Here is a 144,179-nt window from a genome sequence, read left to right on the forward strand (position 1 = left end):
GAGGGTCAGAGAGGTTATGTAACTCAGCGAAGGTCACATAGCTCATAAGTGAGAAGCTGAGATTCAAATCCAGGTTCATTAGTCTCTAGGACACTATACGACTTCCCAGCCCGCAGCTGATGGGGCTCAGATTCAGAGTGAAGTCCCTACCTGAGAACCCCTCTTTTCCAAGAGGCAGCTGCTACTTTGAGTCAGACTCCAATGAAAATCCTACACATTGTCATTTGTCGGTGTATCTTTTTTTATTTTTAAAGGTAGATCACATTGAATGGAAATATATCATGGCAACATGATGCCTTACTTACAGAATACAGATTTGTAAAGTCATAAATTTGATTTCACTTTGCAAATAAAGGAAGCTTTAGGCAGCTCTAGAATTTTATTTTCTCCCCCCATACCACAGACATTTTAAATGCAACCTGCTCAAAACAAAAATAATGAACTTCCATCAAACTCATTCTTCTGTTGCATTTCCTATCTCTGATAATAACCCCATCCCTCCACCAATTTATCCAAGTGTGAAACTATGTAACAGTTGGTGTATCTTTGAATCTGTAGGTTTCCTCTTCACTTCTTTTATTACTGGAAAAGTGGGTTATTTATCTTGTAGAGCCTTGATACTCAAAATGTGGGCCATGGGCCAGCAGCATCCGCATCACCTGGGAGCTCCTTAGAAATGCAGAGTCTCAGGTCCCATTCCGGACCTACTGGCTTAGAATCTGCATTTTAACAAGGTCCCCGAGTGTTTTATGCACATTCAGGTTTGAGAAGCATTGCTGTAGGGTTCCCCACAGTCTAGATGTTGCTGATTACATCTCTGTGGTGTCACTTGACACGTTCCTCTGTCTTCTGTTTTCCCTGTACATTGGTCAGATCTATAAGTTTCATCATGTTTGTGTCTGATTTTTCTTTTTGGCAAGACTGCTTCGTCAGTGGTTGTGTGTCTGTCCATCAGGAGGGACCTGCTGTCTGGTTATCTCTTGTTTGGTGATGTGAGCCACTGTGTGATTACTGCCTGGCTCCATGAATTCATTAGGGGATAACAAAACAGAGCAGAGCTTTGATGTGGACCAGCCTGATTTTGTTGGAAGTGGTGGATTTGTCTAACTTTTAGACAAATAACTTTTATTGTCTAACATTTGTCCAACATTTTATTTGTCTAACATTTCTTTAACAGTAATAATCTATAGCACCAATGAGGTGTTAGGTACTGTTCCAAGGGCTTTACATAAATCACCTCATTTATTAATTCTCACCGAAATCTTTTAAATAGTGTAATAGTTTCCTATTGCTGCTATAACAAATTCCCACAGACTTCATGGCTTAAAACAACACAAATTTATTATCTTACAGTTCTGGAGACTGGAAGTTCAAAATGGGTCTCCCGTGGCAAACATCAGTTGTTGGCAGGGCCGCAGTCTTTATGGAGCCTCTCTGGGAGAGTCTTGCCTTTTCCAGATTCTAGAGACCAGGTGCATGCCTTGGCTTGTGGTCCCTTCTTCTGTTTCAGAGCCAGCAGTATCACAGCTTCAAATCTCTGCTGCTCTTCTTCCTCCCTCTTCCACACTTACGGACCCCTGTGGTTATCTTGGGTCCACCAGATAATCTGGAATAATTGCTTGGCGACCAGCAACCTTAACTCCATCTGTCACTGTAGTTCCCCATTGCCACAGAACCTAACATATTCACAGGGTCCAGGAATTAGGACATGGACATCTTTTTTTTTGTGAGGAAGATTGTCATTGAGCTAACATCTGTGCCAGTCTTCCTCTATTTTATGTGGGACGCCACCACAGTGTGGCTTGACGAGTGGTGCTAGGTCTGCACCCGGGATCCAAACCTGTGAACCTGTGAACCCCAGGCTGCCGAAGTGGAGTGCACGAACTTAACCACTATGCCACTGGCCGGCCCCTAGGACACGGACATCTTTAAAGGGCCGTTTTTCTGCCTACCACAATCAGACTCCATGGTTCCTCTTTTATAGGTGGGGAAGTTGAAATGCATCCCGGTGAAATAACTCACCCAAGGTTGCCCAGATCCTTCCTGTTGGAGCTTGGATACAAACACGGGGAGTCTGGCTCGAGAGTCCATATTTTGAACCCTTAGATATAAGATCACTTTACTTGGTTTTCCTCAACACCAAATTTTCTCTGAGACCTTGATCTTGCCAACCAGCCTGTTTTAGGAACATGGAACCCGATGGTTATCAGGGGAGTCCTGTACACAACTGGTACCTGGTGAATTCACTGCTCTCTGGGATGAGCAGTTGGTGTTTGCTTCCCAAAGGGTGGCAAAAATGAGCTTGATCTTTGTTCAGCCTGCCTCTCTTTAGACCCAGACAGTTGTCAGCTATACTAGGGAAACTGAGTCAACCCAACCTGGGTCCTAACCTTCTTTTTGTATGCCATTGACGCCTTTGGCATCTGGTGAAGTCAATGAACTCCTTCTCAGAACACTGCAGGAAATAAACACAGAGAATAAAGTGCATCAAATTACAAAGGAAACCGATTATACTAAAATATGCTTATTGAAATCTAAAAAAACCACCAAATTTGTGTCTTAGTAATAAGTGCTTTTTTACTAACGCATTAAATAACAAGATTTAGTGGTGGGTCTAATAACTATGTAATTTCAATTAGTGATGCATGCAGACAATATATCGAGATGTCTGCAAAGATTGTAATGAGATATGAAAAATCTGTGATTTATGTTGCCGACAAAGTCCCAGAAACTGTGACTCTACTGCAGTTTATTGCCTCCATTTATAACGGAAGCAAATGTTCAATTTCACTTGGAGGTTAGAGAAAATAGGGTTAGAGGAAATACTATGTTCCCATTCAAGTTCACGGGCCCTCTGAAGTCCGTCTGCAAACCCCAGGTTAGGGACCCTGGCCCCGTACATCACTGGTTTGTACGTAGTCGCTATTTATCTCAATTTGACAGACTCCAACAAATATCAGTTGGCAAGCTGGGTACTTTGGGTAGAACGTGGAACAAAACAGGTGTGGTCTCACATTGAGTCTATAGACAGCTTTGGGTAGGATGGTCTTCAAGGAGCTGACAGGTTTCTTTTAAGTGTTTTTTTTCCCCTTCCTAGTGGGTGTGTGTTCAATCTGATGGCAAGCTCTTGGAAAGTGGGAGTGACTCCGAGACCTTCTTCTTGCCAGACCTCAGATGCTGGGCATTGAAGAAATAGGAGATGTATCCCAAAGTTCCCGGTGTGTCCCAAAGTGTGGCATGGGCCTCGCTGGTGGTACACAAAACGAGTTTTGGTGGTACATGGGGAAAAATTTCTCTTATTCTATCACTTATGAATTTATTTTAATGCATATAAGAAAATATATACAAACCCAGCCACCTCAACTCATGATATGGGTTATTATTGCTTGGGATGAGGGACTGTTTTCCTTTTTTTAAAAATTGTGATAAAAAGCACACAACATTAAACTTACCGTTGTCACCATTTTTAAGCACACAGTTTGGCAGTGGTGGGCATATTTACATCAGTGTGCAAGAGATCTCCAGGACTTTTTCATCTCGCAAAACTGAAACTCTAGACCCATTAAACACTAATTTCCCCTCTTGCATTCCCTTTGCTCTTCTACTTTCTGTTTCTACAATTTTGACTACTTTAGATGCTTCATAGGAGTAGAATTGTATAGTATTCATCCTTTTGTGACTAGCTTATTTCATTTGGCACAATGTCCTTGAGGTTCATCTATTTGTAGCATGTGACAACATTTCTTTCTTTTTTAAGGCTACGTCATATTCCATTATGTGTATATACAACGCTTTCTCTATCCATTCCTCTGTTGATGGACATTTTGGTTGCTTCCACCTCTTAGCTATTGTGAATAATGCTGCAAGGAACATGGGGGTGCAAATATCTCTTTGAGATCCTGCCTTGCCTTCTTTTGAGTATATACCCAGTAGTGGGATTGCTTGACCATATAGTAACTCTATTTTTAATATTTTGAGGAACCTTTGTACTGTTTTCCATAGTGGCTGCACCATTTTACATTCCCACAAACAGTGCACAAAGTTACCAATTTTTCTGCATCCTCGCCAACACTTGTTATTTTTTGTTCTTTTGATGGCAGCCACCCTGATGGATGTCAGGTGATATAGAATGAGGCGATCTAAAGATGACATTAGGTAAATAATAGTAGAAGTGCTACACGGATATGGCAAGAACGAAGGTGCACCAAAGCATGAAGCGTGGGAAACTCTCCATAAGACAACCTCTAAAGATGCTCAAAATGTTACTTGTCTGTGACCAGGTCACAGCAAAATTGAAAGTACGTGTTTAGAAACTTCTCTAGCAATCTGACATTGATGCAACATCTAAGTCCATGATCATTATTCTAGGAATCCATTTGTATCGTATGTTATGAAAGTATTGGCTCACAATAGATTAGAAAACAAGAGAAAACCAAAACAAAACCGGCCCTAAACCGCCGACAGTCTGAGAAGCTCTGCTGTAAAGTCCTTTCTGCCTTGACAGTTCAACTACTTTGCTTATTCTGGCCTCAGAGTTTCCATCTGTAAAATGGGCGTGGGAGAGGGAGCACATGGTCCTGAGCGCTGTCAGCTGTAGCTGGCCTGGTACCGGCAGATCCCACAAGTATTCCTGCCTTAAGCAACTTCACAGGACACCACATAGGAGGACCTCATGCTGACTGTGATGAAACGACAAAAGTAAGAGCGCTCTCGAATCGCGTCTGAGCACAACAGTAAAGAACCCTGTGCAAACCTCAGAAATGACCCAACATCCCCTCCCTCTGATCAGCACAAGTGGCTGCTGCCGCTCTGTCAAGGACAGCGTTAAACCCGCTCTGTGCCTCCTGCCTCCTGGATAAAAATGATTAAGACACCCACTCCAGGGCAAACCCGGATCCTCTAATACGCCCTTCCCAACGCTCTCTAACAGAGGTGCACCACCGTTCCCCATGGGCTGCGGTCTCCCTTGTTGCCACACTTTGCTAAACTTGGCCTCGTTCAACTGCAGACGTGTTCCGGATGGCTGGACGGCCTGGAGAGGGATGATGATAATAACAGGGAGCTATAGGATTAAGTGGGTTACTGCATGCAAAGTGCTTAGAACAGAGCCTGGTCCCCAGTAAGGTGTAGATAAGTGTCAGCGGCTATTGTTATGATGCTGTTATTACTGCTACTATTCTCTCTGCATTTCTCCTAGTGATTGGTACCACATCTTGTCATAGAAGGAGCCCACACTATGTTCATAGTTTGGTTTGGGATGTACGGTATATTAGTTACCTACTGCTGCATAACAAATCACCCCACACTTACCAGCTTGAAACAACAGGCATCGATGGTCTCACAGCCTGTGTGTGTCAGGAATCCAGGAGCAGCTTAGCAGGCTGCCTCTGGCTCCAGGTCGCTCACGAGGTTGCAGTCAAGCTGTTGGCCGGGGCTGCAGCCCCATCAAGGCTCCACTAGGGGAGAACCTGCTGCTGAGCTCCCTCACGTGGCTGCCAGAGGCCCCAGTCCCTACCCACTTGGGTCTCTCCATCGGCCACCTGACTGTTCTCACAACATGCCAACTGGCTCCTCCTGGAGTGAGTGATTCAAGAGATTCAGAGAGAGCACACCCGTATTCTGTTTATTACGCAGACCAACTCCGGTACCAAGGGGAAGAGGGCGACATTATCCAGGGGTGTGAATACCAGGAAGTGGGGGTCACGGGGCCATCTTCAAGGTTGGCCTCCACAGATGGCCTAATTGTTCCTCCAAATGACCTCCCCCTTTTCCCTCTTGGCTTCCCCTTTATTTATTTTTTTTATTGAGTTATCGATAGGTTACAATCTTGTGAAATTTCAGTTGTACATTAATGTTTATCAGTCATGTTTTGGCTTCCCCTTTAATTCACTCCAAGAAGACATCTCCATTCTCCCTGAATGGAGCTTGAGAGACAAACAAGAAAAGAGTGTGAGAGCAGCTGGGGCGGGGCCTCCAGGTGTTTAGAAGCAGAAGGTTTCCTTCTGTCTGTTGTCATTTGTCAAGCCCTCTCTGGGCACAGCCTCCCGGGGGAGACGGGGAGACGGGCGGTCAGCTGCACTTCCAAGGAGGGCTGAGGTGCCTTCCCTTTCTCTCTCTCTCCGTCCCTGCAGGAAGAGCCTGGCCTCTCTGACTGACAGTGACAGATTATCTTATCAAAACATGGGCCCGGGACCACACTGTGATTGGCTGGGCAGAACCATGGGGCTGGAGGAGTCTTCTTGGAGAGAAACGATTATCAGGCATTTTAAGAACAGGGAGCTGAATGCTACTCACAGCTGGCAGTTCTTGTTTATGACAAGTAATAATTGCCTCAGGTGCGGAGGAAAGCCGGGGAAGGCTCAGTGAGTTCATTCCGAGAGGACGCTCTGAGCAAGGGTTGGGCTCTGGACACAAAGGCGTGAGGGGAAGCTGGGCCAGGGGGCCTCAGATGGACTCACTGGGGGCTGGGGGAGCATCATGAGTGGCCCTGAGTGAAGATGTGTTTCCATCTGTGCCCCTGGGAATACCTTCTGCCAGGTAAGTGGGCAGAAGTGGGGTGACTTGCAACTGTGGGCCGGCCCAGATGCTCTGTGCAGATTAACTGGAAGAAGCAGGTGTCCTGCATGTGGGTCCCCGTGAGGGCGACGGGTGAGGGGCCTGCCATACAGGTGCTCGTGCGAGGGTGTGTCAGAGCTGCCAGAGCCTTCACTGAGACCCTTGCTACCCGAAGCGTGGTCCCTAGACTAGCAGCATCAGCATATCCTGGGAGCTTGTGAGCAATGCAGAGTCCCAGGCCCTACTCAGGCCCTACTGAGCCAGGATCTGCATTTTGACGAGACGATCCAAATGCACATGAAAATTCAAGAGCCCTGCTCTAAAGACAAGGTGAATGTTGGAGGGTCCCCCTTTGGCTCTCTCCTCCTAGATGGAGCTTCTCAACCTTGGCAGCACCTTGGTTTTATACCGACGTGGTGTGAAAGGTATATTAGTCCCCAGTCTGAGTTCTCAGCCCAGGGGTGGTACGAGAATGTGAGAAGCAAATATCCTCTCTGGGAGATAGCATTCTAGTGAACTTTCTATGTTATGTCTCTGGTCCCTTGATGTGAATTGGCTTTATCCAACTGTCAGACAAAACCCCAATGCAACCGCTAATTTGTAGTGGCCTTGGCCGATGGGTGAAGGTATTTATTTCATTGCTCAAAACCTCAACAGCTATGTCCTTCCTCCCCCAAAGTGATAATTAAACCCAGTTAGATGTGATCCTTGCCATCTGAATTGTGTACAATTCTGTTGAGTTGTGCAGGGGAAGGTTCCTGACAAGGGTTGTGAAATTTTGGAGGGTGAAAGTGCTGTCTTGTGTATAGAGAAAGCACGTGTAGAGAGTAGGACTGTGTTCTAATTATGAGTCATTCATCCAATAAATATTGATTGAGCACTGTCTCCACCTGGATCCCATTAAGAGGCCCAGGCACCCATCCCCCAGCTGCTGCGAGTGTTGGCTGCCCCTCCTTCTCTAGGGAATTGCACTCAGCCCACGGTGCTTGGAAATGCCTGGGAGGTTATGCCTTGCCCCCTTCTGAAGCCAGCCCACTCCCATTGTAGAGGGCACCCCAAAAGCCTGGCCCCTTGATGCAAGTTTTGGATAATTCTATGATGTCAATCCTGCTCCAAGTTCTCTGTGGGATCAGAATGAGGCTGGGCTTCCAAGTAATGCATGTCTTCGTCCACGCTCTTCTGCTCTCCTGTCTCAATTCCCTCACGCCCTTTCTCCTGACAGCACTCCCTTACTAAATCAGGGCAGAGGAATCCCTGTTTGAGGCTTGGCTTCTTGGGAACCTGATCTAGGACAAGTACCCACAATGTGCGAGGCACTGTGTCTAGGCCCTGGAGACAGATGTTAAACAAGATGGGCAAAGTGTTGCCCCAGAACAGCTCAGTACCTTCTAGGGGATCTGATTTTCCATACCTTAGTCTCATAATTTTGGGAAGTCGCTTAAGCTCTGCCAGCTCCAAATTTCTCATCCGCCAAATGGTGGTAACAGTACTTGCCTTGTCTGAGAGGATTGAGCACCAGCTGCAGAAGGATGGTGTTAGTTCCTTCAGTCCATCAGCTGCCCCTCCCCATAACCGCTTCTAGACAAGAGTTTCGTCTTCTACTCCAGCTGGGTTACTGCCCCCCCCCCCCCATATAGAAATTCTGGATCCTCCACTGGGTCTTTAGAACCACAGATGGATGGAAAAGTGGATTTCATTTTGCTTTGTTCCATTTCGGTGTTTGTTGAATGAATGAATGATAATATGATTAAGAACAGCACTATCATTAAAGTGCCACATACCTAGCTCTTACTATGTCCCAGGTAGTAGGATAAGCCCTTAATCCCTCCTTTTTATAGAGAAGGAAACGGAGGCATTGAAATGCCAAGAAATACTGAGTATGAGAGCAATCTGAAAACCATGTAAAACACACACATGGAGGTAAGACGTTAAAAATGAAGGCTTTGCGTGCACTGATTAAGTCACAGCACTGACTTTTCCCAAGGAAATTGCTGGAAGGAATTTTCGTTTGAATGTTTTTCTATAATTGGTTCCTTTGTTCATTTCGGCTGTGGACAACTCTTTTAACCTGTTGTTCAAAGTCATGGGTGTTGTTTTTGAACCTTTAAACCAAACACAGATGATTCCCCTCAGGATGGAAAAAAGGAAACAGGGAAGAAAAAAGAAAATCGCGACCACCTGCTGTAATAAAAGGAGGCTTAACTGGAACATTTTTCTCGTGCATCTGTCCTACTGCTTGGGTTTCAGTGAAGGGGAAACACTGCCAATGGCTGATAATTTGTTTGGTTATTAGACTTTGATGGGACTTCAGTATAAGGAATTATATAAATGTGTATACACCAGAGTCCCTGACTTTATGGTCGGTGGTTTATTTATCATTGTTACAGGTTAGGAGTACGTTAGTTTGGTTTAGTGATTTTTCATGCTGGTTCTGGAATCAAAGACTCTTGGTGGGATTCTTGGCTCTACCGTTTACTGTGCAAATTTGGACAAATGACGAACATTTTTGAGATCAGTTTCTTCATCTCTCGAATGGAAATAACGATTCTGTGAAGATCGAGATAACGCACGGAAGGCATTTAACACAATCGCTCTGACGTAGTAAGTGCTCGGTACAAGGTAGCTTCTAATATTCGTACCATCTTCTGAAAAGGATCCGATGCTTGTTAGAGCTGAGTGCTCGTCCCTGAAATGGGGCTGTATGGGAGCCTGACACCTCTGTGTGGGCGGGTTATCAGTTTCTTACGTTGTCATTTCTGTTGCTTGGTCTCTGTCATACAGTGATGAAATTCCTCATTGTGAGCCTTAATTTCCCCTCTTTGAATGGACAAGGAGGAAAGCTTACTTTTGCTGAAAAGATGAATCCAATTTCAGAAAGAAGTGCAGTTTGGCTGCGTTCCCCATCTCAGATGCCACCTAGCAGAGCCCGGTAAATCTTGTGTGGCTACAAACCTAGACTGAGATGATGTTTGTTTAAGTTGGCAAAAAAAAAAAAAAAAAAAAAAAAATAGAATGAGGTCAAAACAAAAGAAGTGATTTCACACACTGGGCAGGACGTGTGTGGGGTTTTTACTCAAACCGGTGGTACAGGTTGACAATGTAAATATGAATAAAACTAGGTAAGCTAAAAAATGATAGACTTTTAAAAAGGATTATTTACAAATTTGGGATTTGAGTGGGGACATGATCCTATGCTTTTGAAATCAGCTTCCGGAATTGCTTTCGAACAACACATCCTTAGTTTCTCTGCGAGAATTCCCTGCCCCGATAAAATCGTCCATTCTGTGATGATGAGAGTGTTTCTATATATTTACTGTCCAATTGGGAGCCACAGGGCCACATGTGACTACTGAACCCTTCGAATGTGGCTAGCGCAGCTGGGAATTTTCAATTTTATTTAATTTAAATAGCGACATACGGCCAGTGGCTATTGTATTGGACAGCCAAGTGCGAGCTCTCTGTCTCCTCTCCTGTGGCTTCTCTGATGTTTGAAGTTTGGACACTACAGCTGCTCACTGAATCTAAAGATATTTTAAAAGAGTAGGATTAGGTATAACCAAAGCAATGACAATAGCTGTTTTTTGCATCGTACTTTACAATTCACAGGGCACTTCCAAATACAGCATCTTATTTGGAGTCATCATGGCGATCCTGATTTGTGGGTGCCAATACATAACTATTTTTACTGCTGTCTTATCAGGGGATCTCTTGGCAGCAAGTAACAGAAACCCATCAAAATAGCTTACCAAGCAAAGGAGGATTTATTGTAGGAAAATGTGGATATCTAATGAGACTCACAGGCACAAAGTGCCGCTGGAGCTCAGATTGGGCACGCAGGGGCCAAGGCAGCCTCTCCCCATTTCTTTTTCTCTGGGGTGATATGTTTACCATCTCTGCTTCTCTTTTGGCACACCTACTGCATTCTCTCTCGGCAATGTTTTGGGTGCATGTGGCTAAAGATGCTCATTTGAGTCGTGGTTCCAGATTGCTCTGATATAAGGGGAAACAGAGATGTCTAGTGTCTCTGAGTTTCAACTCCCAAATTCTGGGAATTGGCTCAGTTTAGATCAGGTGTCCATACCGGCTGTCCCTGGCTAGCGGTTGGGCTCAAGGTAGTTCTAGAAAGCTTTCCTGAGAGCAGAGGGCATGTGAGATTGGAAGGCCTTTCCAATGGACAGAAAAGGAAACTGAGGCTTAGTGAGGCAGAGCGGCGTCCCTTCTCCTCTGAACTCCAGGCTTGCATAGCTGACTGCCTACCTGACACCCCAAGGCACCTCAAACTACGCTGTTTACAAGAGGACTCTTCTTTCTCTCCTTCAAACTTGTTTGTCTTCTAGTCCTCTCTGTCTCAGCCAATGGCGCCACCATCTACACCGTGTCTGGAGACAGAATTTTAGTGTTCCTACTGGTTCCTCGTTATTCAACTAAGTCTAAGAGCCGTTACTTCAACCTCCAAAATATACTTGAAATTCACCGATTTCTCTTCATCCTTGCCATCCCTATCCAGATCAAAGTCACTATATTAGTTTTCTATTACTGCTTAACAAATTGCCCCCAAACTTAGCAGCTTAGAGCAGCACGGTGTCTGTGGGTCAAGAGTCTGGGTGCAGCTTAGTTGGGTCCTCTGGCTCAGGGTCTCTCACAGGCTGCAATCGCGGTGTTAGCTGGGCTACAGCTGTCCCAAGGAAGGACTCGGGGAAGATTTGCTTCCAAGCGCGTGTGAACGTTGGCGGAATTCAGTTCCTCGAGAGTTGTTGGGCCGAGGGCCTCATTTCTCAGCTGGCTGTTGGCCAGAGGCTGCCCTCAGCTGCTTGCTAGATGGCTCTCTCCATAGGGTAGTTGACAATATGGCAGCTTGTTTCATCAAAGCAAGCACGTGAGGGGAGAGAAGGAGAGAGAATAACGTTGATCCTTAGATTAGCTCCATCCACACATTTAGAGGAGCCAGTAATTTCCCAGTTTTGCTTGGGCTGACTTGAGCTGGGTTTATGTTGCTTGTAACCAAGCGCTTCCCCTCCCCTACCTCAAAGGCTCCCCACTTTTTTCTTTTGAGGAAGATTACCCCTGAGCTAACATCTGCTGCCAATCCTCCTCTTTTTTGCTGAGGAAGACTGGCCCTGAGCTAACATCCATGCCCATCTTCCTCTACTTTATATGTGGGACACCTGCCACAGCATGGCTGGACAAGCGGTGCGTAGCCCTGCACCCAGGATCTGAACCGGCGAACCCTGGGCCGCCGAAGGCGAACATGTGAACTTAACTGCTGTGCCACCAGGCTGGCTCAACCTCCCCATTTTTTGAGAGTAAAATCTAACATCCTCACATTGGTGTATAAGAGCCTACATGACCTGATCCCTTTACTTCAATGACCTCATCTCCCATCCCTCTTGCCATCACTCACTCTGTACCTGCCATGCTGGTCTCCTTGCTGTCCCTCAGACATGCCAGTCTCTAGTTCATACTGGTTAAATCAGACTTTTTGAGTGGGGTCTGGGCGCTGATATTTTTAAAAAGGTATTCGGTGATTCTAATGTATAGCTAGAGCTGAGCATCACCCCTTCAGATTAATAAAGAAGAGCATTGAATATTAAGGCAGCTACCATAAGGAATTGAGTAAAGATCTATATAATTTTGTTTCTTGTCAGCATAGAGTTCAATTTCTTTCTAACTTTATTTGCAAAATAGGAAAGCACTTTCTTCTATGATTAAAAAGTCTGAGTCCCTAGGACTGTTAACTTATTTTAACCTTGAGGTTTAAAAAAATGTTATAGGAAGCTATATTTATTTGAATGTTTTTTTTTGAAAAGTCCATTTGTCCTCCTAAAGTCATAAACTAAATTTGTCCCAGGAGGTTGATTTTGTGTTCCAAGCTTGTGATCCTTAACTACCTTTCAACTCTACCAGCAAGGGTACCGAGCTTGTCTCTATTTGGTATCCAAATTAATTCTCCTTTACAAAAATGTCATTTTACAAATAGCTAAGTGACTCTAATGGATTACCTTTAAAATGGGATGCAAAATCTCGATTTTCTACGAATCAATAATTTTAAAGAAATTTCCCTATTCATTACACATATGCCAGAGAGAATCTCAGCCTTGATTTTTGATAGCTTTTAAATTCCTGGCTCAAGTTTCTTATGAGGCCGAGTTCTTCAAGTTCTGGGACTCTGTGAGATGTCCCTGATTCCTTTAATAAGACTTTTAGTTTGGTTTATGGTGCTCGAGTGGGTTTCTGGTGCAACCTCAGACAGAGGCAGTCATTAATCCGACAGCAGCTCTGCAAAGTGAGACGACTTACTCCCATTTTACAGATGGGTAATCTGAGCCCTGGAAGGATCAGGAACTTGCCCAAGTCCACACAATTAGAACAACCCCGATCTACTTGATCCCAATGCTTATGAGTTTACACTCTCAAAGAAGCCCCTGCTATGGCACATTGCTTTTTTAAAAATTGAAATATAATTCACACCCTATAAAATTCACCATTTAAAAGTGTATGATTCAGTAGCTTTAGTATATTCACAAGATTTTTCGACTCTCACCATTATCTAATTCTAGCATATTTTCATCACCCCAAAAAGATACCCCTTACCCATTAAGCGGCCACACCTCATTTGTCCCTGCCCCCATCCTCTGGCAACCACTAATCTACCTTCTATCTCTACGAATTTGCCCGCTCTGGATGTTTCATATAAATGGAATTATACAATGTGTGGCCTTTTGTGTCTCGCTTCTTTCGTTAGACAATGTTTTCCCGGTTCATCCATGTTGTAGCATGTGTCAGTACTTCATTCTTTTTTATTGCCAAATAATATTCCATTGAATGGCTATACCACATTTTGGTTATCCATTCATTGGTTGATGGACATTTGAATTATTTCCACCTTTTGGTTATTATGAGGCACATTGTCTTCTGATTAAAATTCTGACATAAGAGTCTCGGTTTTCAAATTAGACAAAAGGGCAGGTCCTGTTTCATATACTGTTAAAAAATTACTCTATGGAGGCTCTTCCAATTACTGTTTCCACGTAGGACATCACACCAATATTTAGTGGCATAAACAACAATTTTATTATGCTTGTGGATCTGATGGGTCCATAATTCAGACTGGGTCCAGAGAGGATAATTTACTTCTGCTTTGTCACGGCTGGGGACTCAGCTGGGAAAACTCAAAAGTGGAGGGTGACTTGATGGCCAGGGGTTGGAGCCATCTGGAGGCATCGTTTGTCACATGTCTGTGTTTCATGCTGACTGTTAGCTGGGACCTCAGCTAGCCAGTTATCTAAAACATCTACATGCGGCCTCTAGATGTGGTCCCTCCACATGAGCTAGTTGGGCTTCCTCACAACCTGGGGCTGGGGTCCAAGAGTGAGCATCCCAGGACAGCAAGGAGGAAGTGCATATAATTCTTATGCTCTCTCCCTGGAAGTCAAATAGCATCTTTTCTGCTCTAGTCTATTGATCAAGGCAGTTGCTAAGGTCCAAGGAAGAGGGATCAGACACTCCGTCATTCAAGAAGAAGAATATCAAGGTCACTTTGTAAGAACATGTGGCATGGCACCTATTGTCATGGCCATCTTTGGAAAAAACAATTTACAACAGCGGCCTTGTACTGTGCTGTGTTTCTGACAGGTATCCAGTAGATCCTTATTGAATTGAATGGAGTTCATGCTCATCAACAAATTACACCTAGTCTATCCCTCTGATGTGTTCTTTAATCCACTTCCTCACTCAGAAGTGACTCTTTTCTGGGCTTTATTCTAAAGCTTTACTTTCTTTTCTTTTCTTTTTTTTTTTCGTGAGGAAGATTAGCCCTGAGCTAACTACTGCCAATCCTACTCTTTTTGCTGGGGAAGCCTGGCCCTGAGCTAATATCCATGCCCATCTTCCTCTACTTTATACCTGTGGTGCCTACCACAGCATGGCTTTTGCCAAGCGGTGCCATGTCCACGCTTGGGATCCGAACCGGTGAACCCCAGGTCGCCGAGAAGTGGAACGTGCGAATTTAACTGCTGCGCCACCGGGCCGGCCCATGCTTTCTTTTTATTTATTTATTTATTTATTTTTAATTGCAGTACCATTGGGTTATAACATGCTATAGCTTTCGGATGTACATCATAATATATTTCGAATTCTGTGTAGATTACATCATGTTCACCACCCAAAAACTAATTGTAATCCATCCCCTCACATGTGAGCCTCATCACCCCTTTTGCCCTCCCCCTTCCCCCAGGGTAACCACCAATCCATTCTCCGTTGCTATGTGTTTGTTTGTCGTTATTTTTATCTTCTTAACTCTAGTTTAGAGTCTCTTTCTGCAATTTCCAAGCTGAGTTGTGTTGGACAAGTCACTTTTCTTCTCTGAGCCTCAGTTGTCTTACACACAAATAGGCGAACGCGTTTGTTCCCACTCCACAAAATTACTTTGGGAATTTAAGGACGAAGGCATAAAGAGTGCTTATTACCGAGCCTGGCTGGAGGTGACGGTTCAATAAATAGCAGCTATTTTTATTGCTGTTGTGATTACCCAAATATAATCCCCATTTTCTTACGCTTTCTAGGATCCAGTCTGAACCCTCAGGATTAAGGTCAAAACCTATTTGAGAAGAAATGGCGGAAGTCAGAACTCCTGTGCTTCCTCACTTCCCGTTTCTTTCTGTTCCTCTTATCAGTATTTCCCATCCTGCAGATAACTTCCTGTTGACTCGCAGAGAACTCAGATGAGTCGTGGTGGATGTTATTGACTTAAAATAATAAAAAATAATAAAGCACCCATCTCAGGAAGTTTGCATAGTCCTATAGTCAAAACTTCGGATCTTGCCTGGCACTGGAATTATCCTCAATTAGAATCCCAGCCTCCCTGGTGCTCTTGCTGGTTGCTGTAATTATTCTGTCATCATTCATTCAGCGAAGCCCGTTAACCCACATCAGACAGTATGTTTATCTACAATACGTGTTACCTGCTCCTCTAGACAAGACAGCTGTCACACTTCAAGCCTGCTGTCTCTTTGTTGAGGTCCAATATTGTCAGTAAGTGTTTCCTATGTATTATAGAATCCTCATTAAGGGCATTCTTATAACTTCCCAAAGACCAGACAGCTTGCTGGCCTGGCGAGACCCTGAACCGGAGGAGGCAGTAAGATGCTCCACGCGGCTGCTCTGGGAACCTTCTTCCCTCTTCCTTCCTTTCTCTTTCTCTCTCCCCTTCCTTCCCTCCAGGGGCTCGGCCACAGGCTCTGGAACCCAGCTGCCTGTGTTTGAGTCCTGGCTGTGCCTCTGACTGTGGGGAAGTGGCTTAGTCTCTGTTTCCTCAACTGTGAGATGCTGGTAATAACGGTGCCCATTTGTTGTGAGGACTAAATGTGTTAATATACATGAAGCGCTCAGACTGCTGTCCGGCTCACAGTAGGTGCATAATAACGGTTGTTGTTATTCTGCCTTTCTTTTTTCTTCCTTCCTGCCTTAGTCAGCTCAGGCTGCTATAAAAAATACCCCAGGCTGAGTGGTTTAAACAACAAACATTTATTTCTCATAGTTCTGGAGGCTGGAAGTTCAAGATCAGGGGGCCCACACGGCCGGCTTCTGGTGAGGCCTCTTTCAGGTTGCAGACGGCCGTTTTCTCCTTGTCCTCCCATGATGGAAAGAGAGCTAGCTAGCTCCTGGGGTCTCTTTTGTAAGAACGCTAACCCCATCCGTGAGGCTCCGCCCTCATGACCTGGTCACCCCCAAAGGCCCCGCCTCCTAATACCATCGCGAGGAGTTAGGATTTCCACGTATAGATTTTGAGGGGACACACACAGGCAGTCCATAACACCTCCCTTCCAAAGGAAGAAAGCCTCCTATGAGCACGTCTTAGCAGCACATGCTCAGCTCGGTGCTGGGGATCCGCTGCTGGGCTAGTCCCTTGTGCCACCTCCAGTGCGGGAGACAGGAATTAAATAATTAGTGACGGACATGGACTGTGATAAATGCCACAAGGTACCAAGAATGAGTATAACCGAGGTAGCTCACTTTCCAGGAAGGAGGTGGGGGTCATCAAGGAAGACTTCCTGGAGGAAGTGACATCTGAATGGAGTTCTTAAAGAAAAACAAGCTGTTTCCAGGAGGACGAGTGTGTGTGTGTGTGTGTGTGTGTGTGTGTGTCGTGTCTCTAAGGGGCAGAGCACCTCTGACTGTATAGGAACAGCATATAGAAAGCTCTGAAGTAGGAAGGCGCAGCCATTAATTTTTTGAATAGGTAATACTTTCACATGGTTTGAACTTCAAAACATACAAAAGGATAAGCAATAAAAGGTCTCTCACTTTTCCATTTACCACCTTCCCTGTCCTCGAGGCAACAAATGGACCATTCTAGAAATATGCATACATGAGCAAAATGTGTGTGTGTGTTTACATACATATATACACACATATATTCTTTCCTTCTTTTTTGGGGGGTGAGGGAGAAGGTTAGCCCTGAGCTAACTACTGCCACGCCTCCTCTTTTTGCTGAAGAAGACTGGCCCTCAGCTAGCATCCATGCCCATCTTCCTCTACTTCATATGTGGGATGCCTGCCACAACATGGCATGCCAAGCGAGGCCATGTCTGCACCCAGGATCTGAATCTGCAAATCCTGGGCTGCCGAAGCAGAACATGCGAACTTAACAGCTGCACCACTGGGCCGGCCCCTCTCCCTCCTTTTTTTTTTTTTTTTTTAACATAAAACATGCCCACTTTTCTGTTGTTTGCTTTTCTCCCCTTTCTCTTAAAAATACGTCTTAGAGATCTCCTGTCCCAGTACGCAGAGAGCTTTCTTATTCTTTGTTCTGCAAAGTACACTATGTAGTAGACTATAGTTTATTTAAGCTATCTCCTACTGATGGATGTTTGGGCTGTTTCCACTCTTTTACTATATAAACAAGCTGCAGTCAATAATCTGATACCTCTGTTGTTTGCTTTTGTGGGATAAATGCCTAAAATGGAATAGTTGGGCCAAATGACAGACTTTCATATAGATATAGATACAGATGAAGGCCGTCCCAATTTACACCCCATCGCCAGCAATGTCTGAGATGTTTATTTCCCCATAGTTGCATCAACCACAGTGGATTGCCATGTTCTTTTGGATTTTGCCAGTCTAATAGGTGAAAATTGATATCTCAGCATAGTTTTAATTTGCATTTGTCTTATTAGGAATATCTTGGAGCATTTTTTCATACAAGAATCACTTGTATTTCTTTTCTTACGAATTCTCCTTATCTCTTGCCCATTTTTCTATTGGTCTGCTCTTTTTCTTATTGATTTCATACATTAGGAAAATTAGCCCTTTTCTATGCTAAGCTTCACAAACATTTCCTAGTTTGTCATTTGTGTTCTGGCTTTGCTTGTAGTACTTTTGGGTCTGCAGACTTTTTTAAAAAACTTTTATGTAAACAAATATATATTTTTTATGGCTCCTGGACTTGTGACATACTACAGGGAAACTTTCCTCATTCCAAGATCATAAGATGACCCCATTCTTTGAAAAATATCTTCAAGAAAGGTGATTCCAGATGCTGCTTTAGTTATTATTTTCCTGTGTTTACCACCCATCACGGTAGAAATGCTTTCCTTATATTCAAATGAAACCCCTGATGCTGTAGCTTAAACACACACTGGTAATACTTTTCACCTTTCAGCAAATAATTCCTGAGCACCTATTATGTGCTGGTGTGAAACTGGGCAGCATTGGAACTACAAAGATGAATACAGAAGCCAATAAAAAACAGTTAAAATCACACCACCCGGGGGCTGGCCCCGTGGCCGAGTGGTTGTGTTCACGCGCTCCACTGCAGGCGGCCCAGTGTTTCGTTGGTTCGAATCCTGGGTGCAGACATGGCACTGCTCATCAAGCCATACTGAGGCAGCGTCCCACATGCCACAGCTAGAAGGACCTACAACTAAGAATATACAGCTATGTACTGGGGGGCTTTGGGGAGAAAAAGGAAAAAAATAAAATCTTTAAAAAAAAATCACACCACCCAGACATAACCACTATAAACATTTGGTATTTATCATTAAAGATTTTTTAAAAAGTCTATTATATTAGCCAGGGTTCTCCAGAGAAACAGAACCAACAGGATTGTATAAGAGGAGATTTAATATAATTGGCTCACATAGTTACGGAGGCTGAGAAGTCCTACGATCTGCGTATGCCAGCTGGAGAACTCAGAAAGCCAATTGTGTGATTCCATTTGAGTCCGAAGGCCAGAGAACCAGGGGGACCGATGGTGTAAGTTCTGGTCTGAGTCTGAATGCCCAAGAACCAGCAGTGCTGATGTCCGAGGACAGGAGAAGATGAGTGTCCCAGCTCAAGAAGACAGAGTGATTCACCCTTCGTCTTGTTCTATTCAGGCCTTCAAAAGATTGGATGATGCCCACCTCGTTGGTGAGGGACATCTTCTTTACTCAATCTGCTGATTCAAATGCCTGTCTCTTCTGGAAACACCCTCACAGACATACCCAGAAATAATGCTTTACCAACTATCTGGGCACCTCTTAGCACAGTCAAGTTGACACACAAAATTAACCATCACGCCTATGTACACATATTTTTTAAATAAAAATAAGATTACTATATACCTAATATTTTATGACCTGATTTTCAAATGTGTCTTGGATTTCTTTCTATGTCACTAACTGTAAATCTATACTGTTACAAGTAATGGCGATGGCCATGATTTGCGTAGAGTAGGGTTTCAATGACTCCTATTGATGGAAAGTTAGACTATTTTCCTTGTTTCACCATTGTAAACAATGCTGTAAAGAACATCTTGATATCTTTATCTTTGCCCTCTCATCCTGGACATAGCATTGTTGGGTCGTATTGCCGAACTGCTTTCCAGAAAGACTGTACTCATTTGTACTCTCACCAGCAGTGTATGGCTTCAGGGCCAAATCTGGTCACTGCCTGCTTTTGTAAATAATGTTTTATTGGAGCACAGCCATATCTATTCACTTAAGTATCGTCTGTGGCCGCTTTTGCCCTACAAGGCAGAGGTGAGCAGGTGTAACAGAGACCATATGGTCCGCAAAGCCTAAAATATGTACTAACTGACTCTTTCCAGAAAAAGTTTGCTGACTCCTCCTTTATTTTACCTTTTGCATGTCCTTGTTCCCTTTACTAAGGTTGCAGAAGATGCTCTTAATGCAGAAGGAACATCAGACATCTTGTCCCAAAGTCTATAAGCTTTGAAGCAATGCAGATCCGAATTTCAATCCTTGTTTAATGGCTTTCTAACCCAGGTCAAAGTTTTAGTTTCTCACAGACTTAGTCTGCTCCTGTTAAAATGAGAATGATGACACCAACCTGGCAGGGTTACATATGTGAGGCACACAGCCCAGTGCTGGGCTTCTGGTGCATGTAAAACCAATGCTAATTCACTTTCCCCTTCCCAAAGACTTTTGCTTCTAGGAAGCAGAAAACTGAAAGTGGCAGGCAACAGAGATTGGGTTGGTGATCACTGTTTTCTGCTGTTGCTTCTCATTTTCTGTCCCTAATTTTGGGGAGTTCAATCCTTTTGCCCTGAGTGACTTCCAAACATTTAAAGCCAAAAACCTCTAAGTCTTAGGAATTATGTCAAGGCTAAGAAATGATTATCTTTTTCTACTGCTTCAAAATTTTTTAGGGAAACAGGATTTCTGTGATTTGCTTGGGCTGAACAAACTTCACAACTATTTTAAAATGTAAGGAGTGTCTTAGATTGATGGGGTCAAGGAGTGGTGGGTCTGTAGCTGTCAGTCATGTTAAGAAGTGGTATTAAGGTAAGGAGCGTGGGAGACCTCCCGGCAACGGGATCAGAGCACGCGTGGTTTTCAACCTCTGCACTGTTGACATTTTAAACTGATTGATTCTTTGCTGTGGGGGCTGTAGGATGTGTCTAGCAGCATCCCTGGCGTGGGGGAGAGAATAACGCCCCCTCCCCAAGATATCCATGTCCTAATTCCTGGGATCTGTGGATATGTTACCTTACATGGCAACAAACACACCAAGCAAAACAGCACCCTTGCAGATGTGAGTTAAATTAAGGATGTGTGAGATGGGGAGATTATCCTGGACCATCTGGGTGGGCCCGATGTAATCACAACGGTTCTTCTAAGAAAGAAGGTGATATGACTATGGAAACAGAGAGGGAAGAGAAGATGCGATGGCTGCTGGCTTTGCAGATGGAGGAAAGGTCACGAGCCAAAGAATGTAGGCAGCCTTTAGAAGCTGAAAAATGCAAGTAAACACATTCTTCTCTAGAGCCTCCGGAAGGAAAGCCGCCCTGTGGACTCACGTCACTCTTAGGACCTGTGGAACGGGTAGATAACAAATTTATGCTATTTCAAACCACTAAGTTTGTGACCATTTGTTACAGCAGCAATAGGAAGTGAATACTTCTGGTGTCTACCCACTAGATGCCAGCAATACCCCATTCCTAGTTGTGATAGCCAAAGATGTCCAAAGACATTGCCAAATGTCCCCTGGGGAGCAAAACTGCTCTAAGTTGAGAACCACTGTATTAGGGAGATTCCAACTGCAGCTGCCCGAAGTCACAGGGGAAAGAGGTCAGTACCCTGGGTACGGCTGGCACATGGTCAGCCAGGTGTGGCTTCAGGTGGGCACACAGTCAGCCAGGTGTGGGAAGCTGGCAGGCGCAGACGACACATCATGTTCATTGTCACTCCTTTCTGCTCTCTCACCCTGGGGGGATTCACGCCTGGATACTCAGAGAGCACAGCTGGGCTGACTGAGAATCCTTATTGAATGTGACAGCTTGCCCAGCCGGGTCCCTGCCTTTTAGCGCAAGGAAGACAGCTGCTCTCTGTGGCAGCTTTTCCCTGTGGGGCAGACTCCTTTGCCTGACTGACCAATTCCCTTCGCATTGGGCAGGAAGGACCTCCTTCCATCTGAACCACAGTCGCAAAGTCTGTGCTGGTTCTAAGCAACAGAAAGGGACTCTGGCTAACACAAGGGAAAGCAATCATTGATTGTTGGGATAGCGGAGGAAACTGGGGAATGAAGGAGGAGTTTGCCTAGGAAGGGAAATGCCAGCGTCGCTCTGGGGAGCTCAGCAGCAGGTGGAAGTCGCGGTCTACCTCTGGAGTTCTGCCATTAACGTGTCTCACTTCCAGACTTGGTTTCCAAGTTTCAAATTCCCGGAGGGGAGAATCTTATTGCTTGGGTCCAGTAGATCAGCCAGCTGAGACCATAGGGAAGGACTTGCCCAAGGTCACACAGCCCTAAGAGCAGAGCTGGGTCACCTCTCCTGACTTCCAGACCCGCTCCTTTCCGTACATAGAACCAGAGTCTTTGGGGTCAATTTGTCCCATTAGAGAGCTAGCCAAGAGCTAACACACTAAGGAAAGTTCTTTGCAAGGCTGCTGAAATGACACCTAACCTGGAAAATGTGGGCAAACACGGACTGTGTTTTCTACTGGGTATCAGGCATCAAGATGTTTTTAGATGTCTAGAAGTGACATATTTCACTGACATATTTAAAATTAGGTATAATAGAGTTTTTGGGGGAATTATTATGAATCACAGTAGAGTGGAGCTTTAAAAACTCTACCATTTTCAAAAATTTCTGATTCCTACCCAAGTTTTTGTGGGTCCTTTGGCAATTGCCACGGCCTGAATTTTCAGTTTCTGACCTTCTGTGGGCCTGCTTTGGGCTATGACTGAATTCTTCTCTCTAGGCCTCTGTTTAAATAAACGCCAACCACAGCCAACAGATTTAATTTAGTTTTAATCCAACAATCAATATATATTCATTGCATAAAAATTAAAAAACACAGATATGCCAATTAAAATTTACAAAATCACCCATAAGCTCACCATGCATAAAAACCTGTTCACATTTTGCTCTATTCTATGTGCTTCCACACTGTTTTTCTTATAATTTTATACTTTATGAAAACATGCCATTATACTGCATCTTCTGTTTAATTACTGACTTTATTCATTTAATTATCAAAACTTCTTTCAGTGGCCTTAAATATATGTTGATTATACCTTTTAATACCTTCAAAGTACGCGAAAAATGGGATTATACTACATAATCTATTTTATTACTGACTTTATTCATTTAATTATTAAAACATCTTTAAATGGCCTTAAATATATGTTGATTACACTTTTTAATAGGTTCAGAGCATTCCATTTCATGATTATGCCATGATTAATTTAACTTGTCCATTATCGAGAGAAGTTTTTCTGTTTCAAATTGTTGAAAAGTTTGTGATGTTTATGTGGCTGCAGAAGAAATCAAAGCGTGACTTAGGTTTCATAATTTCGTGAATTATCATGTTTTCTCTTTATTTTGTTTTGGATAATCACACAGATGTTTTAGTCCTTCCTGATTGGAGAATGTTCTATTATAATATTCCTTTGTGATGCTGGGAGAAGGAAGTTGGAATATCGTTAGGTCCTCTCTATGCTTTGGAACTGCCATTCAGCCTTCTCTGGAAGGGTTGGCCTGTGAAATAAAGTGGATCAGCTCCTCCCCTCATGCATTCCAGGATGCTGTCTCACCTCATTTGACTACCTGTGGAGCAGAAAACAAGTCAGCTGCTCCAACCAAATCATGATGCTTTGGCCACAGGTCATTTTCTGTAATCCTCAAAACAATCCATAAGGGGTCCCGCTTTTCTTCATTCATGTGACAAAATTTTATTAAGTATAATTTAGCCATAATTTTCCAATGGAGCTGGTACATTTAGAGTGTGAAAGGAACCTGCTGCTTGTTGATAATTAGTCTGGTTTTAATGAGCTATCAGGTGTTAATAACAGCTCAAGTGCAATATATCTTTTCACAGCCTTCAGAGGATGTTCAAGAAGTTCACTGGGTTCTCGCTTCTCCGGGTTGTATGTGGGTGTTAGAAGTTGATCTGAGGGGAGCCAGATAGGGTACTTCTCTCACCACAGATCCTAGAGAAGGAAGAGTTAATGATGGCCACAGCATGACCACATCCAGGATGAGTAACGTCATGGATATTGCATGGACTGGCACAGAGGCTGGCCTTTCCTAACTGGAAGTGGCATCTCTTTACCAGTGAGAGACATTTCTTCTTGTCCCAAATAATCCTGACAGTAAAACAGTTTGGAAGGAAAAAAATGCCTTAAACTGGAAATGATATAAATTTCTACTAGTAGAGTACTAGCTAAATGCATATTAGAACAGCCATACAACAGAATACAATGCAGCCATGAAAAAGAATCAGACGGATCTATATAGAATGGTGTCCAAGAGATACAAAGTGGGAGTAAAGCTGCAGAACAGTAACTAGAGTCTTATTTGATGTATGGAAAGAGAAAGGAAGGAAAGAGAGAGAGGAGAGAGGAATGAATAAAGGGAGAAAGGAGTGAGAAAGAGCAGAAAGAGAGAGAAAAAGAAGGAAGGAAAGAAGGAAGGAAGGCGCAAAGTATTTCTTTATAAAACCAGCCTTTCCTTTGCAGAGTCACAAGTTACGCTAGAAACCCTGAGGACTAAGGTAGATTTTTACTGCACATAAAATGGGTGTGTGTCTACAGGGTTTTACACTGCGCCACACAGAAGGACCACTCCCAGTCTCTCCCCCATACTTTATTTGAAGAGCAGGTGCCCAGAATTGGATTGATCATACCCTGTGGTTTGATATACATCATCATCGTTGATCTATCCACAGCCATCTTATTGGTTGGTTTATAATGGGACAGACACACAACTTTATTGTGATCAGAGTAGTTAGCATTTTTCAATTCTATTGCGACATCATTTACAATCACTGAAATGCACTCATTTTAAGTGTACAGTTCAATGAGATTCAGCAATGAGCTTATAGAACATTTCTATCACCCAAAGATTTTCTTGCTCCTCTTCCCGGTTAATCCTTAACCCCAACCCCTGGTCCCAGGCAACCACTCATCTACTTCTATCACAATACATTACATTTTTCTTTCCTAGAGTTTCCTGTAAATGCAGTCTTACAGTGTGTACTCCTGTGTTAGGATTCTTTCACTCAAAATAATGCTTTGGCTGTTCTTCTGTATTGTTCTGTGTGTCAGTAGTTCCTTTCCGTTTTAAAATTTTTGCTGAGTAGTATTCCATTTTATGAATATGAAACAACATGTTTATCCATTCACCTATTGAAGAAGATTTTATTTGGGGAAATGTTTATGCTGCCAAAAGCTTGAAAACCACAGCTCTACCTTGATGCCATTTTCTTGAGAATGATGGAGATTAATTTACATATGACTTTCAGTGAGAAAGCAGGTGTATGTTAAGAGAGTAGGTGACTGGATGACTGCAAGGTTCTTGTGACCTTCTTGAATATGTGATGTGGCAGGCATCCCATATACAGTGGCCTCCAGTTGTCCTCACCTGCTGGCATTCATACCCTTGTGTAATACCCTCCCTTTAGAGTGGGCTGGACTGACTTCTAATGAATTGAATATGGCAGAAGTGTCGGTCTGTCCCAATAATTAAAAAAACCTATTATTTCTGTGTTGCATGCTTGTTCTCAGTCTTTCTTGGGTTCTTTGCTCTGTGGGAAGGCAGATACCACATCATGAATCAGTGCTGTGGAGAAGTTCATGTGAAGAGGGGGTCAAGGACTGCAAACAACCACATAAATGAGCTTGGAAGGAGATCCCCCCAGTTGAACCTTTAGATGAGACCACGGTGTCCAACAGCTTAACTGCAATCTCACGAGAGAACTTGAGCCAGAGGCACCCAGGTAAGCCAAAACCAGAATCTTGATCCACAAAAAGTGTGAGTTCATAAATGTTTATTGTTTTAAGCTGCTAAGTACTGGGGTCATTTGTTACACAGCAACAGATAACTAATACATACAAGAGTAAGTTATGATTGTCCTTCTTCTTATCCCTATCACTACCATGGACTTCGCCCTTCCCTGTTTCAGTCTCAGGTGTTGCAGAGCCCTGGGAGTGCATTAGAGCAGGAATCACTGTGTATTGAGTGTGGAGTCGAGCATCTCACCAAGCATTCGCTTTCATTTTCTCCTTTAATCCTCACAACGTGAGAGGGAACAATAATTGTCCCTCTTTTACTGATCAGGAAAGCAAAGGTTAGAGGGGAGAAGGACTTTAAGATAACTAGAGCTAGCATGGAAAGGAGCTGGGGTGTGAACCCAGGCAGCCTGACTCCGCTGTCCCAGGTCTCAATCTTCATACCATCCTGCTGCTTTGGAGACCTGCATGCCCCAGCTATCCACAAGTGATCATGGCACCACCCTTCTCAGCTCCATTCTTGTCTCTTCTTCCTTGCATTCTCCTTTGCCAACCCTGTCCCACCTCCCACCCAGACCACTCACCAATCAACATCCCCGAGATGACCTCCCTATCAAAGATGTTAGACCTGACTACCTAGACTGAGACCTTCTCTACTCCTACTCTCCCTTTCCTCTCTGCCTTCCTTACTCCGTCTTCATCTCAGCAACTGTTCTCCTTTGGTCAAACAGAAATAGCAAGGTTTTCCTTCTAGTCCCCCTCCCACCAATCTCAGATATTAAAAAATTATCCAAACACAGTGAATATTAACTTATATTTGAAAGATAAATGAAGCAGAGAATGACTAAATCATCTACTTATTAAAGAGAGTCACCTTGAGACTGGAAACGAGCTTGCTGGTTAGCTTTGGACCCGTGTTTGAAATCTAGCTCAGCTCCTCCTTGGCTGAGAGATGCTGACCATATGACTTAACTTCTCTGTGCCTCTGTTTTCCCATGTCTAAAGGAGGGCACTAATTCTTATGTTAGAGGATTAAGTGAGATAATACGTATAATAGCACAGTGCCTGGCACAATATAATTACTCCATTTATTTTCGTTGTCGTTGTTGCTTAATTCTTATTTGCAGATTCTCAGGTGGCTTTTCCCAAAGTTCAGGAGCTCTTCAATGAAAAAGACCGTCTCTATCAACAGTCTTCTCCTCTAGGTCATCTTGGGGTAGATAATTCTATGACAGGGTCTGGCACACTTCCTCTTTCACTCCATCATGGTGTAAAAGGGCAGGATGGTGCCGAGGTCCAAGAGTATGGCCGATGCCATCGCAGAAACTGGTTTCAAACTCTAACTCTTCCATTTATTAACCCGAATGACCTTGGGTAAATCATGAACATCACCAGGCCCATTGCTAAAATGGGGACGACAATAGTTCCAGCCTAATGGCATTGTGGTAAAGGTTGGTTGAGATAATTAACGCTTGTAAGATGCTTAACATGGTGCTGGCACACAGCGAGAACCCAACAAACGCAAGCTCTTATTATTCTTCTTGTAGGAGTTGATGGAGGATGCTGAGGCCTGAGGCCACGCTCCTCCAGCTTTTCAAGTCTCGGTGATTTTGGAAACAGCTGCAGGGACTTCACCCCCTGCCAGGCTTTGGACAGCGGTGGCCCCTTCAGATCAGTGGAAGGCTCTCCTCCTTTTCCTTCCTCCCTCGGAGGTTTTCTTTTTGCACGTTGGACTTCTCTTCATGGATCATCTGCCAGATAGGTGGACCAAGAATTCTTACTCTTTACAGATTTTCTTCCCTTAATGGTCCTGTTCTGTGCTGTCACCCTGGCACTCTTAGCAGCTGGCAGGAAATGTTTATAGAGCAAGCTTTTCTTTCTCTTTTTAATAGCCTTCTAGGCTGCCACCTCCCAAATAAGAACCTCGTTAACCAGAAGGACTCTAGGCTACTGATTTATATTCCAGTCATACCAAGAGGAAAAGAAATGACAAAGGGAAAAAGAAAATGCCAAAGTATCCATGGACTGGTTCCAACACCCTGTCTGATGACGAGTGTGTATATCTATTTAAGTTCTGGGTGCTAAGGGATTCCTTCCAGATTTTAGTATTTGACCTATTACCCTTGTGTCACATGGATTCTCTGTACCTCTTGTGGGTTTGCTGAAAACAAGGGTAAGAATTTAATTGTTCCATGCCATTTAAATAAGAAATCTATTACTTTCAAATAATAAAGGCACTTATTTCAACAGAGATGTTAGTATCTTAGTAAAGATGGTGTCCAAGCTCACGGTGTCTTCGGAGGATGGCTAAGGGCTCACCGCCTATCACCCTGCACAGACACTGAAGGGCCAGCATCCCTCCGTGAGTAGTGACCCGAGGGCCATAAAACACAGCTGAAAGTCTTTGGTGGTCCGAATTCCAGCTCAGTGCTTCAAGGAAGGCTTCCAGGAGGAGGAAGTGCCTTTGGAATGGGGCTTTGGAACTGGCGTCATAGAGAACGCAGGCTGTTCCCCAATATCCACGCCCCTCTACTTCCATAGTAGTAGAATCCCTAATTTTTAGCTGGGGCCTCCCCCATACAAAGTAAAGTTTTTTTTTAATATTGCTTGCAACAATGGCCCCAATTATTCCCCTTCCTGTACACACATCCTTCTCCAAAGTGACTTTGTAACCCCTCCTATTTGGTGGTGGAGTCTATTCCCCACCCCCACCTCCCACCCCCAACTTGAATCCAGGCCAGACTTGTGACTTGCTTTGGCCAATACAACGTGATGGAAGTGACATTGTGCCAATTCTGAGCCTAGACCCCCAGAGGCCTTGCACGCTTCCACTCAAAATCTTGGACTCCTGCCCAACCACCATGTGGACAAGCCAGAGCTAGCCCTCTGGAGGATAGGAGCCCACCTGGAGCAGAGACAAACTGTCCTAGCTGAGGTCATCCTAGACCAGCCAGCACCCAGCCAAGCAGGCAGCTGACTGCAGGTACACAGTAGGCTCAGCCAAGACTACAAAAACTACCCAGCTGAACTCAGCCCAAATGGCCAACCCATAGAACCATGTGCTAAATAAATGCTTATTGATTTTACTTTTAACAAATTGTTTTATTGAGGTCATATTGGCTTATAACATTGTATAAATTTCAGATGTACATTATTATATTTCAGTTTCTGTATAGACTGAATTGTGTTCACTACCAACAGTCTAGTTTTCATCTGTCACCATACATATGTGCCCCTTTACCCTTTTTGCCCTCCCCCCACCCCTTCCTCTCCAGTAACCACCAATCTGTTCTCCTTATCTATGTGTTTGTTTGTTTATCTTCCAAATGTGAATGAAATTGTATGGTATTTGTCTTTCTCTGACATTTCGCTTAGCATAATATCCTCTGGGTCCATCCATGTTGTTGCAAATGGCACAATTTTGTCTTTTTTATGGCTGAGTAGTATTCCATCATAAATATATACCACATCTTCTTTATCCTGTAGTTAAAATGTCCATATTACCTAGGGCAGTCTACAGAGTCAGTGCAATCCCAATCAGAATCCCAATGACATTCTCACGGAAATAGAACAAAGAATCCTAAAATTTATATGGAACAACAAAAGACCCTGAATTGCCAAAGCAATCCTGAGAAAAAGAACAAAGTTGGAGGTATCACTCTCCCTGAATACAAAGCTGTAGTAATCAAAACAACATGGTACTGGCACAAAAACAGACACACAGATCAATGGAACAGAATTGAGAGCCCAGAAATAAACCCACACATCTATGGACAAGCAATTTTTGACAAGGGAGCCAAGAACATAAAATGGAGAAAGGAAAGTGTCTTCAATAAACGGTGTTGGGAAAATTGGACAGCCACATGTAAAAGAATGAAAGTAGACCATTATCTTACACCATACACAAAAATTCATTGAAAATTGATTAAAGAGTTGAATGTAAGATGTGAAACCATAAAACTCCTAGAAGAAAACATAGGAAGTATGCTCTTTGACATCAGTCTTAGCAATATCTTTTTAAAAACCATGTCTACTCAGGCAAGGGAAACAAAAGAAAAAATAAACGAATGGGATTACATTAGACTAAAAAGCTTCTGCAAGGCAAAGGAAACCGTGAACAAAATGAAAAGACAACCCACCAACTGGAAGAAAATACTTGCAAATCATATATCTGACAAAGCATTAATTTTCAAAATATATAAAGACCTCATACAACTCAACAACAAAAAAATGAACAACCTGATTAAAACATGGGCAGAAGATGTGAACAGACATTTTTCCAAAGAAGATATACAGATGGCCAACAGGCCCATGAAAAGATGTTCAACATCACTAATCATCAAGGAAATGCAAATCAAAACTACACTAGGATATCACCTTATACTTGTTAGAATGGCTATAATTACCAAGACAAAAAATGACAAATGTTGGAGAGGGTGTGAAGAAAAGGGAACACTCATACACTGCTGGTGGGAATGCAAACTGTGTAGCCACTATGGAAAACATAATGGAGATTCCTCAAAAGATTAATAATAGGACTACCATATGATCTAGCTATCCCACTACTGGGTATTTACTCAAAGAACTTGAAATTAATAATTCAAAAAGATATATGTACCGCTATGTTCATTGCAGCATTATTCACAATAGCCAAGATGTGGAAGCAACCCAAGTGCCCATCAATGGATAAATGCTTATTGTTTTAAGCTACCATGTTATGAGGTGGTGGTCTGTGACATAGCAAAGCTAATACAATTTCCCATGCAGCTAGGTATATCCATATAACTAAGTTTTGTTGAATGACATGTAAGCAAAAATGGTGTGTGTGACTCTTGGAGAGTTTCGTTATAGGGAGGAGGCATGCTCTGCTTCCAGCTTTCTTCCTTCCTAATGACTGGAATGAGACTGTAATAGCTGGAGCTCCAGGAGCCATCCTGGACCATGAAGTGAGTTTAGGAATGCAAGGGACCCATGACAGAACAATAAGCTAGGAGGATCTTGTCCCTCTGAAACCATAGAAACTTCCATTTTTATTCTGACTACCTTTAAATTTATTAAGCAAATGAGATAATAAACTCTTTTCTTGTTTAGGCCACTGCTGTTTTGGGTTTTACAGTTATTCATAGCTGAACCTAATCCAAAATAACACAGATGGTCGGGATTTAGATAAGCAGGGATGGTAGAGAACACTCAGGGTCAGAGGCAACATCATAGATAACGTTGCAGAAAAAGGAAACGTGGGCGGTGGATGGGAAGCAGTGAAAAATTCCATGGTAGTGCCTAACGGGAGCAATGGGTGAGAGGACTGGAAACAGTGTGGGGCCAGGTTTTGAAAGGCCTTGTAGGGCAGGCTAAGAAATTTGGAGAGTGTGGTAAAACAGCTGTCTGAATGCTTATGCAAACCAGAGTAAGAAAGGCTTATCTTCATTTTTTCCCCCACGCATTGATTCATTTCCCCTGGGGAGTTTATATTCTAGCAAGGGAGCCAAGACAACCAAATAGTGGAGTAATTACAGATCCCGATTAATGGTCTGGAGTCAATAAACTGCATGATGGGTTAGAGATTAACTGTTGGGTGGTCAGAGAAGGAGTTTTTGAGTTCTTAAATTCTGTGCCAGGCATTGTGTAGATGTCTAGGGACACAGGGATGAATAACGCACAGTTCCTGTCTTTGAAGAAATCATGGTCTACTGTGAGGAGGTTAATTGGGAACAATTGCCTGAAGGAGGGAGGAAAGAGGTAAAGGAAATAATTTAGTCTTTCCATCTGTATCTGTCAGAGATGGCTGCTATAAGGCTGCATAACATACATCCCCCCAAATCTTTGCTTACAACAAAAACTATTTTCCTCACCCCCAGGTCTACACGTAGGCTGTGGTTCTGCTGGGCTCTGTTGGGTTAGCTTGGCTTGATTCCAGGCTGTGGCTTGGTCCAGGTCTGCTCTGTATCTTTCCTCATTCTGAGACCAATGGCTGCCAGGGTTTGATCTTTCCAGGGTGGATGGCAGAAGTGCAAGAGATCAAGCCACACCACAGAGGCACATTTAAAGGCCCTGCTTACATCACATTCATGAACACTACTGGCCACAGCAGGTCACATGACCAAGACTGACATCAATAGGTCAGGAAGAACACACCACCCACAGGGGGGATCATTGCAAAGGTACAAGGATACTGTTAAGGGAGAGAGTGAAGAGTTGGAAACAATAATTCAATCGATCACATCGTCCAGGGAAATGATGTACTTATCCACTTTTTCAGAGCTCTCATGTATGTCTGAACAGTTTTATTTTTTTTTCAAGAAATCCTTTCTATTTCTTGTTAGATTTACTGCAAAGCACCATATTTATTTTTGTTTAAAATTTTACTTAAAAAACCAGGTATGCACACATGGTAAAAACATCAAAAAAATAGTACCAAAAGATATGAGAGTGAAAATAAGACTGGTTCCTGTTTCCTTCCACAGTGACAAATCCTGGGTTTCATTCCACAGCTATTCTGTGTATGCACAACCAAATATTTGCATGCATTTAAAAAAATACAAAATGACATCCTACCGTACTTGTCCCTCTGCACCTTCCTTTTCTTTATCTGTTTAACAGCACATCTTAGAGGTGGTTCCATTTTAGCTGAGCTAGACCCACTGCATTCTGTTTAACAGCTGCATTGTTTTCCATTGTGAGGCTGTGCCATAATTTATTTAATCAGAGCCACACTGAAACACATTTGGATTGTTTCCAATCTTTTGCTACTATAACCAAGTCTGCATTCAATATCCTGGAACGTCCTATCCTGATGCACATGCCTGAGTATTCAGTAGGTTAAATCTCTGAACAGAAGTTGCTAGATCAAAAGATATGCATCTTAAAGTTTGATAGATATTGACCCTCTGTTTCTAAAAGGAGAGAAGGATTCCTTCCAGCGTGTCTACAGATCTTTGTCTGTTCCAATCGTATTCTTCTGATTCTCGTTCCATGGTATTATTCAGGGCTGAAACAGTGGAATAAATTGGCCCAAAACTTATTCCTATAGGATCTCTGGGAAAACTTTGAGTAGTAGCCTTTGAATCTTGGCATGTGCTCCCCAATTTGAAGATGGGAAGAACTTGGCATTGCAATACAACTTGGTTGTAACCCAAATCATCCCTTTAATGAGAGTGCTGGAGGAGCATTGAAGGTTGTTTTCCCAAACATGTTTACTGCAGAAGTCCATGCGGCAAGTGGGATAACTTATATCGCTGGGAAATCCTAGTAAAAAATGTGCACAATACCCTTCAATTTGATCTGCTTTCCCTGTAGCACCTAAATATTTAGGGCAAATAGAAAATAGTTCTGATTTACAGTCTCTATAAAAATTTTAAACAACCTAATAGGACATTTGATCATGAAATTGCCTGAAATAACGTTGGCACTAGCCAGCCATATTTCTTTGAAATGGCCTGTAACTTCAGTGCAAACCCCAAAATGTGGATTTTTTCCCCCTCCTAATAACAGTCTTATTAATAAAAGAATGATTTTCTTTACTGATCCTGAGCAGCTGTGTTCTGGTGTCTTTGTTCAATAAAGGTAGAGATAATAACTGTCAGTGGAAAGAAAATGTGCTGAGGTTCCCGGGAGAAGTGGTGGAAACAAATCTTTTATTAAATCATATCAAATTGTGTTTCTTGTTTACTTTTTTCATTTTGTAAGTCACAGTCATATCTGCTAGTTTCTGTAAACCTGGCCTCACATTTGTCAAAAAAAACTTGGAGGCTTGGTGTACTTGAGGTTAAATGCTGCGTGATCCGTCATGGTGATAAATTTCGCGTAATTAACTGCCATAATGGCATTTCTGAGTCTGCTTCTCTTTTCACCCCTGCTGAAATCATCTGAGATTGGTTAACTTCTGAATATGTTCTGAGATGTTCTATGGATGCTTAAGAACAACAGGAAGGGGTAGTTGACATCTGGAGTTTTTAACCTACAGATTCATGATCCCTCTATGATCCTATTTTCCTTCGAGGGCAGGTGGCTCAGTGGGCCTGATCTATTTTTAGTCCTAGGGGTGGGCGTATGACCCATACCTGGCCAACCAAAACATCATCGCTCAAGGTGGGCCAATCAGAGCCAGTGAGAACCCTAGAAATTTTACTACAACTATCTGGAAACAGAAATTTTTTGATTGGAATAAACCTGCTTTTGGTTATCTTTCCTCTCTATGGGAAGAATACTCTTGAAGGGAAGACGAAACAGAGAAAAACAACCAAGAAATGGAGGAAGACACATTCTTCATGATTTCACTTGAATGCTCAGATCTAGCCAAGCCTAAAGTCTTACTAATCAATTAGGCAAGCTGACAAAATTTAATTTTTTGCTTAAATCAGTTTGAGTTGGGTTTCTTCCACTTGCCTCCCAAAGAGTCCTAAACACTTGTGTTTTCCAACTTTCTGTAAAGTCTCATGTGTAGGAAAGCATGCTCAGTACCAGCATTAGCCATGTCTTTAATAATAGTATGATATCAGCCCTCTTCTCTCCTGTTGTCAGTGGTCACCATTGTATAATGGACTGTCTTCAGGCTGGATCATCTGCCTCAGTCCATAGCTCGTGAGGCTCAAGACAGTCTTGGCCCAGCATATCCCCTGTCTTCCCAAGAATTCTCACTGCTAAAATTAGTACTGGTTGCCCCATATCCACGCTCGAGGATGTGGTATTTACCTATGCCCTGTCCCCCCATCTTGCTCTGACAGATCAGCCGTTCCTTATGAATGCATTTGTACTTCTCTCTGCCCTAGGGAGAGTCCAGAATGAGATTTCCAGGTAGCCAGCTATTGTTATCTCCTCCCAGCTTTGCATCTCTAAGATCTTGGGTCCATTTCTAGCTCTTTCTTTGGCTTGCTCCAATTAGGTAATGATCTTGCTTGTGGGAGAAGAGATGATGTAAACAGGGATACGGACTAACATTTATAGTGTGCCTTGTGCAGATCAGACACTGTACTTGGCTTATGGGCACTCATACCGTCTAGTGTTTCCCATAACACTTAATGTCATCATCTGTTTAATACTTTTTGTTGTCTAGACACTGTGCTAAGTGTCTTATCAAGTAGTATCTAATTTAATCCTTATAAAATGAGGAGAAAGGCATTATTATCATCATGGATAAGCTGAGGTTGAGAAAGGGCAATTTCCCAGCAGTGAGGAAGTGATGGAAGTAAGATTTCAACTCAGACCTGAATGACTCTGAATCCAGTTTTCTTACTTCCTGCACCCGCACTTACTGTATTGTAATGATTGGTCTGTGCATCTTCCTCACCAGTGAATTTCCTGACCTCATGCTCTCTGGGTTCTCTTTGGTCCCAAGCCTCACTCTAGAGCTGTGCATGGAGTGGGTCTTCAGAAACTCTTTACTGAATGAAGGAATCTTTACAACAACTTTGTAAGGTGAGTATTTTCTCTCCGTTTTACACACGAGCAAATATAGGCTTAGGATGGTCAAGGAATGTCCCCGAACCAGAACTAGCATTCATAAAATATAATCCTATGATCCTGAAGTTTCCTCCTTCCATTGAGAATTGAGACAGAGATTGTATAAGCTAAAGAGAGGGGTCTTTCATGCTTTCATACATTCCGGTATAGATGGGTTAATGAGGGGTGTATTATGCTGGTTACCATGCAGAAAATGGCATAGACGTTTTTGTGAAAGAAAGCTGCATCTGTGTTCCTGAACGTGTACTGGAGTTCCTTATAACTCGCAAGCAGGCAGAACATTGCTTAATGGCGCTGGACAAAGCTCAAGTGAAAATGACTCCAGTGGGGAAATCTTTTATGGAAACTGAAATGATTGTTTTAGGAATCTGAATTGTGATTTTTCACTCTTAGACTCTGGTCTCTTGAGTCCCTGTCTACGTCACGGATGCCTTTGATATAGAATTCTGGTGCCTTTGCCCAGCGTAAGGAGCACTGTAAAGGAAGGCAAATGAGCTCAATGTGTGGAGAGAGGCAGCGAGTTAGGCATGCAGAGGCAGAAGCCAGGACTCTGTGAGATGGAACTGTCTCTACAGGGCACCTCAAGGAAACACATTTTCCAGGGCATTTGAGAACACGAGAGCTGAGCCCAGGGTCTGATATAGCTCTCTCTACTGGAAAGCACTGCCATTCCGTTAAGCTAATGATGACTTTTCTCTTCATCTTACCTCCCAACACAGTGACTAGGCAAAAATGCAAGGGAAGAAAGAACAAGAAGCAATTTCCAAAGTCTTCATGGTCCCCAGAATAGTTTTTGAACTAAGTCACACTGCTGTCATCCTCCAGGCTGCTTGTACTTTTGGAGCAGTCATTGGCAGATTAATAAGTTTTTTGATAGTTAAGAGAAAATAGCAGCTTAAAATAGCACTCAAATTTTCAAGGGCACTTTTGGGGGAGAGGATGAAATAGTATAATCACCCTGATGTACTCATAGAAACATCTAGGTGATAGCATAGTTTAAAATCCCAGCCGTGGAGCCAAGAATACATATTTTACCACTCACTCACCCACCCTCCTATCTATCCACCCATCCATCCGTCCGTCCATCCACCCATCCTCCACCCATTTTACTCCTCCACTCAACATTTATCAAGCACAGACAACGTGCCAGGCATTATCTAAGGCCACCAATACCTGCTTCTCAGGAAGTTCCAAGAGAGCATTTTCTGCTCTAATATAATTTTAGAAGGCACATTTCCTCTTGGGGTTTTCGTTAAGGTGAAGCAAAATGTTGAATTGAGTTTATATACATTTTGACTCTTGCATAGCTACACTTGGCACTGAAAACCTGATGCAACTTATTTGGGAAAAGATGGTCTATGGTGTAAGTTGCTGCATCATGCAAAAAGATGGGCGGCGAGAAACAGTTTTTGTTTAGGCTTTGTTTTCCCTTAGAAGCTGTGAAATTGTTGAGCTCAAGTTGTTTTGCTGGGTCAGGTGTTGCTAGTCCACTAAAAATAAGCCTGTATCTGATCATCTTTGATTCTAAGAAAACGCAGATGTGAGTGAGGTAATTTACTATACTTGCGCTTTTTGTCTTCTACCACATCGAACTTTAGTAGCCTTCTTTGAACACCGGTGGTAGAGCGTGACTCTAAGATTGAGGATCTGGAGATGCACAGCCCTATTTCCAATCCTTCTTCTACCACTTACTTGCTCTGTGGCCTTGGGAAAGTTCCTTACCCTCTCTGAGACTTAGGTTTCAAAACAAAAATGGGATGAACTATGATACTTACAGCATTTGTATGAGGATTAAATGAGATAATACACATAAAGCAATTTCCCCACCATTTTGGTGAGCAAAATTGGTATTTCAGGGGCACAGAGTAGATTTATTCGTATTCATTGGTCAGAGCAAGAGCCTCATGTTTTTATTTCTTTGTAGTGTATTTTCCCCTCTTTCCCTGGTTCTCCTTTAACTCTCCTCCAACACCATAGGTACTCATTGTACTATACGAAATATATGCTGTCCCAGTTCTCCTTTCATATGTTAATTTAGATATATGTACATAATTGAAAAAATATATAGAGTTGCTTTTGTGTGTTTTTGATTAATTTACATAAATGGTTTGGGGCCCCAAACCTCATTTTTCCCCACCCAACACCATATTTTTGACATCTCTTCATGTTGTTCTATGTAAATCTCATTAATTAAATTCTGACTATGGCCTAGGTGTCCACATATGCTAATCCATTCCCCTAGTGATGAATGAATGGGGACATCAAAGTCTTTGCTGTCACAAACAAAACTATGGTGAACATCCTTATGCACGCGTCCTACGGTTTTGTGGGAGGGTTTCTCTGGGGCACACGTCCAGGCTGGATGGTTGGGTAGCAGAACAGCTAATTGCACCAAGCGCTGAGAGATTGCTGCTTGGAATGGCTGCCCCGTTTACACTTCTCTCTACCACCTGATCTTCTCTGACTTTGTAATTTTTGCCAGTCTGATGGGTGTGAAGTGCTATATCATTGTTGGTTTAATTTGCTTTTCTCTGATTACTAATGAGGTTGAGTGTCTCTTCATATACTTATTAGCCATTAATCTTTCCTCTTCTATTAATTTTCTTTTCATAGACTTTGTCCATGTTTCTATTGGGTTTCCCGAAATTTTCTTGCCATTTTGTAAGAGTTTCTCTAGATAGCAATGCCAGCCCAACTCTAGATGTTGCAGCTATCTTCTCACAGTCTACAGGTGTGTTAAACGTGTAGATAAGTCCTTTTCTGAGCAGAAATCTCGATTTTAATGTAATTAGGCACTTCATGTTTCCCTCTGACAACTGGCTCCTTCTAGATCTTAAGAACCTGCCCAATTCTAAAGTCACAAAGATATTGCCTGCATTTTCTTTGATTACTTTTATAATTTGTCTTTCACATCTAGGTGTGATGGAGCGAATCTAATTTTATTTTTTCCATACAGTGAACCAATTTTCCCAACAAACCTACCAAACAATTCATCCTTTCTTAATTAGAATATGACACCAAATCTCCTATATATGTAGGAGTGTTTCTGTTTCTGGAATTTCTATGCTGCTTCACTGATCTATTTATACCACAGTTTTAAAAAAAAATCACTGTGACTTAGTAATATGTCTTAATATTTAGTAAAATGAGTCCTTCCTCAACTCCATTTTTCAAAATTACCTTAGATATTCATGCCTTTTAAATTTCTACATACATTTTAGAATTAGTTTTTCAAATTCCCAAAAATTCTGCTGGAATTTTGCTTAGAACTGCATTAAAACCACAGATTAATGTTGGAGGGAAATTAATATCCTTGCAGCGTTTAGTTGTCCTATTCATGAACATGGTGTTTGCCTAAATTTAGTCAGGTTTTTTTAATGGTTTTTATATGAGTTTTGCTTTTCTCCACGAAGCTCTATGCATTCATTTTTTTGGAGGGGGGGGGCAACCATTATATTTTCGGTTGCTATCCTGTTTTAAATATTCTGTACAATGCCTGGCACATAGTGAGTGCTCAATAAATTGTACTTATTGTTATTATTGTAGCTGTTATAAAAGAGGGGAAGGTCTCCAACTGTCTTTAGGGATCATCATGATGTCCTGGAAATAGTACAGATGTGGCACTAGACACACCTGGATTCTGGTTCTGACTCCACCATTAGCTGTGTGACCTTGAACGTGTTTCTGGAATCTCTGGGCTTCTGTTTCCTTTACAGTGGGAAAAAGGTTCATCCTACCAGTATTCTAGGTACCTTGTGAGGATAAAATGAGATCACAAACTCATAACACGCACAGCGCACAGCGACTGGCACACAGAAGTGCTCAGAAAGCACTTCCTTTCCCTCCCCAGTGAGGGGGTGGAAAGTTTGTCACACAGCTGCACTATTTCCCCATGAAACAGTCTCCTTTCCTTCATTTGAAGTCCACTTCCAAACTTTGCCTCTTCTGACCAGGTAGGTAAAGAGCAGCTGTACGCACCAAGAAAGATGAAAAATTACAAGGAAAGGCCTCCCCTCCCAGCATCCCCTTTTTGAAGACACCTTTGCCTTTTCTTTTCATCTTTAGACTATAGACTTCTTAAGGACAGAAAGCACAGCGGGCACCACAGGTGACTCCACGCATCCGTTTCACTCCAGGTAGTTTATCCAAGCCAGTCCTGGTAAGTCCATCCCCCTCGTCTGTGACTGGTGCAGGGATGGGCGGGCCCAGGCCAATCTGGGCCAATGGGGTGCTAGGAGGGGCTTGCTGAGGGCTTCAGGGAAAGAAAGTCCAGTTTTCCTCCTTCATTGTACTTGAATTAAAGGGGCCGCTACCTACTTTTCTGCGGGCAGTCATGTCAGTGAAGGGGAACCAAGCTGGGGCTGAAGCCCACACTGTGGAGTGCGGCAGGGGGACACCGAGCAGAGAAATTCTGGGTCCCTGATGTCCACGTTGAGCTGCTGCATCAGCCAAACCTGAAGCCCCCTTCCTCTCTCAACTCCCTGTTGTGTCATAAGTGATGTTCTTCTTGCTTTAGTCAATTTGAATGGTGTGATGGACTGAATTCTGCCCCTCCCCCAAATTCGTAGGTTGAAGCCCCAACCCCCTTTGTGACTGTATTTGGAGATAGGGCCTTTAAAGAGGTAGTTAGGATTGAATGAGACCATAAAGGCGGGGCTGTAATCCAACAGACTGGCATCGTTTTAATGAGAGGAAGAGAGACCAAGAGTGCCTGCAGACAGAGAAAAGGCCTTCGGAGGACGCAGCAAGATGGTGCCGTCTGCAGGCCAAGGAGAGAGGTCTCATTGGAAACCTATCCTGCTGGCACCTTGATCTTGGACTTCCAGCCTCCAGAACTGTGAGAGAATAAGTTTCTGTTGTCCAAGCCACTCAGTCTGTGGTATTCTGTTATGACAATCCTAGCAGATGAATACAAAATGCGAATACGAATACGAATAAGAATGTCTTTTATCTGAAGTCTAAAGTGCTATATGCTTTAGTGGATTCAATCTTAAGTCTTTAGCATGAGCCTGTGAATAACTGATGCCCAAGAAATGTATGATAATGAAAACAAATGTGAGAATCATACTGAATTTTTCGAGTACAATGAATGGCACAATTCAATGATTGTTTGTGCTTTCTAATGGCCTTTGGGACAGGTATGGATTTACTATTCTCTGCATCTTTCAGGTGAGCAACCTGAGTATCAAAGAGATATACTCGAGTTTGAATAGATAGAAAAATGGTCCAGATGCGCTAGGTCTCGTTGCTCCTATTTTAGTACATTTGCTAACATGCTCAATCTCCATTAGACTGTAAGAAAGTTGAGAGTGGAGCTACATCTTACATATTTTTGTAACCATAATGCAGAGCAGAGAGTCTGTTTCTTAATGGTCTTCAATAAGTGTTAGAAGCATAAACACATACATAAACAGGTGGTTATATCTTGAAAGCAGCCCTTGTGGAAAAACAGGGGAAATGCTACCTTCTGAAGTATTTTAACAGTGTCCAGCAGGGACTGTCCCATTTCAAAGGCAATAGTCATGGATGTGGTTTCATTCCTGGTAAATCTCAAAGTCCACCTCCTAGGGCAGATGTAACAAGCAATGACGACATTGCAAAGGTCATACTGCCTAGTGAATCCTTTCAGACACAGAGGAAGGAGTCAAGAAGCAAAGACAGAAGTAGTTTCAGACCTATTGTCCTGGGTGCCCCTGGGAGCAACTGGCACTCGATACATAAATCAGGCTCAGGGTCTGTCTATTTAATACAAAACCTCTAGTGCCATTTGCTTCTCCGCCTGCATACTGAATTATGACACATGGTCGCTGGGTTTATCAATAATGTGCCCCATAAATCCAGTGAGCATTTTCTTCTGGGCGCTGCACCTTGGGAAGCTGCTTAAATACCTTGAAGGTCCTTATCCAGCGCTGGCCTTGAATTTCAAGGAGGGTCTGAGACTCTTCATACTCTTGACTGAGTGTAACATTGTCACTGTGATTTGAGCCATCTGTGCCTGTCTTAGATGAGGACCTCCCCTCCAGCAAGGTTCTATGTTCTTAGAAGGAGTCCTGGTTCTGTGAGAGTGGTTATACTTGTCGTCGGTGTGTCTGTTTGCTGGGTGTCACTTCCTCTGGGGAACTACCCCTTGCCTGTGTTACATGGCTCTGATGGGGCTGTCAATCACCAAACTTCACCCCCTGGCTGTAGGGCTGGGTGCCTGACTCTCGTTGGTCAATCCTAGCTCGCTCTTCTGGGAATCTGGGTCTTGAGCCGAGACACACAGGAGTAGGAGGTGGTTGAAGCTTTACTTTCAAGCCTGGCGATGAGTTTCTGCTCCCCTTCCTTTCATTAAAGTTTTTTTTCAGCTTTATGGAGATATAATTGACAAATAAAATTGTAAGACATTTAAAGTATGCATTGTGATGATATCATATACATATATATTGTGATGGGGTTCCTCTCATCTGCTTAATTAACACATTCATCTATATATCTCTATCTGTATATTATATCTTTAGCTATATCTATACCTACGGCTATATCTATATCTACATTTCCCTTTCATTTCTGTGACCTTCCAAGTACGCTTTCCATAAATATTAGTTTGGGGGCCGGCCCCATGGCTGAGTGGTTAAGTTCCTGTGCTCTGCGCTTTGGCAGCCTGGGGTTTTACCAGTTTGGATCCTGGCAGCGGACATGGCACCGCTCATCAAGCTACGCTGAGGCACCATCCCATGTAGTACAACCAGAAGGACCTACAGCTAGAATATACAACTACGGATGGGGGACTTTGGGGAGAAGAAGAAGAAGAAGAAAAAAAAAGATTGGCAACGGATGTTAGCTCTGGTGCCAATCTTTAAAAAATAAAAAAATTAGTTCTTGCTTGAGTGTGTTAGGGTGAGTTTCTGTTGTTTGTTTTTAAACACCTCTAATTGATACACATGTAAATGGCACATGATAGCTCACTTTACTGTTTTTATCTTCCCAAATGAAAATGCCTTTGTTGACTCTTCTAATAATGATGGTATTGATGATAAAAACGTTTTCCCATTATATTAACATCTTCCTATTAGCATAGAGAAATAGCAATAACAGCTAATGTTGTTGAGCACTTACTGTTTGCTGAGTTCAGAGGGAGATTATAAAGCTTAAATGAGTTAATCCGTGCAGAAATACGCCTGGTGTACGGTAAATACTCAATGCATTTTAGCCCCTTGTTGTTAGATGTTTTGGCTGAAAAAAAGAAATGGGTTCTCCCTGAGCTCTGTAACTTGCCCAAGGCCACATAACTAGGGCACAGTGGGAGCTGGGTTTAAATAAAACCATGCCCCCGATTGCCTAGCGTAGAGCTTGGCACGGAGGCAATGCTCTCTGAACAGCAGCTCCTACTATCCTTTGAAGTGACTCGTCAGCCCAGATTGGAGAGGGGAGTGTGTGAAAACCTTGCCCCAGGAAAAATCAAAAGCAGAATTTAGGCACCCTCTCCTCTCTCTGCTATCACTTTCTATGCCTTCCTTTCCTTCCTCCCTCCTGGGTCCCTGTGGAGGCTCATTTCAGATAATTCCAGCTGCCATGCTAAGTGATAACTGAGCTATTAGCTGGTGTTGAAGATAAAGCCCTTCCTAGGTCCATTTGCATTTCAGTGGGGGGATTCCTGAGCCCCTCGTGGTTCCTCATCCAAAGCATTTAGGGGGTATTGGTCTCTCCTTCTGGGGGGACTCTGGAGATGTCCCTTTGGAAGAGTTATTCATCCTTGCTGTGGTCTCACTAATTAACATCTTGCCTCAGAGGGCCAGTATGCCCGAACAATGCTTCCTACTGATCCTTTCTACTGTGGGTTGCAGAAATGTGTGATGGCACAGTAGGGGAAGCGAGAATGTCAAGGGCATGTCCTTACGGAACTAGCACATTGAATATAGGAGTGTGTGTGTGTGCAACAAATAATTTATTTAGTCCCAGCTGGTGCTGTTAGTGCTCTGCAGCATTATATTAACACATATTATTGAATTCTATTGTCGCAGCAGTCCTGAAAGTTCAGTACCATTTTCCCATTTTGCACACTAAGAAATTGCAGCTCTGTAGCGGGCATCTGCTGTCTTTTTTTATCCAACATTTCCCCCTTCTTTTATTACTAGCATGCACCTCAAGCAGAGTTGACTCTCTCTTGGCTCCTTGTGCCTAAGAACTGACCGATCTGAATATCTGGCCCCTCTGGTCCCTGTGATTGGCTCAGGGATGGATGTATGAGGCTAATGAGAGCCAGACATGGGACTTTGTTGGAGATTTAGGAAGCTGCTGTCTTTATTCTTGGCTTGGGTGGCTCCAGCTGTAGAATGTAAGTCTAGAGGAGATAAGGGCCTCCCAGCTTACCTGAGAATAAAACCAACACTGAGGAAAGAGAGGTGTAAAAAAGAATGGTTCCAGCTGTCATCATCTGAGCCTCTGAATCTGGACACACTTCAAGCCAGAACATCCCTGGACTTTCCAGTTTGTGAATCAACAAAATCCCCTCTGCGCTTAACCCAGTTTTGATCTGGGTTGTCTGTCACTTGCATGGAAAGAAACCTGATGAATACAGACTCACAGAGTGTTATAGACTGAAGGTTTGTATCTCCCTGATGTTCATATGTTGAAGTCCTAACTCACATGTGACGGTAGGTGGAGGTAGGGCCTTTGGGATGTAATTAGGTTTAGATGAGGTCTCGAAGGTGGGACTCTCATCCTTATGAGATTAGTATCCTTATAAGACCATCGAGGACACAGCGAGAAGGCAGCTGTTTCTCAGCCAGGAGAGAGTTCTCAGCAGGCCCCGAATGGACTGGCACCTTGATCTTGGACTTCCTGGTCTCTGGAACTATGAGAAATAAACATGTGTTGTTTAAGCCATCTAGTCTGTGGTGTTTTGTTTTGGCAGCTCAAGCTCACTAAGACAAAGAGGATGAATGCCTTGTGTAGTGTTATACGTTGAGTGAGTGGAGGGACCAGGATTTGAACTCAGGTCTCACTGACTCCAGAGTCCATGATGCCTCAGTGGGAATACGAGCCCTGACAGAGGAGGATGGATGGAGGGGACAGCGACCGCAGTTTCAGCCCAGAGAAGAAAGATTGGGATCTCAGGGGGTTCTGTAGTGCGACCAGGGCAGGGAGGAAACAGGTGGCCCTCAGAATGCAACCTCATTCACTTGACTGCTTTACAGAATGCAGCGTGGCTTGAACTTCAGTTACCGAACTATATAAAAATAGTGGTTTTTGTGCTTACTCTGTGGTAGGTGCTGTGCTATTCCATTTGCAATCATCATCTCATTTGATCATCAAAATCACTCTAAGAACTAGATACTATTATCTACATTGGATGAGATGAGGAAAATGAGGCCCAGAGAGGTTGAGTTATTTCCCCAGTGTCACAGAGGTAGTCAATGATGGAGCTGGGATGGAACGTGTTAGGAACTGAATTGTGTCCCTGATAAATTCGTATGTTGAAGCCGTAACCCCTAATGTGACTTGATTGTATTTGGAGATAGGGAGGTAATTAAGGTTAAGTGAGGTCCTGAGAGTGAGGCCCTAATCTGCCAGGACTGGTGTCCTTATAAGAAAAGGAAGAGACTCGAGACATCTTTCTCTCTGGCATGTGAGGACACAGCGACAAGGCGGCTGTCTATAAGCCAGGAAGAGAAGTCTCACCAGAAATCAAATTTTCTGGCACATTCATCTTTGACTTCTTGCCTCCAGAAATGTGAGAAAAAAAATGAATTTCTGTTGTTGAAGTCACCCATGTTATGATATTTTGCTATGGCAGCCTGAACTGACTAATACAGAACCCAAGCCTGCTTGGTTTGAATCTCATCTTTTTAACCCCAAGACCAGCTGGCTAACATGCACCATACTCCCCACCCAGCAGTGCAGACAAATTTAACAAATGAAAAAAGGACCTTTACAGAAAGGGCCTGAGAGTGGGGCAGCTTCCTCAGTAGGGCTAGAATTCATCCTGAGGTCACACAGCTGGAAGGGTAGTGGAAAGTTGTGTCTACCTGACAGGATGAATCCAAACTCTTCCAGCAGGTGCAAGCTAATGTTTTTGACCCTGCCATCCTTTCTGTCTCGTGGGCTGGACTCCAGCATAGCTCATTCTCATCAAGAGGATGCAATAAAAAACTCTTTGCTGGAAGAGGGACAGCTTTATTTCTGTCTGAAAGACCACACGGAGAACGTCAGTAGCAACTCTCCTTGCAGGAGAAGGGAAGAATAATAGAGTGATGAACTAGTTCCTTACAACCCAAGGACAGACTGATGCGGAAATGCAGTGACAGACCCCAAACTGGATCTTTCTGCAAGTCTTCCCCAAAGAAAAACTCTTTGTCCTTTTAGACACTCCCAGAAAATGGGATTAAAACATGGCAGAAAGCTGCATGGTCTGTGTGACAAACATTATTATTGCTATTATGTAAGAGCCAGGATTCAGGTGTTAAAACCCAAACATAGAGTAATTTTGGTGCCTCTGAGTCTTGGATAATATTCTTCCTGTGTCTCTCCTGTTTTGATAGCTGGATGTATTGGCAAAAGTCTTGCATCACTGGGGGGCTAAATAAATTTTAGGGTTATCCTGTTCTGACAACTCCCCTTTGTAGCCAAAATAAACAGCATTATAAAAGTCAACAGAGGAAACCTCTATTTTATTCTTTTTTCCCTAAAACCCCTGTACAGGAGTCTTATTTTTATGCTTTGGAAGGGTTTTAACTGAAATCCCAATTTAATTACGGAAATCTCAATTTAATTCTGGATCCCAATTTAATTTTGTAGAGGATCAAGCACATTTCTATGCTCTCCATGATGGTGGAGGGAGGGAGATGCAAGAGGTGTCTTTGGTGGTAAAGAAAAATCTCAACCTTTGAGCTGGAGAGCTTTGACAAAATACTGACACTCGGGTCCTAACCCAGCAATTCTGATCTGATTGGTCATTGGCTGTAAGCCAATTTTAGAGTTCAGCATTTTCCCCTTAAGTAGCTTAAAGTATAGAAAATAAATGGTATCTATGCCATATGGACACTCACTGTACTAACTCCAGCTATTTGAGATGAAGGACAAATTACTTGACCTCTCTACATATCCTCAGTTTTCTTGTCTATGAAATTTGGGTACAAGGAGTACCTAACTCATAGGGTTGTGGTGAGGATCGAATGAAATAAAGATGTAAAATGTGCCTGCCAGAAGATAAGCATTTAATAAATGTTGGCCATTATTATTACTGTTATTGTTACTACTGGTTTTCAAAATCTTTGGCAGCAAGTGATAGAAACTAGTTTTGTTTTAAAAAAGGGGGATATTTGCTGACTCATGTAACCAAGGCTGAGAAAAGGCAGGGGTGGATGCGGCCTCAGGACAACAGGGTCCAAGGACTCAACACCATCCACCATCGATTCTCTCTTGCTCTCTTTCATTTCTTCTTCACCTTCTCATGCCAGCTTCAGGCTCTGCATCAGCTTTTCTGCTAGAAGGAGTCATTGCTTCAGGCTGATTTGGCATGCAATCTATGACCAGAAAGGAAAAAGGTACTTTTATCACTAGTTTTAGTAGGAAAAAATTCTGAGGAAACACTCTGATTGTCCAAATTGGTATCATGTGTTTGTTATAGGCCAGTTGTGATCAGAAAGATGGGGCACATTACTAGAAGGGGGGTAGGGTGTGAGATGCTGGGCAGACAAAAATAATAGCCACCACAATGAGTAAAAGTCAATTCTGACAATAATAACTGTAGCCATTCAACAAATATTTATTAAGCATCTGTTATGGGCCAGACATGGTTCTAGATCCAGCTTTATAAGATGAGAAATGAACACTACGTTTAAAAAATATTGAGGTATAGTTTACATACAGTAAAATTTATCCTTTGTAGTGAGATACAATTCACCTACAGTAAAATTCAACCTTTTCAGCTACATTAATATTTCATGTCTTTGGGTGCTATTGTAAATGGTAGTCAGCTTTGAAATCAGAAAGTGTTGATCCTCCGACTTTGTTCTTTTATCAATTTTGATAACGCATACAGACAATCACCACAATCGAGATATAGAACATTTTAAACACACCCCATATTGTCCCGTGGGTCTCTGTGGTCAGCCCCTCCCCTGTCCCATGCTTCTGGAAACCACCCATCTGTCATCTGTCTCTACAGTTTTGCCTTTTCCAGAACGTCATTTAAATGGAATCATACAGCACGTGGCCTTCCTTCACGTAGCATTTGAGATTCATACCGTTGTTGTGTGCATCAGTACTTCCTTCCTTTTGCTGCTGAGTCCTAGTCCACTGGATAGGTTAGCACAGTCTGCTTATCCTTTCACCAGCCCAAGGATATTTAGGTTGTTTCCAAGTATAGGTGACTATGAAAACGTTGCGAGAATGTTTGCATACAGGATTTTGTGTAAACATTTATTTCCATTTCATTTGGTAAATGCCTAGGAGTGGGGCTGCTGAATCATATGATAAGTGTATATTGAACTTTATAAGACACTTCCAAAATGCTTTCCAAAGTGGCTGTACCATTTTGCATTCCCACTTGCAATGTATGAGTGTTCTGCTTGCTTCATATCCTTGCCGACATATGGTTCTGTCAGTTCAAAAAAAGAAAGCCTGTCTAACAGGTGGGTAGTGGTGTCTCATTGTGGTTTCACTTAATGACTAATGATACTGAACTTCTGTTTGGGTGCTAATTTGCCATTCACATATTTTCTTTGGTGAAGTGTCTGTTCAAATCTTTTGCCCACTTTTTACTGAGTTGCTTGTTTCTTATTATTGCGTTTTAAGCATTCTTTACATATCCTGGATATAAGTCCAGATATCAGATCTATATTTTGCATGTATTCTCTCTCAGTTTGTGGCTTGCCTTTACATTCTCTCGTCAGTGTCCATTGAAGGTAAGTGTTAAATTTTGACCAAGTCAAATTTATCAACTTTTTTCATCATGGGTTATGCTTTTGGTATCATATCTAAAATACCTTTGCTTAACCCAAGATTGCAGAGATTTTCTGCCATGTTTTCTTCTAGAAGTTTTAGAATTTTAGATTTTATCTTTAGGTCTATGATCCATTTTGAGCTGATTATTGTAGATGATGTGGCAAATGGATCAAGGTTCATTATTTTACACACGGATGTCCAATAATTATTCCAGCACCATTGAATTGCTTTTGCATCTTTGTGAAAAAATAAGTTGGCCATATTTGTGTGGGTCTATTTCTTGACTCTCTATTCTGTTCTATTGATCTATATGTTTATCTCTTCACCAATACCACACAGTCTTGATTACTGTAGCTTTATAGTAAGTCTTGAAATCAGGTAGCATGAGTTCTCCAACTTTGTCCATCTCTTTAAAAATTATTCTTGCTATTCTAGTTCTTATGCCTTTCTATATAAATTTTAGAATCAGGTTGTTGATTTCTACAAAAATATCCTACTGGGAGTTTTATTGGAATTGCATTGAATTTATACTTGGGAAGAATTGACAGCTTAACAATATTGAGTCTTTCAGTCCATGAACTCAGTATATGTTTCCATTTATTCAGGTTACCCTAGATTTCCTTCATCAGTATTTATAGTTTTCATCATACAGATCTTGCACTTTTTCCCTAAATGTTTCATGGCTTTTGGAGCTATTGTAAAATGCTTGTAAGTTTTGAAATTGGGAAGTAAGTGTAAATCGTCCAAGTTTACTCTTTCTCAAAGTTGTTTTGGCTATTCTAGAGCCTTTGCTTTTTCATGTACATTTTAGTATCAGTTTTCTGAAAAAAGTCTTCTGGGATTTTGATAGGAAAGGTGTTGGGTCTGTAGACCAATTTGGAGAGAACTGGATCTTAATAAGATTGAGTTTTCTGATCCACAAACATGAAATTTCTCTCTATTTATACACTTTAAAACTTTTGTCAGCAATGTTTTGTAGTTTTCAGTGGTACAAGTCTCGCACTTCTTTTGTTAAATTTATTCCTAAGTATTTTATTCTTTTTGAAGCTACTGTGAATGGAACTGTCTTAATTTCAGTTCTGATTGTTCATTGCTAGCATATAGAATACAATTAATTTTTGTATGTTGATCTTCTGTTTCTTCTTGAGTGAACTTTGGTAGCTTGTGCTTTTCAAGGAATTTGTCCAATTTATCTAAGTGGTTGAACTTATTGGCATAAAATTGTTCATAATATTCCCTTTTTATCATCTTAATGTCTGCAGTATCTATGGTGCTGTCACTCCTTCAATTCTTGATATTGATAAGTTACGTCTTTTCTGTTTCTTGGTCAGTATGGCTAAGGGTTTATTAAATTTATTCATCTTTCTAAAGTACCAACTTTGGGTTTTATTGATTTTTCCCTACTGCTTTTCTGTTTTCAGTTTTATTGATCTGCACTTATCTTTAGTATTTCCTTCCTTCTGCTTGCCTTGGGTTTATTTTTATTATTTTCTAGTTTCTTAGGGTGCAAGCTTGGGCCACAATTTGAGACTTCTCTTATTTTCTGACATAAGCATTTAATAGTGTAGATTTTCCTCTAAACACTGTTTTATCTATGCCCCACAAATTTTGATATGTCAACTTTTCTTTTTTATTAAACTTCAAATATTTCTTAATTTCCATTATACTTTACTTCTTGATTCACGGATTATTTAGAACTGTGTTGTTTAATTTCCAATTACTTGGAAATTTTCCAAATATCTTTGTGCTATTGATTTCTAGTTTAATTCCATCATGCTCACAGAACATACTTTGTGTCATTTCAATTCAATAAAGTTTGTTTTATGGCCCAGAATATCTTGTTGAATGGTCCATGTGTACTTGAAGAGAATGTGTATCCTGTTGTTGTTGAACAGAATGTTCTATAAATGTCAATTAGATCAACTTGACTGATAGTCTTGTACACCCTTACTGATTATCTGTCTACTGATCTTTCCATTACTGAGAGAGAACTTGTAAAGTCTCCAAGTGCGCTTGTGGATTTGTCTATTTCTCCTTTCAGTTCCATTGATTTTTGCCTCATGCGTTTTGAAGATCTTCTATTAAGTACATACACATAATTAATATATAGTTCTGAATAGCGTTTTCTTGGTATATATTTTTTATTTCTTCTACTTTTAACCTATCTATGTCTTTATATTTAAAGTGGGTTCCTTGTAGACAGCATGTATTCTATAGAGACTATATGAAGTTGGGTGTTGCTTTTTTTGAATCCAATCTGTCAATCTCTGTCTCTTAATGTATGTGTTTAGACCATTTACATTTAATGTCATTATTGATGTGGATAGATTAAAGTATAAGATCTTACTAGTGGGAGTTATTCTTGGTGTTGTGTTTTCTTTCCAGTACACTCAAATCTTCTGCAAATTCTCAGAATGGTCTCTGCTGAGCTATAGTAAAAAAGGGGAGGGGCTTAATCCATTCCTGGAGAGTGATACTGCCAGTGGGGTCTCCAGTAGAGGCCAGCAGTGCCCAGCTCATTGCACTCTCACCTGGGTCTCGAGCCGCAGAAGCAGCAATATGGCAGAATGACAAGGTGGCAAGTTATTCCACAAAACCCTTGATGAGTATTATCTCATTAATATGGTGGATATAATTATTACACCTTCAGTGTACTGATGAGAAAAATGAAGCTCAGGGAGAACTGACCTTACCAAGATTATGCAGAGGCAGAGCCAAGATGTGAGCCCAAGTTTATTTGAACCCTGAGTTTAAAATCTTAATCACCATGTGAAAAGGTTGTAAATAAATGCTTTGCAGGCATACAGTATTGATCTCAATCCAAATTGTTATCAGTATATAAGTTGAAGGATATAATGAAGTTTTCAACCTTGTGAGAGTCTGTCCCTTCAAGGTAAGACAATAAGAATTTGTTATTATTTTGTTTGCCTTCATTAGAAATCCAGTAATTTGTGGGAGACAAGGAAACACAATAGAGTTGAAGACTATCAACTTGTACCGATGAATTGACCAAGGGACACACCTGCTAATTTGCCCATTTCTTGGGTTTGTAGAGAAGCAGGGTACAGATGAGTGCTTCAGTGGAGAAAAGCTCTCTAAATGAAGATAGCTAGTGGTGAAGCAGAATGATTCTGACATCTGCTAACTGGATAAGTACACCGGCTCCACCAGCTCATTGCTGTGTTCTCGTTCTGCCCTGTGGAATTCCCTTTTAGCCAATCCTTGATCAAATAATGAACCCATTGCAGAAATAAATTATGGGGAAGCACGTCCATTGCTACCTCTCTAACTCAGAAAAATCAGGCTTTTTTCTTCTGTTCTCTGCTGTTTCCTGTCACGCATAATATAGCAAATTAATTAGTGAATCTGGCGGCATTTTGCTCATACAATTTCGCTCTCTTGCTTGAGGTGAATTATGTTCATGCTTCAGTCACTTGAATATTACTCTTCCATGTTTGACGGAATTATGTTATCAGGTGATGATTATATTGCACACTATCTGATTCTAATTAAACCAGAAAATAGCGACATTGTAAAAGAGGAGACTGTTTCACAGCCTACAGTCCCCACCCTCTTGCTGCTACATCCTCTTGTGAAAGCATTCCGAGCTGTGCTTGGGCTGTTTTCTGACGCTTACATCGTCTTACTCTTCTCCAGACATAATGCCTTCTTGGGCCTGCTTCATCTAATATGTAATTTGTGTAAATTGAGTCTTGCAAAGGCATAATGTTTACACTTGCCTTTTTTATCAGAAGCAGGATGCTCAGTAACTACTGTGATTATTTCAGATGGTATCAAAGAAGAAAATGTGTTGTTTTGTGGAAACCACTCACATAACTTGAAAAAAAAATTCCCTTGTCCAAGAGAAGAGAAACTAAAATTTTAGAGGCGAAGGGAGAACGGGGTTGTAGAGATGAAGGAGGGAAGCGATGTAATGTAGGGGCTAAGATACAGGCTTCGGGGGCCTCAAGAGCTGGATTTGAATTCTGGCTCTGCCTTCAACTGATTTTTCTTCTCTCTTCTCACCACAGTAATAAGTGCTCAGTGAAACTGAGGTCCAGAGAGGTTAATTAACTTGCCAAAGGTCTAATGATGGAGAAGTAAGAAAGCCAGAGCTGGGACCGCCACTCCAGTTCCCTTCTTCCACACCGTATTAAATGCTGCACCCTCATTCTGCCAGGGTACAGAGCGAAGGAGGGTCCCCGGAGACTCCAATTAGAGTAGGTCACTGGATATCAGACCCTTCTTTCTCATGAGGACTAAGATGTCCTTTTGAGTTAGCCTGTATTCACCCTCCATGAACCTTGGGGACATTAATGGCCGGGAGAGTTTTCTAAAGCCTTAGACAACTCCAAGGTGAAACAGGCACCATGCTGGACATGAAAAGCTCTTTAACGGATGGTTGAAAAAAAAAATAGAGCACAGGACTTTCAACCTAGAAAGCCCCAGTGCAAGGTAGAGTCCAGCGTGGTCTGCAGCCTTTGGTCTTTTGTCCTGTTCAACAGGTGGTAAAGCTGGGAGAACTCATTGCTGAATGGGACTCACTCCTGTTGGGATAATACTCCTCAGGCCACAGGTCTGCTCATTTTCCAGAGTGGTTTTCGTTGGGAGAAACAGACTCAGACTTTGCAGTAACAAATTGTGTAATTCAGGTTGAGCTCGGCTGGCTTTTCCCACTGGTTTTTATCTTCCTCAATGGAGGCCACTTGGCCTCAACTGCCTTGTTAGACATTATTCCTGGCCCATACGCACAACTGAAAGCCTGGCTTTGCCTGGTGGGGAAGACTGACTTCACAGTAACTTCTGGGCTGCTGGAAGAAAAGAGCTGTTTCTTCCAGCTGCTTGGAGGACCCAGAAAGCGGAAGAGAAACTGTGTTTTTCTTTCCAGAATTTCTGCTGTGGGAAGAGGCAAGGCCAAGCAAGACATATTTACTGAACGCCTGTTCCAGTCCAGGTCATATTCTGGGTGCCGGGGAGAGATCAGTGAACAAAATGGGCAAACGTCTCTGCCTTGGGGGAATCAGGAACAGGCATTTAATATGGTGTGCCAGAAAGAGCGTTGGAATCGGGGTCCCAGTCCTGATTTTTTAACTACTTTATGTTGTAGTGGGGAGAAAGACATTAAGCCAAATAAAAAAGGAAGGTATATAGTACATTGGAAGGTGGTCAATGGAGAAAATTAAGCAAGGGAGGCACATAAGGAAAGCAGAGAGGGGATGGAGGAGGTTATGATTTTGTTTAATTTTAACATTTTTTATTGAAGTAAAATTGACAAGTGAAATTGTAAAATATTTAAAGTGTACAATGTGAAGATTTGATATACACGCACGTTGTGAAAGGATTCTCCCCATCGAGCTATTTAACACCACCCACCACCTCACATATTTACCTTTTTTTTTTGATGAGAACATTTTTGTACTCTCTTAGCAAATTTCAGATACACGACACAGTGTTATCAACTATAGTCACTGTAGTATACATTGGCTCCTCAGACCGTATTCCTCTTATAACTGAAAGTTTGTACCCTGTTACCAGCCTCTCTTTATTTCTCCTACCCCCTAGACCCTGGCAACCACTTTTCTACTCTCTGTTTCTATGAATCTGACCTTTTTTGACCTTTATATCATATATAAATGATACCAGGCAGTATCTGTCTTTCTCTGTCTGGCTTATTTCACTTAACACAATGCCCTCCAGGTTTGTCCACCTTGTTGCAAAGGGTAGGACTGCCTTCTTTTTTTAAGGCTGAGTAATATTCCATTGTGTGTGTATACCATGTTTTCTTTATCCATTTATCCACTGACAGATGCTTAGATTGTTTCTATACTTTGGCTATTGTGAATACGCAGCTAACACGGGAGTACAGCTATCTCTTCAAAATAATGGTTTTGCTTCCTTTGAATATACACCCAGAAGTGGGATTGCTGGATCATATGGTAGTTCTGTTTTAATTTCTTGAGGAACCGAGGAACTTTCAATTTTAAACAGGGGGTCAGGGAAGGTCTCTTGGAGAAGGGGACTTTTGAGCAAAGACTTGAAGAGGTGAGAGAGTGATCCATCTGTGGAAGGAAGATTCCAGCAAGCAAAACCAGCAAGTGCAAAGTTCTTGAGGTGGATGTGTGCCTGGTGTGTTTGAGGAAGAGCGATGAGGCCAGTGAGGCTGGACCAGAGTGAACAAGAGGGAGAGGGGTGGGAAATGAGATCATCTTAAATGATGATAGTTTTGTTAACTGATGACTGCTAGAAAGAAGGAGGGAAGTGGTTACAGGTATTCAACTAGCAAGGACCTACTGGGTATATGACACCAGACAAGGTGTTCTGCTGGATGCAACGACATGGGTGGTGACTCTTCTTTCGAGGACAAATTTGTCTAGTTCAAGATTTACTATTAAATCACATGGAAATTTAAAGAACAGTGAAACCCAGATGTGATACATAGGGATTTCTGAAGGGAGAGAGAAAATTCTAGAACATTGGGTGGGAAAAAAACCTCTAGAGACAGACTACCTGGATATGAATCACAGCTTCATTCACTTAGTGGGGTGATCTCCGGCCAGCCACTTCCTTCTCTGAGGCTCAGCTTTTACATCTACAAAAATTGAGTCCATAATGGAACCTACATCGCAGGGTCGTATGAGGACTTAAGACAGCACATGTAACATGGTTGGCAAGTGCTACCCATGCACAAAGTAAGCCCTCAGTAAATGTTACCTGACGTCATCATTATTATTAACTGGAGTGCTCAGAAAAGGCTGTAACTGTGGAGTTAGTGAGGTACTAGCGAGAGGGAGGTTCTCAGTGTAAGAGGGAAAATGTGATTAAACATATCAGTATGCAGATGACCAAAGGCAGTGAGGATAATGGTCATATTTGACTGACTAGAGTCGTGGCAATAAAAATGACAACTTACAGAGCATTTGCACATGGGATCTCATTGAGAGCTCACTGCAGTCCTATAAGGTGGGTACTGGTCTTGCTCTCATTTCGCCACTGAGGAAGTGAAAGCTTAAAGAAGTGAGGTGATTTGCTAAAGGTCACGAAGCTGGTAAAAGGCAGACCTGGGGCCCAACAGAAGGGAATTTCCACTAGACTGCCTATTGCCTAATTAACTTCTCTTAGATGGTGTTTGTAGGATTTGGATGAGGCTGAGACAGTTTTTTGTCCATAGGCATGTCATAAGAAAGAGAGGTCCACTGGGTAAGAAATAAAGGGGTGATGGTTGTGCCTTTTTGAACAACGTAGTGCATTATGATCACTTATGCTCTTAGATTCTCCTAGAAACAGAGACTGGGTTCTTTCCTGCCTTGAGAAGGAAGATTTGACCACTGGGGTATGGCCGTCCCCTAAAGTATCTAAACAAGACACCTATTTCCATTTTCTTTCTCCTCAAACCTAGGCGACAGCAAGGCAGATTCACGGTGGTACTTCCCACATCAGGATAATGGATTTTTCCTGATAAAGCTACCTTTCTGACTTAAGGACACGGAAAAAAAAATTATTTTTTAATTATTTTATTTTTTTATTTTTATTTTTTTAAACTTTTTATTAAGATTATGATAGTTTACAACCTTGTGAAATTTCAGTTGTACATTATTGTTAGTCATGTTTTAGGTGCACCCCTTCACCCTTTGTGCCCTCCCCCTACCCCCTCTTTTCCCCTGGTAACCACCAATCAGTTCTCTTTGCCTATATGTTTAAATTCCTCATATGAGTGGAGTCATACAGAGTTCGTCTTTCTCTATCTGGCTTATTTCACTTAACATAATACCTTCAAGGTCGATCCATGTTGTTGTGAATGGGACGATTTTATCCTTTTTATGGCTGAGTAGTATTCCATTGTATATATATATATATAACCATATCTTCTTTATCCAATCATCAGTTGATGGGCACTTAGGTTGCCTCCACGTCTTGGCTATTGTAAATAATGCTGCGATGAACACAGGGGTGCATGGGACTTTTGGAATTGCTGATTTCAAGTTCTTTGGATAGATACCCAGTAGTGGGATGGCTGGGTCATAAGGTATTTCTATTTTTAATTTTTTGAGAACTCTTCATACTGTTTTCCATAGTGGCTACACCAGTTTGCATTCCCACCAACAGTGTATTAGGGTTCTTTTTTCTCCACAACCTCTCCAACATTTGTCATGTCACTTTTTGTTTTGGTTATTTTTGCCATTCTAACAGGTGTAAGGTGATATCTTAGTGTAGTTTTGATTTGCATTTCCCTGATGATTAGTGATGATGAGCATCTTTTCATGTGTCTATTGGCCATCCGTATATCTTCTTTGGAGAAATGTCTGTTCATGTCCCCTGCCCATTTTTTGATCGAGTTGTTTGATTTTTTGTTGTTGAGTTGTGTGAGTTCTTCATATATTATGGAGATTAACCCTTTGTTGGATAAATAACTTGTAAATATTTTTTCCCAACTAGTGGGTTGTTTTTTTGTTTCAATCCTGTTTTCCTTTGCCTTGAAGAAGCTCTTTAGTCTGATGAAGTCCCATTTGTTTATTCTTTCTATTGTTTCCCTCATCTGAGGAGTTACGGTGTCCGAAAAGATTCCATGGACAGCTAATCTTCGACAAAGGAGTTGAGGGCCTACAATGGAGAAGAGAAAGTCTCTTCAACAAACGGTGCTGGGAAAACTGGACAGCCACATGTAAAAGAATGAAAATTGACCATTCTTTTTCACCATTCACAAAAATAAACTCAAAATGGATCAAAGACCTAAAGATTAGACCTGAAGCAATGTCTTCTAGAAGAGAATATAGGCAGTACACTCTTTGACATCAGTTTCAAAAAAAAAAAATTTTTTTTTAACTGCAGCCCTTTTTTTGGGCACCTGAACTAACATCTGTTGCCAATCTTTTTTTCTTTCTTCCTGTTTTTCTTCCCAAAGCACCGCCCCCCACCCCCAGCCCATGCATAGTTGTATATATTCTAGTTGTAGGTCCCTCTGGTTGTGCTGTGTGGGACACCACCTCAACATGGCTTGATGAGCAGTACCATGTCTGCACCCAGGATCGAACCACTGAAACTCTGGGCCTCCGAAGTGGAGCATGGGCACTTAACCACTCAGCCACGGGCTGACCCCCAGGACAGGAAAATTTTTATTCAGCGGGCAGCTGTACTGAGCCCAAGAACATCCTCAAAGGGAGGTAAAGCTGCTTGCGTACTCGAAGTGAGTGAGTGGGCTGAGCAATATGGCTCAGGGAACAGATGTTGAAAGTCAGGTTGTGACCTTCCAGAGCCCAGGGGTTAGAGCGACTTCACATTAACTTTAAGGTGGATTATGCTGTCTTATATTCTGTTTTTAACTAATACTTTTCATATATGGAGACTCTCCCATGAATTCTTTTTTCCTATGATATTTTGAATTCCTGCCTCTTCAATGATTGAGTTCAGCGAGCACTTGCTGGCTGATGAGCGCTGTCCTTAGTACTGAAGATGGAAACCAAGATAAGGTTTCGGGACTCCAGAAGCTTATACTTTAGAGAACAGTACAGAACCGGGTGCATTTTTAGGTTGTTGTTATATACTTCAATTATTTTTTTCTTTTTTATTTCCTTTTAAAGTTTTTTTCTTTTTAAATATTTTTCTTCAATTATTTTTTTAAGTGAAAAAGGCACATCAAGAATTTTAAACAAGACACATTCAATTTTGTCATTACACTGTTGTTCAAAACAATGTGCTCAATCAGTGGATCAGAGCTTCCTTCAATGGTTCTGGGATAATGAAGAAAGTTGCTGAATATGTTACGTAAAACTTTAGGCATTAGGAATCTTGGACTCTTCCTGAATGTGGGATGTTTGAAATTCAGGATCAGGAGCTCCTGCACCATAGTCCAGGGAAAATATTGAGAAAGACAAAGGGAATGTACCAGTGTCTGGCTGCGTGATCTTGGGTAGCTCTCTGTGCCTCAGTTTCTTCATTTAGAAAATGATGGCGCTGGTCTGGATATTTATAACAAAGTCTCTTTCAGCTCTAAGATTCTGTGACTTTGGTCTAGAATCGAAATTACCGTGACAAGGGATTTTGATAGATATTGCCTAATTGCCAACCAAGGAAATCTTTTCTACAAATATACCCATCCTATTTTGATATTTCATTTTAGTTAAGTGAAAAATGATATGTCTTGTTTTTAAATTTTATTTCTTTAATTAATTAGGCAGGTTGGGAAGCTTTTCATATATATTAAATTTGAATAGTTATTCTTTTTCTTAAAAAAATTCTGTGATTTTGTGATCCCAGATGAGACACTGTAGAGGTACCTTGGTGTTAAGTTATTGACTGATTTATTGGAGGTCTTATTACTATTTTTTTCAGTGAGATAAATTTCACTATTGAAAAGGAAGAAAGTTGCATGGAGAGAAAAAACCTTAACTTTTCAGAAATGGCTTTAACTTATCAGAAGGGAATAAAAATATAACTCTTATACCAAACTATGGAAATAAATGGAAAATAAAACAATCTAGATGTAAAACAAAGCTGAAGCTACTTGTTATTTCTATACTAGGATGACTAATATGATCAAAAATCTGAATTGAAATTCACCAATGTCATTTACTGTAGTTATTTTCCTTGCAAAATTTTAATGCCAACTATTTTTTATGCTCTAGAGAGTAAGTATGTTTTCTTTATACATGTATTTGTAAATGAAAGTATCTTTTTGGGGGATAAGTTGTCCCTTTACTGAAAAAGTGGCTCCATTTATTATTACATAATAGGGATGTTTAAATACCACTGTTGACATCTGTTGATTGAAAATGCTTTTCTCTATTGCTGCTCGGTTAGTACACTTTGGGTTATCAAACTTATAATGCTACTTAAACATTTTTCAAAATTCACAAAATTCTTATTACAGCATTTATATCGTTGGTAACAACAATTTTCTCTTTACTCTTGGTTGAAAAGACTAAAAGTTTAGCTCCAAAGAGTGATTTTGGTTTTCTGGGCTCCTGGGAATCCTGAGTTTGGATCCAAATCTTGCCATTTACTGCTTCTGTGACCTTCAGCAAACTAATTCATATGAGCCTCAATTTCATCCTCTGTAAATTGGAAATAATAATAAAATCTATCTCAGACGTTGTTGACAGAATTAGGTGAAATAATGCATGTAAAGTACTTAGATTATTACCTGGAAACTTATTGATAATTATCAATTGAAATTATTTTTTCAATCCACTCCTGCTCTAGAAAGTTATTTCACAATACTAATAATGATCATGATGATAATTAAAATAATGTCTTATTGTTATGAATCAGTGGCATTAGTCTAATGATACTCAAACTTCAGCTTGCATCAAAATTACTTGGAGAGCTTGTTCAAATAGAAATTTCTGGGCCCCGTCCCAGAGTTTCTGATTCCGTAGGTGTCGGGGGGAAGGCCCGAGGATTTGCCTTTCTGACATTCCTGGGTGATGCTGATCCTGGTAGTCCAAGGACCACACTTGGAGAACCACTGTTCTAAGCATCTTACCAGCATCATCTTATTTGGTCCTTACCACAACATTCTGGGAGGCAGGCTGTCTCATGTCTTTAACAAGTGAGGCCATAGGCAAGTTTAATAGCTTGCCCAAGGTCACACAGCTCTGAAATGGTAGAGTTAGGAGATAAAGGCTTGTTCTTAACCTCTCTCTACCTAAGATCACTAATGTGGAGCTCTAAACCACTGATGTCCTTTCTCCACCTTCTTCTTGTCCTCTCTCCCCCACCTTTCCCAACTCAAAGCCATTGTCAAGAATTATAATCACCCCCTTGCACACAATCTCAACTCCTCAGTCCCTTTCTTTTTATTTTTAAATTATTTTATTGAGGTCGTATTTGTTTATAAATGTGTAATTTCAGGTGTATATTATTATATAACAGTTTCTGTATAGGCTGCATCTTGCTTACCTCCAATAGCCTAGTTTTAATCCATCACGATATCTAAGTGCCCCTTTACCCCTTTTGCCCTCCCTCCCATCCTTTCCCTTCTGGTAACCACTAATCTGTTCTCCTTATCCATGTGTTTATCTTCCACATATGAGTGAAATCATATGGTGTTTGTCTTTCTCTGTTTGGCTTATTTCAATTAACCTAATGCCCTCAAGGTCCATCCATGTTGTTGCAAATGGGACGATTTTTTTTTTTTTTATGGCTGAGTAGTATTCTGTTGTATATATATACCACATCTTCTTTATCCATTCATCAGTTGATGGGGAGTTGGGTTGCTTCCACATCTTGGCTATTGTGAATAATGCTGCAGTGAACATAGGGGTGCATAAATCTCTTCCTATTGTTGATTTCATGTTCTTTGGATAAATACCCAGTAGCGGGATAGCTGGATCATATGGGATTTCTATTTTTAATTTTTTGAGAAATCTCCATACTGTTTTCCACAGTGGCTGCATGAGTTTGCATTCCCACCAGCAGTATATGAGGGTTCCCATTTCTCCACATCCTCTCCAATATTTGTTATTTTTTGTCTTGTTAATTATAGCCATTCTGATGGGTATAAGGTGATATCTCATTGTAGTTTTGATTTGCATTTCTCTAAAAATGAGTGATGTTGACCATCTATTCATGTGCCTGTTGGCCATCTGTATATGTTCTTTGGAAAAATGTCATAGCTTCTGCCCATTTTTTGATCAGGTTGTTTGTTTTTTTGTTGTTGAGTTGTATGAGTTCTTTATATATTTTGGAAATTAACCCCTTGTCAGATATATGATTTCCAAACATTTCCCCCAGTTGGTGGGTTGTCTTTTCATTTTGTTCATGGTTTGTAGAAGCATTTTAGCCTGATGTAGCCCCATTTGTTTATTTTTTCTTTTGTTTCCCTTGCCTGAGTAGACACAGTATTTGAAAAGATACTGCTAAGACCAATGTCAAAGAGTGTACTGCCTATGTTTTCTTCTAGGAGTTTTATGGTTTCAGGTTTTACATTCAAATCCTTAATCTATTTTGAGTTAATTTTTTGTATATGGTATAAGATAATGGTCTATTTTCATTCTTTTGCGTGTGGCTATAGAGTTTTCCCAGCACCATTTATTGAAGAGACTTTCCTTTCTCCATTGTATGTTCTTGGCTCCTTTGTTGAAGATTAGCTGTGCCTGGACGTGTGGTTTTATTTCTGGGCTCTCAGTTCTGTTCCATTGATCTGTGTGCCTGCTTTTGTGCCACTACCCCGCTGTCTTGATTACTATAGCTTTGTAGTATATTTTGTATGTTTTGAAGTCAGGGATTGTGATGCCTCCAGCTTTGTTCTTTTTTCTCAGGATTGCTTTGGCTGTTTTGGCTCTTTTGTTGTTCCATATGAATTTTAAGATTCTTTGCTCTATTTCCATGGAGAATGTCTTTGGGATTCTGATTGGGATTGCATTGAATCTGTAGATGGCTTTAGGTAACATGAACATTTTAACTATGTTTATTCTTCCAATCCGTGAGCATGGCATATCATTCTATTTCTTTATATCGTCTTCAATTTCTTTCAATAATGTTTTACAGTTTTCAGTGTATAGGTCTTTCACTTCCTTGGTTAAATTGATTCCTAGATACTTTATTCTTTTTGTTGCGATTGTGAGTGGGATTGTATTCTTGACTTCTCTTTCCACTAGTTCATTATTAGTGTATAGAAATGCAACTGATTTGGGAAGTTGATTTTGTACCCTGCAACTTTGCTCTAGTTTTTTATTGTTTCTAATAGTTTTCTGGTGGGTTCTTCAGGGTTTTTAATATGTAGAATCATGCCATCTGCAAACAGCGAGAGTTTTACTTCTTCCTTCCCAATTTGGATACTTTTTCTTGCCTAATTGCTCTCCTCAGTCCCGTTTTTGCATTGCGTGGTTGACAAAGTCATAACCCTGGTGAAATTCAACTTTCTACCTACTCTAGACCTGCCCGTGAGAAACTGAACATGGCTGGAGTAATACACAAAACTGCATCGACCTTGCCAGGAACCTTAACTAGGTCCATAACACTGCCGGGCAACCACATTGTGCTTTCTTAGTCCATCGCTCTCCCATTTTCTATTTTTAAAAATTTTATTTTATTGTGGTAAGAACATTTAACATGAGATCTACCCTCTTACCAAAATTTTAAGTGAACAATATAGTATTATTAACTATAGGCATAATATTGTACAGCAGATTTCTAGAACTTATTTATCCTGCATAATTGAGACTTTATGCCTATTAATTAGCAACTCCCCATTTCCCCCTCCCCCCAGTCCCTGGTAACCACCATTCTACCTTCTGACTTCATGAGTTTGACTATTTTAGATACCTCATATAAGTGGAATCATGCAGGATTTGTCCTTCTGTGATTGGCTTATTTCACTCAGCATAATGTCCTCAAAGTTCATCTATGTTATTGCATATTGAAGGACTTCATTCTTTTTTTAAAGGCTGAATAATATTCTACTGTATGCATACACCATATTTTCTTTATCCATTCATCCAAAGATGGACCTGCAGGTTGTTTCCACATCTTGGCTATTGTGAATAGCATTGCAAGGAACATTGGAAGGCCAGTATCTTTTGAAATCTTGATTTCAATTCTTTTGGATAAATACTCAGCAGTGGGATTTCTGGGCTGTGTGGTAGTTTTACTTTTCAGTTTTTGAGGAATCTCCATACCGTTTTCCATAGCATTTCCCACTTTCTTTTTTTTTTTTTTTTTTGAGGAAGATTAGCCCTGAGCTAACATCTGCTGCCAATCCCCCTGTTTTTGCTGAGGAAGACTGGCCCTGAGCTAACATCCGTGCCCATCTTCCTCTAGTTTATATGTGGGATGCCTGCCACAGCATGGCTTGCCAAGTGGTGCCATGTCCACACCCGGGATCCGAACCGATGAACCCTGGGCCACTGGAGCGGAACATGTGAACTTAACCGCTGCGCCACAGGGCCGGCCCCTCCCACTTTCTTAAACAACTATTTTATACCCCTTCTTTCTTCTCAAACACTATCTCCTCTCCATTCTCACTCTTAACTGATGCCCATTCTTCTAACCTCATTAGGAAAAATGAAGCAATCAGAAGTGAGCTCACACTGACTGCCACAATCTCATCTCCCCGTGTTCCTGCATCTGTGCTCATGCACTCTGACTTCCCACATATGCCCATAGATGAACTCTTTGTGCTCCCATCTACACACATTCCCTCCACTAATGCACTACATCCCATCTCCCTTTGACTATTTAAGTACATCACTCTGTTAATTCTTCCCTCTCCTCCTACATCATTATTTTCCCTCCTTTCTGGATAATTCTTACCATTATGTAAACATACTATTATTTCTTCCATCATAAAAAACACCCTTTTGAGCTAAGCACGTTAGAGAAATGACTGATTCTAGCGGCTGGGCAGGAAGTATACAAGATGAGCCGGGAGCATCTTGTGCCAGAATGTAGTAAAGTGCTAAAAAAGAGAAATAGAAAGAAAGAAACTACCTCACAATGATGGGAATATGTCAAAGGGATACAGGAGCCAACTGAAAGAGCTCCCAGTGGCCAAATCTGGAAGAATTTGAGCAAGGAAATAAAGTAGTATTGGGTTATAACTCAAATTATGAGATGAATATCCACGAGTCCATAATGATATAAATTAATAACTGAATAAGTAAATAAATGAAGGAGAAGAGACAAATCTCCCATGAAGAATTCCAAATAATTTATGTAAATACTCTGCCCTTAAGGAGATGGAGAATAACTCCCATTCCTTAAACGTAGGCTGCACAAAGTGATTTTCTTCCAAGGAGCACAGTATGGAAAGGGAGGAAAAAAGTAACTTCATAATAGAGAAATGTGATAAACACATTGATAGTACGTATCTCGATATGATGTGATGAGAATGACACTTTACCTCTTTGGTCTTCCTTCCAAAAGCATCCTACCTCAGTCTAATCATGAGAAAAGCAGCAGACGAATCCAAGTTGAGAGACATTCTGCAAAATACCCAACCAATAATCCTCAAAACTGTCAAGGTCATAAAAAAACAAGGGAAGTCTGAGAAACTGTCACAGTTGAGAGGATCCTAAGGGACATGACCACTAAATGTAATGCAGTATCTTAGATGGGATTCTGGAATAAAAAAGGGACATTAGGGAAAAATTGAGGAAATCTGAATAAACTATAGACTTTAGTTAATGGTAATGTATCAATATTGGTTCATGAATTGTGACAACTATATCATACTGATGTGAAATATTAATAATAGGGAAACCAGGTGTGGGGTATCTGGAAACTCAGTACTATCTTCACAATAATTCTTAATCTAAAGCTGTTCTAAAATTTTTAAAAAAACACACAAATTTGCTTTTTTCTTGACCCCACTTTCTCTACCAGCTACCACTTTCTTTCTTTTCTTCTCTTTGCATCAAAACTCAAGACCTTTATATATTCCCTATTTTCAGTTCTTCTTCTTTCATTTAAAAAAATCTTACTCTAATCAGGCTTTAGTCTCCAGCACTCCACTGAAAACGCCTTTGTGAAATCACCAATGACCTCCATATTGACCTTCGTGTTGCTAGAGCCAACGGTCACTTGACCCATCAGCCATACTTGACATCGTTGATGTCACCCTTCTCTCTTGACTTCTAGGTTACTATGCTCCCCTGGTTTCCTCTTACTTTATTCACTTCTCTGTCTCAGTATCCTTGGCTGGTTCCAAAGCCCTTCACTGGGGGAAAGCCACCTCTGTTCTTAGTCCTCTTCCATTCTTTATATTGTCTACCGGATGATGTCATCTAGTCTCATGGCTTTGGGTGTCATCTTTAGGCTGACAACTCTAACTTATTTCTCTAGTTGGACCTCTCTCCCTAATTCCAGAATTATATATCTAAACTTTACTTGGAAATCCAATAGACACTTCAAACTCAACATGTTCAAAACCAAACTTCTGACCTCTCTCCTAGCTCAAACCTACTCTAGCCTTCCCCATCTTTCCAAATGATCAAAAATCTCTCTTTCCTTTACCTCCCATGCCCAATCATGAAGGAAATCCTGTTGAGCTCTTCCTTCAAAACGTACGTAAAGTTGCACCATTTCTCCACCTCCATTGACCTCAGCCATATCATCTTTCACTTGGATTACAGCAATAAACTCCTAGCTGATTTTCTTGCTTCTACCCTCTCCCCAGTCTGTTCCTAACACAGCCAGTGACTGTTCAAATGTGAGATCATGTCATTCCTTTGCTCCACAACTGTAAGAGCCAAAGTCCTTAAAATGGCCCACAAGGCCCTCCGTGATCTGTCCCCACCACCTCCCTGGCTTCATCTCCTATTACTCTCCCTTCACTCACTCTGCTGCAGGCAATGTCAAGCCCTCTCCCATCTCAGGATCTTTGCATCAGTGGTTCCCTCCGACTGGAAGACTTCCTGTTTTCCTCTTCACTTACTCACCTCCTTCAATTCCTTCCTCTTTCCACATCATGACCTGCCTCCACTCCACATTCTTAGCATTCTTGATCCCCCTCACCCTGTTCTACCTTTTCTTTCTTCCATGGCATGCGTCACCTAACAAGCCATAAATTTACTTATTGTATGTGTTGGTTGTCTCCACTCCAAAAATGTGAACTCTGTGAAAGAAGAAACATTTTTCTCTTTTCTTCATTGACGTACCCAAGGTGACTTGAGCAGTGCCTGGCAAATTGTAGGTGCTCATTAAATGATTGGAAAGTAATGAATTTATTCATTGACTTTCCAAGATGCGGATGAAAGACGTTCTTTTAGAGCAAGGAGGTGATTCAAGAAGGGTCCTTAACTTCTCCATGCAGAACAAGGTACCCCCTTACAGGCCAGTAGATCAGCCTATTGAGTGACTTCTAGAAAAGAGCTCATAATTTTTGGTATTTTCTACTTTTTTCTTTTTTTCAATCATATAGTGTGATTTAAAGAGAATTTAAAAACTTCTTGTTCTTTTTCTCTTTCTCAACCTTGTCCATAGGTCGTGCTTGATATTCTAGTCACTTTGTTCCTCAGGTTATGGTGATGAAAGTCTTTGCTTAAATGTAAGCATTGTCCTGCCATACAATGACGTACGGTACCCATGAAAAAAGGAGGCTGTGGATGGATGTTTGAGCCACAAAATATTATCAAGCAGGCTACAATACTATCTATCATACTTTTTTGGGGATAATTCCTCTTCCTGTACCCTTCCAAATAATAATAGGGTCATGAGAGATATACATTCAAGTGCTATAAGTGATTATTTCTGCCTTGATACGGCTATAGGTATGTTGTCTTTCCTTCTCTTTGATTTGTAGCAATGTGAACATGCATCGCTATGGAAATTTAAAGTTATGTACAACTCTAAAAAATAGCTCCATGCTAGCAGCTATTAACACCTCAGCATCAATTATTTTATTATATTCTTCAACCATCCACCTAACAAATGGGACACAGAATGAGTAAGTGTTGATGGGGAGGAGGGAAGGCATTGTCTACGAGTCAGGAGAGTAGGCGGGAGAAGGAAGAGAAGAAAGGTTGGGAAGCAGTACGCACCACAGTGAAGGAGGGCAGTCTGGTGAGATGGATGGATACTTATCCATGGTAACTCTCAGCTGCTTTCCAGCTCATTTGAGGGCCATCCTGAGTTGGACTAGTGTAATTCTTTTGTGTTCCTTTGTATCAGCAAATAAACGACACCGTTTCACTTCCCTACTCGTCCCTATGACCTCTTTCCATGCCAGGTTGAATAAACTTAAACCTCCTTGCTCTAGCCTGCAAGACCTCCATGATGCAGCCCCTCCTTACCTTTCCAAGTTCAACCTCATCTCTTGCTGATGCTGTCCTTGCTCATCATGCTCCAGCCACTCCTTACACACATCCTGCTCATTCCTCCTTCAAAGTCTTTTTCTTATGGTTTCCTCTACTTAAAATATTCTTCTCCTCATTCTTCACATACTTGCCTCCTTGTCATCATTCATATTAGCTCCTCAGAAAAACCTTCTTTGGTCCCTAAATCTTTAGTGCTCCCTTCTTGCCCCACTCTTGAACTCTTTGTAAAATCTGTCTCCTCGCATTTGTTACTGTCTGAGAGGATTTTGATTATTTTAAGATTTTTGCCTATCTAGTGTCTGTCTTCCCCTGGAACGGAAGCTCCATGAGAGCCAGAACTGCTGTTATCCCTGATGTTTAAGATAGCGCCCGGCGCCAACTAGCTAAGCAGTAAATTTTTGTCGTTGAATGACTCAACAACCCTAGGAAAGTGCTGTAAGCCCTTGTGAAAGGTAGCTCAATCAAAACTCACCTGTGCTGGAAGGAGATAGGAGAGTGGTGGTTTCCCTGTGTGTGCAGGTGGACGGCAGCGATGGGTGGAGGCTCAAGGGGGCGCTTCTGGGGACCTGGTGATGCTTGGTTCCTTGGCTTGTGCTCTGGTAGCACAAGTGTATTTCATTTATGACAATTCATTGAGCTCTACTCTTAAGATTCATGCAGTTTTCTGTATGCATGTTATACTTCAATAAAAAGTCCAAAAGGTACATATATACAATGGACTATTGTTCAGCCACGAGAAAAAAGGAAATCCTGCCATTTGTGACAACATGGATGAACCCTGAGGGCATTAGGCTAAGTGAGATAAGTCAGACCGAGAAAGAAAAATACTGTATCATCTCAGTTGTATGTGCCATCTAAAAAAGCTGAACTCATAAGAACAGAGTAGAATGGTGATCTCCAGAAGCTGGGGGGTATGGGAACTGGGGAGGTGTTGCTTAAGGGTACAAACTTGCAACTGGTGGATCAATACGTTCCCGAGATCTAATGCACAGCATAGTCATTACAGTGAACAATACTGCATTACAGACGTCAGAGTTGCTAAGAGACTAGATCTTAAAGTGTTCTCCCCCGAAAAAGAAATAATAACTATGTGACATGATATTGCAATACATAAAGTAAGTCAACATGCTGTTTACCTTAAACCTGCAAAATGTTATATGTCAATTATATCTCAATTTAAAAAAGTGCTGGAAGGAAAAAAAAATGTCCAAAAGAAAAAAGTTAACTCATCGAGTTTAGGCTGAAGCAGGGACAAAAGACTTCTTAGTCTTTAAAATGGTTAAAGAGGTTCTCAACCACGAGAGATTTTATCGGCCCCCTCCCTCCCCACTGGAACATTTGGAAATGTCTGGAGACACTTTCGGTTGTCACATCTTGGGGGATGCTACTGGCTTCTAGTGGGTAGAGGCCAGGGATGCTGCTATACATCCTGCAATGCACAAATAGCCCCTCACAATAAAATTATCCAGCCCCAACGTCAATGGTTGGTGAGGTTGAGAACTCCTGTTGTAAAGGAACCTCTCTGGAAAACTTCAGGATCACTTGAACATTCATTTCATCCACCACAGCCTTTGCTGACACAGAGGGCCTTATTTACTTGATTCGGACAATGTTTCCTTTCCTGGGGTGGGGTGGGGTGGGGTGGGGGGTGCGTCTGAGAGCAGGAGCGAGTTTCATTTGCTCCCTCGTAAATCTCTGAAATGGAAAACAGGTCTCCATATTTCTCTCTCTCCTAGTCTTTGAAGCCCTCTGAAGTGGGCCCTGGCAGTTAGCTTACAACAAATTCCCCAGACGCAATTTAAATGTCATTTCAGAGCTGGGACGAGGGCATGAATATTTAAGATGTAAATTGTTTGGGTCGTGCCTGAATCTTTTATGGATTTTACTGGATGAGAAAAATGAGTCACTACTTTTTGATAAAGTTCGCTTTGCCTCCATATTATTAACAAACCCAGCCAAGTGAACCAGCCTGCAACTGCCAGGGAGAATAGGATGCTTGTTTGGGGGACGATATTAGATTCTGGTCCGTTCCCAGTGTGCCGTATTTATGGTTCAGAAACCAAAGAACATAGGAGGTCAGGGTGTCCTTGCTACCAAAAGCATTGTTACATACCAAATACACCTGGCGGGCGTTGGAGGGGGGTGGTGGTGGAGGGGTGGTGGAAGTGAAATGAAATAATCTAACCGTAGGTGGAGAATTAGGTAACTTGATAGTTGACTATATAGCAATATCGAAATTGCTGGACCCTGACTCCAGAGATGAGTCCTTTCCTGTCCTACAGTGAAAATGCCAGGGGATAGGTGTATATATCACAGGCAAAGAAAACAGGTACACATTAGGAAGAGAGAGAGAAAGAATTTAACGATTTTAAATTCCACGGACTCCAGAAAAAATATCTGTTCTAATATTTTCGGAAGCAATTACGCCTCCCACATCTCGTCCCCAGCCCCTACCCAGAAATTAATTTTAAATGTTAATACGAAGGCAACCTCTCTCTTCTCTGAATGCCGATTTTGATTTTGACAGGGTATCTAAAAGGCTGCTATTAAACAAATTTTCATTAACTAATAAGCTCGCTCTTGGGCAAAACATGAATTTTTTGTCATCTCGTGAAAATTGAAAAAAGCCGTAATTAGGAAGAAAATCACTAATTGTAAGGCACAAAATTTGTTTGCTAAGAATAGTCATTAAGGGGCGACGAAAGCATTAGCAACTTCAATATCGAAAACAACTATTAAAATGCAAGTGGAATTGAGGTATTTGCCCAGACATAATAATGGCTTTACATTTACAGGTCTATAATTGTGGTTTGATGTGACGTATTGTTGGTACTTTTTAAAGAACAATGTACAGTGGGACTAACTACTTAAAGTACCATGGCTTTTGGGTTCCAAATTACAGACTCAAGTTTTAATTTCTAGAGAACGTTCCTATAGGCAGAGTATAGGCAACTATACTGTCAATGCTGTTATTGCTTTAGGATTGTGATGAATTGGGCAAAACCAGGACAAAGAGTAATGTTTCTGTGGCCCAGACAGTTCACGATACCAGTTTTGTACGCAAAGTGCCTGGTGTCTGACATCAGCGTGACGTTTTCCCATCACCGCCTGGTATGTTTCCCTTCTTAAGAACAACTTTGATTGTTTTTGCTTCCTGACAAATTTACTCACTGGAGAAAATTTAGAAAATGCAGAAACTTGTGAGGAAGGAATTTTTAATTCTCCTCAATTCCATCAACCAGAGATAGCCTGTGTGAACATTTGGTATACTCTTTCTCCTTTTTATTGTATTTGAAACTGTTTGTTGAATCATAACAATCATGTGATAAAGTACAATTTTAAGTATCCCACTTGGAGTGAATGTTTACTTATACACGACCGTAACCACCTCCTAGATCAAGATAAATAATGTTTCCAGCAACCTCCCAGCTTCTCTTGTGCTTTTCCAGTCAATACTCACCTTCCTGCCTCCCCGGTCCCAGGGTACCATTATTCTGGCTCCTCTCACAATAGATCCCATGATTTTGAACTTAACATAAATGGAGTCATATGGAACACCTCCTGCAGGCCTAACTTCTTTTATTCGTTATATATGTGAGATTCATCTGTCTTGTTATAGTGCATAGCTATATTCTTTGCTATTGCTATGTGATATTTGGTTCTATCTTACACCACAATTCATTTGTCCATTGATGAACATTTGGGTTGTTTCCAGTGTTTAGCTATTATGAATAAAGAACAAACATTCTTGAAAATGTCTTTTGGTGGATAGGCACTCATTTCTCTTGGAGTCCAGTCCTTTTTTTTGTGTGCATGTAAGTGTAGATTTTATTTTATAGGAAAGTGAACTCACATTGTATCTATTTTTCTATCTCCATATCTATCTATATGTCCTTATTAACCATAGGAGTCCCACGTCTCCTAGCAAACAGGCCTATCTTAGCATCCCTGACATGCTTAGATGTTGGCTGGGGGCAGCCTGAGGGAAGCAATGTGGCTGTACATGCTGGATAATTCTTTAGGTATATAATTTATTTCCTCTCTTATCAAGCCCTGTCTGTCTCCAGCCAGTTTATCCTGGGATCTTCAGGGAGAAGCTTCTACAGCATCTTTCAGCACAGGGAGCTCTTACTAGAAGGGCGGGCCACTTCTGCAATCCAGAGAGTCCAGGGGGCTTTGCAGAATCCGTGTCCTCCATGTTCTCAGGGACATCCATCTAGATGTCTCCATGCCATGTTTCAGGATCCCAGCTTTTCCCCACCAGGCCCCTAACCTTCACGTAACAGAGCTTCCTTGGCCGAGCACTCAAACATCTCTGGAGCTCTGCGACTCTCTAACAATTAGGTTGTCAGTCTGCTGCTCAGCTGTGTTTACTCTTCCCTTAAGTAGACAAAGGCCTTTTTGTCAGCTACCACGGGGTCTCTCTGGGTCTCACACTTTGCCATTAACTGTTTGTGAACAGCCTTCAAGCTCTCATTATTTCTCTGTGGGGCATCAGTGCACCTTGCCATTAACCAGCCAACTCTGCTGACTTCGTAGGCATTGCCAGCCCCATATTTTCCAATTGCCTATATGACTACGCTTGCTACAGAGTTTCCTTCCACTGGGACATTTTCCCAGGTCACCATCAGTGAAATTTTTAGCACCCACCTTGTGACGGAGACTATCCCTGCTTACTTGCCAACCAGGAGGGTATTTCCTTCATCCTCTGCACAGTCGATGAGCCAGTCTCAAGTCCCCATCTTATTGCCTGTGTTCTCAGTCCACTTCTGGCCTCACTTGTGTTAGTTCCAGTCCTCTGAGAAGCAGAAACCAAGACAGGATCAAGGATTTTATTGGTGGAAATGCTTGCGAAAGAAAAAGGTGAAGGAGCCAGAGAAGGCTAGGGGATCCTTCAGGCCGCAATGCAAGTATGACCTCAAGGGAAGGAGAGGAGAGGTTGGGTGGATGTGTCCTAATGTCGCGCAGTCTAAGGAAGGTTTGCAAGGCCGTCAGGGAGTTCTTGAGCCAATGTTGGCTGTAGTTGGAGTCTCATGTCTCCCAGGATGGGCCTCTCTTGGTATCCTGCTGCTCTCAGACATTGGGTGGAAGCATCCCGTGGGATGCAGGGCCTCCATGCAAATGCAGACATAGCTTTCCAGCAGCAGCACTTGGGCTCCTGGTCAGTTATGCTCCCTTTAGCTGGAGGTATGTGAGGTGCATTCTCCTGGTCACCAAAAGTGGGGTTAGCGCAATGTCTGGAATAAAGTGTCCATGAGAGCTAGCTACAGTTACCAACCACTTCCTTACATCCCTCAACATTTAAGGTGTTTTTGGATTTTAGTTTCACCAACAATGCTGCTTTGAGCATTGCTATAATTCATTGTTTCCTTAGAACAGATTTCTGGAATTGGGATTGTGGGGTGAAAGAGTGTCAACATTTGACACTCTTAATTCAAGATTGCCATTTGCCCTTCTGAAAGGCAGGACCCAGCCACACTCCCCTCTTTGGGGTAAGAGGTGCCTGCTTCCTGGTACCCGAGTCAGATGCTTCTGTGCTCTGGGTATGTAAAAGGTCATGCCGCACAGCGGAGAGGACAAGCTGCGATTCGTGAGATGGGTTGGTAGGAGAAGGAGGAGCCAGAAGGATTAGTTTAGCATGGGGGGGGGCGGTTTGGATATGGGCTTCCTTGACCAAAAGGGTTAGGTCGAGAGGGAGCACGGGTAATCTGGACTCAGCATTGGGAAGGCTGCTCCTCACGTCCTCCTCATGCCATCCTCACATTAGGTACTTGGTCCATGAAACAGTTGTCCTGTGTCTACACTTGAGTGTTGGAGAAAGAGATACAGAGGTCAAGAGCTAGCACATTGGGTGGATGTCAGTGTGGAACAGTGGGAAGCCCCCTATATTTAGAGCCAGGTGGACCTGGGGTTGAAGTCTAAATGTCTCTGAGTCCCCATCTGTAAAAGTAGCAGCAACTGGAAGTGGGTCTTTCTTCCTTCCTTCCTCCTTTCCTTCCTCCTCTCCTTCTCTCTCACCCTCTCTCTCTCTCTCTCCTTCTCTCTTTCCCTTTCTCTCTCTCTCTCTCTCCCTCCCTCCCTCTCTCCCTCTCTCCCTTCCTTCCTTTCTTTTTGGCTGCCTGTTTTCTACTCCTCTTTCCTAACAAAACCCAATCTGCCTTTTGGAGAATTACCATCTCTCCACTATGATGTGGTCCTTGTGGGGCAGAAATCTACAAGCTCTGCCCTCTGACTTCAGAAACCCCTTCTGCAGATGCTTTCTCTCAACATTCTGGAGCAGACAAGCAGGCGTGTCACCTAAGATATGGAATTCTGAGCAGGGGGTTGCAGTCGTAAGATTCCACAGGCACCAATTCAATCTAGTTGGGAGAGGGCAGTTAGGTAAAAATAATGAACGATTTCTTCTACCAGGAGCATCTGTCTGTTTCAGTCCTAGTTCTTCAGTTTTCCCAGTGATGAACTCCATATTTTTTTTTTTTGGTGAGGAAGATTGGCCCTGAGTTAACATCTGTTGCCCATCTTCCTCTTTTCTTGCTTCAGGAAGATTCACCTTGAGCTAATGTGTGTGCCAATCTTCCTCTATTTTGTATGTGGGTCACCACCACAGCATGGCTTGATGAGTAGAGTAGGTCCACACCTGGGATCTGAACCTGCGAACCTGGGCTGCCAAAGCAGAGCACACCAGACTAAACACTATGCCATGGGGCTGGCCCCTGATGAAATCCTTTTAATAAATTTCTTTTCTGCTTATGTCAGTTTCTGTTGCTTGCAACCAAAGACCCCCAGCTGATAAGCAGTTATGCCCTAAGGTTTTTGGTTTTGTGGGTGTTTTTTTAAACGAGAGTGTATGTTAGCTCCATTAGACTCTAGAAAGGCTGGGGTTGGGGTGGGGGGAAATCTTGATTTCTAGTTCTCTTCCTTTTCTTCCATCCTACAACTTCCGCCTCCTTATTTTTGCTAGCAACAGTCCTGTTCCTCCAACAGCAATTTTTACTTACAAAATGCTTTATAAGCGTGGTATAATTATCTATACTGATATGCTGTGCTGCAGAATTCCTTTGGAGAACAGACAATATGAATTGCACAGAGCTGAGAATTAACTTATCATCTGTTTTGAAGAGATGTGGGGGTGGGGGGTGGGGGGTGCTTTTCGATTGTGCCTCAAAAATTGATTCTAATTGCTGTTTTTATTGCTGGATTAGCTGATGCTGCCTTTACTTTGTTACCTTTTCTCAATTTCTTTTCTAAGTGACTTGGGAAGTGGCATATTAGACTCCACCCCGAATATATTTACTCAAACATTTAAAATATGTCTATATCTTTGCATAGCTGGCTGATTTAGGCAACACCTCAAACCCAGCGATTCCAGTTTTACTTAAAATATGAAGACTGAAGGATCCTCTGGCAAAAGCAATGCTTGGAAATCTGAATAATTGTCTTGAATACTGAACTTCTCATTTTGTTCTGGACAGAAAGATTCATCCATAACCCAGCGGTTAGAGGACCTGGCCTTGAAGTTAGGCAGAGCTTGGTTTAAGTCCTAGTTGGTCCACTTACAAACTGTCACTGTAGGGAAATTGGTTTTCTCAACGGTAAGATGGAATAATGATGCTCTTAGCCTAGGCTCATCCTACTCCATTCTTCAAAATTCAGAAAAAGTCTGGGGATGCTTTCCCCAACACGACACTCCCGCCCTCAGTCTAGGTCAGATTCCTTGGGATACACGTTCACGGAACTGTGTTCCTTCTCTCAGAGACCCAATCACAGTTTGCCTGGGTACACGTTCTTCTTAGATTATTTGCTTACGTCTGCCCCAAACCCTACCCTGTGCTAGACTAAGCTCCATGAGGTTAGGGCCAACCATGTCCATCTACTTCACCCGGCTCCTGGCGGGCACTCCATCAATATCGAATGAATGAATAAATGAAGGAAGGATTTCCCGTAGAGGATTGACTGAGATCATATAGGACAACCATAGTGTCTGGTACCTAGTAAGAACTGAGTAAATGTGACCTCCCACAAAGAAAAACACCAAAAAAAATCCCCAAAACAAAACTCTTTAAAACCAAACCACATATCATACAAGAAATGAAATATTTATGTGTCGTTGTCATCATCAAATGCTGAGTTTTCAGGCTAAGTGATGCTCCTGGAATAAACGACCATCGATTTCAGTTATTTAAAGCAACAAAGGTTTATTTCTGGCTCATGTGAGATTTTCAATGAGAGTCAGGCTCAGGGCGGCTCATGTCTCCCACAAGAGGACAGGAGAGTCTTGAAGGGCCTTACATCAGCAGTTAAGTACATCAACCTGGAAATGATACGCTTACAGCCCATTGGTCAGAATTAGTCACATGACCCCTCTGTGTTAGCTCAGCTGCCATAACGAAATACCATAGACTGAGTGCCTTAAACAACAGAAAATTATTATTTTTTAACAACCCGGAAAGCACAGGCGACATCCAATCAGAATGAAAGGTTGAGGAGACCCCTGGCTGTGCCAGCTGTGAATATTTTAGTTTCTAATTCGTAGGGATTAAGAGGAAGGGGAGCAGAGTGGTAGGAGTGGTCTTGGGAGCTCAGGGAAGTAACTCCAACCAGCAGGAGAATTATTTCAATATTTTAACAACTCATGTATCAGTACAGAGGCGTTCTGGTTAATTGTCCGTCCTGGGTGGAGCTGGGCCTTGACTGAGCATGACTGTCCCAGAGCCTGGTTTGAAACATTTGCTAAAGAGCCACATTTTACAGGCAAGAGACTGAGAGTCAGAGAAGGCAAGAGGCTTGCATCAGGTCACACAGCGGATGGGTGAGAGCACCCTCGACTCCTGCCTTCTAGGTCTGGGTGTAAATCGAGCTCCCTCTTCCTACATCTCTCTCTGCCTGTTGAGAAGCAGCAGCCCAGCTCCTGGGGAAAAGCGAGCTGTGAGTTCCCAGCAGGACCCCAATGCAGTGGGGCTGTCTCCGCCTCTGCTAACAGGGCTGCTGGACAGACCCAAGGCATTCAAGCGTCGGAGGGCTTGATGGCCTGTCAAACTCTTGCGCCATCCATCCTGACAATGATGGCAGAGGGAAGGTGGCCCGTCCTGGGAACGACCGGCCTGGGGGTCTGAGCCTTGCAGCAGCCCAGATCTACAAGTTGTCTTTCCCTCGTTCAGCACTTTTTGGGCCCGGTTACCAGGTGGCTGAGTCAGTCCTGGGTGTGGGGTGAGACCCCGAGGTGTGGGGATTTGCCAGACCAGTGTGCATTTGTCAACTTTCCTGATCTGAGAGTGAGACAGAGACAGGCAAATAGAGAGAGAGACCAAGAAACAACAAGAAAGAGACACAGAGCTGTAGAGAGAACTGAGCGGCAGAGCTGGCAGTGAAAGACAGAGGAAAACAGGGATACACAGAGTTCAAGAGGGACAGAGAGAAGGAGGAACAGGAAAGCACCAGCGAGAAAGACAACAGAGGGAAACAGAGCAAGAGAAATAGAGACAGGGAGAGGACAATAGAGATGGGGAGAGAGAGTGAGTGTGACACAGAGAGACAGAGAAACAGAGTGGAAAAGAGGCCGAGAGAGAAAAGAGCGTGGCAGACTCAGGACAGGCTGACTGCTGGGTGTGCCATCACATACAGTGACACAGGGTGACAGTGGCGTGCTGATGACATGTTTCTCCACGTTTATGTACTGAGGGCCAGTGAAGGAGGAGGAAAAGTTAGGGGAAAGACAATTGGGGTGTGGTGGGGGGGAGAGGGACTCTTCTAGTATTTGTGGCTCTGTCAGTTACAATGACCCGGGCAGAAATACAGCCTTGGACCCCCGCAGAGGCACATTTGTTCCCACCACCCCGCCACTCTGCCAGACGGCCATCCCCACCAGGTCATTGCCTGTGAGCCTTATTTATTGCTCCAAAATCTGGGGCCACGAGGAGTCCCCACCGGGAAGCTAAGGCGGAAGCTTCCATCTAAATCTGGGCTTGGCCTCCAGCCACCACAGCTGAAGTGGAGGAGCAGTGGGAGCAGAGACCTCGATCTGAACCACAGCGGCTTTTTAACACGTGCAGGGCAGTGTCTTTTCTGAAAGTGGCAGGGAGATTCCTTCGTGCTTCCTAGGGATGTATGTCTTGGCTTACTCCTTCCTGCTAGAGAAAGCCTTTAAAAAACCCGTGCAAATTTCCTGATTCAACTCCGGCTATTTCAACCAGAGGGAAAGCACTCAGCAATAAGGTAGCCCCCAATTGTTAAGGACTTACAGTGTGAAGAATGCTGCAAGGTCCACGTCCTTCGATCCTTGCGTAATTTGTGAGGAAGGCACATAATTTCTCATTTTACATGTGAGCCAACTGAGGCTCAGGGAGGGGAAGGAACCTGCCCAGGATCCCATCTCTGTACCTGCCGGAGCCCGAGCTGCCCGGCTGTGTTTCCCAGAGACTGGGCCATCCTGCCCGCCCCACCCCATTACACAGATGGAAACACCGAGGCTCATCAGGTCCTATAACCCGCCCAAAGGCCCGTTAATAGAAAGCTGGAGACTGAGGATGTGCCCTTGGGTCTGTTCATCTTCGGGAGTCTCTGCTCTTACCTCCTGTGCACAGGGTTGGGGCCTTTCAGAAACAGAGACTCCTCCCAGATGTTGTGCCTCATGAAGTCAGGAAACCAGAAGTCCTGATAGAATTGTATGTACACTTAAAAATAGGTAGGAGGGTAAATTTTATGTATGGGTATCTTACCATAATTAAACACATTTTTTTAAAGGGAAACAAAAAGCTCCAAGAGTCACCCTCTTGGGAGTCGAGAATGCACCCTTATCGAGTCGTGCTATTTTTATGATGGAGCGTCTCCGACTCGCTCCACTAACCTCCCTTTTCCCCCATCTCTTGGCTTCTGCATCTTCACAGCTTCTATTGCCTTGTGTTTCTGCTGCCACATGGCCTTGTGCTTCCTGCATCCTCTGTGTGCTTCCTGCTTCTACCCCATTTCCTCTCTTCTCTCTCCCTATCCATCCATCTATCTGTCTATCTATCTATCTACCTGTCTGTCCGTCCGTCCGTCTGTCCGTCCATCCATCCATCCATCCATCCATCTAGCTATCTATCTATCTATCTATCTATCTTCTCCCTATCTCTATCTCTATTTCAAGTCAACCTTCCTAAGACAGAAGATCAGATTGGACGGCATCTTAGGGCTGGTTCCTTGGAAACAGGCTCTCAGATGGAGACTTGCCTGCCAGAATTCTGGGGAGGGCTTTTAGGATTAGCACTATGAGGAGTGAAGACGGTAGGACTGGGCAGACGAGACGCAGAAGTGCGATACAGTCTTCACAATGGCTTCAGAAGATCCCAGGGGCGCTTTGGTGCTCAGATGGGCGTTCATGGTTGTTCCTTTCAGGCAAGCAGGTCAGGTCTGTATGCCCTGACATTGACCCATTCATTGGATGTGGGTTGCCCTTGGGGTGGGGGGCCATGACCTTGCGCAAGGTGGCTCTCTTCCACTGAGGGCCATTCCCAGACAGCAAGTCAGCTGTGATCCATTAGCTACCAGCACTCCCAGCAGCTGCAGGGTGAGAACCTCCATCCTGAAGGGGAGGCCTGGGGGGTGCCCCACAGCAGCCCGTACTGATTAACCACTCTCCAGAATGCAGCAGCCCCCCAGGGCCACCTCAGCTGCTCCTCGTCTCCCTGTTCCATCCTACAGAGGGCTAAATTTGCCCCAGGCACTAATTCCCGGTCCAATCAGGTGTGACCAAGGCTTCAGTTCATGTGACATGGAGCATGGCGACCATGTGTAGGACTGGCCTGAGGCTTTGCTTAGAAGGGACCGGGGTCTTTGGACCCCCTGCACTGTTCAGCACAGCCTTAATGCCTCTCCAGTTTCTCAGGGTCCAGGAGAATTCCTGTATTCCAAGTTATTCTGACTATTTAAGACCTGTTGACTCAGCTGTTAAGAGCAGATATCCAAAGAGACTCTGAAGCTGCTCTCCAAATGGCATAATCATTTGCTCTCTGCTCTACAAGCAATGCCCCTTGATGTCATCCGACCCCAAAGTACCAGCAATTGGACCCTGAGGAAGGGTCCTAAGAATGCAGCTAAATCCATATACAGCCACAGCCCCTCCTGAACAAGAGCAGTCTTTTTGCTGCCAGCCAAAGGCCATTTGGAATTCCCTAATTCCTCTGGAGTTTCCTTGTGGACAATTTTTGTTTTTTTTCTGCGTCACCTGGATCTCTCTTTCCTCTCTAGCGATTCCTCTCCATGAAGTTAAAACACAGGTGGAGACACACATATGCTACCTGATACCAATATAGCACCGCCAGTCAAGCTGCAGTCTCTCTCTCCTGCAGCTAAGATGTGGCGGGGCTCCCATCCTCTCCTTCCTCCTAATTGATTTCCAAATTCAGCCTCCTGGGATGATGCCTTGGCTGGCTTTCCGAGTTCAGCCTCTCAACCTTAATTTAATGCTTCTCGGGTGGTAAGAACTTATGCTTCCCACCTACGAGTTGGCATCTGGCTGATTTTCTCATCCTGAGGAATTTAGTTTTATTAGTGTCAAACCTTTGTATATTGCATTTGGGTTGTCAAAAATGATGCATGCTCGTCCTTCCCCCTAGTCCTGAAGAGAGACCCTTCACCTACTCCAGGACAGTGCTGGCACTTGGAGGGGTCCAGTAGTGGCCCATATCAAGATTATCAGCCACAGGATTTGCTCCGTTAAACCCAAGAGTCAAAGGACCCTGGCTGGGAATAGCTGGTGGGTGCTAGAAGCAGGTTGAGTGATTCAGAGTCTGCTCAGCTTTGCCCAGTCAGCCTGGTGTGAGGTCTTGGAGTGAAACTTTCCCGCCTTCTCCTTCCAAGATTGAGCCAGAGTCTATTCTTGGAGCAGATAACTTTTCAGCACCGAGTTGGCAAATGTTTCTGATTGGTTTTTCACACCTCCTTCCTGGACAGGCGACAATTTTTGTTATAATTAAAATTTAGACATAGGGTTATGATAACTCAAGTCGCCTCAGTAGGGCTGGCTCTTGGCAGAATAGTGAGTGACATGGTGAAGCACGTTTTCTCTTCTATTTCCAGAACTCTAGTCTTTTTAACCGACGTTGATTATTCACTAGGAGTAACCCAAATTGCTTTAGGTAAGCCAAATGTCCCAGGCCTCACCAGCTTGTTGGTACAAATAAAGTCACTTTAAGATGAATGTCCAAGTGACACAGACTCATAGCTTTTGCTTCCCTTGCTGGACCCTTATTGTTTCCAGGAGTCCTCCAGGGATGTCTCATGTGTATGAGAAACAATCCCCCTCAGGTTCTTCCATCCAAGTCTTTTCTTGAAATGTACCTCCCACAGATTATTTGAGGGCATCAGCGCTCCGCTGTAGTGCTGTTGAGGTCTTGCAAGACAAGTCTGATTCTCTGCCACTCTGCTGGGTGCACTGGACACCTCGGGTTCTTTCACAAGTGTAGCCCAGTCCCTGCAGTGTGCTGCTATTGTGTCCCTCGGCTGCAGTGGGGAGAACATCCCTCTGCCCAGCCTTGCATGGTACTTGATCATGAGGCCCTTAAAACAGATCTGCTTGTGCCCAGAGCCTCTCAGACAGGTATCAGTTTCTCTTCTCCCATCTGGGCTCAAGCCATCAAGAGATAGACTAGTATCACTTCTCATGTCTCACAGCTCATGATGACTTTACTAGAAGGGTCATTTGACCTCTGGATCTTTCTCTCTTGTGCTCAAGACTTAGAAGACCCTGCCTGACTGTTAGAAAGGGGGGGAGGGGGCACAAGGAGAAGATGCACCGGGAACAGCTGCTAAAAAGCAGATTTAGTGACTCATCCTCGGTAACATCCGTCAATTAAGCGCTCCAAGCTGGTTTTCCAGTGATGTTGTATAAGCCACACATGGTGGAGGGAACGGGGTTAGTTCATGCCAGATGAACCACAGCAAAAATAATGACATCATGGACGATAATAAAATAATCAAGCGGCAACAGATGGAAAGGAAGAATTCCAGTTAAGCTGGGGAATCATTAGCTACAGAAATTGTTTTGGGTCTTAGCTGGTCCAACCAAACTGAATTTTACTAGCCAAAGAGTAACAAGAGTACTATCCTTTAGCCAGAAACACTAGCCAAGCAATCCTACCGTCCAGCAAAATAGTCCTTCCAGAAGCACGGGGGCAGGGCAGCGGTTTCAAAGCATTGCTCTCCACTCTGCATCCAAGAGTCTTGTTTGTTCATTGACGCCTAATAAATCAGATCCAGGCAATCAGATGAATTTTTCTTCCGCCTTTTAGTTTCCTTTATTAATGCAACCTTTTAGAAGTCTGTTTATACGTTTTACTTGTACAAAATCACAATCCTTCACACAAAGGGAGCAGATGGTACTGAAAGCTGGAGACTGGGCCGGAACACGTCTCCCGTAACCGCCATCAACAGAGCCTTGTCTTGGATGTAAAGAACTCGAATCTAATTGCGGGCTTGGTTTTTCCAATTCTGTATAACTATGTGTTTCTTTGTCTGTGTTTTTCCCCCCTCAAATTTAATCCTTCTCCTTGAGCTCCTGTCAAATAAGAATCTGAGTCGGGTAACCGAGACTGAGTTTTGAGACTACAGTTTTCCTGGAATGGTGCCTCAAAGACTCTAAGGGTCTCTCCATCCACAGCTCTCTTCGAGGTGCCATGTTTGGTGTCACATGAACCCTCTACCTGACCACAGGTGGCTGGGCAGGGACTGGCACTGGAGCCAAAAGCAGCCAATGAGGTGGCCTCGTGTGAGAATCCTGCCTCTATATAGGATTATGACTAATTAGCCTAATTAGATGCTCTTTCTGAAAGATTTGAATATGAGACATACTTGGAGGGAGTGAGATGTAAGTTCACGCAAGTAGGAACCTTGTCTCTTTTCTTTATTGATTTATCACCATCGTCTATCATAGTGTATGGTATGGCTACCCAATGAATATTTGATAAATAAATCAAATGCATGGATCCTTTTGTAGAAGTTTTTTTTTTAAATAAATATGCATCCAGCTCCCTACATTTTACTCTTTTCTCCTGACTCCAGGGAGCTAGGTCCTCTGTCCCTTTAATTATTATTTTAAATAGACTATTTTTTTAGAGCAATTTTAGGTTCACAGCAAAATTGAATAGAAGGTACAGAGATTTCCCATATAGCCCCTGGCCCCCCACTGCCTCCTCTACTATCAAAATCCTGCACCAGAATGGTACAGTTGTTACAATTGATGAACTTACACTGGAGGACCATTATCACCCAAAGTATATAGTTTTCATCAGAGTTCACTCTTGGTGTTGTACATTCTACGGGTTTTGACAAATGTATAATGACATATCTGCCATTATAGTATCGTGCAGAGTAGTTGCACTGACCTAAAAATCCTCTGTGCTCCACCCAGTCATCCTTGCTCCCCCTCTCCCAACTCCTGGCAACTCTCTAATTTTGCGTTTTCCGGAATGTCATATAGTTGGAATCACACGGTATACAGCCTTTACAGACTGGCTTCTGTCACTAGTAATATACATTTAAGGTTCTTCCATGTCCTTTCACGGCTTGATAGCTCATTTCTTGTTAGTGCTGAATAACACTCCATCGTCTGAATGTAGCACTGTTTATTTACCCACTCACCTACTGAAGGACATCTTGGTTGCTTCCAATTTTTGTCAATGGTGAATAAAACTGCTGTATAAACATCTGTGTGCAGATTTTTGTGTGGACATAAGTGTCCAGCTCCTTTGAGTAAACACCAAGGAGTGTGGTTGCTGGGTCATATGGTAAGAGTATGTTTAGTTTTGTAAGAAAATGCCTTCTTCCAGGCGGCCATCCCCTTTTGCATCCTCACCAGCAATGAGAGCTCCTGTTGCTCCACATCCTTGCCAGCATTTGGTGTTGTCATTGTTCTGGATTTTGGCCATTCTCATAGGTGTAAAGTGATACCTCATTGTTTTAATCTGCAATTCCCTAAAGACATAGGATGCTGAACATCTTTTCAAATGCTATTTGCCATCTGTATATTTTTTTTGATGAGATGTCTGTTCAGGTCTTCAGCCTGTTTTTTATGCATGTTGTTTTCTTATTGTTGAGTTTTAAGAATTGTTTGTATATTTTGAATAACAGTCTTTTATCAGATATGTCTTTTACAAATATTTTCTCCCAGCCTGTGGCTAGTCTTCTCGTTCTCTTGACTCTTGCTCCTTTTGTGACTCTTTCTGTGACAGGTAGTATGATGTAGTGTTTAAGCATTCAGATTCTAGAGGCAGCTGCCTGAATTTAAGTCCTGATTTTGACACTTTTTCAGGCAATTGATTATTTCATTCTGACTCTCAATTTCTCCATCTGTGAAATGGAGATAATAACAGTGCCACCCTGTAGAAGTGTCCTGAGGAGTTAGAGTTGTCCTAGCATGTAGTTAGTAAGCACTGTATAAGTGGTAGTGATTATGATCGAGAATTTTCTTTTTTTGCATAATTTGGACCCAGTCACTAATTTAGTCTTATCTTCTACTGTTCTCTCTTTCACTCACTTCATGCAAGCCGCATGGCCTCTACACCCACCTCAGGGTCTTTTTCCTTTTATTTGCTCCCCCTGAAATGCTTTCCTCCCCATATACTCATGGCTTGCTCTGTCATCTCATTTTTTGGAGTTTTTGTCAGTCACAAGCAGAAGCAGTCTAAAGGCAACGGAGTTTCCTATTTTTGTAGAAATTAAACCCATTGATGCTAGGTGTCCGGGGGAGGGAGGCATTGGAGGAGCAGAGAGGTGGGGAAGAGAGATTCCCTGAGACTGGGTGGGAGAAGGATCTCCAGGTTCAGGGAGCAGTGGGGACTGAGGCTTGCTTTCTCAGACGGTTCCTGGGAGGTAGCAAGACCTCAAGGGAAGGCTGGTGAAGCTCCCAGGGAGACTGGGTGCCCTTAGCCTGACAAGGATCCTCAGTCCCCAACCGTGGTCTGTAAACCACAGATCCCCTATAACTGAAGGCGCCATGGAGACTGAAGCAGATGATAGCCTGGTGGTACCCGAGTGGGCTGAGGTTTGGCTCCCCACTCTCTATGCTCACTGCAACATAGAACTAGTTCCTCCGTATCAGCCTTGAGTAACAGAGGCTAAACTTCCTGCTAGTTCGCAGGGATGGGGGCTCAGAGCCAGAGGGGCATTGACTATATAGGTCAATTAATAACTATAAAATATAGAAGGTGTTGCTTCTTTCAATTCTCAGTTTGGACTTAAGAATTAGATGTAAAATAAATCTATTCCCAAGTTCATCCCTGCCCTTTGTAACTTGAGGGACGTCTTTCAACTCTACTCTTTCCTGAGTCTTTCCTCCTTTCCCAGCCCACTCTTTTAATCCTACAGTATTGGAAGTAAGTTCCATTCTCAGACCACACTTTTTTTTCCTATGCAAACTTAAAAAAAAAAAGTGTTATATCAAGATGCAAATTTAAAAAAAATTCTCCATCTTTCATCTTTACCTAAAAATTACTTTGCAAAAACAAGTTACATGGTGTTCTTCCTTGCTAGGAAAAAGTGAGGAACAATACCATGCAATTTATTTTGGCATATTACCCTGAATGTAAGTTACAAATTATATCTCAAAGTACAGTGAAGTTAGAAAAAACACTTTGGAAACACTGTAGCGTGGATTTTTGTTGTCATTGTTTTTTGGCTTTTCTCCTCCCCAGAGCCCCAGTACATACTTGTATATTCTAGTTGTAAGTTTTGTTGTCATTGTTGGTGTTCGTTTTTTCAGACCACGCTTTTGAATTGCTCACCTGCCTGAGACAAGACTGGTGACTGCATCATCAGGTCACACTTGTTCAGAAAGTGATGGTCATTGCCGCTGACCGGCACAGATTTATGGTTCTTCCCTCTATTGCATACACGGTTGGAATACTTTTCCTGGTCTCTTGCGATTGAGCGCAACCTGCTAAGTCTTTCTGACCAGCGAGCTGTGAGCGGAAGTGATGTTCGCCACTTCCGGTAGACAGCCATTAGCCCGCAACCCTCCAGCGATCTTTCTCCCTCACTGGCATGGCTGCTGGAGCTATTCGAGATGGTAGCTGCTCTATCAGCCTGCCCTGAATTAATTGAGATCAGCAGAGCTTCCCCCGGCGAACTATGGGATGAATTTTGAGCAAGAAATAAACTTTTGTTGTTTTAAGTGAGTGAGATTTGGGCATATTTGTGATCACAGCCTCCACTAGCTTATCCTGACTGATACCCACGTCAAGCTCTCTAAAGACACTGTTGCCGAACCATTGAAACCAAAGGAAACATTCAAAATGTTGGAATGGGTGTGTCTTTTAAAAAAAATTTTATTGAGGTCATATTGGCTTTAACACTGTAAATTTCAGGTGTACATTATTATACATCAGTTACTGTACAGAATGCGTGTTCACCACCAATAGTCTAGTTTTTATCTGTTACCATACATATGTGTCCCTTTCCCTCTTTTGCCCTCTCCTCATCCTCCTCCCTTCCAGTAACCACTAATCTGTTCTCTTTGTCCGTGTGTTTATTTATCTTCCACATATGAGTGAAATCATACAGTGTTTGTCTTTCTCTGTCTGGTTTATTTCACTTAGCTTAATACCCTCAGAGTCCATCCATGTTGTCATAAATAGCCCGATTTTGTCTTTTTCATGGCTGAATAGCATTCCATTGTATATATGTATATCCCATCTTCTTTATCCATTCATCCTGTGATGGGGACTTGGGTTGCTTCTGTGTCTTGGCTATTGTGAATAAGGCTGCAAAGAATATAAGGGTGCATAGATCTCTTTGAATTGTTGATTCCAAGTTCTTTGGATAAATACCTGGTAGTGGGATAGCTGGGTCATATGGTGTTTCTATTTTTAATTTTTTGAGAAATCTCCATACTGTTTTCCATAGTGGCTGCACCAGAAAGTGGCATATCTTTACAGACAAAATATTTTGTCTCAGCAAACATGTCCAGAAGGAAGTAGATATTTCTATATTTAGAGCATGAAGCAAACACACTGTTTTGGAGTGTTCAGACAGATCAACATGCTCAAAATCATGTTCAAAATGTTCTACTTATTGCCTGATTGGAAACATTAACAAAGTATAAAAGTTGACAGCGTTTCTTTTTGTATGTCCCATATACAGACACACATACAAATATATAAGTTTAGCGAAGAGTTGTTTGGTTGCAAGGAACAGAGATCATTTGATCAAATTCAGAGAAATTGAATTAATTATTCAAGATCTAACTATAACATGATAGAGGCCACACAGAGACCCAAATCTTTGCACTTTGGATCACCTGTTGTTCATTCGAGCCTTACAAAGTTTTGTAAAACTGTGGAGAGTGTTCTCAGATTCTTTCCCATCATCGCAGTTGATAGAATTTTCACAGAACTCACGTATCAATTCCTTGTTGAATTTTCATTATTTACCATCATCTGTTTTATCTCCTCATTCCTTTTGATTATATGTTTTATCCTCCTGGGAGATTTTTCTCCCAGTATTCTGGTATACTTTTGAGCATTTGGATTTCTGTTATGTAATTTCAGAATTTCTATAAAGGATGGATTTAGGTGTTCAGCTGGAAGGGAGGTTTGGACTGGAGGTACATTTCTACCGTGTTTTACTTAAGAATGAGAAAACGTCAGTTGTCCATATCAAGGGGTTGGGGAGTTACTGATGGAGATTTTGGGGGGAACAAAGCCATCCACACTCCAAAACCATCCGCTGGCACCAAGACTACTCGTGCTGGAGAATCTTTGCTCTGGAAGCAGTGCTTCCCCAGCTTTCTTCTGTCTGTTCCTTTGAGCAAGACTCTTGCAAGCCCATTTTGTGATATTGTTGCAATTCATGGAGAGAGAATGGATTTGGTATCTGATAAGTTAATGGTGAGACTTTGGAAGTTGCTTAGCACCTTAGATGGGGAATAATGATATGACTTTATTGAGTTATGAAAATTATGCAAGATCATTTCTGGGAATGGCTCTCTTATGATGAGGGCCTAAGAAACACTTATTTCCCTTCTTTTCCTACAGTGAATGGGGGAGGAGCAGAGCCCAGTGTGCAAACTCTGAGGTCACACAGCTGGGTTCAGATCCTGAATTCTGCCTTTCGCCAGCTATGTGTAAATTGGTGACAATTGCTTCCCTTCTCCAAGCCTTCTTTGCGATGTCAACAGACAGAGGGTAACATGGGGTCTGACGTATTGTGGGGATTAAGTGAGATATTGAATATACAGTGTTGAGTATGTTGTAAACGCTCAGGAAATGGTAGTTTTTGTCAGCTTCATTATTAGATGCAAGTTTCTCTCTTCATATCCAGTCTTGTGTCTTCCAGGTCAGGCCCACAAACCCTGATCTGCAACCCTTGGAGCCCTGTGTCTTTTGGAATTCAGAAGACCATGGAAATGAGAAAGGTAAGGTAGTACATATGCCATACATTCCACAACATCCCGCCCCCAGTGGGGTCTGTGGCAGCACTTCATGATCAGCTCATTACTGCAGTTAAACATGTGAATGTTCATGCTAGGTGGGATGTGGGATAAATAAAGGACACAGCTACCCTCATGTCAGCTCAGGTCCAGTTTTGCTGCCAAATGAGTTTGTACCAAAGATAATGCCAAAAATTTTGGCTTCTAGAGCTCTTTTTGCAGTTCAGGGACCCACGCCATCATCATAATTTCTCCCATTCTGTGTTTTTAAGCTATTCCTACTACCCATTTCTACTTGAAGTTGTGCTTCTCCTGCATTTCTGTGTTTGCATCTCAAGGCTTCCTTTGAAGTTGTAGCTTTCCTCCCTGGATGTCCTGTGTTTCAATTCCTCCTCTCCTCTCTTCCTCTATCTTGACTTCCTCCCGGATTTCTCCCCTATCTAGGATTCACACACCTCTGGCATAAAGCCCATTTTCATTTTCTTTGTTTTTTCCCCTCTGTTATATCCTCTGTAGGTTCTCATGCCCCTTGCCTCATCTGTGGATTTCAGACAGAGTCTCACTTCTGCAGTGAGGGCTTCCTGCCTCTCTTCTTGCGTGAGCATCACCTTCTAACTGTCCTTTTCCTTCTGCTCCTTTGCTCATTGCTAGTGGCCCTTGGCTCCCACCCCAACTACCATAACTTCATCTTGCTCCTTTAATTCCTTCCTCTCCTTCAGATAGCCCTCTTTATTTTACAATGCCAATAATATCATTATGATAATTTATTGAGCTCTTACTGTGTACTAAGCACTTTCCATGGATCATTTAACTTCATCCTTACAACACACCATGAGATGGGGACTCTTTTAGGCCTCATATTTCAGATGATAAAATTCAGGCTGAGAGATAAAGCGACTTGCTCAAGTAGTCAAGTAGCAGAAATGGAATTCAAACCCTGTTGCCTTAAATCTTTGCATTTAATCCTTGTTGCATTAAACTAATCCCAAATCTCGTGATTTCAATCACTATGCCTATATTTCCTCCATTGCAGAGGATATTACCAACCCAGTTAGCTCATCTAGCTTTTCTTTCTAGTTTTTGTAGATTCTTAATATGACTCACCTCTGCTTACCTCCTTTTCAGAATGCCATTAAAATTGGATGATTTGTCCAGATTTGCCCTTTTTTATGGTTGGATGCTTTCCATATCTTTTCCTGATCACACTGATTATTTCATAATCCCCACATACTTACTGTAGAATACAGGAACAGTTTCAATTTCAATTTTTTTTTTTTTTTTTTGCAGGGAAAGATTCACCCTGAGCTAGCATCTGTTGCCAAACTTCTTCTTCTCTTCTTTTTTTTTCCCCATCCCTAAAGCCACAGTGCGTGGTTGTATATCCGAGTTGTAAGTCCTTCTAGTTCTTCTGTGTGAGCCACTACCAACAGCATGGCTACTGACAGATGGGTGGTGTGGTTCCATGACCAGGAACCAAACCTTGGCTGCCGAAGCGGCAAGAGCACCGAACTTTAACCACCAGGGTGTCAGGACTGGCTCCCAGTTTTAAACAGTTTTGTTCCCACAAACCACTGAAGTGGCCTGGAAATAGATGCTGGCAGGCAGAAATAGCATCTGTTTCCTCTGTTGCCGTATGCCTGCCTCTGTAAACTCAGGGGTCTGGGGTGCTTCCATCTTGCAACTCCACCATCTCAAAGGTCCTTATTCCAGCCACTTGGATAGGAGAGACGATGTGGCATCTTCACCGACTATTAGGCACAAGAGTAGTCATTACCATCTTCATTTCTCAGATGAGGAGATATGTTCATTGCCCAAGGTTTTCCAGGCTGCTAAGAGGTACATTCCAGGCTAACATCACAGCCTCTTCTTTTCACTGTATTTCTTGTAACTAGAGATATTTTATCTATATTAATACTTCCTGTCTTTGTTCATTTCTTCACAGTAAGTTGGTAGAATTTCCCTTCCTTTTTTTCTGATAATTCTGGCAAAAGTTCCAGGGAGGACTCTCGTTGGTTGTGCTTGGGCACATGTCCAGCCTCAAGCCAGTTTCTATGGTCTGGACAATGCAGCGTTCTGATTGGTCAGGTCTGTGTCACGTGTCTAACTCAGTGGAGGCAATGGAGCAGAGGGCACCTTCACTGCTACAATATGTAAGGGAACAGTGGGGAAGTATCCCCCTCAATAAATCCACAGTGCTGTTAGTAAAAGAAAAGGCAGTGGATTTCAGGCAGGCAAATAGAGATAAGATCCACCTAGCTGAACAACTGAATGAAGAAGGAAACGTAAGATAGAATTAGCGATGAGGGAAATTAATGGGCACATGACCTAGACCTGACCAATCAGAACACTGTATTGTCTGGGCCATAGTGATTGGCTTGAGGATGAACACGTGGCCCAAGCCCAACCAATGAGAGCCCTCCCTGGAGTAAACGAATGAACAAAGGATGCTTCCTTGGTGGAGAATGAAGGAATTCCAAATGATGAAAAGTGAGTTAAAGGCAAGTTGACCGTATGATGAAGATAAACTTTGCCCATTGCATAGTTTTGCGATAGGTGAGTTTTCAAGGACCCAGAAACTTTCTGGTGCAGAAATGATCACGGTCTCCCTGTCCCCTTTGAGTTCTCTCAATCCCGTTGGCCTGGGAGCAGTCTTAGTCAGCCTGCTGATCCCCACCAAAAAAACTCTATGAAGAGAAGGTGGTCCCTTCCTCCCCACCCTGACAGCCTACCCCTCTGCTTCAATTTCCATGGGCCTCACCATCCTCCTTAAAGAACACCCTCCCATCAGTGAGGCTGAAAAACTGCCAGAGGCCTATCAGCGTTCACTTCCGTGCACAAAGTGACTTCTGCAGCACCAGGCCTGGAGTTCGTTTCTCTCTCCCCGAGTCAATGAGATTTTGTCTATAGGCCTTTCTGCTATGTTCCTCCAGAGAGAGGTAAACTGCCTTTAAGTAATTGCTGAAGAAGGCATAAACCAGGGAAATTTGATTTGAGTATGCAATTTGAATCAGGAAATGCTCATATAAATAACCGAAGCAGCTGAATGAGGCAGGTTTGTGCTCTATGGATTTTTTTTTTTAATCTCATGGTCTTTAGAATAGAAGTTTCTGCTGCAGCAGCTTAAACCATCCCAGGCCTTTTCACTCTGGTCTTGTGCTGGTTTGGCATCATTGACTGCCAGTCTGGAGTCTGCTAAGTTGAAGTTGCCTGATTAACCTATATTGTTGGAAAGGGGGAAAATAATGCTCAAAACCTCAATGTTATAATCTAGAGCAGTGACACAGTCTTAAAAAAAAATTTTGAACTAGGAAGGAGTTTGGAATCACCTAGTGCAACTTTATCAATGCGGGAATTAGGAGCCAGAGAGGGTCACTCACTTGCTGGAGATCACCGAGACTCTGTACATGTCACAGTCAGCTTTTCCTGCCGCAACCAACAACCCCCCAATCTCAGAAGTGTAAGTTCCTCGCTCGTATTACATCAGAGCTGTAGGTTGCCCATAGCTCTCCTGGGCTGGGCTGGCCTGGCCTCACTCGCACATCTTCTCAAGCAAAGTCACCCTCAGGGGCTTGCTGTTCTCATGGTGGGTGACAGAAGCTCACGTTGGGCAGAACCAAACCCCCGGAGTATGTTTACAGCTCCTGCTTCCATGCGGTGTGTGTCACATCTGCTCACATTCTATTGGTCAAGACAAGCCACTTGGCTGCCAAGCCTGACGACAATAGGGTAAAGATTATAGTCTACCAGTGGGAAGACAGAGCAGGGTACAAATGGTTATGGAAATAATGCAGTCCACCCCTACAAGGTGCAGAAATCCTTGCAGTGATGAAGTCCAAGAAGACACGTGAAAACTGAGACAGTCTCTGAAATTTTCTGAATCCACTTATTCTTTCAATGATGTTACCTATCTTGATTAGTGGCTAAGTTCACCCAGAAATATAAGCTGACTATCTCAGTGTCACCCCAGATTCTTCCCTCCTCTTTACTTATCACACCCAAGGATCACCCAAATCCTTAACATTTCTGCTTCCCAAATAGTTCTCAGAAGTCCGGCCTTTCTCCCCACAGCTTATTTCTCAGGTCTCCTTCCTCTGGACTTTGTCTTCCAATCTGAGCGCTGCACTGTGGCCAGAGCAACCTTGCTCACGTCATATCTAGGTCACTCCCTTGCCTGAAGTCCTCCCACAGATACAAGGATAAAATGCCCTACTTCTGTTTGTTGCCTGTATAGACTTGTTTGTTGCCAGTTCTTGCTGCTCTCCAACCTGCAACCAACTCTGTGTTCAATACTTAGTTATCTAAGACTGACCAGCCAGCTTTCAGATTAGCCATAGACTCTAGACATATATCTCCACAGGGATTTGCTAGGTAGGCAAGAGCTAAGTAAGGACTGATTGCAGGTCCCAGGGGAACCAAGCCTGGATCACAGTTGCTCCACATGGAGAGGGCTGAGGTGAGACCCTATTATTCAATAAATCTCAGCAGCTTAATGAACTCCTTGCCTCCCAACACCTGGGACCAGTAAATTTTACTCATCACCTCCTGTTACTTGAGCCCCATTGAGCAGAACCAGGACTCTGTTATGTTGTAAGCATGGATCACCCACTCCCAGATATTGGAGAGTTGACTGCTATTTTGCTTTGGTTGTGATCTGGGATTGATTATCCTGGCTATCATTCCTCCATCACCCTGTTAGTGAGGTGGTGACTGTGTTTGGAATTAGCTGGAAGTTTCACTCTCTCGGAGGGACTCTGTGCTTTCATGCAGGTTCAGTGGTTCCTTGTGGCTGTGATGCATTTTACCCCCAATCTATCAATCTTTTACCCCTCAATCTGCTCCTGTTTTTCTACCTTTGTTAATCTAGAAAATTCCCAGTCAACGTTTTGAGCCTGGCTCACAGCATATCTTCACTGAAAGCTCTGTCCTCTCTGGAGAATTATTTCTGTCCCCTCCTGAGCTCTCATTCTGCCCTGCACATTATTACCTTTATTCGTCTAGTCAATTAATAGTTGCTGAGCATTTTCCGTGTGCCAGGCACTGTCAAGGCATTGGGAGTACAACTGTGAAGGACATGGATAAAGCCCCGTCCATCAGGATAGCCATTGACTGGAGGGAATCTGACATCCCATGAACCAATAAATGCACCAGATGGTTGTCAATGGAGTGAGTACTATGCAAGAAATAAATAAGGTGATGAACCGGAGAGTAACTGGGAGAAGTCACTTAGTGAAGTCAGGAAAAACCTCTTTGAGGAAGTAATACTTCAACTGAGGCCTCAAAGATGAGAAGGAATTAGGCTTGTGAAGAGATGGAGAAAGAGCCAGTGCAAAGGGAACAGAAAGGCCAAAGTCTTAGAGGCAAGAAAGGGCTTGATGGGCCTAGAGCTTAGCTAGCAATCAGGAGTGTAGTGTGGAATGAGGTGATGGGAGTGAGCGGGGACATAGCATGTGCAAGCCTGTAGGCCAGATGGGGGATTCTGGATTCCAATCTCAGTGCATCAGGAAGACTTTGAAGAGTTTTAAGCAGAGGAATGGCATGACGTGATTCACGATTTTAAAAGATCACTCCAGATGTCATGTGGATTGCAATGGGAAGGAAGCACTGACTCGGAAAAAACAGTTTTTCTTCTTAAGAGAAGCTCTTGCAATAACCCAAGCATGAGCGGGTGTCTTGGCCTGGGGTAATCGCCGGGTGCCTGCAGAGGAGTGGATGGAGTCAAGAGCTGTTTTGCTGTTAGAACCAACAGGACTTGTTAACATAATGAAGGTAGAATCTAATAGAAAGAGAGAACTCAAAGATGACTCCATGGTTTTTGACATGAACAACTGGACAGCGTAGAGGCCTTTTACTGAAATGTGGAAGCTGGGCGAGGAGCACGGGATTGGGTAGACCTAGAGCTCTGTTGTGGACAGAATAATTTGGAGACGCCCGTAAGTGGGCCAACCTGTCTGTCTTCCACTAGACTGTGCTGTCTCTCCAGTGTTGAGCACAGTGCTTGACACATCGCAGGTGCTCCAAACATGATTGTTGAATGAGAAAATCTAAATGACGTGCTTTAAAGCTACAGATGACTAATGGCTTTTAGAATAACAGACAGTCCAGAGTCTGTAACAATGGCTGATTAAACCATTCCAATCTGATGTCCAAAATATTGTATGCTGGAGACCCCCCCCCCCGCCACATTAATTGAATAGGCCTTGTCTTTTTTGCTCTCCTAGTCCATTGTTCTTCAAATGTAATTAGCGCTTGTGTTTTGACAGTACATGAGACTCTGGTACTTTGATAAATGGTTCTTTTCTGGACAAGGAGTATTTGTGAATACAAAACCCAGTCGTCTCCCCATTTTCTCCCACCCCTTCCTCCTTCTCCTACTTCAGGCAGTCCTTGGGCTACACTATCACCTTCAGGAAGGCCTTGTTTGTCAGACAAGGAGAGCAACACAGAAATAATAGTTATTTACTGAACACCTATTACGCAGCAGGGAAACACGTTATATGTGATACAACAATCCTGAAAAGTAATTAAAAAAAAATCCTTATGTTCCAACTGAGTAAACCAAACATAGCTCAGAGAGAGTTAAAATCTCACAGTTACCAGGAGGCTGAGTTGAGGTTCAAATGCACCGAGGTTTCAGTTTTGCAAGATGAAAAGGTTCTGCAAATCTGTTGCACAACAACGTGGATATACTTGACGCTACTGAACTGCACACTTACAAATGGTGAAGATGGTAAATTTAGTGTCACGGGTTATGTACCACAGTAGAAAAATAATTTCAAAAGATGTCTGTGGTAGACTTAAGACTTGAACCCATGTCTCTAGGATCCAGTGGAGTTAAGCCTGAGAGAGAATGTTGTCTGCTCTTTGGAAGGCCAGGGCTGTACCGTTGTCTCGGGTTGGGTATGTTTTCTTTGCTGTAGTGCCCATGAGAAGTGAAAGGCAGCTTTTTCTAGACCTCGGGGACAATCTTGTGAGTGGGGTGAGCTTTCCTATTTCAAAGTGCTCTCATCTGCCTTAGGATGGAGGCTCCAAACGGCTCTAGGAGGTAACCAGGGGTGGCAATATCAGTCTCACATGGAGAAACCAAGACTCAGTATGAATAATGGAGCTCAAAGTCACTTGGGGGTATTAATGATGGTGGACAGACTACATCCCAGAATCTGATGCTGGGTCTCAGGCTAGTGAAGTGGGTGGTGGGTAGCACACTTTAAAGGTTAGAACCCAAGAAAGAGGTGGAAAACTTGGATGCTTGCTTCATTTTTATCATTTTACCTAAAGAACTTCTAGAACACCAAAGTGCACAGTTCCGTTGAGTTGTCCAGCCCTGACCCTGGATCCCAGTGTTGATTAGTGACCTCAAACTTGGGCTCCCTTGCAGGCTGCTAGACCAGCAGACATGTAGGATGTGCACTTCCTCTGGGCCGTGGGGCCTCCGAGCCCTCTCCTTCCAGCAGTAGATTTTCTTTTTTTATGCTTGAACTCCAGAGGCCCCCAAGGGCTTCTGCCTTAATTAAAATTTAAATTCACAAATCATTCCTTAAACCGTCTCATAGGCAGCCAAATAATCACAATCATTAGCGGGCGGTTGGAGTCACATCTGCTTTAATGCTTTTTGAGACACCGGCTCGGTCCCATCCTGTTACTTCTGTCTTCTACCACCTCTCTTGCCACAAACTCTGCCCGGAGAACTCTGCTTAAATACCTTTGTTTTCTGCTGTGATAGAGAGGTCCATGTCCTCAGTTCAGAGTGCACTGATGCATCCTGGCCTGTCCCCATTCCTGTCTGCTGGAGCTTGCTCCTGCATTGCTGGGCATTACTAGGGAACATCCTCATTTGGAGACCAGCGGTCTTGAAGCACAGGCAGAGTGAAGACCCATCACAAGGTTGAGCAGGCCTCCCTATGAGCCATCCCTGAGCCCTGGCAATGGGATGGGTCCTTTAGTCTGGCCACTGCTCCGAGGAGCTTGCAGGCTGCCCCTCACGGCCATCCTTTCTCTAGCTCATGGTTTGTCAACCTTGGTGATATTGACATTTTGGACTGGATAGTTCTTGGTGGTGGGGGGCGATTTGTGCATTGTAGGCTGTTTGGCAGCATGCCTGGCCTCTGTCTACTGGATGCCAGTAGCCACCCCAAGCTGTGATACCAAAAGCATATCTAGACATGGCAAAGTCCCCCAGTTGAGAACCACTGCCCTGGTCTACTGGCCTCTGTAGGACCAATCCCCTGGAGTCAGATTCCCTTTCTCCTTTCCCTGTCCCTGTAGTTCTCTCTCCGTGTCTCCAAACTCTGACAAATTTTAAAGGCCATTCAACACAAAAAAAGCTTAGTCCACTGCTTTCTCTCTACAGCAGGGATTTAGATGCTGAAAGGAAGGACTCAGAGCTTGGAAGCCCAGAAGAGCTTGTTTATTCTTCATGGAGAGTTGGGCTGGCAGGAGGTGAGCTGTCAAATCTCTTTCATTGCTTCTGGAAAAGACACCACCACACACCAATGAGGGTGGCCAGCTGAGATCTTGGACCAGGGCTGCCCGTCTCTGGAGCCCACGTTCCTGACCACCCTGCTTCCCTGCCTCCCACTTTGCCTTGCTGCATCTCAAGGGCAGTGAGCAGAACGAGGGCAGGATACTGTGGTCCTGGTTCATTAACTAGCTGTGTCTCCTTGGGTCTGTCCCTCTGTTTCTCTTGGCCTGGTAAAGTAAGAGGGATGGGTTAGATAACCTCTACGATTATTTTCTGATGATTCCCCCAAAGAAGGGCGTTCTTGCAGCCATCCATCCAACAAACATGTCTTGAGCTCCTCGTGGGTTCCAGACCCGGTACTGGGGTATGGGGCTCTAAAAAAGAAGAAGAGAGAGCCCTGCAGCTGAGGATTCCTACTCTAGAGGTGGACACAGACAGGTCGGCGGGGACAGTAATGAGTTATTGTTCCTAGAGTAAAGGGACAAGCAAATTAGAGCTCAGCTGAGGAGATAAGAAATCATCTCACATGGGGATCAGAACTAATTTCTGGAGGAGCTCTTTTCTTGGGGCCACGGGGATTGGGCAATTTTGCTGTCATAGGATCCACCTGCTCCAGCTCCCTGTTGATATATCTTTATCTATAACAAACCACTCCAAATTTAGTGGCTTAGAACAAAAACTATTTTATTACATTCAGGGATTCTGTGGGTCAGGACTTGGGACAGGAAATACTGGGGCTACCTTGTCTGAGGTCTCAGCTGGGGAGATTTGAAGAGCTGGAAATGACTCAAATGGCTGAAACCTGGAATCATCTGGAAGCTTCTTTGGTTTTTCTTTTGAGGAAGATTAGCCCTGAGCTAATTACTGCCGATCCTCCTCTTTTGCCTGAGGAAGACTGGCCCTGAGCTAACATCCATGCCCACCTTCCTCTGCTTTATACGTGGGATACCTATCACAGCATGGCTTGCCAAGTGGTGCCATATCTGCACCTGGGATCCGAACCGGTGAACCCCAGGCTGCTGAGAAGCGAAACGTGGGAACTTAACCACTGTGCCACCGGGCCGGCCCCTGGAAGCTTCTTTACTCACAGATCTGCCATTTGGGCTTGGCTGCAGCTGTTGACTGGAGTACCTACATGTGGTCCCTCCCAGTGGCTTGGGCCTCCTTTCAACATGGTAACCTCGGATGTTCAGACTTCTTTCATGGTGGCTCAGGGCTCCAAGAGCAAGTAGAGGCTTCCAAGCGGAAGCTGCCTGGCTTTTGATGACATAGCCTTGGAAGTCACATAGCATCCCTCTGCCATACTTTATAAGTTGAGGCCACGATAAGCCCACTCAGATTTAAGGGGGCGGGGACATGGACCCCACCTCTGATGGCAGGAGTGTCAAAAAACTTGCAGCCATGCTTTAAAACTGCTACACCATCCTTATCCCCAAGTTCAGAGGTCTGAGTTCCTCCAGATCTCTAGCAGAGAATCCCACCTTGAAAAACCTCTCCAGGTGTATTTACACCAAAAGCCTACTTCAATTAATCAATTCTAATGCTCCAATTACTCAGCTTATATTTTCAGACACTCTAATAAGCACCACAAATGAATAGGAATTAAACTGATGGTGTAGCACCCTCCACTATTAGAAAGACCATACTTGATTTCCCAGCAGCCTTCACCTTTGTGAAATGAACTTCCTTCTCTCACTTCTGTTTTTAGCCCAGGGAAATGTTTCCCTGGGGCTGAGGTGGGGTGGAGGTGAGGTTGGAGCAGCTCGGAAGTCATCTAAGAAAACAGAGCAATCATAACAAAGGTAAGTTTTACACAAAGACTGGGAATTTTTTGGTGTGTGCCCTATTCATTTTGGGAAAGACCTGGATTCCCGTCCAGTCTTTGGCGTTAAACAACCTGGACCTCACTTTACCCATCTGTAGAGTAAGGGGGGTTGGGTCTGATAATTTCTAAGGACTCTTCCAGCTCTAAAAACGTCTGTGATGATAGGAATATTTGCTAAGGGCAATTTGCTAAAATCAATACCCAGAGGGAGCACTCATGTAATAAACATATTCATTTGAATAACTTGCCGTCAAGAAATACTGTTGCACTCTTGGTAACCAGACCTCTCCCTCTGCATTTACATAAATACACACGTACATTTTTACATAATGGTATCTACTGTAGGTTTTCTTCTGCAATTTTCTTTTGTCCCCACCACTATAATATATGCTGAAAAGCTTCCACCTCAGTACATAAAATTAAGCTTAATTCTTTTCCACTGCTATGTAATAGTCCACCGTATGGATACGCCATAAATTGTTTAAGTAGACCCCCCCTTTGATGTAAATGTAGGTTCCTTCCATTTTCTTGTCTTTTTAACAATTCTGCAATGGATAACCATGGACGTACATTATTTTGCTCCTATGCAGGTTTAGCTATAAAATAAATTTCTAGAAGCAAATTTGTTGGGTCAAAGGTTATGGGCTTTTGTAATTTTGGTCAATATTGACAAATTCATCATCATAGAGATGATACCAATTTATTCTTCCATCAATAATATATGAAAGAGCTTTTTTCCCTTCGACAGGATATGATCATCTATATAATTCTCACCACTCTGATAAGGTGAAAATAGTATCTTATCATAGTTTTAAGTGGTGTTTCTCTTTGGTGAGAAAGCTAGCATCTTTTCTTATATGTGAGAGTCCTTTATATTTCTTTTTCGCAGAAACGTCTCCTTATAGACTTTGGGAGGAGATTCATTTAAGACATTTTTAACAGATATTGTTAAGTTTTCTGATGGACCCACAAAATGGGCTTGCACTGCTCTCCTCTTTATACCAGGTTCTGACGTTGTCTATAAGCCCTCAGGCAGACGGTGGCACCCTTGCTGTACCCATCCACCCCTTTATGGTTTCTGAAGCTTTGCCTTCAGGTGGAGTGGAGCAGGGCAGCTGCCAGAGTGACTTCCACCAGCCATGGAAATGGTTTGTGTTTGCTAGAAAAACATTGGGTAGATAATGTGAACCACCAAAGCTGCTCTCCGACCCCCTCATGCAATCTCGTCCACGAGTCTCAGGAAACACCTGCACTTTATTTTTGCTGAAGCCTGTTTCTTTGCAGTACATTTTGTTATCATTATGGGGTCTTGTCATAAAAAGAACCCAACTTGTGGTCTTCCTAGAAAAAGTCAAACATTGGCCAGTTTCTTCATTTATCGGCATCAGCTCTTCTACTGATGATGATGATGACAAAAGCTCATTTCCTCGGCACTTCCTTCCTCCTCGCTTTTCAGGGTTTAGATGTAGGCGTGGGAGGAAGGCTGGGTTTGGCTCTAAGCCTAAGCCATAGTCACCAACACAGTTAACCAGAAACCCTACATCTTGAGGTTAATGGCTCCTGCCCAGCCAAGGATGAGGATGACACTCTACTTAGATTGTCACGTGGCCTCAGTGTTTGGTACCAACTAGTTAAAATCCTAGAGGGAGGAAAGTTTGGGCAATTAGCCAGATTCCAGCATTTGTCATGCACCAGCTTCTGTGTTAGGGATGCAAAGATGAATGAATAAGATGCAACCCTCAGGCTCAAGTAACTCAAACATCAGAGCAGGTCAACCCATAAGCAGATATTTGTGGTAGGATGAGGTGAGGTCCCAATCTAACCCAAAGAAGAAGGATCCCTGGGAGGTACACCTTGGTAGTAATATTAGTTCATACAGAGGGAGGGAAGACTGTGTTTATCAAATAAATGGAGAAAAGAAATTTAAAAAGTGTATGTATGTGTGTAATACAAAGTGGCTTAGTGTTTCTGGAGCAGAATGTCCATGGTGGGTAGTGGCTGAAGGTAGACAGAGCATGGTGGGGCCTGTTTGTTGTCTGAAAAATTTGTGGTTTGTCCCATAGGTCAACTTGTTTTCCCCATAGCTGGACACACACAGATGGCATCCCACTGTGTAAATGATTTCCTTGGTTGTGCCTAGACTTGAGCACAATTACCAGCTCACTGGCTGTATCTGCACCCCTTTCTCTATCCAGCAAGTATGTGAAAAAGATGAGGTTTGCACACTCCTTATGAAGCCTGGACCCAGCAGGTTTGGAGCTTGAAGAAGAGCTGGAGTCAAAGAACTATAGTCCAGCAACAGGTGTAACGTCCAACTAGCTCAAACCCTTTACTGTGGAGTCAAATCATCCCGGCATTTTGACTTAATCCAATTCAACTCTTCATGCTTAGCAAAGAACATGCAAAAGTGAAGATAGGGGCAGGCAAGGGAGAGAGTGGGCACAATGTGAATGGTCCAGCCAATCCCACCCTCCATCCCCTGGCACAAATGAGCACGAAACGAGAGCACTGACGTTCATGTCCCGTCACCAGAATCACGTTCCCAGGTTACTCTCATAAGGTGAGCTCCTCTCTGAGCCAAGTGGGATTCTAGTATTTAAAGACGTGTGTTTTTCATACAACCTGGGTGCTAAAGACAGATAAAGGGTCCACCTAAAAACCAGTGAGTGACACGACACAGCTGTCGCTGGAAGGAAGGCTGACAGGGTTGGCCATACACCAAACTCAGTGTATATTGTATTTAATGGGCTCCCTAAGAGATTCAGAGTTATTTTCATTATATGCCCTCTTCTTGCCTTGCTGATTTTTTAACGTGGCACCCAAATGGGAATCAAATGACTTTGTTCATATTTCTCAAAAGCAATGAAGGAGATTCAAAAACCTAGTTCAGAGCACCTTCATGAAGCTCCTCCTTCATTTCCCATTCCCTTCTCCTGTTCTTGTAGTACCCCATAACATACCCATACCATCCCTCTCCCAACACAGCCCTGGGCAGCTTTTCTCTCTCTCCCTCTCCTTTACTCTGTAATCCTGTGCTAGACAAGATGATCTGGGTCTCCCTCCAGCAAAGAGGAATCATTCCTAATTCTGGGGGAATATGAGATGGACGAACAAGGATTGCATTTGCAATCATAGGATACTCTTTGTGCGAGGGGAGGAATTGTGTCCTCCCTCCCCTAAAATTCATATGTTGATGTCCTAACCCCTAGGACTTCAACATGAGGCCATATTTGAAGATAGGGTCTTTAAAGAGGTAATTAAGATAAATGCAGTCATTACGGTGGGCCCTCATCTCACATAACTGGTGTCCTTATAAGAAGAGGAAATTTGGAAATAGACATGCACTGAGGGAAGACAGTAGGAAAGACAGAGAGAGAAGACGGCCGTCTACAAGCCAAAGAGAGAGGCCTCAGAAGAAACCAGCCCTGCTGACACCTTGATCTGGGTCTTCTAGCCTCTAAAACTGTGAGAAAATAAATGTCTGTTGTTTAAACCACCCAGCCTGTGGTCCTTTGTTATGGGAGCTGCAGGAAACTAATACCCTTTGGAAGCGGGGAGGGGAAGCTGTGAGCACTCGCACTGACGACGCCTGGCCCATCCCTCTCCAATCTGTTGATATTTATACACAAAAAGGGAAACCGCCCACAGACACTGGTACTTGAGTTGTTTTTGGCCACAAATTACTTAGGATGCCCCTCAGAGCTTATTGGAAGAGTGTGAAAACACTGTTGTGGGTGATAGGGGCCATGGGAGAACTGACAGCAGAGGAGAACGTGATGGATCTGAATTTTGGGTGGGTCACAGCAGCATCGATATTGAAGATGGATCGAAAGAGGGCAAGGCTGGAAATGGAGAACCTTTAGAAAGGTTTTTGGTGGAGTAGCAGCAGGGATGGAGAGTTTGGGAACGGTCTGATAAACATCTAGGTACGAGAATAGTAATAATGGTTAATAGGATGGGGCTGAAGAGAGGGAGGAGAGATGGATGACGCTATCTTTCTAGCTTGGGCTTCTGAGGATATGGTGACACTATCAATGGAAAAGGACTACAGGAGAATTTGTTTATTTGCATGCCACCTCATGCTAGAAAGAATGTAAATAGGCTTGCAGAAATACTGACCATGCCATAACAAAGATAAGCAGATGAGGAAGGTGAAACAAGGATCAATTGAAAGCAGGAAAGAGAAGATGAAGCCAAGAGCGAGGTTAGCATACACTTCCTCATTCAAAGGTCCTAAACGCTTGCCAGAGATGGACTTTACATTTTGCTTTAGGCCAGCGAATGACGTTATTCACACTTGTCAGTTTGGTCAATGTTGTCCACCTCTCCCGAGAACTCGGAGTCTGAAAATTCTAGCTTGATGAAAATCTGGCTTTTGGGTTCTGAGTGTCAGAGGCACTACGGATCTGGGAGAAGCACAGATAGAATATTCAGAGAGTCCCTACAGGGAGAGAGGTGTGGGGGGCTCAGAACATGTGAGGCATCCCCTGATTGTCCTAAGGCAGAGTGACAGCTGGGTAGAGTTCAGACTTTCTCTGGGGAGACAGAGTGTCTGTACTTTGATGCAACCATGTAAAATCCATTTATTTGGGAAAATGACATGGATGTGTCACGTGCTTGCATGATGCTATTTGACTGATTTACATAGCATCTCTGTTTCTGCTTACGTGCATATGCAGGTTATATAAGCAATCTGGCAGCTTAAGTCTTGTTACTGTCATTTCCAAGGTGGCAGATGGTTTGGAACAAGGATATCTCTTCTGCCACACAGTCGAGCATGACTGCATCCCCATCCAAGCACATTTCTATTATCCCTTCATGATCATGCCTTTGGAAGATGCCCAGACCACCAGTTTGATAGCTCTTGGGTTGGGAAAGAGAATGGATGTCCCCATGCTCTATTTCTTAGAGAGTCTGCCTTTGGCCAAATGCTAAGGAGGAAGTCAGCAGGGCGTTCAACAGGTTTCTATTACTGCTGCCTGGGGGTCACCTTTCTCTACTGAGGAAGGCGGCCCCGAAGAGGGACTTTTAGGAGTGAATTCTAGGAAGTGGCTCTCGGCACTCATATCACTTCACCTCACTTGCTCCAGAACTGGGTGGAGCCTGATTTGCTGATCTTCGCAGCTCATGAGGGAGGGAGTGTATGTGTGCATGTGCACGTGTGTGCACATGCACATGTATGAGTGTACATTTGGGGGTTACTTTGCTCTGTTCTCTGCAGTGAATATCTGTTGCTGCTGCAGTCCACATCCATTCCCTCCTCTCCAGTAAAATCATCCTGATTTCCCCTTGGAGAGTCATCTTCTACTTTCACTGCAGAGGTGGTGACATGACTCAGATCATCGTCTTCCATCCTCCTGCCTTCCGTGACTGGCTCAGGGATGGGCACGTGACTTCATCCAGGCCAAAGAGAACAATCTTGGCACTTTCGATGGAATTATTGGAGAAGAGATGTTCTCGTTTTTTCTAGGGCTGCCGATCTAGTATAATATAAGCCTGGAGTTGCTGACCACCATCTTGTTGCCACATGGAGGTGACACACCTAAGGATGGAACCAACACAGTGGAAAGGAGACTTAAGATTTGGGAAAAGACAGTCATAAATGAAGCCAGATGACATGTGGACTTCCCAGAGCCATAAACCAACACATGTTTTGAATCATTGTTACTCTGCTTACTCTAGTTTTATTGCTGTTACTTGCAATTGCAAATCTTGTACCTTCTATACTTACCTATCTCTAGACAGGATCCTGACTGACTATTGGCAATATTGGGCAGTTGGTAACTTTTCCCTTCACAAGTTTATTCTTCCTTCACTTTCAACATGTACCAGGTCACTGGTGTTGGCTGTGGAGTCAGACAGATCTGGGTGTGAATTGTGACCCAGCCAAACCATTTGGTCTTGCATAAGTGATATAACCCCTTGGAACGTCAGTTTCTTCATCTGTAGTGCAGGGGAAATAACACCAACCTCAAAAAGATTGCTGGGACTGTGACAGTAATGTAAGTGAGTGGCTATGAATTTGTTCCACAGCATTCAAATACAACAAATGCCAAAATACTTTGTTTTAAATCAGGTTGAATCTGGCTGTAGAGCCCCACTAGCTAGAGTGTTGAGACATTCAATCACAGGCGTATGTGGGAGAATTCCCTGCCAATTCCCAAAGATGTACAAAATCTAGGGAACTTATGTTGTGACTGAAAAATGAGGGAGGTGCTTGGACCTCAGTCCTTGGGAGCCACCAGAGGTACTGACGCTCCTCCTGCTCCATGATGCCACTGCACTTACCCTGCTTTGTCTCCCAGCCTCTGTCCTCTCCAAGGACCTGGGGATGCTTCTCATTTTCAGTATATTTTCTTTTAGCCAGAGATTCGACCACAGAGTGTTTTGCCAGTGCTATCAAAGTCTTGGCACCTTGTCCAAACTCCCTGGTACCCCCAGGGATCTGTGTTCAAAGAGGACACTAGTTCTGTCACCTGTGAAAACCCCAAACCTCCCTACCCCTCCCATTATGGAGAAGCCAATGCTTCATCTGCCTCCTCACCACCAATCCCCCCACCAGCCTATTTTCCCTCCCCATCAATGAGCTTCCGCCTTCTAGACAAAACTATCGTGAGGGTTGCCTTCTCATGTCTTATAATAATTTATATTTTTGACCCTTTGACTAAGATGCTAGTTATCTCCAATATTAGGTTTCTCCTTCTTTCCCACGAATGGAAGTTTTAGCTGTACAAGTAGGTGCCCGGAATAAGGCTGACATTTACCAGTCTGCCTTGCAGCTGGGGGTAGCCATGTAGCTGAGTTCTAGCCAAAAGGATCTAGGTGGACAGGGTGGGTGGAAGCTTCTGGGAACCTTCTTTAAGAGGCAGTTCATGTCTGCCAGTTGCCCCTCCCTCTTCTTCCCCTTTGCCATCCTGCTGCCTGAAATGTAGAGGGCGCCATCATGGACCAAGAGCATGATGGTCGTATCCTAAAAGATGTCAGAGCAGTGAATTGGGAGGGGACTGAGTCCCCAATTATAGAAGAGACACAGAGGGGGAAACCCCTTTTTCTTTGTCCCAATGTCGTGATGATGGAAACGGCAGATGCTGTCTTGTGACCATTAAGGGACAACCTCAAGGACCAAGGCAACTGCTGAGCATGACAGAGCTGAAGGAAGGAGACAGCTGAGGTCACTCATCTGGAGCCTCCCACCTCCAGACTTCTTATTATACGAGGTGAGATATTTTGCCCATTGTTTTAGCCACTTTTATGTGGGTATTTTGTTAGATAAAGGCACCCTAACCGATGAGACATATAGGAGCAGAGTCCCAGAACACCAAAGCTTGGTTACTTGTTTTTAAGATGAAGCAAAGAAAATCCCTCTTGATCTTTTGAGCATCCTTCAGCACCGAGAACAAAACGCTAACAGATCTCATGGTAAATTTTCCCCCCTGTATGTAGAAAGCGCAGCCTGGAACCTGACACATTTAAGCAGTCAGTAAAAGGTAGCTATTTTTCTTTTTCTTATTAGCATAATGCCTCAATAAACGTTAGTTCTGATCCTATCTCCCTGTGTGTCTCCCCCTCTGCTGCTAAGTTCCCCAGTACCTTTGCATTTATCTCTCTTCTCACCTATTAAACCTGGCTCTTGAAAAGACTGTCAACTCACTCTCATTGAGGTGTCAGTGATAGATAAGGCTTAATGTATGACCTCATTCCCCAAACACTATCGGCTTGCCAGTGAGATTTACATTTAATAGAGGATTAAAGCCTTAAGCCAAAGGAATGAATCTTTAATGGTGAAATTGGAGGCACCAGAAAGCTTATGAAAAACTAATATGGAAGGGGAGGGGTCTCCCTGATGATTGCAGTTTTCTCAGGGGTTCTCAGAATGTTCTCCAAAGTCTCTTAGATTGAAAAACATCACGCTGCACAGCAATTCACAATTAGCGGCTGGCAAATAGCAGATTCTTGATGGTGCTTTATGGAACTGAACTGGAGCGGGAGGGGGAGTTGTGAAATCAAAGGCACAAGAAGAGGGTCCTCAGCTCCGGAGGCGGTTGTCTGTCGAGTGGGTGAGTCAGACTGCCTGACTGTGTAGATGGAACTTCCATAGGGGCTGGTGCCGTGTTGAGCTACATTTGTTTTTTGATGTAGCAGTGTCTGGCTTCCTCTTAACGTCGATGCTTCTGGGGCTGTATCAAGTTATCCTTCAACCCCACCCACCCACCCTGCCCCGCTTCTGCGCTTGAATTTTCTCTCCCAGCCTCATCCTCATCTCAGTTCTTCTCTCTGCTTATCCTGACCTCCCCAAGTGCCTCTTTGGCGAGGCCTCTCAAATTCTGCGAGCACAACTTGGGGGCTCTCCTCTTGTTGGATGCACTGCCGAATCTCTGGCCCTCTTGGTTGGGCCCCCAGCAGCATAGATGTGACAGGCTGCATTCCTGGTCGCTGAGATTTCCTCTCGGAGCCCCAGCCTGCCCTCGGTTTCCTGCTCGACGCCTCCTCTTGGATCTCTCACTGATCCTTTAAGCTCAACACATGTGTACGAAATATCTTCCATCTGTCCCTCTGGATCCACTCTCCACCCGTCTCCTTCTTGTGCTGTCTGGGAGATTGAGCCATTTGAAACTCATCAACTCTGGCTGAGTTAGACCAGTTAGGAGGAGGGAGGAAGGAGGAAGAAAGAGGAGGAGGAGGAGGAAGGGGGGAGGTTGCAGTGTTCCTTCTCCATCCCCCTTCCTGAAAGGCAGCCTCAGCCTCTCCTTTCAAAGTGGTCTTCTCTGCGCCACTCCCTCTTTTCTTCTGTCTCCTTGTCCCTGATGATTTGGGACAGTAACAGCCCCTCCACCGCTGCTGGCCCCAGGTTACTGCTCTCACCCTCATGGCAGTTGCCCTGCACCAGCTGTGTCAGCATCATCCAGGAACCTACTAGAAATGCAAATTTGGGGGCCGCATCCCCATCCTTATGAACTGGAAATTAGAAGTGGGGCCTGGGAGCCTGCATTTGAAGCAGCGCTCTGGATGATTCTGATGCACGCTGACGTTTGAGAATGCCTACCCTTTACTTTCCCACACTCTTGTAATTAGTAACAGGCTCTCCTTAAGTTATGTTAAATTAAGTGTTTCCTCTTGATGTTTTGACGTCATCACCATCATCATCATCATCATCATAGAATTTGGATCCTTCCACACAGAGGTGACCCTCCTCTAGGATCTCTACTTCAGTGAATGGAGCACCTTGGGGTTTGGTCTTACACATCTTTCTACTGTCAGCTCTTACTAGCCTGTCTGGTACGTTGTAGGTGCTCAACAAAGGTTCATTTCATTGGAGGTTTTCTTCTTCTTCTTCTTCTTCTTCTTAGTTTTGTACTTTTCCCAACACACCATCCATCTATTCATCCATTCACCCACCTGGGCACTGCCATACGGTCCTGGGTTACAAAGCCAAATGCAATATAATGTCTGGTGTCCCGGGTCTCACGAGTTAGCAGGGGAGATGTCAGCTCTCTGGGCTTCAGTTATGTCATCTCTTTGATGAGGATCATCATAGTATCTACCCCATGGGGTTGTTGTGAGGATTAAATGTGGTAACGTATGCAGAGTTCTTTGCACAGCGCCTGATGTCAACCCAATGTTCAATCAGTTTTAGCGTCATTCATTATGGTCACAAGAGATAAATTATAATATAGCTTAGGCAGAGCTCAAACAGAGATAAGAACAGAGTTTTGCGAGATGCCTCCACGGCATGAAGCTGGTTGGGCATCTTGCAAGTTAAAGGATCGTTGAAGCAGTTTGTAAATTTCTTGGAGTTACCTAAGTATATTTAGTTTACTGGTCCAGCTTTCTTCTTGTCCTCGTGTGACATCTCTTCCCTGCTTTCCCTCTTCCAGGCTACTCTTTGAGTTCCATTTGACCTGGTTTTACTCCTGTTAAAAGGTTACTCAGCACGGAGGAGTAACCCGATGATTTATTCTGGGTCGAGCCACCCTCAGGCTCTGCATTGATATTTTCCCCTCCAAAATGAATATAATTTTATCATTTTCATTGGTTGAAAAGAATCTATATTTATTGTTTAAAATAAAATCAAATGATAAGGAGTATATAGAACAAAATACATAGATGAAATGAACCACTCAGATATATGGCTTTTAACGTTTTGGTGAACTTCCTTCAGGATATATCATTATACATTTATCTACAGCTCTGCCTAGATTTTCAATTTTATTAAAATGGGGTCGTTTTATACAGGCAACCCACTTTTTAGACGGAAACCATCTGCAGAAGCTCTGGAAAAATTTCATCCGGTGACGCTCTCTGGCTCCCTCAGGTATGACCACCAGATGGCGCTGGCTCTGAACGGATCAGAATATCCCGCCTGTGGTGCCAGCTGCAGAAATAAATGGTCTATGTGCCAGGCCCTGGGCCCCCGCGTCCCCATCACTCTGATCTAAGGCTGGAGATGGATTGATTTCGTCTTCAGCGACACCTGCAGAGGGCGAAAGCCACGCCGGCATTCTGACATGGAGCAAATCTCTCCTCTGTACCCCCATCGTACCTCCCTAACTCTCATGGACTGAGCAAGTCCTGACTTGTGTGTTAGTTCTGTTTATGTCCGTCTTCTCCTCTCCCAACCTCCTGTCCCTATTACATTGTGAGATGCCTGCAGGAAGAGACTGAATGCCCTAACCCAGAGCTTTGTGCATAAAGGGCATTCCATACCTGTTGAGTTTAAGTTTCAATGAAGAATACAGAGGTTTGGAAAATAGAGGTTAGAAAAAAAAAGGTACACGTTTCAAAGAAAAAAACGTGTAAGAAGACTATTGGACTGGGCATCAGAAAATCTGACTTCTAGGGTTGGATTTGGTATTGACTGGCTGGCTGACCCTGGACAAGCCAATTGACCTCTCTGGGGTCAAGTTGAGATGTATGAGGAGGAGGTTGGACAGAATGAGACCTAAGTCCCCTTCAGCCTGGACATGTTTGTATACAGAAGTTTCTCTTGGTTTTTTTTCTTTCCTTGGGTTAAACTGCACCTAGAAAGGAATCACTCAGTCTGCCAGGAGCCCTGGAGAATCGTGTCCAGCGGCGTCCAGAGCAGAGCACAGCCTGGGCTCCTCCCTGCAATCCACTCTCCTTGCACAGCCATCAGCGCCAGCCGCCCCAGCACAGCCCATACATCATTATTAGATTCCCTTCACCGTGCTAATTGACACAGGATGAAAAATACCCGGCGAAGGAAACAGCCAGTGCTTTCGCATTCGGCCGCAGTGGCCGGCAAATGGGAGAAAGTGCTGTAAAAGTTAACTGAGATTGAACACGGGCCTGCTCATATCTTGTAGGGTGAATGTTTCCTGTTATAGGAACCGGGTCCTATTGGCAGTGTGAGTGGGGGCTCGGGGGCGGGGGGTGGCCCAGTGGTTCCATGTCTGAAGCTTCTCAGGCAGCTGGGCTCCGGATCCATGGAGACCCAAGACAGAGTAAAGACAGGTAGAGAAGAAATAGGGGGTGGCTGCTTTTGTCACCCCCAGACTGCAGTGAGAATCAGAGCCCCTTCTTGGTTTGAAGTCTGTTGAGAATTGTTTTCTCTGGGCAGTGGGGAGTGTGGAAATCCTAGTCTTGGCTTTAGAGCCAGTGCTTTTCAACTAGGGGGACAAGGATTTTCCCCCCAGGTGACAGTGGACAACGTCTGGAGATGTTTTGCTTGTCATAACTTGGGGGGGGGGGCGACACCAGCATCTAGAGAGTAGAGGCCAGGGATGCTGCTAAACATCCTACAATGCACAGGACAGCCCCCACAACAGAGAACGATGCTGTCCAAAATGTCAGTGATGCCAAGGATGAGAAACCCTGTTCTGAAACAATTTGTGACTTTGGACAAGTAGTTGAACCTCTCCACACCATGGTTTTGTTAAGTCATATTACTACTTTTATACGGTATGGTAGATGGTAGAAAAATGGCCCCAATTCTCCAAGCTCCCCCCACCACCCCGGCTCATTACAATATGACTTTGCAGCTATCAAGACATGGAGCCTGTGTCCACACCCCTTGAATCAGGGTTGGCCTTGGGACTTTCTTTGTCTAATAGAATGCTATAGGAGAGAGCCCTCCAAGCCTAGGCCTCACGGTCCAGCTGTCTCCTTTGGAGCCCGGTTCTGCCACGTGAACAAGCCTGGGCTAGTTTACTGGAGGACGAGGGACCTCGTGGAGAAGAGCCAAGATGCCCTCTCTTATGGCCAGCCAATCCCCAAAAATGTGGGCAAGAGCACAGCTTACAGCAAAACCATCTACCTGACCCACAGCTGACGAGACCATGGACCCCAGCTGAGTTAAGAAGACTCAATCAGCTGACCCATAGTCTCATGCGCAATAATAGATTCTTACTGTTTTGACCCACTGAGTTTCAGAGTGGTGTGTTATGCTTCCGTAGAGAAGTGATACACACGGGCTTGAAGTTGAGATTCATTAATGGTGAACTCTGAGGGCCATGGAGAACCTCTCAAGATTTGCTTCCTTTTCTAATAGCTGACATCTTCTAGAATCAGACAGCTTTCCCTGTGCATAACTGCATCTTTGATACCCAATTAATGGAGCTGAGCAAGCTCTATCTGGAGACAGGTTGGCTTAAGTTGGGTTTGATTCACTCTTACCATGGCAAGCCGGAGAAACCAACTCTGACATAAACAATAGCCAAAGGGCATTTGTGAGAAGGACACTGGAGAGCTGATGAATAAACAGTCCTCAGGGCCATCAGGGGTCAGGGCCCCTCCGGGGATCTTGGCATCAGGGATTTGTGATTCTCCTTCTGGAATGCTGTCAAAGAGTGACCACAGGGTCCTAACCAGGCTCCATCCCTCTGTGTTAGCTCTCAAGATTCGAATACCAGGATGGGGAATCTGATTGACCTCCTTGGGTCGCCTGCCCTGTTGATGGAGATGGTATCATTTGATTGGCAGCTCTGCCTACCCCACATGGAGTGGGAAAGGGGCATCAGACAGAAATAAAAGATGCCCTCTGCCTTGGTCCTCCCCGGCCCCTGGTCCTCCGTCCACAATGTTAGGGATTGGGACGGGTAAAGGAAGTATGGTTAGGATTTTTGGTGTGTGGTCTGGACATTCGGGACATCTCATCTGGTCTAGATGGAAAATGAAAAAGCTTAGTCAGAGAATTGAACATCAGACTCAGCCGTGCCATTGACTCTCAAGTAAGCTTCCCGGGTCACTGTCGCCTTGTCACATGGATGTCAGAATTCAGGGTGATGTGTTGGCACTGGATAGAGGAGTGAGAAGTGGGTGATCTCACTTCTGAAGCCCTCTGTAAAGAACTCCTCCTTTGAGTCATAAATGGACCAGGACATTTTCTACCACTTATGCCAAGCAGATGACACATCTCAATAGGACTGCCCAAGATTCTCTTGGCCAGACATTGAGTTTCTGCTGTTTGTAAGTCACCCCAAGATCCCCAAATCGTCCCTGCTATAGAGACGAGTGAGTTCCCTATTTCCCATCTGTAAATTAGGAAGGCTGAACAAAATCAAGGGTTTCCAACTTTTCTTTTAATTTTCTTGAACGCTTATATCGAAGCTTGGCATATCCAACAGATAAATGTGGAGCTTTTTCACTGAAGCAGTTGTGTTTGGAAGAAGACGGGAGCTGGCTAGGGTCCTGCCTGTGCTTGGCTTCCTCTCTGCTCCATTGTGGCTCCAGAGATGTCTCTATGGAGCCTCCTGGGTCTGGGGACCACTTTAGGAAGACCAGGGGACCTCTGACTGCTGAGGCCCCTGCAAGCTCTGAGTATAATCCTCTGCGAGCAGATGTGAGGGACTGGCCTTCTTCCACACTGAGGGACAGAAGATAAATGTGACTAGGAGGCCATGGAGATGGCAGATGCTAGACCAGGTTCCTGAAACAATGGAACTGCAGGTAAGTCAGCATTTCCCCCAAAGATGAGAGTGTGTCTAGGGAGAGCTTAAGAGTCTGGGATGTGAAAGAGGAACAGTCTGGGGTTCGAGTCCTCTCAGTTCTGCCAAATGGTTGCTGGCAAGTCACTTCATGGCTCTGAGCTCCAACGTCCTTATCTGTGAAATGGGGAGACGACAGTATCTAGAGCAGGAAGTGGATCTGAATGGAATCACGAGGTCCTTGGCGGCGTGCTCAATTAGTGGTGGCTTTTATACTATTAATGTTGTTGTCGTCAGCCAGGAAATTGATAGCCGGGCTCAGAACCGTGGAGCCCTTGCTCCTGCCCCCTCACCACACCGCCTTGTGCAGAAAAGGAGATGAAAAGGGGGATGCCCCCCGCCCACACTAGGAGTTTGCATCTGGTCCCTTTTCTCTCTCTTCCAGAGGACCATTTCCTTTCCCTTTTGTCCCCTGGCAAGAACACCAGGAGAGAAATTAAAGCAAAAAGGACTAAACTGTCTGTGATAGGAGAACAGAGCACGGATAATGATATATAAAGCTGAAAGCACTAAGTGGGCAAAACGGGTGCTCCAGAAGTGAGTAAAGCCGAGATAAAGCCGTCCCTTGAGAGCTATAACACATAACTCACATAACGGGAGCAGCGGGGGTCTGCCATCCCCTGGAAGAGCAGTATGCGCTCGTGTGGAGCACAGCCTCTGCCCAGCATCCGTAATTCCCGTGTGCTTGGGGCTGGCCGCCACTACCAGCCCCCGGGGTTCCAGCTGGCTGGGTCAGGGCTTCTCCTGGAACCTGGGCACATGCAGCCCACTCCATCTGACAGCAGAGATCTGAGGTCCAACCCCAGCCAGGCTGTGGAATGGAGGGAGAACTGGATGGACACCCAGAAGACATGGATTTTAGTTCTTCCCCCACCCCTGTTGTGCTGTGTGACCTCGATCAAGTTACTTCACCTCTCTGAACTCCAATTTTCTTACATGGAAGTTGGATATGGAAATATCTGCTTTTGTGGGGAATTGCAGAAACCCATGCAGGAGGGTGGCCTCACAGATGTGTCTTTTAACATTCTATTAAAGGAGTGGTTCTCAAAGTGGGGTCCCTGGAAGGAACAGCAGCAACATCCCCTGGAACTTGTTAGAAACGCAAATTCTTGGGCCCCACCCCAGACCCACTGAGTCATAAACTCTGGGAGTGGTGCCTCTCAATCTGTACTTTGACAAGTCTTCAGATGCATCTAAAGTTTGAGAACCATTCCTTTATAGAAAAGTGGCCCCGATTTGTATTGTTTCCTCGCGTCTTAGTTTCCTGACTTAACTCTCAATAGGGATGGCAGAGACTCATCGTCTGGGGGGCCAGCTGGGCTCCCAGGCAGCTCCTGGGATTAGTAACAAGAGTTCTTGTTCCAGGAGACACTTGAGGGGTGCCAGGGGGCCTCCACCACTCTCTGAGGGCTGTCAATAGGTGTGTGTGGCCCCCGCATCCCCGACCCAGCCGACTCTCCTCCCTCTCACTGCCCTTGGCTCTTTCCTCTCCCCAGATCCAAGAAATGCTGTCAGTCAGGGAGGTGGGGACTTTCCTCTGCCCGGCGACGATTTGTCTGGGCTCTGATTCCCTGTAGACGTGAGCTTTGGAAGCTCAAGGGTCCAAGTTTTGCAATTCACAATATGAGACATTGGAAGTTTAAAGGCTTCCCTCTCCTTTTCTGCAACCCCTTCCTTAAATAAATAAATGTCAGAAAATCTAGTTGCTGCTACCGTGGGGGAAGAAAGAGTTAGTTAGGAGTAGCAGGAACTACATGGAGGAGAGAGCATAGGCCGTGACTTCCAAGTAACGTCTTGCCCCATATACTTGTGAGATAGAGGGGCAGGCCATTCCACTGAGCAGCGCCGGGCAAACTTATCCTTTATTTGGGAAACAATACACACATCACTTCATTGGGAGGACGGGGGACCCACGTTACTTCCTATCCCACCTTCTGTTCCCAGAGTAATACCTCTCCATCCAGTGAACAACCCAGGGCTCTCTTCCTTCTGACCCTGTAGAACTTAGCTAGCTGGAGTGATCAATTTCCATCTTTCGTGATACCCATCTGGGTACTCCTTTGATGCGAGCTGGATGGAGAAACTGCTTTGTGTCTGTTTTAAAACCTTATGATGTTGGTTTCAACGTGGTTTGTAGTAGTTGCATTCTGAAAAGTGTGGATTTTGTGGTTCCACACTTTTAAGTGTAATCTCACTGTTGTCTACCTGGTTGGGTGGCGATTTAAAGGCATCGTAAGGAGCCCAGCTCCCATCTGATTAGAGAAGCAAAGGAGATTCGAGGAGGGCATTCCTGGAAGCGTGGAACTCCATGTTCAGCTGGGCCAAGAGAGGGGTCAGGTGGATATTTCAATTTTACATTTTTATGACGCATTAGCATTTATAAAATGCATTAATATATATTAAACATTAAGATGTAGTTTTGACAGGTAATTAATATGAGCTGGTTTAGAATAAAGAGGATTGATAAGACTTAAGGACCAGTCAGAAAGTTACCAAATAGTGATAGGTCGTATTTCTTAGAATCACGCCTTCAATTGCATATGATCTTTAGTTAATAAAGCTCGTTGAACACTATATTTGACTTTTTAACGAAAAGTTTTATTTTATTTTATAAAGAAAAGCTGTATTAGAGCAGAATATCCTTAGTAATGGTGAGCTGTGATAAGCCCTAACTAATACCACTCTCTAACTACTCTACAGGAAATGAGTTCCAGAGGGTTTCCTTGTAAAGATTTAGCAATGCCATGAGGTGAGAGCCAGAGTGATCGCACAAGGCATGATGGGGTCAGTAAGCTGGTTCTTAAGATGACCTCTGTCCAGTTTGCCGTGGCCTCTGTCCGGTTTTGACCAATGGGCAAACAGAACGGTTCCAGGTCTGGGTCTAGTCTTAGGTCTGGATCTAGTTTCAGTTCTAGGTCTAGGCTCTGATTCTAGGTTTAGGTCAAGTTCTAGGTCTGGATCTAGTTTCAGTTCTAGGTCTAGGCTCTGATTCTAGGTGTAGGTCAAGTTCTAGATCTAGTTCTAGATCCAGTTCTAGGTCTAGGCTCTGATTCTAGGTTTAGGTCAAGTTCTAGGTCTGGATCTAGTTTCAGTTCTAGGTCTAGGCTCTGATTCTAGGTTTAGGTCAAGTTCTAGGTCTGGATCTAGTTTCAGTTCTAGGTCTAGGCTCTGATTCTAGGGTTAGGTCAAGTTCTAGGTCTGGATCTAGTTTCAGTTCTAGGTCTAGGCTCTGATTCTAGGTTTAGGTCAAGTTCTAGGTCTAGTTCTAGATCCAGTTCTAGGTCTGCGTCTAGGTCCAGGTCTAGTTCCAACTGTAGAACTGAGAGATGAGAGATCCAGCTGAAACTGGCTCAAGCCAAAAAGGATATTTGTTGGCTTATGCAATTGATCCAGTTTTAGATACTGCTGGACCTAGGGACTCCAATGGTTCCATCAGGACTGAGTTTCTTGCCATCTCTCAGTTCTGCTTTCTTCTCTGTTGACTACGTCTTCAGCGGGATCCCTTCTCCTGGTGGCAAAATGGCTGCCAGAAAAGCTCAGCTTATATCCTCCAAGCTTCAACTTCAGTGGAACAGAGAGCCAGGCTCTGTCACAGCATTCTCAGCAAAAGTCTCCCTGTGTTTCACTGGCTTTGGAAAAGTCATGTGATGCTCCTAATTTGGGACTAGGTCAAATGCTCCCCCACCTCTACAGGAGGTGAAGCCCCACTTGAATCACTTGGGTTAAAAGTAAGGCGAGGATGGATCCCAAATGAAAAGTGGGGAGTGTTGCAAGAAGAGGGAATGGGTGGATGCAGTGGTACCCACACTACTTCACCTCCCGAAACGTGGCTTGAAGGGTGACAAAGACTCTCTCCCTGACCAAACTTTAGTCAGGCTCCTTGGAGCCGTCCTCTCAACTAAGCTCCGACCTTTGGGCTTCCGTAGGCATATTTTCATTGTCCTACTTTGGCAAGAATCCTGCTAAATGAGTTAAACTGAACCGCCACCGCCTATATCTGGTCAAATTCCTCCTCCCTCACCAGCCCCCAGGTGATGTCTGATGACCCTGGCCAGCCTTCAGCAAGAGTCCTGTCAAGTAGCTGTAGCCAGAATCCTCCTTGACCTCTGACATTTCCTCTGAGTAATTTTCCATCCACTGACTTCCCACCCTGTGCCTTGGCTCTCAATCCCCACTTGTCCATGCCGTATTCGGAATTGAACCCGGTTCTATACAGAAGCTTCTTTTCCTCTGTTGCCATAGTCCTGAAGGAAATCTGTTTTTGGTGCTTTAACGACTGTCCAGCTCTGATTTTTCTCTGACATGGCTGTTCAATAGCAGGGTTTTACAAGACACTCATGTGAGTTCTGGTGAGTGGCATGCTGCGAGTTCCTACGGTTAGCTAGAATTTATAAGAGGTTTTTATTTTTTAAAGTAAGTTCGAGTGGGGTCAGAGTTGTCCTTAGAGTGTTGTTCAGGGAGGCGTATATGGATATTTCTTACATATTTTCTCTCTTTTTGTAAAGATTTGAAAATTTTCATAACAAAAATGGTACCCCCCCCCCCCAATAATATGAATTTTATTCACTTGTTTTCCAAAACACTTTCTTGAACAGGACAAGGGGAGACGGTGGAAGGAGCACTCAGGGCTGCCTGGCAGATCCGCGAAGGCTGCCTGGTCAAGTGACAGCTAAATTGAGTCTTGAGGGACCAGGGAAGGGAAGAAGGAGCAGCTGGGTGAGTGTGCATTTCGAACAGCACGTGGGAAGCACTTTTCAAACTGTAAAGTGCCATAAAAGTATCATAACTGTGTAGCCGAAGAATGTTTTTGGAATGTTGACGTGTTTTTTGCCTCATTCACTTTCCCACTCCTGTTGCCTTTATTTTTTGCCTCCCTCAGCCAAGCCATTCTAGGTTTGCTCTGCAGGGAGAAAGAGTCTGACAGCAAAAGGAAGAACAGGGGAGTCCTTTCCTGGCTTTTGAATGTCAAGAGGCTTGAGGGGAATAGAAAAGAAACAGAGGTACCTAGTGTTTCGCGCTCCAGACCAGCCTGGGGGAGGGGGAGACCCAGAAGTTCTGTGCCTGATGCTCTCTAGTGGTAAAGAGCTTCGGAAAAGAGAATACAGAGGAGGTCCCATCCCCTGGACTATTATGCAGCCGTTAAGATGAATCCTTTAAATCTGTGTCAGTTCATTTGGAGGGAATTCCACGTGTATCTTCCAGCTCATAACTCAAGCAAGATGTATAAAATGTATGTCACAAGACCCCCTTTCATAAAACAAATGATGACCGCTCCCATTATTAGCATACATATTTGTGTGTTTGCATATATTTACATGAACATGGAGAAAGGAAAGAAAAGATACGCCTTGATTCGTAACATTGTTTATCTGGGGAGAGAAAAGAGATGGAAGGGGAGGAGAGTAAAAAAAAAAGTGTTTATTCTAGCTTGAAAATAGTCATCTCTGGTTGCCTAGTTTGTCCTAATGATGAAGGAAAACTCTACCCTGAAGCCAGGAACTCTAGCAAATGGGTGCTGGTTGCTTGCAGGGTGGGTAAGATTACAGGAGAAATTTCCTGTCCTACTTAACGCATTTCTCTAGTCCTTGATGTTTTACAAACATTAAGGCATACATTGCGTCGCTAATTATAAAAAGTAACACACGTTATCCATGTAGAGAGGAGTGTATATGTGCAGATTTACCCACGTAAAAAAAGTGTGCACAATAAAAAAAGCACTTGTGATTCTGCTTATGTGAAATTTTATATATACAAAATCATATATATATATATATAGAGAGAGAGAGAGAGAGATGTGAAAATATTACCACCAACTCAAACAGAACAGATACGTATAAGGAAACTCAAGACAAATAACAGAAACGTTTCTGGTTATCGAGTTTCCTTATATTTATTTAAATCGTTCAAATTGTTTTTACAAGCCTCATGGATTTCCCCACTTTTAAGCAGGCAATAATAGCACTCATCTTAGAGATAACACATAAATCTACCGACACACAGTAGGCATCTGACAAATGGTTTAAAGGGAAATAATATAATTTCCAAAATCCAATCAAGTTGTTGTCATTGTGGAGACAAAAAGAACTTTGCTGGGAGAAGCCAAGGGTGGCCGAGAGGAAGCTCACATTATCCTCTGTTAGAAAGAAAAGCACATGTAGATTTGATTCAGAAGGTCCAAAAAGGATGGAGAGGAGAGAGATTTTCAACCTGCCACCTTGACAACCAAAACTTTGCAGCAAGGGCTATGGACCTGGCATCGAATGTGCCGAGAATTCACCTTTCAACCATGAGCAAAGTCTGAGACACAAGCGGGGCCGTCAATTTCCCGCTGCTGCTATGAGTCTGCAGGGCTTGGAGGCTGCAGAAGTTAATAGCGAATGGCGCTGCTTTCCTGATGCCCTGGCTAGGTGGGAGCCACTCTCCCCTCCTTCCTCAGTCCATCTGGATGAGTAGAGATGAGGTTGTGGGCGCCATTTTATCCCCAAGGGCCAATCAGAGCATCTGGCACAGGCAGCTGCTCGGTAACTGTTGGGTGAATGTGCGAATAAATGAAAGAATGAGCGAATGAAAGGCTGAATAAATGAGTGAGGGAATAGCTGAGACAATGGAGGAGTGAATAAATTTGTACTTAAGAAGAAAACCGAACACAGCTTTGAATTACTCCTCCAAGCCATCCATCATCTTTGCCCAGTTCCTCACAGCACAAAGACCTGCTCGAGGATAATGACCTCTTGGCTCTCACCGTGCAGATGGCAGCCGTGGAAGGGAGCAAAATTAACTGGCCTCCATCAGCCTCCTCTTCAAATACCGCTGAACCCCTATCACGTGCAAGGCATTAACCAGGAACATTAGGAGGGAAATGAGAGGAATTCTGGAAACTTCTGACTCTCAAGGAATTTTCAGACTTATGGGGTAGCTATTAGACAAAGACATGAAAATATCCCCTCCTAAAATACAAGACCCGGATAGATACTGTAGGTCGTCATTCCTGCAGGAACTCTGGGGAAAGTGGGGCTGGAGGAGTGACGTCAGAGGTCCCAAATGGCTCCCCAAAGGAAAGAGAAGACCAGGACAGCACAGCAGTTAGGAGCGTGGCCTCGGAAGCCAGATCGCTGGGCTGGAATATCAGCTTCCATCACTGTCTGACCTTAGACAAACTATTGAACTCTCCCCATCTATAAAATGGGGATAATAATAATTAATAATAATCTCCCAATATTGTCATGAGGATTAAGTAAGCCATACATATGAAAAGCTGAGACCAGTGCCTGACACATCGTAAATGTTAAATGTGTGAGCTCGCTTTTATCTTTATTCTCGTTCTACCTTGAAGAGATGAGCTGGTTGGATACCATGGGTGACCCCCAGAGAAGAGACCATGGGAATAGGGTAGCAAGGTGGGAAGTGTGGGTTTGGGAAGTTAAGCTAACTTGGTTCAAAGCCTGGTTCTACCTGTGTGACGTTGGCTTAACTCTCTAAAGCTCAGATCCCTCACCTATAAAATGGTAATAACAACACTTTCCTTGAAAACGTATGTTAACTACGCCATGATAAATGGTAGTTATTATTAAAGAGAAGCACAGTGAACAGGATCCCGGAGGAAGGTGAGTAATTAAGCATGATGACACGTCTCGCTTCTTCCCATCTTCCCCTTCTCCCCCCAGATTTGTTAGAGGCCTCATCATTACCGGTTTGCATTTCTATTTTAATCGTGTTATACGTTTACAGTATTTTTCTCCCTGCATCTTTATATGCTATAATTTGGGTACTATTTTTACACGACGAGGCCATTTTTAACCGAGAACAGATTCAATTGTCTTTCAGCATATATCATTGTTTATCTTAATTAATGCTAAAATATTCTTAGGGGGAAAAACACATCCCACAGAGTATTATGCAAGGAAACTTAGCATTCATTTTTGCCTCCCTCTTGTCTGGCATATCAATTTGTAAAGGTTTTAGCATCCTGTTATTTCAGTGACAATCATGCCTGCTCTTCAACGCAGACACCCATCTGTGGGAATTAAGTCACAAGGTGTCAACAGCAGGTTGGGGGATTAGCACCAGCGAGGTGTGTGTTGGGAGGTGTAAGACTGACAGCTGAAAGAGGAAGGGAACTCTGCTGGTGAGGAGAATAATGCCAAGGGAAGTCTGAAGTCATAGGCTCCATCTCTGGTTGATCCATGGGAGCACTCCTTGAGTAGGGCTGAATCAATCTAGACTCTGGGCTTGGAATGTTCCTAGCGAGGTTGTTATAACTCTCAGCCAGTGCTGGGCATCTTTGTCTTTGCTCGGCATCCTCAGCATCCATTCTCTTTTCTTCTAATCAGATGCCCCACTTATGCCTTGGGGAATCACCCTTTCCGCACTCAGCCCAGGTGTTTTGAGGGAAGCTGACTCTCCCCACAGCTCCAGGGGTGGACAGGCGATGCCCATCTGATCAATCAACACATATTGTCTCCCTGGACACACTGATTGGGTAAGGGATGGCCCTGTGGCCCAATCAGAGCCATGAGACTCCATTTTGGGACCTTAGATTGGAACCATTGGGAAAAGGGGTTCTCTTCCCGCTGGGATGCTAAGCTGGTAGGAGTACTACCTGAAGCTCTCATCTTTGCTGTGGAAAGAGGACAGCTTGCCTAAGAATGACACCTACCTGAAAGAGCAGAGTTAAGAGATGGAGGCAGATTCTTGATGCCATCTCTTGGACTGTAGATCAAGTTTTGCTTAAAGCCAGACTACTTTCTGGAACTTTTGTAAGCCAATAAATTCCCTTTTTTGCTTAAGCTTGATTGAGTTGGGTTTCTGTCACTTGTAACCCAAAGAGTTCTGAGGAGTTCAGAGTCTCCCTAGGGAACTAAGAGAAGCCAGGATGCTCTGCTCATTAGATGTGGTGTTGACCCAGTGTGAGGGCATCTCCACCCCAGACCTGCTTGTCTTCCTAATATTAAGCAACAGTTTGGTATCTGGAATGTTTCAAGCAGTTTTTAAATTACAGAATCAGCCTAGAGAAACTCCCAAGAGGCTGGGTGATGCTGAGATGTACAATGTGGAAATTCACTAGGTTTTGCAAGAAGCTCTGGGTCGAGACTGAGTGTGTTAGGAGTGTAAGGGACTCAGCCTGGGGAACGAACCTGATATACTTGGGCTCTATCCTGCTGGAGATAATATTCAAGGGGCCTGATCTGAGTGGGGTGTGAGCGTTGAGTTATGACAAGTGTCCACAGCAAGTTACTAACTTTATTGACAATTCACCATGAACCAGATCTTGCCCCAAAGCTTTACATATACTTGTATTTAATCTTCTCAACAATCCTGTTAATTATGGGGTTTATTGTTTCCATTTTACGGGGAAGGAAACTGAGGCTTAGAGAGATGAAGCGACTTGGTCAGCCACAGCCAGGATTTAGACTCATGTCTGTCTTACTTGAAAGCATCTAGTGGGTGGTGACATTGGGTCCTGGACTTGACATAGGACTTTGGCTAATGGCTGGGGGACATGGAAGAGGGGACAGTGTCCAGCATCCCAAGGTTAGAGGGCTGCCAAGACTAAGCTTTGGGTCAGAGACTCAACTCTACAGGGGCAGACCCTGATCCCAATGGGGGAATGCAGTATGACAGGGAAACTGAGGCAGGAGCCAGGACTGCAGCCAACACAGTAGGGGTTAGTTGGGAGGACTGGCATAAGAGGTCAACAGGCAACTGGGGGCTTGTGGCAAAGGACAGACACAGGGCTCCCAAACAAACTCCAGGCCCCCTACCAGAGCTTGTTGAGGGTTGGCAGAGTCTGAGGGAGGACGGAGACTGACAGAGAAATGGAAGGAGCGTCTTGCAGATTCTTGAGATTAAAAAAAGATGCCTTTTGTTCATTAACGCAATGGTCACAAATTACCTAATACGTGGCTGGCACTAGACTAGGCTCTTCCTCACACACTGTGATCTGGGGCTCGAGAGATCAGCTGAGTTGTCCAGAGCCACACGGAGCTGAGCTGGCCTTGGAAGCTGGATTTGCTTAAACATAAAGATCTTTCCAGGTGCCAGACCGAGCCTACGTCTCCATGAGTATTAAAGTAGTAAATTGATCATTAGTTTCAAAATACGAATCATAAGGACAGCTCACATTTACTAACAGGTATTCTGTACCATGCAGGGTGCTAAGCCCTTTACTTGGATTATCTCATTTCCTTCTCAAAATAACAGTGACATTAAGCTAGGTATCATCATCATCACCATTGTCACCATTATCATCACCACCACCACCATCATCATCATCATCATCACCCCCATCATCATCATCATCATCATTGTTACTCCTATGTTACTGATGAGGAGACGAGGCTCAGAAAGGTAACTTGACCTCTGCTTGGCCCAGATCACAGAGCTGGTGAAAGCAGAATCAGAATCTGAACCCAGGCAGCCCACACTTTTAGACACGCCCCAGCTTTTAACCACAGCACCCCCACCAACAACCTCAGTTTCTCCACCTATGAAATGAGGATAGTAAGGATGCCCACCTTCTAAGGTTATTGTGAGAAGGAAATGAACAGATCCATATGAAGGGCTTAGAAGAGTGCCCGGCACATAGAGCTCAATCAGTGTTGGCTTTCACTGTGGTTATTTTCATTTCTGCATCACCCTCTCTAAAAGGGCCCTTCTCCCTTTCCCACGGCTAATCCACCATGCTCAAGAGTGCTAGGAAAAAGGAGGCAAGGTAGATTGTACATGCGGGGGCCTCATAGAGTAATCCTGAGGCAGGAGGTAAAAGAAGCTCTCTTGACAGAACTTCATAAACTCATTTTAATCCAAACATTGATTTTCCTTTGGAATAATCCCGTTCCAGTTCACACGTGCAGCCCCTCCACGCCTCTAATACAGACGTGTGTATTGATAACATTATTGAGATAAAACAGTCACCTCTGTCTTGTTCTCTTTATCCATCAGTCACCCCGGGCCTCTCTTTGTCTTTTTTCATCCTCTGCTGCCCAGCGCAGTCTCCAGAGCACCTCCTATTCCCTCGCCGGCCATAACTCAAGGTGAAGATCTCAAATAATGACAAGTAGTAAAATATGAGAGATTTAAGCAAATTCAACTGGAAATAATGGGAAAAAATATTATTCACCCCGGCCACGTGCCTCTCTTTTGATCTTCCTTGTCCGGGACACATTTTTTAAAAAATGCTTCTTTGATAGCAAGAAGCAAGCAGACACTGAAAGGAAACCTCATGTCTTTGTTGGGAGATAATTAGTCTGATCGAGTTGCTTGCTTTCTGATGAACAAAGGAGTCTTAAAGAAAATCATTTGTGTTTTCTGAGCCCCTTTTGGCAGCACAGCTTTCTTAGATTTGGGGGCTTTTAGATGAGAGTTTTGGGAATGGAAAATTTCCCTGAATAAGAAATCAGAAAGCTTGACCTACACAGTTACCTCTCTCTGAACATGACAACAATTGGCAATTACTTTTTGATCTGAAGTGTGAGGGTGAAGATAGAGAGGTAGAGTGAATCATTCTTCTTCTCCTAACACTCACTCTCTTTTTAGCCCGGCACCTGAAGCTGATTTTCTTATTTCGGTCCCAAAGATTCAATATAATCTATAGCTGGAAATACCTATATTAGCTGCAGCTGGGGGGAAAACAGTTGGCAAATTCATGAATCAGGGTTTCCTTTCTTCTCTTGTGAAGAGTAGCTGTTCTGAGAGCTCAAGGATGGTTTGGAATCAAGTGTGAGCTGGTTCCCACTGTGAGCACATTGCATAGTTATTTGAACCAGCCTGTCTATGATGAAGTGTGGACATTCACACCTGGTTCTGGATCTCAGAGGCACCAGTGGCTCCAATGAAAACAGAATATTATGTTTGATGCATAAGCATGATTGTTTATCAGTCTCTGGGGAAGAGAGAGGCTCTAAAATCCATCAGACTTGTGTTCAGACCCTGCCTGCTCTGTGATTTGGAGCTGATTGCTAATTCCTCTGGCATTCAGTGTCCTTATCTGTAAAATGGGGATAATAAGAGTAGCTATCTCGCAGAGCAGGGTTTCTCCACCTTGGCACTCTTGGCATTTGGGCCAGATCATTCTTTGCTGTGGGGCTGTCCTGTGCATTGTAGGGTATTGAGCAGCATCCCTGGTCTCTACCCACTCGATGCTAGTAACACAATCTCCCCACCCCCAACCCCAGTTTTGACAACCGAAAATGACCCCAGACATTGCCAAATGTCTCCTGGGAGGTACAATCCCTCCTCTCTCCCCTCATTGAGAGCCACTGCTGTGCAGCCACCATGAGAATTGAAGGAAATGGTCCATGTCAAGCTCTCAGACACGGATTAGTAGATACTACATAGTAAGTGCTCAACAAATATCAGCTGCTACTGTGTGAATAAAACTATAAACGGAAGCCTAACACAATCCCTGGATCTCTGGGGTCCCCCAATTCCCTGGTGTTAGACAGGCATCCTCAGTCACTCTGCCCACCAATGGCAAAATATTTGGTTCCTGGCAAAGCCACCGGCTGCTAGGACGAGAGAGATCGATTTTCAGGTGGTTCTGTGAATGAGTGGTGTCATCTCACCTTGGTCCAAGGGAGGTAAAAAATTTAGAAAAGAGTCATGAAAGGAGAAAACGGATTCCACATCAGCCGTGACAGCAACATGGAAGATCTGAGTGCTTAGAAGCATCTGTGCCTTGGTGAAAAAGCGACCTGTCACGAAGGGGTGGCTGTAGTTGCTCCTCAGTGGTCGGAGGGGAAACGGGGCAGTGGTCTGAACGGCAGAGGGCAGGGAGAAACACGGACCCAGCTCACTACTTCCAGACTTCAGTTCCAGCTACCTCCCTCGGTTGAGGGACTGCTCAAAAGGGTTAACATTGTTTAATGCGGTTGTGGACTGAATTGTGTCCCACTAAAATTCTTATGTTGCAGTCCTAGCCTCCACTGTGACTATCAGGGAGATGATTAAGGTTCAATGAGGGACTCTAGTCCAATAGGGTTCGTGTCCTGTAAGAAGTGGAAGGGACACCAGAGCGAGCTCTCCCTGTGTGCACAGAGGACAGGGCCTGCGGGACGCAGGGAGGAGAAAACCGTCTGCAAGCTGGGAAGAGAGGTCTGACCAGAAACCGAATTTGCCAGCACCTTGAGCACGGGCTTCTAGCCTCAGAACTGTGAGAAGGTAAATGTCTGTTGTGCAAGCCACCCAGTCTAGGCTATTTTGTTATGGCCGCCCAAGCTGACGAATACACTTACCATGTGCCTGACGTATTCCCTCACAACTACCCTTTGGGGTGGGTATTATCATCTCCCCCTACCCCAGTTCCCCCACATTTCGTAGAAGAGGAAACAAACTCAGAGAGGTTAAAAACGTGCCCAGTGTCACACAGCTACAAATAGACCGCTGGGATTTGAACCCAGGCCTGTCCAGCCCCTGGGCCCAGATCTTTAACCACTGCGCCATCTGAATGCGGGCTGTACCAACCCCATGCTGCCGCTTATAGCATGTTTCCATCATGCTGGTATCTGTGGAAGGGCTTTAAATGCATCAGCTCTTTCAGTCCCCACCACCATCCTACGAGGAGGCCACCATTACTGTCCCCGTTTTATAGATGAGGAAACTGAGGCAGGCCGACACAGTCAACTTGAGGGACCACAGCTTCACTGTCTGGCGCCTGAGCTTGGTTTGCAGCTGCCATGGGGACCTCTAAGCAGCTCGACCTCCTCCTCTGGACTCTCTGGGCAGGGAAATGCTGCTGGGAGAGAAGAGCTCATGGTCTTTAGATGTCATGGAAACAGTGGTTGAATTTTACTGTCTCTACAATTGTAATCCTACCAAGCATTCTGGGGACGGGTGAGAGAGAAGAGACCGAGGGGTGAAGGGCTCAAGAAGATTCGAGCAGCGGTGAGTTCACTCCAGGGCAAGAGTCAGCAAATGCTGTTAGTGGCTGCAGGGTTGTGTCTCAGGAATCTGCCTTGATGCGAATTAAAGTGAGAGGTCTCAGTCTGAGGAGGGGGAGTGCACTCCCCCCGTGAATTCCACTCCAAGTTATGTCTTTCTCCAGCTGGGGGCTTAGCAACGGATTGCTTCGCCCTCCTTCATTTCTCTCCAAGGACAATGAGAGTAATAATAATTCAAAGCAGAGCAAGAGAGCCTACATTTGCATGGTGCAAATTTCCAACATGTTCTGAGGTTGCCTGATTTTACCTCCAAATCACCATGGAAGGCAGAGGCTTTCTGGCAGATGAAGTCGAGACACAGAAGTCAGGACCCTGGACCTCAAATCCACCGTATTTCCCCCCAGTGCTACCATTTGGCTGATGGCAGTGCAGTGGCAATGTGGCATCCCGTCATGGTTAAGAGCAAGGGGCTTTGGATATGGGCAGACCTAGGCTTGAGCCTCAACCCTAACCATCTCTCCAACTTTTTACATGTTTTCAGACCTCTTTGATGTGCTTTAGATAAAATGAAGATGGTCATAATAATAGACTCCAAGGGTTGGCCGCGTACAATTTGAGGTTATCCACGGAGAGCACAGTACTTGGCCCATGGTAGATACCTAGTAGTTGTTTTCATTGTCTTCAATGGATGAGAACTTTCTAGAATGTGTAAGGTCAAGCCTTGTTTCAGTACTTGTGATCTTGGGCATTTCCAGCTCTTGGGGTTCTCTGAGGGATGTTGGAGGTCATTCTTTTCTTTTTTTTTTTTTATTGAGTTATTGATAGGTTACAATCTTGTGAAATTTCAATTGTACATTAATGTTTGTCAGTCATGTTGTAGGTGCACCACTTCACCCTTTGTGCCCACCCCCCACCCCACCTTTCCCCTGGTATCCACTAAACTGTTCTTGGTCCATAGTTTTAAATTCCTCATATGAGTGGAGTCATACACAGATTATCTTTCTCTCGCTGGCTTATTTCACTTAACATAATTCTCTCAAGGTCCATCCATGTTATTGCAAATGGAATGATTTTGTTCTGTTTTGCAGCTGACTAGTATTCCATTGTATATATGTACCACATCTTCTTTATCCATTCGTCTGTTGATGGGCACTTAGGTTGCTTCCACGTCTTGGCTATTGTAAACAGTGCTGCAATAAACATTGGGGTGCACAGGACTTTGGGGATTGCTGACTTCAGGCTCTTTGGATAAATACCCAGTAGTGGGATGGCTGGATCGTATGGTAGTTCTATTTTTAGTTTTTTGAGGAATCTGTTGGAGGTCATTCTTATTTTGTCTGGGGCTTCCCCCGGGTAGGGCAGATGGTGTGGTTCTAAACCAGGCAGTGTTTGCTGAGTGGTCGAGAGTCAACAGAGCATATTATTTATGACCCCCAGCCTTGAAGTCCGACTCAAGTCCCAGCTCAATACCCACTAGTTGTGCAACTATGGGCATTTGTCCCATCGGGTTGTTATGAGAATTTAAAAGGATGAGGTATGTAATATGAAGTGACTAGGCTTGGCCTACCTGGCACACAGTAAGCTGATGGGGCTGACTCAGTTTGCCCAGGGCCCCTACCTCCCCACTTCCTCCAGTGGAGGTGGACGTAAGTAACCCCACAAGTAGGTCAGGTTTCCGTTCTCTTCCTCCTTCTCTTCTCTGCGGAGAGATGACTAAGATAAAAATCAGTTGGTTTTCCTGAAATGACCCGCAACGCTTCCTGTGCTTACCCTGGTTGTGTCAACATCCATCTTTCTTGGAAAGGAATTTTGCATGAATGAAGAAGCAGGATCCCTCCTCCCCGGCCACAGCTCTGACGCGTGGGAACAAAGGTAGGAGTTTTGGCTTTTGAACTACTCCATGGTGACTAAGCACTTTGACCTCCCCCAGCTTTAATTATGCTCAGAAATATAACCTTGGGATCTGGTATTAAGAAACCTGGGGTTCTAGGCCCAAATTTGCCTCTTACTTCCCATAAGTTTGAGGAGAGCATCCCTCCCTCCCCTGAGCCTCGATTTGATCATTCTAATGGGGCTGAAAGAAAAGGCAATGTCTAAAATCCATCCTCATTGGATCTCCTGTCTTGGCCATTCTCTTGATCACCAGGGATAAAGCTGATTGTTCCCAAGACCTAGGGTGAGGGAGCGCTAACACCATAACTGTGTGTCATCCTCTTCCCTGTCTCCTTAGCCTCAATCTCTGCCATTGATTAGGGAGATTTATGAAAAGCAATGGTATGTTCTTCCCCAAACTCACTTTACCCGTGTCCCCCACGTCCCTCACAGTGGGCTATGGTGGTTAAGTGTGCGGGGTTTGGAGTTCAAATCCCATTCCTGCCACTTACCAGCTGTGAAACTGAGCCTGTTGCTTCTTCAACTTTCAGTCATTCCATAAACAAATGCTGAGAGACGCCTTTGGTGCTGTGGGTACAATGATGGGCAGGGCAGATACTAGCCCTGTTTTTGAAGGGTGCAATCTAGTGACAAAGACAGCACTAACAAAGTGTGACCCATGCCAGGATGCAGGAAGACCCAATGCTATGAGGTCACACAGCAGAAGCCCCTAACGCAGTCTGGGCAGCGTGGAAGGTCAGGGAAGGCTTCCCAGTAGAAGCCATGCCTGGGCTGAAAGTGAAGAAGGAATGAGAGACAGAGAAGGAGACCCGTGTACCAGGAAAGGAAACCCCCACAGGTCGAAGCCAGGAAGCTAGACAGTGGGGTGACTTAGACTCTAAAATAAACTAAGGAAATGGAGGAAAATGCAGTATGGAGTGTGTGGTGGAGAGGGGAATGGTGAGAGTCGGGACTGGAGAGAGAAAGAGGGCCAGGCCATGAAAGGCGTTTGCAGACCATATTAAGGAGGATAGCCCTTAATCCTCAAAGCGATACGAACCCCTCAGACCATTGGAAGAAGGAAATGACATGATTAAACTTTTATTTTGCAGAATTCCACTGCACTGTGGAGAGCGGTTTGTGTGGGAGGAGAGGGGAGAGAGAACAAATTGGAGGGTGTAGCAGTTGTGTAGGCAGGAAATTGCCAGATTGAAGGCTTCTTGAGGTCTGGGCTCTGCATCAGGTTTGTTTCTTCATGCCTCCCAGGTGCTGGGAACACGGTTTGCTTGCTGAGTGATAGTGACCTAGACCGGGGCAATGGCAGTGGGAATGGAGAGAAACACGTGGGTTTGAGACCTAATTTGTAGACCAAAGGAAGAGAATCAGCAAGTGATTGTATGAGAGTTAAGAATGACTCCCAGCCTTCTGGATTGGGCAACTGGGGGGAAGATGGTGAGATACTCCGAGATGGAAAACCCCTAAACTCTTCAAGCCTCAGTTTCCTCATCTGTAAAATGGGACCAATATCCCCCGTAGCACAAGTATTATATAGGGGATAGCCTCGTTCCTGATACCTCAGAGGTAATCAGTGTGTCAATCACGTGTCCTTGGTGCTCAGATCTCCCCTCTCCAGAATGTGAGTCCTGTCTGCAAAGTTGAGAACAAAGAACCCACACATATCCCCAGGGTCTCCAGGTTTGACGTCCCCACAGAGATAGTGGAAGCAGCAGCAGCAGCAGCAGCAGCACAACTGAAAATTGAACTGCCAGGAAATGAAACAAGCAACTGAGATTGCTAATTGGAGTTTATTTTCTAAAAATGCACTGCGATTCCCAGTACGGCTCAGTCACCTGCAAACCTGGTCCTTGATGAGCTATTCTGCTCTTTGCCGACATGAAGAATTTTATTGGACAGCGGAGTAGGTTGGTGGGGAGGCTTTCTGTAGCAAAGGGGTATTTGGGGTGGGGAGGGGCGAGTAGCAGAAAAGAAGTGAATTTGTTTTTCAAACTCACAATCCTCTCTGGGACACAATTACTTAGGGTCGCTTCTCCAGTCCATTTTCTGGGGAGGAGGAATACCACCCGGCCGTGGGCAGGGGTGGTGCTGCTGAGCTGGTTTCCTGTGGAAAAGATGCAACGCTTGATGTTAGAGAGGCTCAGAAGGTGTCACAGAGCCACCACTGCCCCTTTCCCTCTTGTGCACTCAATGAAAGGGGACCAGGCAACAACTCTCTGTCGTGCACCACACTGTCCTAGAACTGTGGTGACTGAGATGGACAAGATGCAGCCCCTGCCTTTTGCAGGGGAAATAGACCAGGAAACAGGCAAGTACGATCCCATAGGATGGACGTAGGTACTAGCTCACTGGGGCTGCTATAACAAATTTCCGCAAACTTGGATGGCTTAAAATAACGAATTTATTCTTTTGTAGTTCTGGAAGGTAGAAGGCCAAAACCAAGGTGCCAGGGGGCCCTGCTCTCTCAGAAAGTTCCAGGGGCTATTCTTCCTGCCTCTTCCCAGCTTCTGATGCAGCTGGCAATCCTTGGCTGTCCTTGGTTTGCAGATGCATCTCCCCAGTCTCTCCTCGGTGGTCACATGACCTTCTCCCTGTGTGCCTCCATGTCTCTCCTCTTCCTATCATGACACCAGCCATATTGGAGATAGAGTCCACCCTACTCCAGGGTGACCTCATCTTAACTTGATTATATTTGCAAAGACCCTATTTCTATATAAGGTCATATTCATAGGTACTGGCTTTAGGACTTGACTAGATCATTTTGGGGGGCACAATTCAACCCACAACAGTGTAAGTAAAGGAAGGCTTGCTGCTCGATTTCATCAGCTTTCACCTTGTTACAGTGTTACGGGAGGAGCCCCCACGATGTGATCTGCTCTTCCTTCCCTCCTCCCTTCCCTTTCTTCCTTCCTTTCATCTGCTGCTTTTTAACTTCTTTCTTTCCTTTCAGTGGTTCGGTCAACACATACATGTTGGTTATCTTCTGTGCATTAGGCATACGCTCAGCATTCAGGATAGAGTGGGGAGCCAGGACAGACCAGGTCCTGAAGCTTTCAGTGCAGCGGGGGAAGGAGACAGTAACCAAACAGCTGCGCACACACACACGTAAAATGACAACTGATGTGAATGGGAGCCCTTCTGAATGCTCAAGCTAAGAGCTGAAACACACCTCCTGGAGGGGCAGGTCTAAGGTCGTAAAGACCAGTCTCCAGCTATAGTCTATCCACGTACGTCTGCCCCATAAGCTTCAACATCTCCTTATTGATAAGGTACAGGAAACCAGGAGATAAAAAGTCACTTATTTAGTAGAGACTGTCTGCACGGAACCTTCTGGCTGGAGAATGGGTGTGAGAAAGGGGCCTTCCATCTAGCAGACTAAGCTCAGCTGCTACGCAAATCCCCAAAACTGGGACCTGGAATGTGAACACAAGCACGCGAGTCCCTCTGTAAGGAGCCGCTGAAACTTAATGATAAACTGACCATCAGATTGAAACCAGGGCCCAGGACCTTATAAACGGTGCAGTGGCATCCTGGGGAGTGGGAACACCCACAAACCTCGGATTTCCCAGGGGGCCCCTTTGGCAGCTTTGGGAAGACCTTTGTTAGTGGCGAGGGCTACAGTCATGGGGCACACGGTGTGTGGGAGCAAATGATAGGCTTGGCCTGGTTGGGGGAGGTAGGGGGCTTCCTAGCAAATGATGCTTGCCCTCTGTTTCTCAGGCCGGTGAAAACAAAGCTGGCAAAAAAAGGCCTTATCTACACAAGCCACAACACAGATGGATCTCCAGGTTTCACACACAAAGGAGTTTGTGTGGGATGATTCTAGTACATGAGATTCTAGAAAAGACAAATACAATCTATAGTCATAGGAAACACTGAGGAGGCATGGGACCAGCCCAGCGACGTAGTGGTTAAGTTCATGTGCTCTGCTTTGGTGGCCTGGGGTTCGCAGGCCTGGATCCCGGGTGCAGACATGGCACCACTTGGCACTCCATGCTGTGGTAGGCGTCCCACATATAAAGTACAGGAAGATGGGCACAGATGTTAGCTCAGGGCCAGCCTTCCTCAGCAAAAAGAGGAGGATTGGCAGCAGATGTTAGCTCAGGGCTAATCTTCCTCACTAAAAAAGAAAGAAAGAAAGAAAGAAAACACTGAGTAGCAGTTGTCCAGAAAGGAGCACAGGGAACTTTTTGGGGAAATAGAAATGCTTCATATCTTGATTATTGTGGTGGGGACAAAGGTTGTATTTATCAAAAATCACCAAAATGTATTTTATCATACATAAATTATACCTCAATAAAATGGATCTTAAAAATGCTGGTCATATTCTTTCCTGTTTTAATCCTGGGGGTCAAAACCATGGTAGAAACCTTCCCAATTTTTCCCAGAAGTCATTTGATCTTGAAATCACATAATGTCAGAGTGAAGAGACGATCTCTAGACAGCAAAGATCAAGCCCATCATTTTACACATGAAGAGATAGAGTCTCAGAGAAGACAGGTGATGAGGCCAAAGTCACGGAGCTCAGAAGGATGCGTGGCAGAGTGGAAAGATCCAGATGGTGGGAGAGGGCAGAATGACATGTTCTTTGGGGATCCAGCGCATCGCTGAGATTAGAGGAGTTAAGTTTGAAGTCATCCAGCTGATGAGATTTGGGACTGGCACTGTAAATCGAGCCAGTCCCCAGCCTGAAATCCAGGCTGGCCGTGCACTTCCTTCTGTCCTTAGCGCGCTCTGTGAAGCCCTCCCAGCCCCTGCAGACTCAGTCACCCTCTCCCACCTCATTCGCTACAGTCATGCGCATGGTTTGCATTGATTTTCACATGCCTTTGCAAAGGTTCTTCCACACCGGGGATGTCTGGATGTGGTTCCACGGCCTCAGTGGTCTGGGTCTGTTTAGGATCAGCTCAGACTCAGAAATCAGTTGGGGCAACATCATGCAATGGAGGAAATTACAAGCTAAGAATCATAGTCCAGCGCAGAAGTCCTCACACGTCGGTGCGTATCAGAGTTAAAGTCCGGAGCCCTGGGATTTGCGTCTTGAGATGTTGGTTCACAGGCCTGGATGGTGCCCAGGAATCTGCATTTCTAACCTGCACTCCAGGTGATTCTGACGGAGGTGGTTTGAGGACCAGACTTTGAGGGTCACTGTCCTCCAGGTAACCTCTGGGCTAAACAAGGGAGAGAAAAAACTAGACCTGGGTTGTCGGCTGACCAACCGACTCTCAAGGTAACCCAAGTTCAAAAGCAGATTTTTTTTCCTATGTCCAAAGTGAGGTCATGGGAAAGCAACAACAACAACCAAAGCTGATCCTGAACACATACTTCTTTCTGGCAGTTTCCCAGAAGTATATTATTTTCTAATGGTGGGGTTATTTGTTTTCTTCCTCTCTGTTAAGCTTTTTTTTTGTTTTTAAAGAGCTTTATTGAGGCATAATTCACATACCATACAATCCATCTATTTAAAGCATATAATTCAATGGTTTTTAGTGTATTCACAGAGATGTGCAACCATCATCACAATCAATTCTAAAACATTTTCTTCATTTTCCTCCCCCTAAAAAACCCCATGCCCCTTAATAGTCACTCCCCATTTCCTCCCAGCACCCCTACATCTAGGCAACCATTAACCCACGTTCCATCTCTATAGATTTGCCTATAGCAAATCTGAGCCTTTCATATAAATGGAATCAAACAATATATGATCTTTTTCTGTCTGGCTTCTTTCACCTAGCATAACGTTTCCAAGATTCATCCATGTTGTGCCAGCACCTCTTTTCTTTTTCTTGCCAAATAATATTCCCAATGATGGATTTTAAAGGATAGGCACCTCTCTTTTTCATTGCATTTCCACAAGTTGAACATCTATCTTCCTTCTAGAATAAGAGGCTTCGTAGCAGTTTGGAATGTCACGTGCACTCAAATAGTCAAGAATGTTAGTCAAGGCCTGAGGAACCTCCCACCTCCTCCCATGATGCTCTAACCACACAGAGGGCCCTGGATTCCCTCCTCTTGGCCTCCGCTGGGGATGGCATTCCTCCTTCTCTGTGTAGTCAATGCATCCTCTACTTCTGAACTCAAGCACCTTTTTCCCTGGGCTTCTCCTCTTTTTTGACCTTCATCCCGACGTATGTTATACCTCTTGCCATTTTGTGTTATAATGGGTGACGAGTTTCCTCTCTATGCTTGGTGACCCCTCCAAGAGAGAGCCTGAATCTGACTCATTCGTGTATTCCAAGTGCCTAACTAGTTCTTGACAAGTATGAGATGCTTGGTCAATACTTGTCGAATGAATGAATGAATGAACGAACAAATGAATGAGAGAAAGATACCCACAGAAGCCAGCGTATACAGCCTGGAAGCCATTTCTCCCTGCAGGTTTTAACGCAGCAGCTTTGGCTCCTTCTGTTTGAAACGACTTGTTTGAAAGAGAGTGGGAATGATAATTCAAAGCATAATGCACGAGGAACAGCCTGCTAGCAGTGGTTATCTCTGGGGGAGGGCTCGGCAAGGCTGGGGGGCACCTTTCACTGACTCTTACATTACAGACTTTGCAAGAAGAAAGTGGTGTGATAATGCACCATTTCCACTCATGATTTTGGGAGGATTTTTCACATAAAGAAATATAGAAAGGAGCAAATGAATAAATAAGAAATACTGTTTTAGAGCTGGATCTGAATGCCAATGGCTCGGGGTGACTTGGGGCAGACCGCTTCCCGCTCTGAGCTCTGTTTCCTTACCTGGGAAAGGGTCCATTGTGGGTCTACTGTGAGGATTGACAAGCACGGTGCCTGGCACAAGGGAGGCATTTGACAAATGACGGCTACTGCTCTTGTTCTTAGCAAAAATGATAACGGCAACACGCAGAAAAATGATACAGCAGGGTGTACAGAGGACCCTTCCATCTGGCACGGTCCTTGAATCCAGTGTTATTTACAGCCTGTTGCTTATGCTGGGTGGCTTAGCATGTTGATTCTCTGTGAGCCATGTGGCTGAGCCCTGGAATGGGGGCTCTTTTAATCAACTCCACTTATTGGGTTATTTAAGGCCATACAGCTCGTAAGTGGCTTATCCAAGATTCAAACCCAGGCCTTCTGGACCAAAGTGTGTGGTCTTTTCATTAGACTGGATGCTGGTCAAGTTACAAATCATGTGGTATAAGAGAAATGGGCGAGGAGAGATGAGGCAAAGGGGCAGTGGGGCTTTGAAGAAAGGTCTGCAGTTTCCCAATGTTCTCATCCGATGGCTCATGCCATGCCCCTGGGGGTCCTAGAAATCTTGGAATGAAGTGTGGTGACTTCTTGCTGCTGTCACTCATGCCGGAGAGTGCTGTGGACTCTGACATAGAGTCCATGGGTTGGTAGGAGGAGTTGCCATGGATACCTGGAGATGCTGAGCAAGTGACTACCAGTTGTCCCTCCACAGCCTGTTGCCCTGTCTTCCAAAGCAAAATGATTTTTCACAGAGCGTACGGTCGCCTAGAATAAGGACACATTTCCCAGTCCTCCTTGCAGCCATTTGTGGCCACATGTCTAAGTTTTGGACAATAGGATGTGAGTGGTAACACTCAGTTTTCACCTGTGAGCAGGTTATCATGGTTTGCAAAAACAATTTCCCGGGAGTGACTCAGTTAAAGTTGAGCTTTTTTCGTCCAAACAACCCTCCTTCTCTGAATTTCTTTGACAGATCATGAAAACTCAGAGCAGAAAGGGATGATGTCAAAGTCCTATCTCTTATCTAGAGGCCGTGGAGGGAAGTAATTACTCCACTGGAGTCCAGAGTTCTCATTCCTCTGCCTGACAGTTGACTTATGGTCAACCTCTGCTTGACTTAAGGTCAAGGCGTATTTTTTTTTTTAAACATTTCTCTTTCTGGGTCATGCCCATGAAAATGCCCAAACATAAGAGAAGGACGGTGCCTTGTTCTCCTGCCCCAGGTGTCCGTGTGTTCTGACTTCTATTCAACACTCATTTAAGCCAGTGTTCCATGAGCATCTACTATGTGCGGTGCTCTGTGCTCATCCACTCTGAGAAGCAGGGAAGCAGGGGCTGTGGTGGAGGTCCACAGAGGGGCTCTGAAGCCAGCTGATGGGATTGGGGAGGACTTCCAGGTAAAGGTTTGGCCGAAGCTGAGACTGATATAAGGGAAAGAGTTGGCCACGGGAAGTGCGGAGACAGGAGAATAATATTTCTGGAGGAAAGGCGAGGGGAGAGAGAGAAGCTCAGACCTGCTGGAGGGAGATGGGGCCAGAGTAGAGGGATGGGTCAGATATTTTAGACTTCTAAGTCAGGCTCGGCATTTCAGACATACCGCAAGAGTCATGGGGAGTCACCGGAAGGTTTTAATATGAGAGTGATAAGATCCGACATAGCCTATAGAGAACTCTGGGTGCAGTGTGGAAGGGAGGGGGCCAAGACAAGACGGGGACATCAGTTAGATGACTATTTTAATGTGTGCACACCCCCCTCACCCCTTTACACCAAAGATTTATGCAAGCACCAGAGTCTGCCTGCCATCAGGCCTGGAAAGCAATGTCTTAAGTTACTCCATTGTCCAGTGCCTTAGCTTCCTCGTCTGCAGAATGCAAACAATCTCAACGGCCCCTCAACGGCCCCTCAACGTCTCCAGGATTTCTGAGAGAGGGGACATGTCATACAGTCAAAGCCGTTACTGCTCAGTGTGGACACGCACAGAGGCTGCTTCCACCAGACCCCTCTCCATTTCCTCAGACCTTCCATCCCCAGCATGTGAGGCATCTCTGGGGGTGGCACACGGAAAAGGCTTTCAGGATGCGCATGCAGATCTCAAGACAAGACACGTTTTCATTAGATTCCCATTCAGTTTCAAAGTTGAAACTAGGATGGGACAATTGAGATTTTACCCCCAGACGCTAAAATTTAGAAATGACAAGATTGGCTGGACGCTCCCAGGCAGGAGTAGAGTCCATTGGCCCGGGACTCCTCTGAACGGACAGTTCCACAGGCTGGAGGGTGTGTTCATGCTCTTTGTCACGGGTGCCCACATAAGCTGTAGAACTCCCAGACGAGGGACCAAGGACTGGGCAGCTTAAACAACGGAACTTCATTCTCTCACAGTTCTGGAGGCTAGAAGTCCAAGATCAAGGTGTCAGCAGCGGGGGTTTCTCCTGAGGCCTCTCTCCTCGGCTTGTCGACGGGATGGCCATCTTCTCCCTGTGTCCTCACATGGTCTTCCCTTTGCGTATGTCTGTGTCCTAACCTCTTCTTATAAGGACACCTCTCATATTGGATTAGCGCCTACCCTAACGACCCCATTTGACCTTAATCACTTCTTTGAAGACCCTATTTCCAGATGCAGCCACCTTCAGAGGTACCGGGGCTGAGGACTTCAACATATGAATTTTGAGGGGGGGGTGGGGCACAATTCAGCCCATCGCAGTGCGCAAATGGCTCATTTAAATAACATCTATAAACAAACTGCCAGGAAACCCCAAGACCGTGAAAATTCCTGTTGCAGTTTATCCCCCGACTAAGAGTCCCCTCCCAAAATAGATCTGCTGTCACCTTGCTCGTGGCACTGTCCACATTGTCCTGTTCTTTATCTTGGCTCCCACACGCTGCTACAGAAAACAGCTGATCGACGCCCGGTTCTCTCTTGCTTTATCACTTTGAGAACAAGTTTTGCTATGGCAACCGCTGGCTGGCCAGAGGTAACCCAGGGAGTGGCTGGGTCGGCCCCTGCTCTTCTTCTCGCCTCTGTTCTTGCACAACCCCTGCTGTGCTTTAGCTGCTGCGTAAATCTCCAGAGAGGAGTTGATTGTTAATAGTTTCAGGTGTGTGTGTGTGTGTGTGTGTGTGTGTGTGTGTGTGTGTGCTGAGCAAAGTGGCGCCTGTAGGAAAGCAGTCAAATGGAAAACAGGGTCCCCCGAAGAGGGAAGCCACTCATTCATCGATGGATGGATCACATTTGGATTTTTGGTCCCAGGCCGAACCGCCCTCTGGTTATCTTGCAGCTGTTGGCTCTGGTGACCCTTCCTGGGAGTTTTTGCCAGGGCTGCTCCTTCGTCCCCTGCGTGACCTGCAGACTTCAAGTCCTCTTTCCTCTCCTCCAGTCCTTTGAAAGTGGGTTTCCTCCATGGTGCCCCTTGGGGTTTGGAGTCTGGGTCGTTCCCTGCCACCCCTCAGATGTGCCTGGAGCAGCAGTTTAGCAGCAGGCGGTGGGGGCGGGGCGGGGAGGAGACAGCAATGTGAAAGGATTGGCCATTGCAGAGGGCGCTTGACTCCATGAGTCGTCACCTGAGAGCCGTCCTTGGTGCCCCCCACGGCCCTGGAGACTTGGTGAGGCGGCGTCTACCTGTGAGAGAGAGGGGGCGTGCAGAGCAGGGGGCTGGGTTAAAGTCTCCTGGCATAAGCCAGATTCTTGTCACGTGGTCCCAGGCATCCTGAAGCCTCTAGAATCTGCCTTGAGTGCCAGATCTCCTGGGAGGGCCTTCTGTTTGCCCAGTGACCTGTCGGCCGCCAGCTTTGTGCAGAGTTTGCTTCCCAGCTCAGTTCCTTTGCCACCGTTTAGGAGGCTTGTGAGCTGACAGGCGTAGCCTTAAGCAGTCCCTGCGGCTTCCCAGGGCGCCTGGAAAAGCTCACCGTGGGCACAGCAGCCAACAGAGGTCTTGCTCCTTTTCCCTGTTATCCTCAGAGACCAGATGTGGCACCCAAGGAGGACAAGTTAGATCCCCCGGCTGTTTCTCCACTTCCCTGCTGGCCCCATTTGGATATTTCTAGCATGACTTTTCTTTATGTGTTCATTCATTCATCCCACAAATATTTATTGAGCACCAATGATGGGCTAAGGACAGCTTAGACTGACTGTGGTGTGATAGTTTATTTTCTGTGTCAACTTGACTGGGCCACAGGGTGCCCAGACATTTGGCCAGACATTATTCTGGGTGTGTCTGTGAGGGTGTTTCCAAATGAGATTAGCGTTTGAATCTGCAGACTGCGTAAAGCAGATTGCTCTCCCGCGTGTGGGTGGGCCTCGTCTAATCAGTTGAAGGCATGAATAGAACAACAAGGCTTGACCTTCCCGGGAGTAAGACGGAACTCCTCCTGCCTGATTGCCTTTGAGCTGGAACATCAGTTTTCTCTTGCCTTTGGCCTCAGACTGGAACCTACACAACAAACTGTCCTGGATCTCTACCCTCCCAACTGCAGATCTTAGGACTTCTCAGCCTCCATAACCTCATGAGCCAGCTCCTTATAATAAATCTCTCTCTCTCTCATGTATCCTATTGGCTGTGTTTCTCTAGAGAACCCAGACTAACCCACCTGGGAACGTAGAAGTGAAACAAACAAAACCTCTGCCATTAGGGGCTTACATTTGGTGCGTAGGGGTGGAGTGGGGAAAGGTCTTTACTCTTGGTTTGTCATGTATCGTGACAAATTTGCACAGTACTGTTAGTCACATAACACTTTCTAACTGGAAACGCAATTCCCTGCCCGCCCCCTCATCCCAGAACTCTGTCCTGGATGGGGGAGGGGATCAGAGGGGTAGGGGTATATTTTTATACTGTCTCCCCTCTGCTTAAAGCAGGGGTTCTTAACCTGTTTTGCACTAGGGACCCCTTCAGCAGTCCTATGAACCCCTTCTCGGAAAAATGTTTCTGAGTACGTAACATAAAATACGTAGGGTTATGAAGAAAGCCAATTGTTTCTAAATGCAATTCTCAAAGTATTTAAAAAATTGTGATATCATAACATATGTGCTCCTTTATTAACATGTTAAAAAACGTGATTTAGCAGTGGGTTTAATAAGAACTATGATTTCAAAGTACTGGTGAGCGCAAATGATGTTTCAAAAATACCTGTAACACCTGGAGCGTGATATGAAGATACCCCTGATTCTTTTTTTTAAAAAATATACTTAAATATTTTTTAAAGGTATGCTTTTGGGTGAGGAACATTGGCCCTGAGCTAACATCTATTTCCAATCTTCCTCCTTTTTTCTTTTTCTCCCCAAAGCCCCAGTACATTGTTGTAGATTCTAGCTGTAGGTCCTTCTGGGTCTGCTGTGTGGGACGCCGCCTCAGCATGGCTTGATGAGCAGTTTGTAGGTCCGTGCCCGGGATCTGAACCAACAAACCCTGGGCCGCCAAAGGAGAGTGCGTGAACTTAACCACTTTGCCACCAGGACACCCCCTCCCTGATTCTTATTGGTGACAAAGTCCCAGATACCAGAAATAGTAGGGTGTTTTGTTGCCCACAGCATTGATTTGCTAGAGTGGCTGTAACAAAGTAGCACACTGGGCAGCTTGATCATCAGAAATTTATTTCCTCTCATTTCTGGAGGCTGGAAGTCTGAAACCAAGGTGTTGGCAGGGCTGTGCTTCCACTGAAGGTGCTGTAAAGTGGCCGGGGTGGTACAATAATCTACACATACACCCCACACACAGGAAAGAGAGGTGGGAGTTGTGTTCGTAAGGAAAAGGGACAGATAAGAAATAAAGTCTTCGACTAGCCCATACTCTGTTACTAGGGTCTTATTTTGCCTCACCAGCCTGCGAAGCCTCTCCCTCATTTCCAGTGCCCCAATAAGCAATAAGAAACTCAAGTGGCCCAGTCTTCCAGCGCCGAAACTGTCATCCTCGAGAACATGTGGTACTTCTGTTTTTAATCCAAAAGTCAAATGTCATCATGTTACCCCCTGGCACCACTCCTTTGATGACTTTCTCTTTGCTTTCAAATTTCTTAAGGTGGCATTCAAGGCTCCGCATCGGATCCTTGCCCACCTCCCCGGCCTCATCTCTCTCCCTGCTAACCCCCATGACAGCCCAGCCACCCACCTTCTCCCAGGTCATCGGACGCACCCATCTCCTCTCTGCTTCCAGCTTTAGCTCATGCCATTTATTCTGCTGTGATTCAGAAAACCCAAGGATTTCTGCAAGATGTTGGGAAACGTGCTTTTTTTGCCTCTGTGAATTCGCAGGGGGAAGATGGTGTGAAAACCCAGGAGCTTAGACACCTGCAGAAAGCACTTTGTGAATACGTGAGAGTTCGGTTAAACTAAAGTGTTGCATTTTGGAGTGAAGCCACCGGTTTCCTTTCTTTCTGTCGCCACCGGGTTTAAAACTCATGTTATGATGTGTGTGTGTGTGTGTTGCATCTGTACCTTGGGGAAAATTGTTTCTTAGAGGCTTAGAATAATAAACTCGCCAGATGTGCAAGCTGCTAGAGTAATAATCTACCTGAGCTATGTAAACCAGTGTCTGAAATGTTACCTGCTGAGACAGGAGCATTCCCATGAGGTGGAATTTGACTCATTCTGTGTGTATAAGAGGTGTGTGTGTGTGTGTGAGAGAGAGAGAGAGACAGACAGACAGACAGACAGACAGTGAGACAGAGACAGAGACAGAATCGCTTTAGCCTAAAGAAGTGTTTCCTGAATTTTATTATTTGTTTACCGCCTCCAAGATCTCTGCTATATTCAACTACCAGCTGTACTCAATTTCTTATAGGGATTTCCTATATTTTCATAATGTTGCTCTTTTAAATCGACTCACTTTTTGTAAACTTAGCTTCAATCTAAAAAGAACGTATAATAAGCCACGGACTAGGAGAAAATAATCGCAAAATTCATATTTGATAAATGTCTGGTGTCCAAAATATACGAAGAACCCTTAAAACTCAACTATAAGAAAACAAACCACCCAATTTAAAAATAGACAAAAGACTTGAACAGACACGTCACCAACGCAGATATACAGATTAAAAATAAGCACACGAGGGGCCAGCTTGGTGGTGCAACGGTTAAGTTCTCACTCTCTGCTTCGGCGGCGTGGGGTTCGCTGGTTCGGATCCTGGATGCGGACCTGCACACCGCTTGTCAAGCCATGCCATGGCAGGCGTCCCACATATAAAGTAGAGGAAGATGGGCATGAATGTTAGCTCAGGGCCAGTCTTCCTCAGCAAAAAGAGGAGGATGGGCCACAGATGTTAGCTCAGGGCTAATTTTCCTCAAAAAAATAAAAAAGTGTAAGAAAAGATGCTCAGCATCATGTGCCATTAGGGGAATGCAAATTAAAATAACAATGAGACACCATTACACACCTTGCTATAGACTGAATGTTTGTGTCTTCCCCAAGTTCATAGCAAGGCCCCCACAGTTTTGTGTGACTTACCTCCAGGAGCTTGACCAGTTTCTCACAGTAAATGTTGGAGAGAAATCTCCTGTGCTTCCGACAGTGGGGAGGGGGAAAGGAAGCATTTTGAAATATGCCAGAGCATTCTGTTCTTAAAAAAGCTTGCCCTCAGGAGAAACTATTAACCAAAACCTAACCTTCAGGGGTTTTATCTGAGCCTAACTGACCTGCAGAAATGCAAACGCCCAACTCCAGTCAGCTCTAGCCTTCCATGGGGAGAAGGAAATACCCACCCCTTGGGTGGGATGTCTTAATTACTGCAGCTTTATAGTGAGCCTTAAAGTTGGTCACTGGCAGTCCTCCAACTTTCTTCTTCTCCTTCAATATTGTGTTGGCTATTCTGGGTCTTTTGTCTCTCCTTATAAACGTTAGAACCAGTTTGTCAATACCTGCAAAATAACTCCCTGGGACTGTGACTAGGATTGCATTAAATCTATAGATCAAGTTGGGAAGAACTAATACCTTGGCAATATTGGGTCTACCTACCCATGAACATGGACTGTCTCTCCATTGATTTAGTTCTTCTTTGATTTCTTTCATGAGAGTTTTGTAGTTTTCCTCATATAGATCTTGCACGTATTTTTGTTAGATTTATATACCTAAGTATTTCATTTTGGGGAGTGTTAATTGTCAATGGTATTGTGTTTTTAATTTCAAATGCCACTTGCTCATTCGTGGTATATAAGAAAGTGGTTGACTTTTGTATATTAACATTGTATCCTGCAACCTTACTACAATCTCTTAGTAGTTTCAGGAGGGTTTTTTATTTTTGGAGATTCTTTTGGATTTTCTACATAGACAATCATATCATCTGTGAACAAAGTTTTATTTCTTCCTTCTCAATCGTGTATCTTCTAATTCCTTTTCTTGTCTTATCACATTAGCTAGAACTTCCAGTCTAATGTTGAAAAGCAGTGGTGAGAGGGGACATCCTTGCCTTGTTCCTAATCTTAGCGGGAAAGCTTCAAGTTTCTCACCATTAAGTGTGATGTTAGCTGTAGGTTTCTGTAGATATTCTTTATCAAGTTGAGGAAATTCCCCTCTGTTCCTAATTTACTGAGAGTTTTTATCACGAATCGGTGTTGGATTTTGCCAAATGCTTTTTCTGCATCTATTGACGTGATCATGTGATTTTTCTTTTTTAGCCTGTTGGTGTGATAGATTACATTAATTTGACTGTGTTACATAACTGATTTTCAGATGTTGAACCAGTCTTGCATACCTGGGATAAATCCCACTTGGTCATGGTGTATAATTCTTTTTATGCATTGTTGGATTTGATTTGCTAATATTCTGTTGAGGATTTTTGCATAAGAGATGTTGGCCTAGGTTCATGAGAGCTATTGGTCTGTAGTATTCTTTTCTTATAATGTATTTGTCTAGTTTTGGTAGTAGGGTAATACTGGCCTCATAGAATGAGTTAGGATATGTTCCCTCTGCTTCTGTCTTCTGAGATTATAGAGATTATAGAGAATTGGTATAATTTCTTCCTTAAATGTTTAGTAGAATTGATCAGTGAACTCACCTGGGCTTGGTGCTTTCTGATTTGGAAGGTTATTAATTATTGATTCAATTTCTTTAATAGATTTAGACCTCCCCTCCCCCTTTTAAGCAGTGGACACTTTCTCCTTTTTTCTCCAAATAAAGTCTTTCTGAGCACACAGACGGGCTACAGCAGAACTGCCTTGTCTGAGGTGGGAAGCAGAGGCCTAGACGTCTTTCTGGTCACCTTCCCTTTTCGCCTTCTTTTCCATGACCCCTCCCCTTGACCTTGATGACAACACGTAACCCTGGTACTCTAAGGAACATCGCTGAGATGCCACTGTTCTAAAGGTCAGCATGTCCTATAGGAAGGCAGGATACTCTGATTCCCGCTCAAAGACCCTGGCATCTGTGGGCAAGCCGCTAAGCTCCCATGCACCTTGCTCCTCTCCTCTAACTGGAACCTCCCCGCTCTGTCTCGCAAAGATGTGACAAGGACAGAAACCACGATGGATGCAAAGATCCACGTGTCCCTGGAAGAGTCTGAGGACACAGTTATTCCAGGCTGAAAGGCTCCATGTTTAACCCTTTAATACACACTCCCCGTGAGAGTGGGTGTTGGTGCGACCACTGCAGAGAGCAATTTGGCAGCATGGGGTCAGGCGGAAGATGCAGCTAACCCTGGCGATGACAATTCCAGGTATACGTCCAGGTGTAAGTTTAGAAACTCTTGTACACATTCGTGAGGAACAAGTTCAAAGGCGGTTATTGCAGCGGTGTTTGTGATGCTAAAAAACCGGGAGCAACTTGAACATCCATTAGAAGAGGAGTGAATAAATAAATTATTGTACACTCACACTGTGGAATACTAGACAGCTGTTAAAATGAATGAACTAGCAGTGTACCAACAGGCGTGGATATGGGAATGTAATGTGGGGGGGGGGGAAGCAAATTCCAAAATGGTATGCATGATATCCTATTTTCATAAATATTAAATATACTAAATATAGTTTGTAGGTACATAGAAGTAATAAATCATAAAAACATTGGAAAACTGACTAGAAGGATATGTAAGTACCAAATTCATGATAATGGACAGGGGAAGGCTCCTAGGTAAGAGGACACAGGTTACACACACACACACACACACTTACACAAATCTGATAAAATTTTAACTTTTCTCGACTTTGGTGAATACATGATTATATAGACATATATTGTTCTTTGTGTTTTCTACATGTAAATTTTTTTAAAAGTAAAATGCGTTTATTTCCATCTTGCTACAATTTGCTTATCAAACAGTTTTCTGTCCCTTACTGTGTATAAGATATGGCAAATATTAATAATTCAAGCCTCATAACAATCTAACCTGGTCCTATTTTAGAAGTGAGGAAAGGGCTGCACAGAGAGGTTAAGACACTCGCCTAAGGTAAAACAGCTGGTAAGCGGCAGAGCTGGGCTTCAGGCCCAGGTAGCCTGGCCCTGCCATCCACACTCTCAAGCACTCGCCACATATTATCCATGACATGTCCCTCAGCAGGGTCCTCTAGGCGTGTCCTTCTCACGCTGCCTGTCTACCTGTCTATCCGTCCTTTGTTTTAAGCTGTACAGGAGCTGGGTTCACATCTCCCTCTTCACCTCAGCTCCTGGCCCATCATAAATAAACAGCAAATGTTGTTGAACCAATGAATGAATGAATGAGTGACTG

At 43.9% G+C, this 144,179-nt stretch overlaps 2 long non-coding RNA genes across 3 annotated transcripts; one reads left to right on the forward strand and one right to left on the reverse strand.

Annotated features, from left to right (window-relative positions):
- Positions 1–45,373: 45,373 nt before the first annotated feature.
- Positions 45,374–84,375, reverse strand: LOC139074746 (uncharacterized). Of its 2 annotated transcripts, none has more exons than XR_011524464.1 (3): positions 84,185–84,375; positions 71,079–71,226; positions 45,374–46,253 (listed from the first exon to the last, which is right to left on the reverse strand). It is a non-coding gene; the product is annotated as an uncharacterized lncRNA (long non-coding RNA). The 2 variants fall into 2 exon arrangements; XR_011524466.1 differs by lacking the exon at positions 84,185–84,375 and adding an exon at positions 72,602–72,727 and having other exon boundaries at positions 45,928–46,253.
- Positions 84,376–89,264: 4,889 nt separating this feature from the next.
- Positions 89,265–107,520, forward strand: LOC139074745 (uncharacterized). Its single transcript, XR_011524463.1, has 3 exons — positions 89,265–89,382; positions 95,177–95,265; positions 107,346–107,520. It is a non-coding gene; the product is annotated as an uncharacterized lncRNA (long non-coding RNA).
- Positions 107,521–144,179: the final 36,659 nt, after the last annotated feature.

This window comes from Equus przewalskii, chromosome 12, assembly GCF_037783145.1.
Source record: "Equus przewalskii isolate Varuska chromosome 12, EquPr2, whole genome shotgun sequence".
Taxonomy (NCBI): domain Eukaryota; kingdom Metazoa; phylum Chordata; class Mammalia; order Perissodactyla; family Equidae; genus Equus; species Equus przewalskii.